We start from the raw sequence: 144,179 nt of genomic DNA, 5'->3' as shown, positions 1-144,179 counted from the left end.
GATCATTAAAATGCCAAGCACTTCTTGCTTGCCCTCCAGGGAGATTCTGTATCATAACCCATCCGCTTTCTGTGAGGAAGCTCAAGCCAATTCCTAGAGAGAGACCACATGGAGAGGCGAGGTGTAGATGTTCTGGTGGGACAACCAGCTGAGGTCCTAGTCAACAAGCAGCACCAGTTGCAGACAAGTAAGTGAGGATGCCTCTAGATGATTCCTATGTTCTAGTCACCCCCCAGCTGTCTAGTTTTCCCAGCTGAGGACCCAGGCATAATGGGGCAAAGACAAGCCATCCTCATGGTGCCCTGTCTATTACTGACCCACAGAAACTGAGAGCATACTCACATACTGTTTCATGCTACTAAGTTTTGGGGGTAGTTTATTGTAGAGAAATAGAAAGTGAAACACCACTCCTGATAACATTTGCCTAATCCTGAGAAAAATCTGAGCAGAAATAGAGAGGCTTGCAATGCTTATGACTTGTTGCTCTCCACATCTTAGAGAGGGTCCAGCATCCATAGGAGGACAGAGGAAAAGCTGGCACAGTGCCCTGACAGTTGATAAAGACCAGGAAAGCTTCTTTCCATGGGTGAGATGTCTTTTTGTCCTAACGTCACCAAGAGAGGGCTTTTCAAGAAAGTTATTGGGATTGCAGCCTACATTGGAATACTCCTTGAAGGATAGTCTCAGAGGTTCCTGAAGTCTTCTAGATCCCATTGGTTTTACCCTCAAAATGTGTCCAGAATCAGATCACTGCTCACTATGTCCAATGACCACTCTGTTAAAACTCACCTTCATCTCTTGTCTGAATTACTGCAGTTGGCTTCTCAGTGATTTTCCTGCTTCTCTCCTACCGCACTATATTTCATCATCAATTAATTGGCTAGAATGATTGTTTTAAAACATAAATGAAGCCATGCCATTTATCTGTTCAGGACCTTTTGCCATCTCACTTAGAATAGAAGGTCCACTTTGTCTGCACTTCCTGCCACTCTCCAGCTTCGTAGCCAACATGTTGCCCACTCAGTCCCAGCCACAGTGGCCTCCTCTTGTTCCTCAGACATGCCAAGCACCCTCTCACCTCCAGGCCTTTACATGTGCTATTCTCTCCATTTAGAATGTTCTTCCCCAGATAACTGCATGGTTTACTACCTCATCTCCTTCAGGTTTTACACAAATGCCCCCACTGAGTGAAGCCTTCCCTGACAACCCTATGTAAATTTATACACATCCCAACCCCTGACTCACTGTATTTCCTTTATCTTCTTTAGTATTCGCCACAGAATTTGTTTCCATCTAACATACTATGTATTTTACTTATTTATTATGGCTATTGTCTGCATCTGCTGGAATTTAAACTTGGTGAGAGCAAAGATTTTTGCCTGTTTTATTCAGTGCTGTTTTCTCAGCTTAGAACAGCATCTGACACATAACAGGATCTCAGTAAATGTTTGTTGAATGAATAAAATGTCTCTGATTTAGCATATCCTACGTTTTCAACTTCTGGTTGGACATCGCCACCTGGAGGTCCTGCTGTCACCTCAGTCCCATCCTTCTAATTATATGTTCTAACTTCCTGTTAGTGTTGGGACTTCCCAAGGTCCTCTGTGCAGTGTGGTTAATTAGCTTAGCTCTGGTTTAAATCCCAGCTCCCTGCACATTGGCCCTTAGATCTGAATCAGTCAGGGTCCTCTAGAGAAACAGAACGAACAGGATATGCTTATGTATAAAAGAGATTTATTATAAATTGGCTCATGTGATTGTGGGGCTGGAAGTCTGAATTCCATAGGGAAGGCTGGAAGCTGAAGATTCCAATAAGAGAGATGCTGAAATCTTAAATTGAAAAACTTTTAAAAAAAGATTTATTTATTTATTTTTCTCCTCTTCTCTTCCCCCCAGTTGTCTGTTCTTTGTGTTCATTCACTGTGTGTTCTTCTGTGTCTGCCTGCATTCCTGTCAGTGGCACCGGGAATCTGTGTCTCTTTTTGTTGCATCATCTTGCACGCCAGCACGCCATGTGTATGACGCCACCCCTGGGTGGCCTGTGCTTTTTTCCGTGCAGGGTGGCTCTCCTCAAGGGGCGCACTCCTTGTGCATGGGGCTCCCCTACACAGGGGACACCCCTGCGTGGCCCGGCACAGCACTCCTTGCTTGCAGCAACCCTGTGCGTGGGTCAGCTCACTACACAGGTCAGGAAGCCCTGGGTTTGAACCCTGGACCTCCCATATGGTAGGCAGATGTTCTGTCGTTGAGCCACATCTACTTCCCTTAAATTGAAAATTTTTAGGCTGGAAACTCAAGGAAGAATGGAGGGTGTAGTCTTGAGGCAGAATTCCTTCTGATCCTTGGAACCCTCAGTTCTTGCTGTTAAAACCTCCAAATGACTGGATGAGGCCCACCCACATTATGGAGGGTCTTCTCCTTTACTTAAGGTCAACTCATTGTAGATGCTATCCTATAGTAACAAGTAGGCCAGTGTTTGACCAAACAACTGGGCACCATAACCTAGCTAAGAGACACATAAAATTAATCATCACTCTTTCCAATTAGGAAGTGGAGATAACATTCCCCACCTCATAGAATTGTGAGGAATGAATAGGATGGGCATGCCCTATGCCCTAGGAACTGTGCCTGGCATAGAGCAAATGCTCAATAAATGCCAGTCATTATTATTCCATACCTAGCAGTCTTTTTTCTTAAATTCTTTATATATCTTTGTTCATGTATTTAACAATTATAAAGTCTTAATTCTTGCTTTGATAAATTAATGAGAACTTGACTTCTTTTTGAATTAAGTTATAATTACGATACCTCTTTTATGCCAAGGGAAAATAACACTAATTAGTAGTGCTCCATTGATCAAAAATTCCAAGGGCCACAGCAATTTACTCACTGCATCTTCTACCAGGAGTTGCAGAGTCTCCCACTGACAATGACAATGAAAATACCTGCCATTTATCACTTGCTAAAGACAGAGCTGCTGCTGAAAGCTTCATATACATTACCTTACTTCATATACATTACCTTACTTAATTTTGATCATCACCCCAGAGAGGTAGGTACCATGGTATTATCCACATTTTATAGACGAGGAAATGAAATGGGGACTCTTTAAATAACATGCTAAGATCACTGAACTAGGTCATGGACAGAGACAGAATTTCAACCCTGATCCTTCAGGATCCAGTGTTTATACCTCCTGGTTAGACAATTTCTTTTCTTTTCACCACCGAACTCCAGTGTTCTGGCTCCATTCCCGGAGTCATGCAGTAGCTAGAGTTGGTGCCCATGGCCCTGGCTTTGCCAAAATCTCTGCTCATTAACTGCCTTCTGGCTGGGCAGAGTCCCTTCTGCATCCTGGCCAGCCTTCCACTGTCCTTGCCAGCTTTGGCCAGGAAGCCGAGCACAAGGTCAAACTTGGGGTGCTCACCCTACCCCTGGAAAGTCCACCTGGAATCATGCTGGCAGCTTCTGGCAGAGCAAAGAGTGGGCCTTCTTCCCCAGGAAACCCAAGGCCACAAAATCGCAACATTTCCTCTTCCTGTGTGGTAAATGACGAAAAAAAATAAAAATAAAATAAAATCATGCTCCTCATACAAATGTAAAATGAACGCATGTCAGAGATTTTATTTAATGCACTAACTGATTGATGAAACCTGTAAGGTGTTATAACTGGTTCCAAAGAGAAGCTGAAATAATTTATGTGAAGTAAAGAAATGCTGACATAAATTTATAAGGGGCCTCTAAACTTGTTTTTTAAATTTATTTTTTAGCGTGAGACTGTTCCTCCATCTGACAGAATTGATTTGCATTTGTATAGACAAAAATTATTTGCATTGGTATTAGATAAACAATTTACAGAGCTGTTAAATTACTTCAAGGCAAAAAAAGGCTCAGAACCATAGACTCAGATAATCTCAGAAGGTGCCTACATTCCATTTAAAGGCTAGCCAGTAATCTCTTTTGCTTATTCCAAAATCTTATATTTTCCATTGCATATGAATGATATTCCTTAGGATCATCTTTTCTATGCTCTTTCTCAGTTCCTGGGAAATCTTAGATTTTAGGCTTCAGAATCAGGTGGATCTTGGGTTCATTTCTCTGTTCTGCTTTTACTACGTGTGTGACCTCCTCAAAATCATTGAATCCATGAATTTGCCTCTTAAAATGGATATGAGGATTAAAGTGCCTGACTCTTTGATGGTAATAACAGAACCAAACAGTTACTTGCTGCATACTCTGTACCAGGCACAGTTCCAAATGTAATGTAGTCAGTTCTGTCATTGCTGCTGTTTTATAGGTGTGGAAACTGAGGCACTGAGTGGTTAAGCCACTACCCAGTGTCATACTGCTGGCATGCAGTGGAGCTGGGATTCAAACCCAGCTCTAGAGTCTGCGCTCTGAACCTCTGCTTTGCTGTCTCACTCCGCTAGCACTCACAAAATGGCCACTGCCGAAGGTGTTGCTTAGTTTCTTTTGTCCAACCATGTCTTTACGGTGAGCTGCTTGACTCTAATCAGCCGTTGCTGGTCTCTCCTCATTGCCTAGTCACTTCTCTATCCCTGTTTGACACCAGGTTTGGGAAGCGGGGAGCACGCCCCACGGCCCCACTGCTCTCATTGGGATCCATAGTGTCAAGGCCCCAGGATCTGTTTTTCCTTTATTGTTTGTCTGCTTTTACATTTTATTGAAATATAATATACTTACAGAAAAATGTACAGCTCAGTGAATTTTCACAAACTGAATCTATACCTTGTCACCAGCACTCAGATCAAGAAACAGAACATGACCAGTATCCCAGAAACCACCTCAGGTCCTGTTCCTGCCACTACTGCCAAAGGGAACCACTATCTTGACTTCTAACAGCATAGATTGGTTTTGCCTATTTCTGAGTTTTAAGACAACTGTATAGTATGTATTCTTCTGTATCTGGTTTCTTTCATTCAACATTCTTTTTGAGAGATTCCTCTATATTGTGTGCAATTATAGTTTGCTCATTCTCACTGGTGTATGAGAACAGCACAATTTATTCATTCTATAATTAATAGACATTTGGGCAGTTTCCTCAGAGGTACCCTCGGAGGTACACATTTTTGTGGGGTCTGCTTAGTTTTGTTTTGTTTTTTAAATGCTTCACAAGTCTTTTATTAAGGATACTATTCAACTGTTACATATAATAGCCTTTTAGCTCTTTACATTAATTATAAATAAAAACATATGTTTTCTGTGTTTTACAGGTTATAATTAGGTTTCAGTGTCCATCATCATTGATACTACTATTAAAAGACTTCTGAAAGGTAATCAGGCAGGTATTAAATAAAAAATATAGAACGCTTCATGAATTTGTGTCATCCTTGCTCAGGGGCTGTGCTAATCTTCTGTGTACCATTCCAATTTTAGTATATGTGCTGCTGAAATGAACATTCTACTTGGTTTTTAACAGAAAACTTGAGTTGTTGGGCCAAGACATACTCTTGACCCAGGCTTAAAAGACAGGTCAGCCTGCTTTCCCCTTTGCCACAAGCAGCAACTTTTCTTTTGCTGTTTGTCTTCTTCTTTTCTTCAAGTGTGTCATCCCATCCACAGGCCTCTTCGATATGTGCTGGACAATGCCAGTGGCTGCTGTTGTATTTTCCACACATATGTGGACATGAACACAGCTGTCCCAGGGCTGCTTAAAGTCTGCAGGAAGCCCTGGACTCCCAGCTCTCAGACCAGCAGACCCTCTCCGTTCAGACCCTTGATTGTGCTGTTCCAGTCCAGGTCAGCAATTTTTGCTTCTGCTCCTCCATCTCTTGAGGGAAAACCTGTTGTTAGATGGCTTCCCTCCCCCTCATTCTGCTTCTGAAATGGAAATAAAGCAACTTCTCTCCTAATCTCTACTTTTTAGTTCAAACCTTCCTATTCTTCTGTGCCCACACTTGGAGTTGGACCTTGCACCTTTTTTTTTTGTAAGCAATTTTATTGAGATATATTCATATATCACATAATCAATCCGGGGTGTACATTCAGTGGCTTTTGGTATAATCATAGAATTGTGCATTTATCACTGCAATCAATATTTGAGAATTTTCATTACTCCAAAAAGAAACCTATCCCCCACCCCTTAGCAGTCACCTCTCAATCCCTCTATCCTCCACCTGCCATACATATCCACTAATCTAATTCCATCTCTATAACTTTATTTATATTTACAATTTATATAAATGTAGTCAAACAATATGCAGTACTTTGTGTCTGGTTTCTGTCACTTAAGATAATTTTTTTACAATTTGAGAAAAATATTCATATATTACTAATTGACTACATAGTTTGATTTAGGTGGATTTTAGCTCTAATACCACCATCTTTTTTTTTTAATATTTATTTATTATTATTTTTTTTAATTACATTAAAAAAAATATATGAGGTCCCATTCAACCCCACCGCCCCTGCCCCCCACTTCCCCCACAGCAACACTCTCTCCCATCATCGTGATACATCCATTGCACCTGGTAAGTTCATCTCTGAGCATCACTGCACCCCATAGTCAATGGTCCACATCATAGCCCAGACTCTCTCACGTTCCATCCAGTGGGCCCTGGGGGGATCTACAGTGTCCCGTAATTGTCCGTGAAGCACTATCCAGGACAACTCCACGTCCCGAAAACGCCTCCACATCTCATCTCTTCCTCCCGTTCCCCACACCCAGCAGCCCCCATGGCTACCGTTCCCACACCCATTCCACATTTTCTCTGTGGACATTGGATTGGTTGTGTCCATTGCACACCTATGTCAAGTGAGGGCTTAGATTGCACATGGGTACTGGATGCACTCTTCCCGCTTCTAGTTGTAGACACTCTAGGCTCCATGTTGTGGTGGTTGACCTTCTTCAACTCCATGTTAGCTGGGTGGAGTAAGTCCAATAAGTCAAAGTGTAGGAGCTGAAGTCTGTTGAGGCTCTGGGCCTGGGTGTCATATTATCAGTCCAGAGATTCAAATCCCCTACATATATCTTAAACCCAGCACCAACTACAATTCCAATAAAGTAGCATGCAAGTCTTGTGAAAAGAGATCCCCTCTGAGTCCATTTCCATCACGCAGAAACACCAGCTCCAAAGAAGGGCCATCTGTCATGGCAGTGAACCCCTTCTGCCATGACCATAGAACCCGTGGGTCTCTTTATCCCTCAAAAGAACCAATACCTGGGGTTGTAGCTACCTTATCTGTCTTTTAGACTCTGTTCAGTTGTACATAGGGGTATTCCTTCTGACAACCTCCAGACTCTTTTTTAGAGACTCACAGCCTTATAATCTCATTTCTCCTTTCCATTTCCCCCTTACATTAGGTCAAACCGCTTCCCGAAGTCATGTTATTATATGTAGACAGGTATATTCTGCTGTTCCGCATTGAATCTTTAATTCAAGGTCATTTTCTAGTTGCTTCTTCAGCTGGTATGTGGTAGTGATCCCTCGGTGCCAGGGAGGCTCATCCCCGGGTGTCGTGTCCCACGCTGGGGGGAATGCATCACATCTACACGCTGAGTTTGGCTGTGAGAGTGGCCACATTTGAGTAACATGAAGGCTGTCAGGAGGAAACCCCCAGGCACAATGCTACTCTAGGCCTTGTTCTTATTGCAGGTGCATAGGCTCAAAAGTGTAGCCATTGTATCAAGAGCCCACTGTTGGGCCCTCCTTCCTTCCTGGTTCTTGCCGTTGCACCTGGAGGATTGCCGCTGCTCTCCCAGGGCCCACAACAGTGACCCCCCGGCCAGGAGCCCAGTACCCCCCCAGCTGTTGTTTTTAATTGTTTCCACTATAAGTATATATAGACATTACCATATACCCTGGGCATATGCCCTGTATAACTCCCTGTCAACCATATATATCCTGTCAATAACATCCCATATCAGTATTCCTCTGCTGCCATTGTTGAACCACTCTGTGATCCAAAACTTCCCATAAAGAGAATCCCAACATAATGCCAGCTTCAGAAGAGTCTTAGATCACCAAAATTCATATATACAATATACAGTATTTCCCCAGATCCACCATAAAACCTTTTCCCTTCCACAGCAATAATCTTTTAACTTATTCATATCATATTTCCTGAAACTGATGTACAGATTCCGAAACTATAGTTTTCAAACAAGGTAACATTTGTGCTTACTATGTGGTCCATACTTTAGGTTGTACAGTTTTCTAAATTTTTTAGTTATCCTATGTTTTGTCTTATGGTTTTCATTATTAGTCTGTCGTCCCCTATATGTTTTTGGTGTAATATTAGCTGTTTTATATTCATCCTCGTGTACTCTCACATAACTCCTCTTTTGCCCCCTTATTTACCTTTGTTCCATCCATTGCACGTCCATTTTCCCCTCCCCTTAGGGCCCACAACGCCTGCCAATCTAATGCCCTGGGAGCCGTCCTTTCTCACGAGAGATACAGTTCTCTCTATTCGACGGCATTAGTCTTCCCCAGGATATGGGTCCACCCCACCCAATGGTAGAACCCACCTTGGCAAAATGAGCCTTCAGCTATTCCCTCCGGAGTCCGTCCCACATCAGACCATACCCCCTGAGCGTCCTAACCAGGTAACCCTCCTACTTATACTTTGATACGTTTTACTCAACATTTAGTTCTCAATGAACTTCTGGCACTCTCCCATGTTTGTATGTTGCCCCTCCCTCCCACCTATTTCTTGGACTATATTACCCCTCTTCCCATCCCCAGCCCCCCTCAAACCCAGAAAACCCCACCCGAAGGTAACCCCTTGCCCCCATTTTGTCCCTTCTTTGTGCTCATACTTACCCCCAGCTCATCACAGATTCCACCCCTACAGACATTACCTCACAGCCTTCCTCCACCCCCCGATTTCCAGTAAGCCACTTTTCCAGACTCTAGCTCTCTGAGGCAGTTAACTTATTTCATATCATTGAGGTCATATAGTATTTGTCCTTCAATGCCTGGGTTGCTTCACTCAACATAAGATTCTCAAGGTTCATCCATGTTATCACGTGCGATTGTAGTGTATTGGTTCTTACAGCTGAGTAGTATTCCATTGTGTGTATATACCACATTTTATTGATCCACTCATCTGTTGATGGACTTTTGGATTGATTCCAACTTTTGGTGATGGTGAACAATGCTGCTATGAACATTGGTGTACATATATCGGTTTGTGTCCTTGTTTTCAGATCTGATGGGTATATACCCAGCAGTGGTATTGCTGGGTCATATGGCAAATCTATGGATAATTTTTTGAGAAACTGCCAAACTGTCCTCCAGAATGGTTGGATCCTTCTGCATTCCCACCAGCAATGGATGAGTGTTCCCCTTTCTTCACATCCTCTCCAGCATTTGTATTCTACTGTTTTTTTCATGGCTGCCAATCTTATGGGAGTAAGATGGTATCTCATTGTAGTTTTGATTTGCATTTCCCTGATAGCTAGGGATTTGGAGCATTTTTTCATGTGCTTTTTAGCCATTTGTATTTCTTCTTTGGAGAAGTGTCTGTTTAAATCTTTTTCCCATTTTTTAAATGGGTTGTTTATCTTTTTGTTTTCGAGATCTATGAGTTCTTTATATATGCAAGTTATAAGTCTCTTATCAGATATATGGTTGCCAAATATTTTCTCCCATTGTGTGGGTTCCCTTTTTACTTTCTTGACAAACTCCTTTGAGGTGCAGAAGGCTTTAATTTTGAGGTAGTCCCATTTATCTATTTGTTCTTTTGCTGCTCGTGCTTTTGGTGTGATATTCATGAAGCCATTTCCTATTACAAGGTCCTGTAGATGTTTCCCTACACTGCTTTCTAAGGTCTTTATGGTCTTGGCTCTTATATTTAGGTCTTTGATCCATCTTGAGTTGATCTTTGTATAAGGTGTGAGATGGTAATCCTCTTTCATTCTTCTACATATAGCTATCCAGTTCTCCAGGCACCATTTGTTGAATAGGCCATTCTCTCCCAGTTGTGAGGGTTTGGTGGCTTTATCGAATATTATATGGCTATATACATGAGGTTCTATATCTGAACTTTCAATTCGATTCCATTGGTCTGTGTGTCTCTCCTTATGCCAGTACCATGCTGTTTTCACTACTGTAGCTTTGTAGTATGTTTTGAAGTCAGGAAGTGTGATTCCTCCTATTTCGTTTTTCTTTTTCAATATGTCTTTGGCTATTCGGGGCCTCTTTTTATTCCAAATAAATTTCATAGTTAGTTTTTCTAGTTCCTTAAAGAAGGCTGTGTTGATTTTTATTGGGATTGCATTGAATGTGTAGATCAGTTTTGGTAGGATAGACATCTTAATAATATTCAGTCTTCCTATCCATGAACAGGGAATATTCTTCCATTTATTTAGGTCTTCTTTGATTTCCTTGAACAATCTTGTATAGTTCTCGATGTATAAGTTTTTTACCTCTTTAGTTAAATTTATTCCTAAGTATTTGATTTTTTTATTTACTATTGTGAATGGTATTTGTTTCTTGATTTCCTCCTGATCTTGCTCATTATTGGTGTATAGAAATGCTACTGATTTTTGTGCATTGATCTTATAACCTGCGACTTTGCTAAACTCATTTATGAGTTCTAGGAGCTTTGTTGTAGATCTCTCAGGGTTTTCTATATATAGGATCATGTCATCTGCAAATAATGAAATTTTGACTTCTTCCCTTCCAATTTGAATGCCTTTTATATCTGGTTCTTGTCTCAGTGCTTGAGCCAGTACTTCCAAGACAATGTTAAATAGGAGCGGAGACAATGGGCATCCTTGTCTTGTTCCTGATTTTAGAGGGAAGGATTTCAGGATTTCGCCATTGTAAACAATGTTGGCTTTAGGTTTTTCATATATACTCTTTATCATGTTCAAAAAGTTTCCTTGTATTCCGATTTTTTGGAGTGTTTTTATCAGGAAGGGGTGCTGTATTTTGTCAAATGCCTTTTCTGCATCTATAGATATAATCATGTGGTTTTTTTCTCTCAATCTGTTTATATGGTGTATTACATTGATTGATTTTCTTATGTTGAACCATCCTTGCATACCTGGAATAAATCCCACTTGGTCATGGTGTATAATTCGTTTAATGTGTTGTTGAATACAATTAGCAAGTATTTTGTTAAGTATTTTTGTGTCTAGGTTCATTAGAGAAATTGGTCTGTAATTTTCCTTTCTTGTGGTGTCTTTGTTTGGCTTTGGTACTAGGGTAATGTTGGCATCATAGAAGGAATTAGGCAGTGTTCCTTCTGTTTCGATTTTTTGGAATAGTTTCAACAGGATTGGTGTTAGTTCTTTCCGGAATGTTTTGTAGAATTCACCTGTGAAGCCATCTGGCCCTGGGCTCTTCTTAGTTGGGAGATTTTTAATGACTGATTCTATCTCTTTGCTTGTGATTGGTTTGTTAAGATCATCAATTTCTTCTTTCGTCAGTATGGGCTGCTTATGTATTTCTAGGAATTTGTCCATTTCCTCTAAATTGTCATTTTTGTTGGAATATAGTTTTTCAAAGTATCCTCTTATGATAGTCTTTATTTCTGTGGGGTCAGTGGTGATATCACCTTTCTCATTTCTTATTTTGTGTATTTGCATCTTTTCTCTTTTTTTCTTTGTTAGTCTCGCTAAAGGTTTGTCAATTTTGTTGATCTTCTCAAGAAACCAGCTCTTGGTCTTGTTTATTTTTTCAAGTGCTTTCTTATTTTCTATTTCATTTAGTTCTGCTCTTATCTTTGTTATTTCCTTCCTTCTTCTTCCTGTTGGGTTACTTTGTTGTTGTTTTTCTAATTCCTTCAAATGTGCAGTTAATTCTTCAATTTCTGCTCTTTCTTCTTTTTTGATATATGAATTTATGGCTATAAATTTCCCTCTCAGTACCGCTTTTGCTGCATCCCATAAATTTTGGTATGTTGTGTTATCATTATCATTTGTTTCAAGGTAGTCATTGATTTCTTTTGAGATTTCCTCTTTGACCCACTGTTTTTCTAAGAGTGTGCTGTTTAATTTCCAAATTGTCGTGTGAAGTCTGGGTCTCTGTCCCTTGCAAATTTCCAGCTTGACTCCACTGTGGTCAGAGATATTGTTTTGTATGATTTCGATCTTTCTGAATTCATTAAGCCTTTCTTTGTGGCCTAGCATATGGTCAATCTTGGAGAATGTTCCATGTGCGCTTGAGAAAAATGTATATCCTGCTGTGTTTGGGTGTAATGATCTATATATGTCTATTAGATCCAGCTCTTCTAATATACTGTTCAAATGTTTTGTTTCTTTAGTGATTCTCTTTTGAGATGTTCTGTCCAGAGTTGATAGTGGTGTATTAAAATCCCCCACTATAATTGTAGATGCATCTATTCTTTCACTTAGTTTTTCCAGCGTTTGCCTCACATATTTAGAGGCGCCCTTTTTAGGAGCATAAATATTTATGATTGTTCGATCTTCTTGACAAATTGTCCCTTTCACTAAAATATAGTATCCTTCTTTGTCTCTCACAATTGTTTCGCATTTAAAGTCTATTTTGTCTGATATTAATATAGCTACTCCTGCCTTTTTTTGGTTGTTGTTTGCTTGTATGATTGTTTTCCAGCCATTCACTTTCAACCTCCATGAGTCTCTGGGTCTAAGATGTGTCTCTTGTAGGCAGCATATAGATGGGTCGTATTTCCTTATCCAGTGTCCCAGTCTGAATCTTTTGATAGGTGAGTTTAATCCGTTGACATTCAGTGTTATTACGTTTAGAGAGTTATTTATGGTAGCCATATTTTGGTTGGATTTGTGTTTGTTATATTTTGTTTGTATTATTTTATTTTCCCCTTCTATTTTTGTCTTTCTTGTTGCTTTTACACTCTCCTCCATCTCTGACTGTCCTGTTTTTTCCTTTCTTCCTGCAGAATTCCCTTAAGAATTTCTTGAAGGGGAGGTTTCTTGTTGATATACTCTTTCAGTTTCTGTTTATCTGTGAATATTTTGAACTCTCCATCATTTTTGAATGCTAGTTTAGCTGGATAGAGTATTCTTGGTTGGAGATTTTTTTCCTTTAGTACCTTGACTATATCATACCACTGCCTTCTTGCCTCCATCGTTTCAGATGAGAAATCAGCACTTAATCTTATGGAGTTTCCCTTGTATGTGATGGTTTTCTTTTCTCTTGCTGCTTTTAGAATTTTTTCTTTGTCTTGAGCATTGGATAATTTGACAAGTATATGTCTTGGGGTGGGCCTGTTGGGGTTTATGACCAGTGGAGTGCGCTGTGCTTCTTGGATATGTACATCTGTCTCTTTCAGTAGATTTGGGAAGTTTTCATTCATTATTTCCTGCAACACTCCTTCTGACCCCTTTCCCTTCTCTTCTCCTTCTGGAATGCCTATAATATGTATGTTTGAGCGTTTTGCGTTATCATTCAGGTCCCTAAGTCCTATCTGGATTTTTTCTACCTTTTTATTGACCACTTCTACTATCTGTTTGATTTCCAATGCACTGTCTTCCACATCACTAATTCTCTGCTCTGCCTCTTCTAGTCTGCTGATATTTGCTGCAAGTGTATTTTTGATTTCTTGAATTGTGGTGTTCATTTCCATCATATCTGTTATTTTTTTGCGCATGTCTGCAATTTCCCCTCCAAGTGTTGTCTTCACGCTGTTAACCTCTTTCATTACTTCATCAAATTTGTCAGTGATAAATGTTCTGAGATCTTTCATTGCTTGTGCGAAGTCCTGCCCCCCTTCCTGATTTTCAGTTTGTTGATTGGATTCAGCCATGTTTTCCTGATTACTGGTTTGGTTTGTAGATTTTTGTTGCTGTCTTGTCAACATTTTTTCTTTGACGGGTTTAATCAGTTCCTTAGCTTCTTTGTCTAGTCTTGGAGATTAATTAGCTGTTGTTTTTGCGTAAGTGTTATATCTTCTCTTTGTCACTTTGTTCTTCTTATTCCAATTTCTTATTGCTAGTTAAGCTCACTTTAAAGGAAAGTATTAGTGCTGGGGAAAGTCAATTGTGTAAGGAAGGAGAAAGTGTGAAGTAGTATTGGTGATATATGTTTACAAAGCAACAATATGAGTTCTGGGAGGATGGAGGTTAGATCATGTAAATTGTGTAGAGTTATAGTAGTAGGAAAGTACCTATAATGAGGTAGACGACTGAATATGGGAGGAATGTGGTACGTACTAAGAGGCTATTGTTTTCGTGAGAGAGGGAAAGAGAAAAGAAAGGTAATAGTTTCAGGGACAAATACCAGATACCACCATCTTATTAATATTGTAATATTAATCTACATTTGTTCTGATTCGTGGAAGAACATTCTTACATTTTTATTATTAATTACACTTATCATCTGCAACAGGGTTTACTATGTTATGCAATCCCATGTTTTATCCTTTAGCTTTTCTTCTAGTGATGTACACAACCCTAAACTTTCCCTTTCAACCACCATCATACCCCCATATTGGTGCTGCTAATTACATTCACTCTAACATACTATTATCCAATTCCAAACATTTACAATCAGTGTAATTACCAATTCTGCACCAATTAAACCTCTGCTCCCCCATTCTCTATCCTTGTTTTATCTTCTGGATCAGTCTTCTAGCTATTAACTCCATGACTTTGTTCATTATATTTAGTTCATATTGTGAGATCATACAATATTTGTCCCTTTATGTCTGACTAGTTTCACTCAAATAATTCCTCAGTGTTCATCCTTGTTGTCATATGCCTCACTTCATTTCTTCTTACAGCTGAATAATATTCCATCATATGCATCTACCACATTTTGTCTATCCATTCATCTGTTTATGGACACCTGGGTTGTCTCCATGTTTTGGCAATTGTGAACAACACTGGTATGAACATCATTGTGCAAATGTCTGTTTGCATCCCTGCCTTCAGTTCTTTTGAGTATATACCTAGGAGTGAGATCTCGCACCTCTGTTTTCATTGCTTTTCTCTAACTTTCCAAAGTGCTCCTCATCTTGCCTTTCTTGGAGGTTTTTTATTGTCACTGTTACTGCTTCATCTCCCTTCCTGTCAGACCCCATTAGTCACTTCCTTACCTGTAAATATTTTTTTGAGTTTGCACCACTCTCTGACTTCCTGAGACCAACTGGGCTTCCTGTCAGTCAGGCAGCGAGCCCAGACTCTGGGATGGAGCTGGTTGAATCACAAGCAGGCCCTTAGCAAAGAAGCATATCGTCCTTGTTTCAGGATCATAAAACTATATGAGCATATAATCAGAGATTTAAACAATGATCTAGTAAAATTTGAATATAAATAGAATATGAGCACCAAGGAAAAAGGAGGATACAGATTGGCCATGGGGTCAAAAGAGCAGCAAAGATTAGTCATGAGATTTGGTGCTGAGCGTCCTCATAATAAAAGCAATAAAAGAAAAGAGTATACAGTTACTGTTATTAGAAGAAAATGTAATAATTGTAGTTTTGAGGATGTCTTATTCACTCTTCTGTCTCTATACAACTGGTGTAAGGCCTTATATAGGAAGTGTGGTATAAGTACTTAACGGGAATAAGTTAATACAGTAAAATCATTATTACTACTGACTAATATGTGTTGATTACTTATTAGTCACACACTTATTACTGTGTGGCTTAATTTCTAATTTGAGCCATACAGCGGCTGCATAGGTTTCAAATGTGGAGAACAAAGCATAGAGAGAAAAATCCCCAATGTCACAGCTCTTGAGTGGATAAGTTATGATTTCACTCAAGTGCCCTCACTCAGGTCAACCAATTTAAGTGTATAACAGTAAAGAATCTGAAATGACAGAGCAAATAGGCATTTATGGATACTTTCATTTTACCATTCAACCACATTGGCTTTTGACTGCTGGCCCCAGGCTGGCAGCCCAATTTGATGAGAGGCCTGCTGGAGATCAGCGCCAGCTGTTCTCTCCTCAGCCTGGATCTGCGGCTTTAATGCTGACAAACCTTTTCTGTGGCTTCCCCCTGCTGGCAGATGTGAGGTTAGCAGGGCTCTCTGGCTTAACAGGGCTCAGCTTATTGTTAAGAACCTCGTCAAGTAGAGTAAGGCCAAGGTCCCCTGCTTGGCTTCTGTTGTTTTAGGGGGTTGTCATTTGTGCTATTTGTGCTTTGACAAATAGCAATGTCTTGGGACAGGCCATTTAAAATTGGTTGCTATCCTGTCAAATCAAACCTGTGTAGTCTCTTGATGGAGGGTAGAGACAACATGGGGGAGCTATGGGCATTTTAAAAAGCACTGGAACAAAAGTCAGAAGACCTGGGTTCTAGTCTCAGCAGGGTACCTGCCAGGGCTGGCGGTATCTTCTCTGGACCTGTTTTTTCATTTGCAAAATGGAGTGAATTATGTAACGCTGAATGGCTACTTCAGTCCTAAACCTCCCCTATAAGTGCTCTAAAGATTTCCCTCCAGGTGTCCCCCTTGGACCTCACCTTCTCACCGCAAACCTCCCCAGTCCCATTCCCTATCCCTGGCCCTGTGCTGACCTGCATTCCCCTGTGGCCTGACACCAGGTGTTGCCCATTCCTACCCCACCCCAAGCCTGCCTGTGACAACTCTGTGTAAGGGCTCCAGGCTCTCATTAACCACAAATGGGAATCTGATGGTCTGAAAGTCATCTGGGCTTCACTTCTCTTTATTTTCAGCATTGACTCTTAACTGCATTTAATCTCTTCCATTTTGATTTCAGCTACAAAGCTAATGGCATTTTATTAGATTGAAAAATAGGAATTTCAAATTATGTTTAATGTATTGGGCACATTAGTAATCTGGCCTCAAAATTATCCTCTTCTTAGGGAAGATGCAGAAAACATAGTCTGTACTAAATCCCTGAGTGAGGTGTAATTTTAAAGGAATGAGAATGTTTTTTTAAGCAGACATCCTAGAACTTTTACATTTAGCTTAGGGATCAAACTGTTTGGTCTAGTGATGCTGTCACTCCTTGGAATGTTTTTGGAATGTCTTTTTTTGGAATTGCCTTAAGAGGTCCTGGGACAATTTTGAAGGGAAATGAGGAGAAATTTTGGGCTATAAATGACACATGCCATAGATCTGTGAAACTGGATTTGAGTCAGTGAGTCCCTATTTGAGTTCACAGCCACTTGGAAATACTAGAGATTTTGATGGCACATTTAAAATAACCAAAGACCTCAGACACCACCAGACGACATCAATAATTAGAATGCAATTACAGTTTAGTAACAGTGTGGGTACAGCTACATGATAATGCTCTCTCATAGGGGTTGTAAAAGCCCACACAGGTACAGCTCTATCCACGTAGTCACCTGGACCACAATTTCAAAAAATTGTTTGCTGCCCTTACTGAACTTATTTTTGTCAAAGACAAAGTTTCCACATGTCCCCTATGTGTTCTTGGCACAGACCTAATGTTGCCCTATGTTCCTGCTTCTTTCTCTTAGCAAGTATTCCCTAGCTCTACACTGCATCATTTTGCCTGGCAAAATCACTGAAATAATTAGTAATAAAATACATTTCACATTTTGATCACACAAATGCACATGGGTGCAGGGGTGAAGGATTTGCAGTACCCAGTAGATATAGCACATGAACTGAGCCCCATAGCCTCTTCATTGAAAAGCACTCAAATCATAGGATACCAGCCAAGTATCAAAATAATAAAACAAGAGCAATATAACCTAGGTACCACATCCAATCATTTTCTCGTACACTGGAAAGAAGTAGTCACTACTGCCCCCCCTCCCAAGAAATGTAAGACCCAATAGCTAATGAGAATACTTGATATTGATAATTTTAATAAACTTTTAAGTCACAGTGTCTAATACTTTGAAATTTAAGAAAGAATTCAAATAGAATCTTCTAGAAATGTACGAACTAACAAGTATAATTTTAGTGTCACCCTTAGGCTCTGTCAATTCAGGTATTGGTAAGAGAACCCCTGGAAAATTATGTGGCACTGAGAAGTGGAAAAATACATAATTTTTCAAAATCTGAGGTCTTTGAGGATAGCCAGGCTTCCAAACAATGCCATTTTGCTGTTTTATACTGGGGAATCCCTGTGGTTTAGGGTCTGGCTTCCATGCGCTTGTCACATAGACCATCCAGTAGTCTAGAAGTCCTGGCCAACAGGCCAAGTCACAGGCATGCACTGCTTTAGTGGGTCCAGGGAACAATCTACCTTAGCCAGTATCTCCTTGCCCTCTTCACATAACCTACCCTCTTCCCCCTACCGTCTTTCCCTTGTATAGCATGTCCTCCAGATTCTTCACCCCACTCCTTCCAGCTTCATCTAACTACTTGCCCCACTATGTTCATTTCACATCTGCTGTCCTGCCTAATTCATGGGAAGAGACAAATTACTTGAAGAGAAATTAGAGATAACTGAGGCACGGGGAACAAGTCTTGGGGCTGGTGGTAGTGAGGGGAGACATGGTGGAGGGGGCCAAGGTGCCAGAGACACGAATGAACAGGAGTCTGAGTGGGTCTTTTGGAGGGGACTTCCTCTCAACTGAAATCTGCATGTCCCTCTATTCTGTGCTTACCAGGGTCTGCGTGTTCATCCTCCAGCCAGGTTTGTAGCCAAGTTCAAGGCACCTTTCCTAATGCAACCCTCAGTTACAGCAAAACACCCTCAACTGTTTGCTCTACTTTTTCTACATAAATAGTGAGTGTCTTGAACTGAAACATTATTTAATAAATGAAGAGTTTTAGCCAGATGGTGACATAGTTAATTCACAGTTAATTTTCTAAGAAAACCGCACAATGCATGTTCATGATTCATAAATAATTTCTTACTCAAGATAATGTAAAAGAATTTGTCTTTCTGGGATGTAAATACACTCCTTATAGAGTCATGGCTAACCCCCAGTGTGTGAAGGTGGGATGGAGGCAGGAACTATAATGGCTGCAGGGAGTAGGTTTTAAAGCTAAATTGAGTTTCCCTCCTGCAAGACCAGTTATTTGGATAAAAGAGATGGAAGACAGCTGTGTGGTCTTGTCTGTGGATTTCAGCAAAGGAACGTGGTGATTTGGCTGCAATGGGGGCATTGCCACCAGCTTCTGGCATCATCTGGATGCTGGGTCTGGCTACCTCTGCTTGCCCTGTGGGAGTCTGAATCCTCATTGGGGTTGGTGGGGGGTGGTGAATAGGACTAAGGAAGGCGAAGGACCCGGAAAGGCATGAGAAGCAGCCCTCCATGGCAAAAGCTTGGGGCTGGTGGTAAGGAAGCAACACTCCAAATAGGATGCCATCCTTTGACCTCCTTCTGTTCCTACTCATGGTCTGATGTTTCAGTCATTTTTTTTTTTCCTCATTGCTTCCTGTAATGTCTTTTCAACATAATTTTAATAACCATTGAGAAGGTGCCACTTTCAGAGAAGGTGTTTATGAGTTGCTCTCTTCCTCACCTCCCACCCTAGCTGTACTTCTGGATAATCCTGGGAGGCTTGAACCCTCTAAGCTGAAGTAGATGGGGATGTAGAATGAAGAGGGAGGGAATGAGGGGTGGGATGGGTAGGCGAGCACATGAGTCACTCCTTCTGGGTGCACAGAGATTTAAGACCCACCTTGATTGAGGCCAGTAGTCAAGTCAGATAGGTAAGCCCCTTGCTATTGAGGAAAAAGCTGATGTTTTGTTTTACTTGAACTCTGTAGACCAGATACCAGCATTGAGAGAGTTCCCCACATGACTCCTTTCCATATAAGGCCAAGTCTATATAAGCAGGGTGGGGTGGGGGTGGAGTGGGAGTCAAAGTCCAGTTGGAGAATATGGATTAAAAGTGGCTCCCCCTCCCCACCTCCTTGATTTAGAGGTGGAATGGACATCGCCATCCCAGGGTCCACAGGATGGAGGAATAAAATATGGATTAGAGTGGACTTACTGGTATTCTACTACAGAGCTTTTGTGCCTCTAGCAATGGAAGAAATTGTATCACTGATGTGGAGACAGTGGCCATGGGAGTTGCTGAGGGCAGGGAGAGGGAAGAAGAGGTGTGATATGGGAGCATTTTCGGAACTTGGACTTGTACTGAATGATATTGTTGGGACAGATGCAGGACATTATATATCCTGCCATAACCCACTGAATGGACTGGGGGAGAGTATAAACTACAGTGTAAACTATAAACCATGCAGTGTAGCAGTGCTCCAAAATGTATTCACCAAATACAATGAATGTGCCACACTGATGAAAGAAGTTGTTGATGTGATAGGAGTCGGGGGTTGGGGAGTGAGGGATATGGGAACCTCTTGTATTTTTTAATGTAACATTTTGTGTGATCTATGTATCTTTAAAAAAAAACAATTTAAAAATTTGCTAAAAAAAAAATGGCTTTCCAGTTCATATTCCCCCATTGCACATTGCATGACTGTGTTATTATCATGAGCTTGATGCCAGTCCCTTAGAAACACAAAGATAGCTTGAAAACTTCCTGTGCCAATTCATTCATTCCATTCTTCTCCATGGTGAATAGAACCATAGCTCATCAGGAAAAGAAAAGTAACTTGAATATGGGCCACATAGACAAAGTTTGGCCTGTATCCAGATCTCTGTGGAATGAAATGTTGAAGCAATCAGCTGCATTCATCAATGGGCAGAATGCTTTTTGCCATTTCTGCCTCACTTTGCACAGCCAGGGTGACACACGGGTTTGCTTTATTGTTCAGGAAGGCAGGGCCAGGGTCAAGCTGGGCCCAGAAGGCAGCAGTTGCCTTCTGCTTCAGAGCATGTCCCCTCATCTAGAGTTGAAATGGAATTTAGACCCCATCTCTGGGGTGGTAACTTCCTTGTGGAAGCAGTAGACAGCCCTATATGGCTGGGCAGGGTGCAGCCTGAGCTGTACAAATCACCAACTTCATCTAGTGTAATCCTCTCCTTTGCCTGCGTGTCCTCAAATTCTTTAGACTTGATCCCATTCCCAAGACCTTCTTACTTGCTGCTCCTTCTATCTGTAACTTTCTTCTCCAAATCTTGACTGGTTACTCTTTGTCAATCCGATCTTAAGTTCAATACCTGAGAGGTCTTACCTGATCCCTAATTCCAAAATAGAATCCCCATCACTATCTCATTGTCCATTTTATTTCCTTCATAGCCCTTACCACTATCTGAAGTGATCTTGTTTATTATTTGTTAATGAATTTTTATTTCTGTACATATAAGCAACAAGGGAACAGGCACTTAGAATGGTTCCTGGCAGAGAAGGTGTTCGATAATTGTTGAAGAAATAAATGAAGAATAGAATATAAATCAGAGAATAAATTATTTTTGTTGTACAATGGAGGTTATTTAAGCACTAGAAAAAACTCCAGACAATTCTGGAGATTTATATAATTGGTTTAAGAGCTTTTAAGTTGAGATAGCTCTATTTGATATGGAGATAAGTGTAGCTAGACCTCTTAGGACAAGGTCAGGACCAATTTTTAAATGAACTACTTGAAAAGACCATTAAGCTAGAAAGGAGGAGGGGGAGGAAGGAAAAGATTGTTTGTCCATTTATTTTCCTAAAAGCCACAAGAAGAGAAGAGGACCAAAGAAAGAAGAGCAAAGAAAATGGACACTCTTGGAGCACCTTCTTGTCCCTTCCACACAATTCTATCTAATGCTCAGGATCTAGCTACTCTAAGTATCCTATGAGGCATACGATATACCCACATTTATACATGGATTATGTATAAATTAGGCTATGGAAGGTTAAAGGACTAGCCCCAGAACATGAAGTTGGTAAATAGCAGAGCCAGGATTTAGTTCTAATTTGACTCCAGAGTCCAACCTTTGTTCACACACCTCCTCTGCAAAAAGCAGACTGGTGTGAGGGTCTCTCTTAGTGAAAATTGCCTGAGCAAAGAAACCACACAAGTGATAATGGCAACATTCCTAATAGAAGATTTTTTTTTTAGGAGGTACCAGAGATTGAACCCAGGACCTCACACATGGGAAGCAGATGCTTAACCACTGAGCTACATCTGCTCCCTAATGAGAGCTGGTTTTTTAGTTTGTCTGTTTTGTTTTTAGGAGGTACTGGAGATTGAACCCAGGACCTCATATTTGGGAAGCAGGTGCTCAACCACTTGAGCTACATCTGCTCCCCTTAATAGAAGATTTTGATTGTAGGAACCTCCATCATTAATTCACTGGGATGGACAAAGGGACACGTTTGCATACTTAGAAGTAAAAAATTTGATGTGAGCTTTAGAGGAGTGGAGAAAGCCCATTTAATTGATTGCTATATCAGGAAGAAAGATGAGGATTCCTCAGAATTTTGTAGAGATATCTTTGAGTAGGACAAGGTCCCATTTGTTAGTTTCTGTGTGAATCACAATTGCTGTGCCTTATTGGAATCATACTATGAGGTCTTAGTATTCTTGGTTCAAGTGGCTGTCTGTCTAGGAGCATAGGGTGGTGACGTTTGAGCAATAAAACAGAGTGTCGGGGTTAATTCCTGTCCTGGGCTTCCACTTAGGGGCTTAGAGGAGTTGTAGCCACAGCAGGGTGAAAACTTCCCCTAACAGGGCTGACAACTCAACAAGCACAGGGTGCAGTGTGTGGTCAGGAGAGGTCTTGGGTGTAAAGCAGGAGGATAAAAAAAACCCTTCTGGTCTAGATCAGAGCTTCTAGAACTTTTACATGTTTAACATAAAACCAAAGCACCTGGAGATCTTGTTAAAATGCTGGTTCTGACTCAGTAGGTCTGAGTTGGGCTTGAAACTCTCCATTCTAACAAGTTTCCAGGTTGTGCTGCTCTGCTGGTCATTGACCCACACTGCTACACATTTTGCTAACCTTGCTGCTCATGATGTGGAGCATATACCTTTGCATTGACATGACCTGAGAGCTTGTTAGAAGTGCGGAATCCTAGGCATCACCTCAGACCCACTGAATCAGAATCTGCACTATAACAAGATTCCCAGGTAATTCAGATGCACATGTAAGGTTTTTTTTTTTTTCCTGGTTTGATCCTTTATTTTTTTTTAACAAATAAAATTTATTGATCTATATTAATAAAGCATAAATCCATCCAAAGTGTCCAATCAGTGGTATTTGGTGCACTCATCACTTCAGTCATTCTTAGAGTACTTTCATTGTACCAGTAATAATAATAAACAAAAACAAACAAAACTCATCACCTCTCAATCTCTCTCTGTTTCCCCTGCCATACATACCTGCTATTCTTTTTCTCTCTAGTGTCTCTGTATTTATGTTTTGTTAAAACAGTCTTATATATGCAATATCATCCATATTCATATTTTACATGAGGTTTTGCTATCTTATACAGTCCCATATTGCAGTTTTTAGCTTTCCTTCTAAAGATATACATGACCTTAGACTTTCCCATTCAACCATTGTAATATGCATATAATAGCTCAACTATCCAAACACCATAATGTGGTATCACCATTTCCAAAGATTTACAACCATTTTGCCAATTCTGCATAGATTAATTCTCAGCTTTCCATTCTCTACCCTCATTATATTTTCTGGGGTCTTATATTCTAATTATTAACTCCGTGAGTTTACACAATATGTTTAATTCATAATAGTGGAATCATACAGTATTTGTCATTTTGTTTCTGGCTTGCTTCACTCAACATAATGTCCTCCAGGTTCATCCATGTAGTCCTGGGTTTCATGACTTCATTTCTTCTTACTGCTGCACAATATTCCATTGTGTGTTTACACCACAATTTGTTTATCCATTTATCAGTTGATGGATACATGGGTTGCGTCCAACTTTTGGCAATTGTGAATAACGCTGCTATGAACACTGGTGTGCAGTTATCTGTTTATACCTCTGCTCTCAGTTCTTCTGGATATGTACCTAGTAATAGTATTGTCAGGTCATGTGGCAAGTCAGAATTCATCTTCCTTAGAAACTGCCAAATGGTCTTCCACAGTGGCTGTACCATTCTACATTCCCACCAGCAGTGAATAAGTGTTCCTATCTCTCCATATCCTCTCCAACACTTGCGGCTTTCCAACTTTTTAATAGTACCCATTCTAATAGGTGTGAAATGATATCTCATTGTAATTTTGATTTTCATTTCTCTAATCACTAGTGATGTTGAACATTTTTTATGTGTTTTTTAGCCATTGGTATTTGTTTGGACAATTGTCTATTCAAATCTTTTGCCCCCCTCCTTTTCGCTGTTACTGTGTTTTTAAAAATTTTTTAAATCAATTTTATTGAAATGTATTTATAAAAATACAATTAATCTAAAGTGTACAATTAATGGTATACACAGAGTTGTGTATTCTTCACTTCAGTCAATATTGGAGCATTTTCATTACTCTAAAAATAAGGAAAAGAAAAAAACCAAAAACAAACACACAAAAAACCCTACCCTTTAGTGGTCAACTCTTAATCCCTTTATCCTTTCCCAGCAATACATAACTGCTAATCTATTTCCATCTCTGTAATTTATTTGTATTTCAACTTTGTATAGATGGAGTCAAACAATATGTAGTACTATGCCTAGTTTCTTGCACTTGCCATGCTTCCTTTTTTTACCATTAATGGAAGATTATTAGTATATTACTATACCCTACCGGTTAGTACTGTTGGCTTTAGTTGTATTTTTACCCAAGTATTATCCTGATATTAACCTCTTTTTAAAATTTTCTTTTTATTTATTAAACTAATTTTATTTTTAAAGGAGCCTTAGATTGCATAAATGTAACATAACAAATATAAGGGATTCCCTTATGCCCCACACCCTCCCCTTCCTATACTGTCCCACATTAACAAAATCCTTCATTAGCGTGGTATATTTGTTACAATTGATGAACCCATTTTGAAGCATTGCTACTAACTCTGGGCTACAGTTTACATTATAGTTTACACTCTCTCCCTGCACAATTTTGTAGGTTATGACAAAATATACAATGGCCTGTATCCATCACTGCTTTGCCATGCAGGACAACTCCAGTGCTCCCCAAATGCCCCCACATTATACCTATTTTTCCCTTTCCTATCCCTCAGAAACTCTGGTGGCCACTGCCTTTATATCAATGATCAGAGTTCTTCCATTACTAGAATAATAATGTCTATAATAAAAAAATAATAAGTCTATTTTAGTCCAGTTTTCATTTCCCAGTCTTGAGGATTTTGGGATAGTGATGCCTGCTCTGCTTCTAATTGAGAGGGAACTTAGATCTCGTGGAGCAGAGGGATAGAACTATCTTGCTTGCAGTTGCAGACACACTCCATTTCTTGGGATGGGCATTGTCTATCATCATCTCCTTGTTATTTGTTCTGGGTGAGTCCAATGAACTGGTGAGTAAATGTTGCAACTCTGCTGAAATTTAGGGCTCAACTGTCACATGGATGGACCAAAGATTTAAGTTTCTGGGACCTATATTTATCAAATATAGTGCTAATTATAGGTTCAAATAAAAGTGGTAGAAGAGCCATATGTAGAGAACCTATACATGAGTCTAACTGTTACACTGGGGAGCATAAATTCCAAAGTATGGCCCACTGACAGAGTGTCGAATTCCTGAGCTGTCTGCCTTACTCATAGTTTCTGGATGTCTCTGGAGCCCTCAGTTTATTATACTAATTGATTTTTCTTATGCAAAAATCAACTCAAGATGGATCAAAGACCTAAATGTAAGAGCCAAGACCATAAATACCTCGGATAACAATGTAGGGAAGCATCTACAGGACCTTGTAATAAGAAATGGCTTCATGAACTTCACACCCAAAGCATGAGCAGAAAAAGAACAAATAGATAAATGGAACTTGCTAAAAATTAAAGCCTTTTACTCCTCAGAGGAGTTTGTCATGAAAGTGAAAAGAGACCTACACAATGGGAGAAAATATTTGGTAACCATATATCTAATAGGAGACTTATATCCTGCATATAAAAAGAACTCCTATATCTTGAAAATAAAAAGACAAACAACTCCCATTTAAAAAATGGGAAAAAGATTTGAACAGATGCTCCTCCAAAGAAGAAATACAGATGGCTAAAAGCACATGAAAAAATGCTCAAAATCACTAGATATTAGGGAAATGCAAATCAAAACTACAATGAGATACCATCTTACACCCATAAGACTGGCAGCTATCAAAAAAACAGAAGACTACAAATGCTGGAGGGGATGTGGAGGAATGGGAACACTCGTCCTCTGCTGGTGGGAATACAGAAGGATCCAGCCATTCTGGAGGACAGTTTGGCGGTTTCTCAAAAAGTTAGCTCTAGATTTGCCATATGACCCAGCAATTCCACTGCTGGATATATACCTAGAAGATATGAAAATCAGATATATGTACAAACAGATATATGTACACCAATGTTCATAGCAGTGTTATACACTATTGCCAAAAGTTGGAATCAACCCAAATGCCCATCAATGGATGAATGGATAAATAAAATGTGGTATATACATACAATGTAATACTACTCAGCTATAAGAAGCAATACAGTACAAACACATGTGATAACATGGATGAATCTTGAGGACCTTATGTTGAGTGAAGCAAGCCAGGCATTGAAGGACAAATACTACATGACCTCTCTGATATGAAACAAGCAAACTGAGCTTTCTCAGAGAGCTAAAGACTGGAAGATAGGCTTAAAGAAATCTGGGGGGTGGTGAGGAAGCTTGCGAGCTGACGCCTACATGGGTGAAGTCTATGACAAGCTGGAGGTATTTGTACAGGGAATGGATAAGATGAGGGTATAGGGATACCTTTGGGTTGGGCTTTGTGTGCTTGAGGGGGGCTAGGATTGGGAGGATGGGTCAGATGACCCAAGAAATTGGGGGGAGGACTGGGGGGAACTATTGAATATGGGAAAATGTCAGGAATATGTTTGAAACTATACTGTTGAGAAAACTCTTTAGAAAATATAATAAGGAAGGATCACATGTTTAAGGTGCTTAAGGAGTGGGCATCTGGTTTAGGGCAAGCTTTTAGGGAGAATGTGAGTGCTCATTTTGTCATAGTGTGTTATATCATTGGGTGGAGACCTATACAATGAGTGTGAAGGTGAACCCACTTCCTGGGGAGACCTGATGGCCCCAAAGAGAGGGAATTGTGCCTCCCAATTAGTTAGGGCAGTCTAGCATGTCAAGTCCTCAGCATTGTTGCAGTATCTGTAAATCTGGTTCCTCAAGTAGTGAAGATTGAGTGTCACGGTGTGCCCTGAGTGGAGGGGGAGAGAGGTATAGCATGGATGGAAGCAGGGAACTGGAGGGCAATGGAAGTGCTCCACAGGATCATGCAATGATGGACGTGTCAACTTATATCTAAAGTGTATAAAATTCTATAAACTAAAATGTAAACTATAATGTAAAACATAAGGAAACTAAAAATTTAGAAATTTGTACAGTCTAAAATATAAACTATAATGTAAACCAAAATGGAACCATGTTTGATAGCTATGTTTCAAAATTTGTACAGCAAATATAACATTAACATGTAAAGAGATCATTGCTGAGGAAAGGGGGGTTTGATGTTGGATATCTGGGAGTCCCCTATGTTGTGTACGTGAATTACTAGGATCTAAAACTTTTTTGAAGACAAAATTAAAAATTAGAAAAAAAAAAAGGATGTAGACACTGAGGAAGAAGAGAAAGTGCCTTGCCACTGTACATATAGGGCAACACTTATTACAGTGATGAAAGGTAAAATGTTAGAAACAAAGCTTTATAATATTTTTCATTTTATTAATACACCAATTTATTTTTACTTTATTTTAGTATTTCTAAATTACTATGTATTCTGTTTCTAAACTTTAAACCCATCACTGTATTTCAATTTCCTATTAATTGAATTTGGCAATATATTAGGATTCACTGTTGAAGAAGTTTTGGACCACAGAGAGGTTCAACTATGGCAGGGGATGAACTCTGTTGTGGGGTGTTATTGATGGGGGGCACATGGATGGGGGGAAGTTCTCCAGGGCATGTATATAGGGAACATAAATATGTTAGGATATATGTTGGGTATTTTTATAGTAGTTACAGTTACAAATGTCAATTGAGGGAGTGCTGAGTTGCCACCCAGGGGAGCTCTGTCACTTCCCCAGTGCAACAACAATAATCCCCCAAGTGCAACGGCAAAGATCAACAAGGAAGGATGGTCCAATGATGAGCCCTTGATACTGATGACTGTGCTTAGGAGCCTGTGTGCCTGAAATATGAACTAGGTCTAGAGCTGTAGGGTGCTTAAGAGTTATCTCCTGAGAGCCTCCATGTTGCTCAAATGTGGCCACTCTCTAAGCCAAACTCAGTATGTAAATGCATTACCTTCCCCCCAACGTGGGATGTGACTCCTGGGGATGAGCCTCTCTAGTGCCAAGGGATTACTACCAATCACTAACTGGAGAAGCAACTAGAAAGAGACCTCGAATAAAAGGTCAACTCAGACCAGCAGAATATCTCAGCCTACATGTTGGATCAAGTGTTAAAAACTTCTCTTTGACCTCAAATAAAAGGGGGAAATGGCAAAGACAAATGAGTTGATATGGCTAAGAGTCTTCCAGAAAGAGCTGGGAGGTCATCAGAGGGGTCACGCTTATACACACCTCAGCAGGATCCCAGAAAAAGCCAAAGTAGATATAACCCTAGGTACTGGTTTTCCTGAAGGCTACAGAGTATATAGTCATGGCAGATGGATTTGGAGCTCTGTGCCATGTTAGAGGGCCCTACTTTGGAATTTGTGCTCCTCAGTGTGATGGAGCTGGACTCAGATGTGACTTTTCTACACATGCCTCTTCTGTCACTTTTACTGAACCTGTTGCGACGGTTTGCTCGGTCGGTAGAGTTGGGGTCTGGCTGCGGACGAGGGGTCGGTCCAGCTTGGGACGAGGGATCAGTCCCGCTTGGGACGAGGGGTCGGTCCGGCAGCAGACGAGGGGTCGGTCTCACAGGGGTTGCGCGGTTCGGCTGACGGGGTCACCTGGCGAAGCCGGCGACGAGGGGGTCGCCCGGAGAAGCAGGCGACGAACTGGGGACAAGGGAGGCCAGGCCCTTGTCGGGGGCTCTCAGGACTGGAGGGTGCACGGCAGAAGAACTACCGCGGAGACAAGGTAAACACGCAAGTCCACTTTATTGAGGGAGAGGCAACAGTTTTATAGGGGCTGGGGAAGGCTGATTGGTCGAAGCCACGCCCTGTTCTGATTGGTTGCTGGAGAAAGGTCAGTGGGCGGTACTGGACGGGGGAGGGGTGGTGGTTAGGCATTGGCTGTTGCTGTTGCTGGGGGAAGTGGCAGGGCTTAGTGATTGGTGGCTGCTGTTGCTGGGGTGGAGGGCAGACTTGAGTTTCCTGCCCACGCCTGGCTGTTGCTGCTGTCGGGGGGAGGGAAAAGGGCAGATTGGATTTTTCTGCCCTGCGCCTGCACAGGGAGAAAGAAGAAGAAGGGTGCCGCCCCACAAGGCATCGTGTGGCGCGATCCGGGAGGAAGGGCGGCCGCGGAAGCATGGCTGCCGAGAAGGGGAGAACCGAGGGCACTCTGCCCCCATGCCGAGCTCCCTTCAGGGGTGGCGGTGAGTCCGACCAGCCACCCTATTACGGGGGCAGCGGCTTAGGCCTACCACGGCCGCTCCCCTCGCCAGGCCAGCAAACCACACTTCAGCCCGAGGGGTGACCGCACCTGTGATTGGCACTAGGGATGGTCCATACTCAGGAGACTTGAATCTCTGGACTGCCCATGTGCCAGCTGGGCCCTGAGCCTCAGCAGAGTGGCAACTGCTACTCTCTGGTTCGTTGGTCTTACCCCGGTCAGCTAACAGGGAGGTGAAGATGATCATCCTCCATACCAGGGAATCAAGAGTGCCTACAACTGTAAGCGGAGGAATTGTATCCATCATCCATGTGGAATCTAAGCCCCCTCTTGATCTAGAGGTGGAGCAGCATCGCCATCCCAGGGTTCACAGACTGGAGGAATAAAATATGGACTAGAGTGGACTTACTGATATTCTACTATAAAATTATTGTGACCAGTAATAGAAGAAAATTTAGCATCGAGGGGGAGAAAGTGGCCACAGTATTTGCTGAGAGCAGGGTGAGGGTAGAAGAGATGTGATGTGGAGGTATTTTGGGGATTTTGAGTTGTCCTTAATGATATTGCAGGGCCAGATGCTGGACCTTATATATCCTGCCATTACACACTGAATGTACTGGGGGAAAGTGTGAACTACAGGGTAAACTATTATCTGTGTAGTGCAGCAGTGCCCCAAAATGTGTTCACCGAGTGTGATGAGTGTGCCACAATGATGAGGGAGGTTGCTGGTGTGGGAGGAGTAGGGTGGGGGAGTGGGGGGTATACAGGAACCTCTTATATTTTTTAGTGTAACATTTTTTTTGTGATGTATATATCTTCAAAAAATACAATTTACAAAAATGATGAGGTGAGGGTGGGGAGTGGGTTATATGGGAACCTTTCATGTTTCTTGTTTTTTTATGGTTTTTAATGTAACATTCCTTGTAATCTACTAACTTTAATTTAAAAAAATTAAAACAAACAAACAAAAACAAAAACCTTGCAAAGATGAAAAGTCTGGGACCAGATGGCTCCACAGGTGAATTCTACCAATCATTCAAAGATGGTCTAGTGCCAGTCTTGCTCAAGCTCTTCCAAACAACTGAACAGGAATGAATGCTACCAAACTCATTTTATGAAACCAACATCACCCTAATACCACAACCAGATAAAGATACTATGAAAAAAGAAAATTACAGACCTATATCCCTAATGAACATAGATGCAAAAATCTTCAACAAAATGTTTGCAAACTGAATCAAAAGCACATTAAAAAAATTATACCCTACAATCAAGTGGGTTTTATCCCGGGTATGCAAGGGTGGTTCAACATAAGAAAAATCAATTACTATAATAAACCACATTAATAAATTGAAGAAGAAAAATCACTTGATCCTCTTAATTGATGCAGAAAAGATGTTTGACAAAATACAGCACACTTTCTTGGTAAAAAACATTCCAAAGGATAGGAATAGAAAGAAACTTTCTCAATATGGTAAAGTGCATGTATTAAAATGGGGTTGAATGGGACCTCATATATATATATATTTTTAATGTAATATTATTACAAAATCAATAAAAGAAATAAAGAAATAAAGAAACAAAAAAACAAAAACAAAAACACAAAAAACCTACAGCTAGCATTCTACTAAATGATGAAAGACTAAAAGCTTTCCCATTTGACCAGGACAAGACAATGATGCCCATGGTCACCACTGTTATCCAATATTATGTTTTAAATTTTAGCTGCAGCAATTAAGCTAGATAAAGAAATAAAAGGTACCCAAATAGAAAGTAAGAAGTAAAATTTTTACTATTTGTTGGTGATGTGATCCTATATCTAGAAAATCCTGAAAAATCCACAAAAAAATCTGTTAGAACTAATAGACAAGTTCAGCAAAGTGGTGGGATACAAGAGTAATATGCAAAAGCCAGTAGTGTTTCTATACACTACTGATATGCAATCTGAGGAGGAAATCAGAAAAAAAAAATCCATTTATAATAGCAACTAAAGCAATCAGATATTTAGGAATAAACTTAACCAAGATCATAAAGGACCTATATTCAGAAAACTACAAAACATTGCTAAAAGAAACTGAAGAAGACTTAAATAAATGGAAAGACAGTCTGTGTTCATGAATTGGAAGACTAAATATCATTAAGATGTCATTTCTATTCAAACTGATTTACAGATTCAATGCAATCCCAGTAAAAACCCCAAGCCTTTTTTTCAGAAATCAAAAAGCCAATTATCAAATTTATTTGGCAGGGTAAGGGGTCCCAAATAGCCAAAAATGTCTTTAAAAAGAAGAACAAAGTTGGAGGACTCTCATGTCCTGACTTTAAAATAATATTACTTAGCTACAGTGGTAAAAACAGCATGGTACTGGCATAAAGACGGACAGATTGACCAATGGAACCAAATTGAGAACTAAGAAATAGACACTTACATCTACAGTCAAGTGATTTTTGACAAGGCTGTCAAGCCCTCCTCCCAACTAGACCAGGACATTCTATTCAACAGATGGTGCTGGGAACACTAGATATCCGTATCCAAAAGAAAGAAATAGGACCCCTATCTCACACCTTATACAAAACTAACTCAAAATTAAACAAGGACTAAATATAAAAGCAAGAACCATAAAACGCCTAGAAAAAAAGGTAGGAAAACATCTTCAAGATTTTGTGTTAGGCAGTTGTTTCTTAAACTTTCCACCCAAAGCACAAGGAACAAAAGAAAAAAATAGATAAATGGGACCTCCTGAAAATGGAAAACTTTTGTACCTCAAAGGACTCTGTCAAAAGGGAGAAAAGGCAGCCAACTTGATGGGAAAAAAATATGTGGCAATCATATATCTGGTAAGGGTTTAATATCCATGATATATAAAGAGCTCATGCAACTCAACAATAAAAAGACAGATGACATAATTAAAAAATGGGCAAAAGACCTGAACAGGCAATTGTCCAAAGAAATAAAAGTGGCTAAAAAACACATGAAAAAATGCCATGTGACTTGGCAATACCAATCCTAGGTATATGCCCAGAAGTACAGAACAGAGACACGAACAGACATCTGCACACACCCTTGTTCGTAGCAGCATTATTCACAATTGCTGAAAGTTAGAAGCAACTCAGGTGTCCATCAACTGATGAATGGATACACAAATTGTGGTGCATACACACAATAGAATACGCAGTAAGAAGAAATGAAGTAATGAAGCATATGACAACCTGAATGAACCTGGGGAACATTATGTTGAGTGAAGCAAGCCAGACACAAAATGACAAATACTGTATGATTGTGCTATAATGAACAAAACCCTGATAAACAGCTTTCCCATTTCTGCAAAAAAGTTTGTTGAAATTGTGTTGAATTTGTAAATCAGCTTGAGTAGAATTGACATCTTAACAATATTTAGTCTTCCAGTCCACAAACATGGAATACCCTTCCATTTTTTTCCATTTTCACATTTTTATTCTATTATTATCTTTTTTAAAAAAGATACATGGATCACACAAAATGTTACATTAAAAAATATAAGAGGTCCCTGTATACCCCACTCCCCACACCCTCCACTCCTCCCACATTGACAACTTCTTTCATTAGTATGGTACACTGATTGCATTTGATGAGTACATTTTGGAGTGTCGCTACATAGCATGGCTTATAGTTTATGGTATAGTTTACACTCTCTCCCAGTTCATTCAGCGGGTTATGGCAGGATATATAATATTCTGCATCTGTCCCTGCAATATCACTGAGGACAACTCCCAAGTCCTGAGGTGGAATAGACATCACCATCCCAGGGATTTTAGGATGGAGGAATAAAATATGGATTAGAGAGGACTTATTAGTATTCTTCTATAGAAATATTGCGACTCTAGCAATGGAAGAAATTATATCCTTCCATTTATTTAAGTCTTTTCAGTTTCTTTTACTAATGTTTTGTAGTTTTTGTATATAGCTCCTTTATGTCCTTGGTTAAGTTTATTCCTAAATATCTGATTGTTTTAGTTGCTATTATAAATGGAATTTTTTTCTGATTTACTCCTCAGATTGCACATCAGTAGTATATAGAAACACTATTGATTTTTCTGTATTAATCTTGTATCCCACCACTTTGCTGAACTCATCTGTTAGTTCTAGTAGTTTTTTTGTGTTTTTTTTTTTAGGATTTTCTAGATACAGGATCACATCAGTGAATAGTGAAAGTTTTTCTTTTTCCTTACTGTTTGGGTGCCTTTTACTTCTTTATCTAGCCTAATTGCTCTAGCTAGAATTTCTAGCATAATATTAAATATCAGCAGTGACAGTATCCTTGTCTTCTTCCTCATTTCAGTGGGAATGTTTTCAATATTTCATCATTGAGTACAGCATTAGTTGTAGGTTTCTCATACATGGACTTTACCATATTGAGAAAGCTTCTTTCTATTTATTTTTTCCCTCTATTTCTATCTTTTCCAGTGTTTTTATCAAGAAAGTGTGCTGTAATTTGTCAAATATCTTTTCTGCATCAATTCTGAAAGTATCAAGTGATTTTTCTTCTTCAATTTATTAATGTGGTTTATTATAGTAATTGATTTTTCTTATGTTGAACCACCCTTGCATACCCGGGATAAAACCCACTTGATTGTAGGGTATAATTTTTTTAATGTGCTTTTGATTCAGTTTGCAAACATTTTGTTGAAGATTTTTGCATCTATGTTCACTAGGGATATAGGTCTGTAATTTTCTTTTTTCATAGTATCTTTATCTGGTTGTGGTATTAGGGTGATGTTGGTTTCATAAAATGAGTTTGGTAGCATTCATTCCTGTTCAGTTGTTTGGAAGAGCTTGAGCAAGATTCATATTAGATAATCTTTGAATGATTGGTAGAATGTTTATTTCCACATCCAGCCGCCAAAAATGTATTGAGTACATGCTGTGTGCCAGCTACGGAGATGGAAAAAACATGGATGGCTAGAGAAAACATTTTGGTCAATTTACTTTAGCTTCTTTGTATGGCTATATCAATATGACTAGTTTTACCAATTCTTGGCAGGTAGTTGGAGAGAGTCCATAGTCCCATGTCATTTTTTAAAAAATTTTTATTTATTTTTATTTTATTTTTTTCTCATGGTAGACTTGTTTGAGCTGAAAAGAAAGCCAGGATTCATCAGTATCATTGAAGCCCCATTTCTTGCCATACCACCACCTCCCCCAATTTTTAAAAATATATTTTTAAAAGCTACATAGATTACATAAAATGTTACATTAAAAATATATAGGGAGTTCCCATATGCCCCACTCCCCATACCTCCCAATTTTCCCACATTAACAATTTCTTTCATTAGTGTGGCACATTCATTGCAGGTGATGAACACATTTTGGAACATTGCCACACAGCATGGATTGTAGTTTACATTGTAGTTTGAACTCCCTTCCACTCCATTCGGTAGGTTATGGCAGGATATATAATGTCCTGTATTTTTCTTTGCAATGTCGTTCAGGACAATTCCAAGTCCTGAAAATGCCCCCATATTACACCTTTTTCCCTCTCTCTGTCTTCAGCAACTCCAGTGGCCACTGTCTTCACATCAATGATATAATTTCTTCCTTTGCTAAGAATCACAATAAGTCTATAGTAGAATACCAGTAGGTCCACTCTAGTCCATATTTTATTCCCCAATCCTGAGGATTCTGGGATTTTTAATTAAGAGGGGACTTTGATCCCATGTGGCTGAAGGATGGAGCTCTCTGGCTTGCAGTTATAGACTCTCTTTGTTTCTTGGTGTGGTGGTTGTCCATCCTCACCTCATTTTTAGTTGTCCTAGGTGAGACCAATGAACTCAAGAATAGGTGTTGCAACTCTGCTAAGGTTCAGGACCCACCTGGCCCATGGAAAGCCCAGAAATTCAAGTCTCTTGGACATACACCTACCAACTCCAGCACCAACTATAGGTTCAATAAAAGGGACAGAATAGGCATGTGGAGAAGTCACATCTGAGTCCAACTCTGTCACATTTGGGAGCACAAACTCCAAAGAAGGGACTGCTGGCAAGGCACCAAACTCTGGAGCCATCTGCCATGACTGTAGGACCTGAGTGTGTCTGTAGTCCTCAGGAGCACCGCTAGCTGGGATTGTATCTACTTTGGCTGTCTATGAGATTGTGCTGAGATGTGCATAAACATTACCTCTCTGATGACCTCCCAGTTCATTTTGAAGTCTCTTAGCCATATAAACTCATTTGTCTTTACCATTTCCCCCCTTTATTCAAGATATTTTTCCAGTTGCATCACCAGGCAGTGCTTGGTAGTAATCCCTCAGTCCAGAGAGGCTCTTCCCCGGGAGTCATGTCCATGCTGTGGGGAAGGTAATGCATTTACATGTTGAGCTGGCTTAGAGAGTGGCCACATTTAAGCAACATGGAGGCTCTCAGGAGGTAACTCTTAGGCATCCTGCAACATTAGACTAAGTTGAAATTTCAAGTGCAGAAGGCTCATAAACATAGTTGTCAGTATCAAGGGCTATCAATGGACCATCCTTCTTTACTGGTTATTGCCCCTGTACTTGGGGGATTGTTGCTATTCCAGGAGAGAATGTGGCAGAGCTCCCCAGGATGGGAATTCAGTATTCTTTCAGTTGTTGTGTGAATCTCTACCCACTGTGGCAATGCCCCATGAACATTCGAACATATTTATATACTTATATGTATGCCCAGGTGAACTTCCTCTCATGTATCTCCCATCACTGACACCCCACATCAATGCTTCTCCCTTGCCATAATTGAACCCTTCTGTGAACCAAAATTTCTTAAAAAATGAAGCCAAATATATTGCCAAATTCAATTAATAGGAAAATGAGATAGTAATGATAGGTTTAAACATAAGGAATAAAACACATAATAATTTTTCTGAAATAATTTTTTAAAAATTGGGTTATAAAAAAATGAAAAATATATATTTTTGACATTTTGCCTTTCATCACTATAATAACTGTGTCGTGTATGTACAGTGGCAATTTCTTCCATTCCTCGGTGTCTTACTTTTTTTTTTTTTCATTATGTCTTTGAAGAAGTTTTAGGTCACAGTAAAGCCCCATACAGAATATAGGAGACCCCCATATACCCAACATCCTCCCCCTTTTGCCTCTTCCCTATTAATGATCTTTTTACATGTGGATGGTACATTTGTATCAACTGATGTACTAATATTGAAACATAACCACTAACCATGGTCAGTAGTTTACATTATGGTTTACATTTTAGACCATACACTTTGTAAATTTTTGGTGAAATTCAACATGGCCTGTATCCATCATTGCAAGATCATGCAGAACAGTTTCATTGCCCCCTAACTACCCCCTCTCCATCTATTCTGTTCCTCCCTCTCCCTCTCTCAAGGTTTGCGGTGACCAATAAGCTTCACTGATTGAAGGACAAGATTCGTAGATACTTGCAACAATGCTGAGGGCTTGACACACTAGTCTGACTTCCCCTATTAGGAACCATCCATGCTCTTGAAAGACACCCTCCCCTCTGTTAGAAAACATATCAGGCTTCCCCAGGGTGGGAGTACAACACTTTCAAACTCATTGAATGGGTCTCCACCCACTAATACAACACACTATGACAAGATGAACACTCATACACTCCCTAGAAGCCTGCCCCAGGTGCACCCCGTGCCAAATGCCCCGCTTTCCTACACTCTAAACCAGTAACCCTTCCTTTTCATATTGCCAAAAGAGTTTTCTCAACATTGTAGTTTCAACCATGACCTGCCAATTCCCAGTGTTCATCTGCTCCCTCCCCTAACCCTTCCCCCAGTTCCATGGACCATCTGATGCATCCTCCCCACACAAATTTCTCTCTTTCTGTTTCAGCTCTCTGAGTCAGCTGGTTTTGCTTAATTCATATCAGAGAAGTCATGTAGTATTTGTCTTTCCATGCCTGACTTGCTTCACTCAACATAAGGTCCTCAAGATTCGTTCATGTTATCCATGTGTTAGTACTGTATTCCTTCTTACAGATGACTAATATTCCATTGTTTGTATATACCACATTTTGTTTATCCATTCATCTGTTGATGGGCATTTGGGTTGATTCCAACTTTTGCCAGTAGTGAGTAATGCCCCTATGAACACTGATGTGCATATATCTGTTCATGTCTTTGTTTTTAGTTCTTCTGGGTATATACCCAGCAGTGGAATTACTGGGTCTTGTGGCAGATCCATGGTTATTTTTTGAGGAACCAACAAACTGAGGGTTTCCATTCCTTCACATCCTCTCCTATACTTATAGTCCTCTGTTTTTTTTAATCACCTTCCCCAATATTTAATACCTAACCCATTAACCAATTAGAACTGACTGACATTGATTATTATACTATTTTTGATTTTACTAAGAACCACTTATAGGTAGTATAGCATATAGAAAAGATACAGACTTTGTGATAAATCAGTGAGTTCAGATTTCCAGCTAAGTGTGTGTGGATATTGAGAGTCAGTTTTATTGCTCTCAAAATGGGGAAAAATCTCTACCTTGCTTGACTGTTGGGAGCATTCATTGAAATAGCCTGGTCCATGGTGAGCACTCAGTGAGGCAGAGCCATTGCTTGTGGCATCCTTATGATTCAGAACAATTCTCTCTTCTTCGCGTTGACTTCAAGGACCACACTCGAAGATGTGTTCAGCTACTTCTCTGTCATCATGGGCAGGGCTTTCTCTAGAATAAGAGTTCATTTCTCTTTGCCTGGTTTTGGTTGTTTCTGGAGCTACATGAATAGTAAAGGCAGCAAGGTGCATTTTGGGAAGGTGATAAGAAAATGCCAGAAGGGTCACTGATTATTTATTATTATTTCTCTGGCGATTAGTTCCAGAAAAAGTGCTAGTTTCAGCAAGCAAAGGAGTTACTATTTACCTGTTCATTATTTAATTGGTTTGAGTGTAAAACCAGGGCTGCTCAGGAAAGAAAAAGGTTATTTGCTTCAGCACATCCATTGGTTTGCCTGCAAGTTCAAATAGGACCTGAAGTAATTATTTGTGAATGAAATATGTTTCACTTTTATTCTCACTGCCCTGCAGTAAGTTGGGGATATGTGGATGGGAATTCATGTTGGGAGCTTGCAAGCTACCAGTCGATGCACAGTTGGCCCAAATCATCCGTTCAGACACTAAATTGCAGTTGTGACCTGAAACTCAGCTATGTTGCCTTCTATTACTCGATTTGCTCTTAAGGATTATATGCAAAAGAAACATGGTTCTGTATTGTGAAACAAAAACAGTAACTTAACAGAATAAGAACACTGGAAATGACTGCTTTGTGCAATCTGTATTTTCTGAGTAATTTGATTGTGTAGTTACCTATTTACAGATGAGGCTACTGAGGTCAGATTGATGAAAGGACATCCAAGTAGTCATCAGGTCATGTACACTATGAAGGGCAGTCAGGCTGGGTGAAATCAAGCGGCTTCTTGCCTTGGAACAAGGAGCCCTGGAGGAAGACCTGGATGTAGCACTTACTGTGCGACTTTCTCCCCCTCTTGTGACTTTTTGCGTGCTGTCTGCTCTCTGTGTCCATTCGCTGTGCGCTCTTCTGTGTTTTTGTTTGTCTCCCTTTTTTTGTTGCATCACCTTGCTGAATCGGCTCTCTGCAGCACTTGAGGGGCAGATGGCACTCCGCAGTGTGCGGGTGAGCCTGCCTTCACAAGGAGGCCCTGGGATGAGAACCCAGAGCCTCCCATATGGTAGACAGGAGCCCAACTGATGGAGCCACAGCCGCTTCCCCTTACTGTGTGACTTTGGTCAAATGACTCAACTTCTCTGTGCTTCTATTTACTGATCAGTGAAATGGAGATTTCTTTGCCTTCCTCACTGGATGATTGCATGGTGGGATGTGCACATGCAGTTATGGATGTAAAAGAGATTGATGTTAGAGCCCTTAAATCATGGGCCCAATCCTGCCCAAGGGTAAGTTTGGTTTGGCTGGCACTGTGCTTTAAAAGCCGTGAACCTGAATGCGTTTAGGCGAAGCAGTCTCTCCTGCAAACTCTACTTACAGCTGGCCTGATCATGTGATTTATGTTACCTGCTTGACTCCTACAGACATTCCGAGTTTGGGAACTCTTGCAACTAACAACACTCTGTAGGTGGGACCAGCTTCATGTGTGGCTGAAGTAGGTGGTATCATTCTAGGGGCATCTGGAAGGTTCCTGCCTTCTTTTCTCCCCTCCTCTCCTTCCGCAGGCCCAGCTTGCTGATGACTGTAATTCCTTTGTGCGATTCCCTGGGAAAATGAAAAACTTTTGTTGGGAGGGAGGATGATACTTTGAGCCTTAGCTCTAAGTTTAGCAATCTAAAAAAATATTTGAAGCAGCTTTTGATAAGAGAATCTGAAACACAGATCATATAGGTAGGAGAGGGAAACTACTAAGCAGGTGGATTTTGCCAATGACTATCTCTTCTTCTGAACCTAAATTTCTTAATCTGTAAAATGGGAATAATACCCATTTCCCAGTATTATTGGGAAGTTAAATGGAATGATCACATAAATGACTTAATATAGTAAGATAGCAGTTACAGTTATTATTGTTTTCCTGGTCTGAAAGAATGAATACACTTTCACAGCTACTTGAAATGGGAAAGAGGCAAATGAGTGATGTAGTCTCAGCTCCTTGTCTACCTAGGCTTACCTAGGCTAGAAGAGGAAGCCTGCGTGTCTTGTGTTTCTGGCTATGTCTACTCCATGCTGAACACTTGGATATAACTAAATGAGTTTGAATTTTTCATTCATTTTTGGGATCATTGCCAAATGAGGAAATTGGACAATAGCTGTCCATCATAATAGCTTTCTTAGTATTTGCCAGTTTGGCCAAATGAAGGAAATTTTATGGCCATAATGAGGTCGGGTTTGCCCGCAGTGTGCTTATAATTACTAATGTTTTCTCTGCTTCATTTTTTTTTTAAACTTAATTTTTGAAAAATGTAGCAACACACCTGAAATGAATTAAATTTGTGGAAAACAAGAAACGTTCCTAATGGTTAGGTAACGGCCTAATGGAACCTGATAATTTCCTTTTGGAGGGAGCTGTTGGAAGCCACTCATTGGTTCTATTGCCTTAGTGGACTTTTACAGATTTCCCCATACTTGTCTCTTTTGAGAAACATATGCGGGCAATATGTAAGGCAAGTGGTATCATCCTCATTTAATGGGTGAAGAAACTGAGAAATTACTTGCCTTAAATTCCATGGGGGAATGAGATGGAATATGTGCATCATGCTGGGGTTTGCCAGCATGACATAACTGAAGAGCAGGAAAACTCTTCCCCAACCTTTCAACAGTTAGTCCATATGCAAAGAGACAGCACGATAGAGGGGACAAGGGCCTTGGAATAAGAGGGGAACTGGAATCTTGCTTGCCTTTTACTGGCTGAGTACCTGAGGGCAAGTCTCCAAACACCCTGGGCTTCTGTCTGGGGATTATTGGGGTGATCATAGTAATGAGTTGTTGTGAAGCTCAAAATGAAGTACAGGACATGGAAGCAGCAGGCCTATCTTTTGCCCCCTCTGCTGCATGAGAAGAGGTTTGAGGGTGTCATGAATCAACCTGATAACCAAGCATCATCATCATGCCCAATGCTTATTGAGAGCTCCCTGTGTACCAGATGCTGCGCAGAGAGCTTCACATAAATTCTCTTTTTATCCTCTCAGCAATCTTATGAGGTGATTATTATCCCCATTGGACTGATGAGGAAACAGGAGCACAGAGAGCTTAACTAAACCCAAATATGAGTCTTCACTGCCTCCCTGTGCTTTATTAGAGATGAAAGAAGCTTTGAAAGGTTATCTGGGGGAAACGGATTTGGCTCAACTGATAGAGCATCTGCCTACCACATGGGAGGTCCAGGGTTCAAACCTTAGGGCCTCCTGACCCATGTGGTGAGCTGGGCCATGCACAGTGCTGATGCATGCAAGGAGTGCCCTGCCACACAGGGGTGTCCCCCACGGAGGGGAACCCCACATGCAAGGAGTGCACCCTGTAAGGAGAGCCACCCCATGCGAAAAAGTGCAGCCTGCCTAAGAATGGTGCAGTACACACAGAGTACTGATGCAGCAAGATGACAACAACCAAAGAGACTCAGATTCCTGGTGCCTCTGACAAGAATACAAGTGGACACAGAAGAACACACAGCAAATGGACACAGAGAGCAGACAACTGGGGGGGGGGGGGGAGGAGGGGAGGAGGGGAGAGAAATAAATAAATCTTTAAAAAAAAAAAAAGGTTGCCTGGGCCACAAGCTTTCAACTTCCATGTCTTGTAACTTGACCTTTGTTGCAAGAAATGTTTTACTAATAAGTTAAAAATACTGATGTTTGTGAACCATTTGCTTTTGGTTATAAATTAGTATGGAGTTATTCTTATAATAATTCTTACAACACTATTCTTATAATAATTTTCATTTGTTTTGCAGTTTGAAATGCTTTCTTGACAGAAGAGTAAAGTAAAGCAAAATACACACCTCATGGGCTGGGTTTGATGAGCAATATACCTTGTCTAAATATATTCCATTTGTTCTTGTTGATGTGGAAACAGAGTTGTGGTTGTTGACTCCCTAGAACTAGATGGACACCTACTAAGAGCTGCAGAAAGGGAATGAAAATGTTCAGTCAGGTAAGCCCTGTCTTGGCTGAGCCCTGGTTCTTGAGCCCTTGATTTTGCTTTTTGAGCTAAGTCTAAGTGAAAATAAAACAAATACCAGTCAACTTATTAACTTGACAAAATTTAATTAAGCAAATCTTTCTGCAATATATGTGAGAGATTCAGTCCCAGAGTCCAACTGATGCAATAGATTGAGGAGAATCCATCTAGCATTCTTTCAAGTGGGCCAATGCCACACATGTCGAATATCAGCACCATGGATGGTGAATGGTGTGGCTTAGGAATAAAATGTGACAATTTCCAACTGGCATTTTTCAATAATGTGGGGACATTCTGAAAGTGAATATTTTCCACTTGGGAGAGGGGAAAGTGGACTGTCGATGAAGGCAGAAGAGATGTCCAAGACACCTGAGGATAGGAGGGTACAATTGTCCTCACAATTTGACAGTGATAGAGCTCTTACATGCATGCATTTCACTAAGAATGTACACATCCCAGTCCTTGGAGATCTGATGACAGTAGAATCCACAGCACATTCAAAGACAAAATTCTAAAGAGGAGAAGAGGATTTTCAAATGTTCATCAGCCTACTGTGAAAAGTCAATGGTATTCCAAATTCCTTAGGCCTTGGTCTTGCTTTCTTGGGTTGAATTATTTGGATGATTGTCTAAACCTGATTGCAGACATCCAGGTACACAGCCTTATTTCTGTGTATGTTTAGGCCATATAGATCCAAATAATTCTAAATAGTTCCTTCTTTACTGTGCCTATCCTTGAATTCTTAGAATAACTACTACTTCTTTACTTGGTTTCTGGAGTCAGTTGAGAGTATCTATGAGCAAGAGTGTTTAGTCAATAATGATCTTGAGGCTAAACATGGGGGATGGGCATAGATGACATAAGAAAGAAAATAACTCCTGCTGTCAAGAAGCTTACACTCTTAGGGTACACTCAACAGTTGTCCTCTTGCCAACCAACAGGATGAAAGGAATATTCAAAAGTTGGGGTGGCTATCGACTCAATGGCAAACATTTGCTATTTGTAAATATCCAGGTAACTGAGTTTAATTTTTTAGTTTTTAAATGGTATTAGGTTGATCTAGCCATATTGGTTGTATAACACAAGTGGTGTTCAGAAAGTTAATCCATTTATTTAATTCCCTCTAGAGAGCTAATTCCAAGGGGTACATTACAATAAACCAGATAACTTAAATCTCTAAATTATTTTTTGCCATGTAAGAATTGAGGTAGGATAAAAATTGATAACAAGGGCTCTACCCCAAACACATTCTTTATTGATGTTTCCCTTGGCTTTTTGGGGTTGTGGAAAGAAAGAAAGGGGTAAAAGTTGAGGGAGAAGGATAAGAGGATGGGAGGAGCACTCCTTAGGAGTTTGAACCCACTGGGTTGTGGAATTAGACAGAGATTAGAGGACTTCCATTACCCCAAATGACTAGAGTTGTTGCAGGAGTTAATAGATGCCACAAAAGTCGTCTCTTGATTAGCCACACTAACAGGCTAAGCAACAATGCAAACATGCAAAAGGGATTATTTGAATTTGAAATGCATAGTGTGATTTTCTTTTTCCTGCATCAGTTATATGGTCCTAATTATATCTTAGTCAGAGGATGACTAAATTGGCTTGTATTACCTGAATCTGCACCCATGGTAGCAGAGTAAGTGGCTGAGGCATGAATTGATAGACTAGGAAAGGATATTCTCAGATTTAAATTTTACCACACACCAGTCATATATGGATAAATGAGAGTTGATTGGGATAATTCATGGGAAAAGTCATATGCTGAATTTGTAAGCATTTCAACAAGGACAATGAATAATGCAGTCCCCACTCCTAAAAAAACTTAAATCAAAACACCTTTTATCTACGCTAGCAGGTGTGTTTGGCCCCAGTTACCCAGACATTTGTCTGACCTTTCTAATTGACTTGTGTAAATCTGCCCCAGACATCAAAATACCCTTAGGGCAGGGCAGTGGAGACCCCTTAGGAAGCCAGACACAAGTTTTGCTGATGGCTTATTCTTCCAAAACTCAGTTTGTGGAATTAGTCTTTTAGGGCTGCAGTTTCTCCACTGATGATCCACCCACCCCCTCCAGCAAACTCTTGGCCTTTGTCTTTTCTCTTGCAGACTAGTTCGCTGGTGTGGACAAGTTCAGATGACTGATGGTTTCCAGCTTGCTGACAGCCTGTAGGAGGTAAGTCTATAAAATGTTACAGGCCACTGAACGTTCACGATGAGGATGACCACTACCTGGCAAGGACGGATGGTTTCCATGTGAACTACTAATGTAAAATGCTCCAAAGTACATACTGACGAGTCTTCTTTAGTGAATGAGGTACTTGTCTGAATTTCTTGGAGTAAAGATCATTTCCAGCAAGTCACTAGTCTCATCTGGGTGCAGGGACAGGTCATTTTTTTTCTGCATGTTTTCAACACACCCTCCTTGCATTGTCTGCACGTGGAATCGTCTCAGAAGGGTGACCAGGATGACTTTCATCATCACCATGGCGATGTACTTTCCTGCACAGCCACGGGGCCCAAAACCAAATGGCTGAAAATACCTGTAAGGAACCTATAAAAATGATCAGACAGTTAGCCAGGGTATGAAAGGCTAGAGTCATGCAGTCTCTGTTTGCCTCACCCTGAAAACACTGGTCAGTCAGAAGGATCTGTTTCAGGGTCTCGCTCATACTGCTCCTTCCCAGAGATGAACCACTGTAACTCAAATAAACCCCTAGCTCCATCCAGTTTGATTCACTCATTGTATACAGACCCAACCTCAGGCAGCCCCCAATTTTGCTTTTTGCATAAATAAAGCAATGCACATAATCATACTCTGTGGAGTGGCCACAGCTTTACTACTGTTTTGGAAGACACCAGGCAAAAATTGTTTTTTGATACAATATAACCTGATGAAAAGGGAAGAGTTCAGGCAAAGGTGTGGACTGTTGGCCTACAAGTGCCAAGCATCTAAAAATTTTTAATTACACAGCTAATTAGTATTTTTTTTGCCCATATTATAAACTCTTCATGGATAGGGACTCTGTCTTGTCTATATATGGACTTCCATAGTGCCTGGCACATAGTAGATGCTTCATGAGATTGGTTAACCAATTGACTGCCCACAAATGGCAATGTCTGAATTGCTTGTGTAGAAACAGGATGAATTAGATAACTGGATTAAGAACATCTACCTACACTATATGCAAATGGAAAAAGAGGGCACTAAGGGATCTATCTAGATAATTCAGATTAAAAAACACTTGTTTAAAATTTGACATAACAGAGACCGAATCTCTAGTTTACATCAACTATAGAAAAGGCTGACTGCCTTCTAATTACTTGAATCCCTTTTAGAAGGAGACCTGATGCTCAAGGGTCCATTTGATGAACCAAAGGCAGACTGCAAAAATCAAATCTTTTGATCTCATTTCATATCATTTGGAAGCAGAGGTAGATTTTCCTTTGTTTAGATGGTTTTGTGGCTGCATGTAGGTGATGGCAAATAGATACATTTGAATGGAAAAATCAGGTGGCTGGGTTTAAAAAGATTAGTCTCACTTTAGCCAAATTAATGGTCTGGGTTTTTTCCCATTTTTGTGGCTACCATGTAGTCATTCTCCAGAGCTGGAGACCCAGCATCTTGGTTTGAGGACAAATACAGTACCCTTTTTACAAATTAGGGTAACTGTGTACTCCTAGTGAGGCAGCAGAGGGGAATGAATAAAAAGAATGAAATGTACATGGTGCAAATACATAAAACCAGAACAGATCTAATGAATGACATTTTCAAGAGTGGCACGCTTGGTTTTAAGGAAGGGCTCTTACATTCTTTGCAAAGTTTTCAAGAGTAAATTCATTGGGTTTGGGGAAAAACTCGAGTCTATGCATTCTTCCAAGATTCAGGATAATGTTAGTCCCTTTTTTCACTGGGTAGCCATCAATTATGTCATCTTGTAAAGCTTTGCGCATGACCAAGTCCACAACAGGCTGGTACCTCATACTCTCATAAATGAAGTTTTCTACTACTTTTAATTTTTGCATATCATCAATCTTTATGTCTCTTTCACCTGTAAGAACAGATTAAAAGGACAAAGAAAATAATGTTAGTTTCAAAATGTGATGGGCATTAAAATTCCTGTAGTTTCTACGAAACAGTTTGCTTTTGGTTGAAAAAAAAATTATGTCTGTGATTGTAAAGGTTAGGCCCTCAAATAGAGGTTGTAAACCAGCAACCAGGGTCAAATATGTTATGTTAGGTTCACAGAGTGTTTTTTAAAAATTGAAATGTAAAGCCATTTATCTTAAAAATGAGGATTCCATAGAAAAGTTGGGATTTCCTGAAGAACCAGAAAATCTGGCTTTATCAGGCCCATATTCTCATGTGGCCACGATGGGCTGAAATTGACAGACTGGCCTTGGAGTATTTGAGTTATTGTCCTCTATTCTACATTAAAGGGGCCATTCATTCCCTCTCTTGACTTGTGAGTAAAATTAGCACCACAAACATCCCGGCAGTGGATGTCTAGGCTGGGCCTGCTTAGAGTGAGATGTGAATTTAATTGTTTTCAATGAAATTTTCTTTCCTAGTTACCTCTGTTGTCATCTGCCCACAGCAGGTCACTAACAGTCCCTTCTCACCTCCTCAAGAACAATCCTTTGAGGGAGAGGTGCTAGAACTTCCCTCTCCTCACCAGGATGAAATGGGTGCCTCAGATCAGCCATCAGCCTCAGGTGAGCTGGGGCGTGACAGATACCCCAATGTCTCAGATTGGCCTGGCACTGGTCAAAGAGGCTCAGATTACTTCCTCCCAGACTTGACAAAGCTTCAGCGCATTCTCAAATGGGCTGCTGCTTTTGCAGAATCAAAAATGACTCAGTGTCCTGAGGCAGCCCCATCATTCTCCTGAATCATCATTCAGAAGAGTTCTACTTAGTTTTATAGCTTTTCAGTGAAGAAAGCCTCTTGAAGTTTGGTCAGAGAACTCTTGACAGCCCTCTCCCTCCCCCCACACTACTTTTTGCACACCCAAGGGTCTAATGGGGTGTGGCTATCCGGGGTGGGAGGTAGAAGAGGAAGTGATGGAGAAGATAGCCAGAGGCATTTGCTAGGAAGTAGTTACTGTGTCTCTGTATCTGGGGGGAGACAGGGAGCTCCTAAGTCTGAATGGCTCTGTGGTTTTTCCATGTTTACAGAGGCCTGTTGAAGTTTTAGGGGAATATCAAAGGATATAAACACTTTTCACCTCTCAAGGAAAGTGTATTAAAATTGTATTAAGGACTAATTGTCTCAAAAGCAACATTCCCTCTTATTCCCTGAACTCCATCTTCATTCTCTCTCTCTCCACTCCATTGAAATTTCTCCTTATTATCAATAATTTCAAGCAGCACTCAAATTATTTTTTAAAAATGATGTCCTTCCACAACCAAATAACTTGTTTCACAGGGACTGTGTAAGGTTAAGAGATAGAAGTCTACATCAGTAATGCTTTCTCTTCCATGTGTATGAAATGTGTTCCTAAAATGATTACCCATGTGAAGGAAATTTCAAAATTTCAAAATTCGAAGGAATATTCTGTTTTCTCCCAGAGAGCAATTCTAATTTTTTAACGAATGTGGCAACATTTTAATGGAAGAGTGGTGATGTCTGGGTGCTGTTGGCAGAATGACGTGTGGGGGTGGGGCAGGAAGGTTGAGGTGGCAGAAGCAGAGCAGGGAAGAGGTAGCATTAGGGGGAAAGCTGAGTGGACCCTAGTGGCTCCCCTAGGGGAGATGGCGACTGGGAAGAATGAGCGAGCATACTGGATTTGGAGGGGAGAGGGAAACTCATCATTCCCCTTTGCCTCTTCTGCTACCAACTGGATGTGCATTTGTGAATGTACTGCTTGAAAGTCAGAAACACTGCTCTGAATGATAGTAATTTTCCTGGGTGGACCCATAAAAGCCTTTTTAAACTGATAAGATAGGCAGAAAATTGTACATGACCCCACATTTTTTAAAAACAGGCAAGTACTGTTTAGTGTGCACACAGAAAAGGGTCTTGAGGAAAACAAAGCAAACTTTTAACAGTGGTTAGCCCAGAGGAGTAGGAATGAGGCTGGGGAGGGAAGTGGAAGGAATTGAGATGTCATTTTCTGCTATGTAAAGCTTATTATTTAAATTTTTTCAATGAGTATATATTATTTTTATAATTCAAAAAACACAGGAAGAAATATAGTTTCAACCTATGTGGTATGATCAAAGTGTGACAAAATGACTTACTATATTCTCTGAGAGAACTGTTCTCTATAATCTATTGTTCTCTTATGAGATTTTATGTTTGACACCAGATTTTTTAGGACATAAGAAACTGGCATTCAGAAAGAATTGTTATTTTTAGGTCTGTTATTTATTTCATAAATTCTTACCAACAACAGTCTGGATTTCCTTCATTATTGCTTCCTCAACCTTAGGGTGCTTTGCAATGAGAAATAGCATGAAGAACACAGAGACTGACATGGTGTCAGGTGCTGCGATCAGCATTTCTAATATGCACTGGTTCACATTCTCTTTTGTCAGGTCACCATGTTTCTGAACAATCCAAAGAGGGGAGAAATATTGGAAAAGTGAATAAAAGTTTCAAAAAAGTAGGGGAGGTAACACTCAAGGATCAACAACCTCAGCAAAACAAAATCATAGAAATTACATGTCCCTGTAATTGACTGGGAATTTTCCAGTGTTCAGCTGCAAACTGAATAGTTAACCATTATCTCTGTATTTAGTGTCTCCCCCCTCTGCTGTTGTCATGTTTTGTATTATATAGACATAGAGTAGTTTCAGTTTTAAAGGTCAGTATTGCTAGAATGTCTAATGTGTGGGCTATCTGGATTGGGTATCATAGCACCAGAGGAAATACTTAAAAGCAGAAATATGCAACAATTACAAGAGGGATATACACATATATATGCACATAGAGTCACACACATATGTTATATGGGAGTAATGATTAGTTCAGGTCGGTACCTCGGCAAAAATCAACTGAGTGGCAAAATCCATACAGTCTTCTAGTTTCTCTGCTGTGGAAATCCTGTTTCTTTTTTCTTCTATTAGAATTTCTATAGCATCTTTCAAATCCTTGCTGGAAAAAAAGTCAAACTATACTTTATTGGTACTCGCTTTAGACATTTAGCAAAACAGATTCATTTGTCAACTCTTTAATTGAAGCCATTAGAGCTCATAAATGAATGAATTTATGCTTTATTTATACATTTAAATTACATACCTATTATACTTCAGGTTAAGGAACCACGTGAGCTAAAATTTCTAGGTACTGGTAGTAAAATCAAAGCTGTGACCTCTAGTTAAGTGTTAAAAACTGGTACCAAAAGGCTAAATCCAACCATGTTTCCTGATTGTTTAGCAATTGAGAAGCAAAATTTTAAAAACCCATGAATGCCTTTTGTGGGAGCACACACTCGCCAGTTTGCCACAGTTATCTCCATTTCCTATTGTCTTATATCCACCCTACCCTCTTTTAATTGCCTGTCCCTGAAGACTATTGAATTTGAGCTTCCTTTTCTAGACAGTAAACTCAAGGGCATTGACCATGTATTATTCTCGATATTTATTCTTGTACCCTGCAGTTTCTACCACATAGTAAACACTTTGAGTTAACATTTGTTGAATCAATGACTGGCTGCATGAAGATAAAGATGTGCATGGATTTTGACAGTGTAGCTGAGGAAAGAGCCCCTTGGAGAGAAGGTCAGGTTCTAGTCCTCGTTATTCTCTTTCTTAGTGATCTAGTTTAAGTCTCTGAGCCTTGATTTTCTTTTAAAGTGAAGGGATCAGACTAGAAGAACAATAAGGCCATTTAAGATCCAGTTTCTGTTATTCTCATCTCTGGCTTTACATGTATGTGTTCATGTCTAAGTATCTTTCTCCCTGATTCCAGTGAACCATATTTTGTATTACATTAAATACATAATGACTTTTTCTTTCAAATTCTTATTAACATGGTCATCTACACACTGTTGATGTGACATAAATAGCCTCTATGTTTCCTTTTGTTAGAGTCCTTCCCCCATCCTTTTTTAAAAGTTTCTTTTGGGCATCTCAGGGAAGATGTATTCTTCAGGCTAGTAATTGTGTAATTCTAAATAAGGATGCCATGTGTCATGTATCTCTGTGAGTGTGTCTACAGACACACACATCCTCATGTATATGGGATATATTCATATCCATTCATCCATCCATCCATTCATTCAGCAAATATTTGTTGAGCATCTACAGTGTATAAGGAACAGATATTTACTCAGTTGGTGGCCTTTGGTGCTTACTTCCTGGAGGCCTGAGAATGGCCTTAACATTGCTGCCTGAGCAGTGGCCCCAAAATGGTTTAGGAGGTGTTGGAATGCCCCCAGACTCCGAGTTCATAGAGGGTCCCTTGATGGAACTGCAGCCATGACTGAGCATCTGTCTCCTTCCTGAGCCGGAATCCAAGGGTTTACATGAGGACCCTGTGAATGCACGATGCTATCCCTCCCATTCAAGCTAGGTGCTGATCCTACACACATGTATGATTCTGAATTTATTTGCCCTTCGAGACTGAGGATTTGACAGTTCTCAGGGAATAGGAAGTCTCTGATTTACAAATATATATTACTAACGTGCATCTGTGAGTCTGTTGGGAATTCTGAGTGCTTTTGGCACAAAAAACAGTGATGGTTAGGTTACCAGCTCAGCTCACAAGTGCCTATTTAAGATATTATATGTGGCTGAAAAGACTTACACTTGCCAAAATGAAAAATAAAAAATAATACTGTATATTGAAGGAGGTAAAAATATAAAATTGAATAAATAGAGGTGGGGGTAGATGTCCCAGAATCCTTTCCATAAGGATTTTTGGAAAGTATTGACATTCCTACAAGGGCACAAGTAGAGAAGATGAAATTATTTCTCTAGATCTTTATTGTTCTAGGATGTGGGAGATACAAACTAGTACATAAACTAGTATATTTGTCAATTAACCATTGACAAATATTATATTGAGAGGGGATGAAGCCGAGCTAATTTCTGCAGAAACCTAGGAGAAACTGTTGTACAGTCTCATTCAATAAGTTTCTGTTGGTCATCTGGCTAAGACCAAGGCTAATTTAATGACCAAGGCTTGCACATTGAGACTCTTCAGAATGCCGCCACCAAATTTGATCGCACTAAAGAAATGAATCCTTCCTCTAATTGAGTTAAGTTAGCCACAGTAAGCTATAATGGAAACTAAATGAAAGGTCCAAAAAACCAAGTAACCAAATCATCCACCTAATAACGCATCAACCACACAAGAGCATACGAAGCAGACTCAAGTTGGCTTCCTCCCTAGAAACTTGTATTACTAAATTGAAAAGTCTGCAAACTGGGTAAAATGAAGAGACTTTTTAGAGATGGAGCTTTTAGAATAGTGAAGGACATCTGGGGAAGATAGAAGCATAGGGAAGGGAAGAACTAACATATTCAGTGCCTACTATGTGCCATGCTCTATACCAATTGCTCCACATATGTGGATCTCATTAACCTGTACTTCCACTCTGGAAAGTAGGTTATAATTTATTTTATGTAACTTCCCAAGACCATTTAGTTACCAAGTGATGGAGGCAGGATACAAACCAGATCTGTCTGCTTCGAGATCCTATGGGCTTTCCACTGATGGTTAGAGGTGACATTGTTTAGTGGCTGGCCACTGGTACTCTCAAAACTCATTGATTAGCCTATAGGCTTTTGGGCATTTGTCAGTTTTTTGCTGGACTAGCCTAAGAGTAAATGAAGCCATTTAATGACAGCTTCAAGGTTCCCCAAAGGTACAAGATGGATAACAAAAAAAAAAAAAAAAAAAAAATTAAACATTTTATTAAAGACTTAATTCACTATGAAAAAATTTTGGGGGACTACCATAAATTCCTACAAGTTGAATTATGTTAAATTCATTTAGAGAAGCACAACGTAAGTTGATTCTGTGTTTCTATTTTTCCAGAGATGCATAGAGGATTTTGAGAGATAATAATGATAGGGTTGGCCAACCCTTGTTTTCAATTCACAATATAATATAATGCAGTGTCCTAGTTCCAGACGCAGCTCTCAGACCACACACTTGGCCCCCTTGCTGAGAAACTGCCCCAGCCAAAGGCGTCTTTTACTCTTTGGCCTAGCTGCATGTAGCCAAATTGCTGTAAGAAGAGTTTCATCAGCTTGGTAGCAGTTCCCTTGCAGGCTTCAGAGAGCAAAAATCTTATTGAAGAGGCCAGCAATAGCAAAGACAGTGGAAAAACAATCCAGGCTCACTTACAAATCTTTCAAACTTGTGTTACTTACACAGACTTTTCGTACTTTTTGTATAGCCAAGAAATCTTAAAGAAAATGTCTGGTTTGAGAAGGAGAGCTTGCCATGCATTAAAATAACCCTGGATTTTAACCACGATGGCAGTTTCTGTGAAAAAAAGAAAAAAAGAGATTGGAGCAGTTGAGCAAAATGTTGAGTCTAAGAACGGTGCTCGGAACAGAGAAGATTCCCTGTAGATTCTGGTACCAGTATGGGCTCTAACCTGGGCGAGGTTCCACCTTCAATGGGTGTTTCAGCCACATGGCTGTTCCTGGACAATCCAGCAATAATTTATTCTACTTGGCACCTAACTTGGCCAAATTAACCAGAGGTTGCCAAATGTAAACTTTGTGTTTGCAGCATAGCCTAGAAACTCACATGCCCTCCTCTGGCCGAGCCTCCAACTTCCTCCTCTTGTTCTGGACAGTGGAGAATAAGCTGGGGATTAGTAATTATGGCTGTTACGGCCTCAGCTCTGTCCCCTGGGTAGAGCTATCTAACAGTTATGCTGTTGGATAACTAATAACTACACTTTCACATCATTTGGTGTTGGGTAAGCAGAACCATTAAATGGACAATATATGCAGAGTAACATCTAATTAATACAGTCCTGATTGTATTTTTATCTCATAGTACTTTATTCACTTTGTTTTTACCCCACAGCACTCATCACATAGCTTTCACTTACTTATTTTCAGCCCAGAATGTAGAATTCCTCTTAGTAACTTTAATGCCTGGTCCTGCACTTTGTGCATTGTCAGCTCTTAATCAGTGTTCCTTAATTAAATGGAATGCGAAAAGAAAGAAAACCCCTGCTTTTCTCTAGTTAAACTGGATCAATACAAAAATGGGAAAGGAAAAATTTGTCTTTATACTGCTAAATACCAGCTACTGTGCTTGGTGCTTTACAAAGAAGAATTCATTTAATCCTCACGATCTTGTCAGAGGAGACATAGTGTTATCATTTTGCAGACGAAAGAAACTTCAGTTTAGAGAAATTAAGAACCTTGCTCAACACCAGCCAGCCAATGTGACAGGCTGGGAGCCTGGCCTATCCAGCCTCAAGGTGGCATCCTTTCCTCTGTTGCATTGGCTCTGTCAGGCAAATTGGGAGTTTGACAGGGACAGGTACCTGGTGAAAAGAAGGAAAATGGACATATCTTTGTCTGGATTGTGCAGGTTTTCTGGCTTCATTAGCTTCACATAAGATAATGGAGAGATTTGCAGTTCCTTTAACATGATCCTCCCTAATAACTGAGAACAAGAACTAGGAGCAAGAAACTTCTAAAATATGTGACTGCCTAACTTTAGGAGAGAGATGTGTAGTACAGGCAAGCTGGGAACAGAATTCCTGCCTGAAAGATTAGGTGAGAGAGTGTGATTGAAAATTCCCTGAGTGAATGGAGGCTCCCATCCAAATGACAATCAAATGAGGTTTCTATGGCTCTTGTAGTAGTTAAAGAACAGGGGAGGTGGAGGCTGAGAATGCTGGAATGGAGAAAGGTATAGTTTGGGCCCTAATTTTCCCAAACATGGTAAATCAGGCAGCTAGTTGGGCAAGTATTAAAATTATGCTTTGTCCCTCTGTGTGGAGTGTTCTTCTCCCAGATCTGTGCATGACTCACAGGCTCACTTCATTTAGGCCTCATTTAAACAGAGGACTTTCCTGACACTGTCTCTGTAATAGCCATGGCTATTCCACTGCCCTTTCTGCTTTCTGTCACCTGACTCTGCTGTTTTTCCTTTGAGGCACTTATTATTGCCTAATGTAATGATATGCACTTATTTGTTTACTGTCCATATCCCCCATTGGAATGTAAGCTCCTTGAAGGCAAGAACTTTATGTCTTGTTCCCTGCTTTATCTATAGAACCTAGAACAGTGCCTTGGATAAATAGGTTATCAATAAATATTTGTTGAACGAATGTATGAATCAACAAACTTTGCTCAAAATTAAGTTGGGAATAATTATGTTAAACTGGACATAATGTCAACAGCAGAATGGAATTAATCCAAATGGTTGATGTTTGTTTTTGATGGTAGTGGAGGTGGGTATGTGTGTTTTCATATTCAGTTCTGTGGTATGGTGAGAAAAGTAGCCAGTTGTCTGAGTTACTGTGAATATTAATTGAGAAACTGTAGGTGAGGCACTTTTTTTCCTGCTTGGCACATAATAGATACTATGTACTGAGCATTATCATTTCTATCACCACCAGCAGCAGCTGTACCATTATGATCATATGGTTAGAGTCAAAGTTTCAAAATTAGCAGCTTTAGAGGGAGGAGTACATATGTATGTGTATATGTGTATGTCACGTCCAAAAAAATGATTGGAAATGATGGAATTTATCAGTTTGATTGGTGGCAGGATATATTAATGACCGAATGAACTGATCACGTGATCACGTTTGTTAGGTTTCTGCTGTACATAGAACCCTGTTTCTTAGAGCAGTGAGGAAAGAGTCAAAGAAATAGAAGATAGTCTCTACTTTATGGAAATTTTTATCTTGTAAGTGAACAAAAGAGTAAGACACTAGGAAAAATCCTGTAGGAATACTTAGAAAGAAAGAAATGTTTAAACAAGAGCCATGTATACACAGCCCCCTTCTTTAATAAAGGATAGAATATCAAATCATGAGAGTGAAAATGCCAGTACCATCCAAGGGGATCCCCAAAAAGAGCATGTTGGAGGTGTCCAGCATGATGCGGCGCATGAGGGTCAGCACGTTGACACAGCCCGCCTCACTGGTGACCTCCTCCAGCCTGTCCAGATGCGTAAGGATGGAGTCAACACAAACTGTCACCATCCGCACAAGGCCCGGGCCAGACAAGGCTGAAAGGTAAACATCAAGAGTGAGCCACTGCCAATTCCAGGGCACATGCACACAAACGATCAGGCTGTTTTGACTTTTTATGTTTGAAGCTTAACTATCCACAAAGTTTGAGCCAAAAACTGGGCAGGCATTTTTATGTTCTTCTCTATACTCCCTGTCTTCTCCCAATTTTCTATAAGTATTATTTACCTTTATGATTAAAATTGAGTAAATGTTATTTTTAAAAAATCTATTTTCTTCATGCAAACCATCTATGAGACTGCAAATGGAGCATTTAGTACTTGTGATAAATCACAGATCTGTGATTTTTCATATTTATTGTGTACCTTTCTCTCTAAAGATAATTTGGATTTGGTCAGGGTCAGATTTATTTTATGTTTCAATAGGTGACAGTTTATCACTACATAACTGGTCAAATTGGATCTAAGTATTTGATCTAAGATGCTTCCTGGTTTAATTGTAGGTCATATGTATAAAATGCTGTTCTTTATGAATCACCAAAAGTGCCCTTCTTATTAATTCAATTTTTTTTCAGACTACTTTTAGATTTATTTTCCTCAGCCAAAGGCCTGATAGCCAAGTACTCCTTGCTTGCTTAGCTATCTTCCCCATTGGATGGGGAACTCTTTAAGGGCCAGGGTGGCCTCTTATCACCCTTGAACTTTAAGTCTTTAGAACATGGTGGCACTTGGTATAGATTTATAGAGTAGAGGAATGAAATGAAAACAGCTACAGTGAAATGGTTCTAATCTCACCCTGCCTGACTCGTAGATGGTCTTTTGTGAGAACTGTACTCTTAAAGTGCCTCCTATCTCTCTGTTCTAAGTTTCTTTAAGCTTCTTTTAGGAGCAGTCTCTCTTTCTTATGACTTGTATTGTTCAGATTTGCCATAAAGTCAGAATCCTTGAAGGGAGATGAAAAATCCTGAGGAACTTTTTGGCATAATTCCATTAGGCTATGCTCTCTCTTACCCTCTCCCCTCTCCGCCCCCCCCCCCCCCCCCCCAATAATCATTTGAGCTGCAGAACCCTCAGGCTTAAAAGCAGACAAAGGAGATAAGAGAGGAGGAGGCCTAAGGAGTGGTCCTAGGTTCTTAAGATTTCCATTTATATAAAAAGGGAGATTGGGAGCATACTTTCTGCCCGGTAAGAAGGACTTTGCATAAATGAAGGGCCAGGATGTCATATCTTGGGTAACTACCATATCTGCAGGTGGGACAGATGATTCCTTTTGACTCAGACCTTTGTGTGGAAGGGGTGACTTTGACTATCATGAGTGGTTTTTCTCCAGGCTTCTCTGTCCAAGAGCTGGAAACCACATTTCAAACATATAAACACAATGTAGTATCATGGCTTATAGACAGAGACATGATGTAGACATGATCTTATTTTAAAATGTGCTAAAAGCTATTGAATCTGTTCAGGTCAAAAGAGAACTGAGCAAGTAATCAGCAAGTTCCATCAATATTAACAATTCTCTTGGCAGTTGCAGGAAACACCTGCTCTTTCTCACGCCTCTCTCCATCCTGCCAGATGGCCATTGCCTAAGCTGCACTTAAATCTTTCTCCACAGACACATCTAGTAAGTCAGTGCTTACAGTCACCTTATTATTTTAGTTATCAAAACTTATACCAGGGAGTGGATGTGGCTCAAGCAGTTGAGCTCCCGCCTCCCACATGGCAGGTCCCGGGTTTGGTTCCCGGTACCTCCTGAAAAGAAGAAAAATGAACAAGCGTCAAAACAAATGGAAAAACCAACTCAGGGAAGCTGATGTGGCTCAGTGGATGAGTGCTGGCTTCCCACATATGAGGTCCCAGGATCAATCCCTGGCCCCGGTACTCCCTACCCCAAAGCAAACAAACAAAAAAACTTACACCAAACTTTCTACTTTATCAGGAAAACCAAGGAGTCCAACTCTCAAGAAATGCTGGACAGTCCCATTATTTAAAATGTCAGCATTTTCAGTAAGTAATTACCCCACTATTTTTGGTGATTAATTTGGGTCCATTTTTGTAGTGTTTCTATTATAAAATCTGATCTTCCATATATAGGGATAATCTTTTTGATTAATTTAATTTCCAAGTACTGTTGAATCTACTCTTTTAGCAACTCTTGTATCTCTGTGCTCCACTTTACTGGCCTTAGTTTTGTGTCCTGCATTACTTTGGTAGCTCTCAACTATTTTCACTGCTCACAGTCATGATTCCCTCCAGTTGATTATTCACTGCTGCCAGAGGGGTTTTTCTAAAACACAAATATGTTCATGTCATTCTGCTTAAAATAACTAGTGATTCCCCAAAGTTTTTGAGGTAGTTTTTGAGCTTCCCTCCTTGGTTCAATACAGGGATCTTCGGTGATCTGGCCCTGCCTTCCCTTCAGGCTCAGTCCTGTGTGTATCCAAGTCAGGCACAGGGCCTGCTTATAGCTCCCTGCACATGCTGTGCTCATCTGCCCTCCCTTCCTTTGAAAATCTGATTCTTTCATCCTGGAATGCCTTTCCTTATCACACTTTCTTGCTTTAAATAGCTTTTACCTTCTTGAAAATCTCATCTTAAGCATCAACTCCTCTAAAAAGCCTCCCTTGACCCCTGCTTTAGATGACCTCTGTGCTTGGGCTTTGCAGCACTCAGGTGCACAACTCTAGCATGACCCCATCACCTGATGCTATATTTTGTGACATATTAGTCTGCCATCCCATCACCCATTATAGGTTCTTCAAGAGCATGGACCATGTTTTCTTGGTCCTTGTATTTTTGGTACCTAGTTCCATGATGAGAACATAGTAGTTTGTTAAACAAATGGATGAGCTTAAAAATTCTATGAGCTCTTACATAAAGGATAATGGTATGTTCAGGTTAATTGCTCCTATAAGGAGCTAAGTAACTTGCCCAAGGTCATGTAGTTAGTAAGTGATGGAGCTGGGACTTGAACCCACAACCTAAAGCCCTGAGTCCTATATACTTTCTGTTAAGTGATTTTGCAATTTTGTAAGGCATAAGGGAATTGATCTATTCTGTTCTATCCTGAGTGATAGGCAGAATAATAACTCTCTAATTGTGCCCAGGTCCTAATCCCCAGAACCTGTGAATATGTTACTTTATATGGAAAAAGGGACTTTTCAGATAAATTAAAGTTAAGGATCAAAAGATGAGGAGATTTTCGATTATCCAGGTGAACCCAACCTAATTGTATCTATTCTTAAAAGTGAAGAGCCTTTTCCCCCTGAGGTCAGAGTCAGAAAGAGACATAATAGAGGGAGGAAGGAAGAGTCAGAGAGATGTGATGTGAAAAGGACTTGGCTTATCATTGTTGGCTTTGAAGCTGGAGATAGAGTACCACCAGCCAAGGAATACAGATGGCCTTTAGAAGCTGTAGGAGGCAAGGAAATGGATTCAGCTGTAGAAGTCAAGGAAATAGATTCTCCCTAGTATCTCCAGAAAGGAACACAGCTCACCAACACCTTGATTTTAGCCTAGGGAGGCCACTGTCAGACTTTTGATGTACAGAACTGTAAAATAATAAATATGTTCTTTTAAGCCACTAAATTTGTGGCAATTTGTATGGCAGCAATAGCAAAGTAATACAGTGGGGCCATCTACAATAGAACTGTGCTCAGTTTTGGTGTTGCTCAGCTCTACAGCAGTGGTCAGCTGGGATAGACACAGCTTTTCCCTGCCTTAGCAGCCATGCTAACGAGTACAGAGTACAGTTTGTAGTCAGATCAAAGATCCATCTAGTGCCAGATTCCATCACTGACAATGTTTCCAGGGCAAGATTCTCTTCCTTGATGATAATGGCAAAGGTCGGTCAGGTATACCTCTTAGCAGCTTCATTTCAGCATCATATAGTATGTGCTCACTGGATAAGATGCGCTTTGGGATTGGGTCTCTGTTCTTCCGTTTCTAGCTCTCTTGCCTGGGCATACATCACAATCTCTTTAGCACTTCATTTACTCAACTACAAAACTCAGTGGCTGGATGAGACAACGTATACTGTCCTTCCCACTCTAAAATTCTTTAATTTCCTTCATAAATTGCTTTCTGCTAAAACATCTGGGCTGTCAAAGATTCAGCAAATGCATTATTTGGCCTTGTTTAGATCAGACATGATGTATACTCTAAATTCTTGATTGAAATGACCCTAAGTAAAGAACTCCATCTCTTCTTCACTTCCATAAAATTGCTTTTTGTACCAGCAGAAAGAAAGAACTTGTGGTGATTAAACATGCAGGATCTGGGGATGTATCCCAGGCCCCCATTTACTAAGGTTGGAATCTTGGACAAGTTATTTAACCTCTTCATGTCTTGATTTTTTTGTCTGTAAAATGTAGGTGATAGGAGTATTTACTGCATGAAGTTGTGAGATTAAAATATTAAGTGCTAAGAACAGTGTCTACAATGTAGTAAACAAAACGAATGTTAGCTATTCTTATATTATCTTAAAACTGTGAAGCAGCAGAATTTAAAATAAGATTTTGAGAATAAGGCACATTTATAGGTAGAAGATCAGAATGTAGCCAGGTACCTGCTTACCTTTTATAAAGAAAGGTCGAATTGCTTTCCAGATGGCTGGATTATTGTTAAATATGATACCATTTTCATGCATGCCAATGCACTGCAACCCAAGTTTGCTACCAAATCGGGAGCTGTAGTGACTGTGCTTCATTATGTGGAACATACTTGAGGACCTGAAAAGAAAGCAAACCTTTGCATTGATTTTGAAGGGCCAGGAGAACAGATGACACTTTTGACTACCAGGCTCCCTTAGCAAATGCACGTTGATCCAAATGTATGATTTCTAGTGTTCAGGTTGAATAAGCACTTCTGTTGGCATGAGACCATCCTTCTTCAGCTGAAACATTTCTACCTACTGACTCCGTGTTTGAGCATCACCAAAGATAGAAAGATGGATGGCATGGCCAGTCAGACGCACACATGCACACATAAACACACACACATACATCCTAATTTCCATCTGTTTGCTAACTCCAAATCACCCAAAATACTACCCACTACTGGGGTTCAGAGTTCAAGGCAGTTAAAAAGTGGACCCTTACTACTACCACAGCTATGAGCGCTTGCAGTCTCTCAGGCAGCATCTGGCATCGCTCTCAACAGTGCCACTCCCTGCAAGAGTGAGCCTCCGAATTGGGAGTTACAGTTGCTGGAACTGCTGAACTCTCCTCTAGTTTGGAACCAGCAATTCTGCCTAGTACTGCTCATCTCTAAGCCGGCCTGGCCCTCAAGGAGGTTATCAGTCTGGGTTTGAAGGTTGCTTTCTTGGGTACCATTTCTGACCCTGGGCTTGGCTGCCTGGGCTGTGCCAGGGAAGCTCACTTTGGTGGCAACAGCAGCTATCTTGGGGCTCTTCTTTCCAAGGAAAGCTAATCAAGTCTCCAGGGTCACAGGGTTCTCCATGACGTAGGATGTGGGGAGCCATTAGATAGCCCTTGGCATGACAACAGTGGGCTTTGCCAGTAACCCAGGCTCCCTCGAACATCCCAGCTCCTTCTCTACTGTTTTCCTTCCATGCCCAGTTTTGGCTGCCAAAGAGGAGTGAAGCTAGGAAGGAAAGCATAACTACTTCTGTCTCTCCCCATCCCATCCATTTCCTCCATATCCCAGTCTAATTTTTGAAGTACAAAGAGACACTAATTATAAAATATTATAAAATTCTAGCTGAAGAAGTCCTAGGGGGTTGCACATGTGAAGGGAATAGTATCTTCTCAGGACAGTGGTACAGAATTCCATTGTAGGAAAAACTCACTTTGTTAAGATGTTTTGTTATCCTACAGTCATTGGACGAAGAAGTTTCTCTTCATGATAAATGGTGGTGGCAGGTGGATTCTGGATGGCAGGTGGAAGTGGCACGAGGGGAGGGAGAGGTGGAAAGAGCTGGGATGAATGGCATGTATGTAAGAATTCTATGGTGGTCGTGGCGGAGGGCTCCTGGTTCACAGTCCAGAAGAAGAGGGACTTTAGGAGAAAAGAATGTCTGTTGGGAATTTATGAAGTTGAGAACGGTGAAGTATGTGATATAAACTCTTCATCTATCTAGAGAAAAATTAAGAAATGCTGAGGGTGACTGAATTTCTTATAGAAAGTGGAAAGGGACTGAAGTTGGAAAATAGGTTAGTACAGGGCCCAGGTGGAAGCAGGCTACCTGGTCGAGGGCAAAGGAATGGCTATTGCCATGAAGGTTATGGGTCAGGAAACTGGAAGGTAAAGATTCAGGAGCTAAAAAGCTCTATGGCCAACTTTACATGGGAAGTAAGAAGGAGGGTGTTTGAGGACAGATGGGTATGGTGTTCACTATCAGCAGAGAGAGATGAATAATGAGCAGAACATGTGCATGTTTATGTGACCATTGTTTTGATAAATGCCAATATCATAGGCTTAGAGTGACTGAAGGACCAGATATATACACCACTTGGAGAAATCAAACGAGATGAACTTATCTAAAGGGTACAGAAGAAAGTTCAGTCAGGATACAAGGCAGGGAACTGGGTGAGAAAGGCACAAGCATTCAAATCCTCACACCCTCAGTCAGAGGGGTGCATAGTTATGATCAGGTTGAATGAATGAGGAAAGAAAGGCCACATCTCAAGGCAGGGCTTTTTATATAGGAAGCCAAAGTAGGCAAGGGCCCCCATACCTGAGGCATGAGACCTTCAACCATCTCTGTGATACTGAATATGCAGTAGGACCACCGCAGACATGGTATGGCTCACTCGGGCACACACACAGCTCTCATTTGTCACCCTCTGACTCCCTAGGCTAACAAAGGACTTTATCCAGCTCACCTGAGGGGCACGCAAGCCCGCCCTTAATATTATAAGGCCTACTTCACTGCATTTATATGTAAATAGCACAGCTAAATACAAAATCGGCTTACTGGGAAGTGGACGTGGCTCAACCGATAGAGCGTCCATCTACCATATGGAGGGTCCAGGGTTCAATACCCAGGGCCTCCTGACCCATGTGGTAAGCTGGCCCATATGCAGTGCTGCCGCGCACAAGGAGTGCCATGCCACACAGGGGTGCCCGTGCATAGTGGAGCCCCACGCGCAAGGAGTGCGCCCACAAGAAGATCTGCTCCACATGAAAAAAAGCGCAGCCCACCTAGGAATGGCACCGCATGCATGGAGAGTAGACATAGCAAGATGACGCAACAAAAAAGAGATGCAGTTTCCCGGTGCCACCTGACAATGCAAGCAGACTCAGAAGAACACACAGCAAATGCACAGAGAACAGACAACAGGGGGGAAGGAGAGAGAAATAAATAAAATAAATCTTTTTAAAAAAATCTGCTTACTAAAATGGAAGCATATGCACACTGACTTCTCTTTATATATTTTTCTGCAACTTCAAAAAATTTCCGTTTTAGGATATGTCATTTTTCCTGGTGATAACGAGAACAAGAAGGGACAGGTAATTAAAAATCGAGGCCAAGTAGTCGCAGAGGAGTAGAGGTTTTCTGTGGTGCAACTGTGCAGAGAGATGAAGAAAGACCAGGCAGTCAGCTGTAAGCTGTTCCTAGTTCACATCTCAGCTGTATTAACAGCACAGGAGTCAGACCATGTATAAAAGTTGCCTACCCTGTGTGCCCTGGTGGGACTCTGTCATAGACAGAGCTAAAGCCATCCGACCTTTGACATTGGCCTTGGGAACTAAACTGCTCAGTACTGCTAGGTCAGTTAAATATAGATCCCCCAGAGCTTTTTTGACCTCAGTATTAGAAGTTATCCCAGGACCAGGGTGGAATCCAGAGGCAGGGATCATAAAATTAGGGCCTAAACTTGAGTGGAGGAATAGAAAGAAAATCTTCACATTACTGCAAGAAAGGAAAATATGTTTATAAAAGTCTCCGTGATACTGTGAGGGAGTGAAAACCTGAACATTTTCTGGTGTGCAGATGGAAAGCAACTGCATGGTACCCAATACTGCAAATTCATGATACACAAATTATCATTTGTGTTATCTTTGTTCTAGCTGTTGTTACTTTTTAGTTTTGGTGAACTTAATATTTGTATATAAGATTTTCTTATATTCATTGTAGCTCCACTGGAATCTTTTTCATTTGCAAATTCTACCCTGGGAGTTTTCTGAAAACGTAATCTCAAGGATGGAGAGTGGCTACTATGTTACATGCCACTGGCTCAAACTGGGCTGGAGTGGCTGCCTTCATTAACACTTGCTCCTATATAGAAAAATCATGCTATAGGAAGGACCAGAATTCTTATTAATAGATTTGAAAACTCTAGCCTTTCTTACCTTCCCATTTCATTCTGTAATTCAGAGATTAATTCAAATACTCTGTTCACAAACTCGAATCTAACAATTTTGAGCACTTAGAGGCCAACCAGAACACAATTTATTTTTCTGTTCTGACCTCTAGAGCTTTTGTATATGCATTGTCTATTTCTTTTGAGGAATCGTTAATCAATTATAAAAAGAAAACAAAAACCCCAAACAGAAAACAAACCCAACTCAGAGTTAGTTTTAAAATCAGTGGCCTTCAGGGGGCGCCAACATCTCAGCTATTTTGAGTCAGAAGCACAGTCTTGGCGAGGGACAGAGCAGACAAAGCAGCAAGGATTCACACAGTAAGTAAACCGTGACTGACTGCAGAAGACCAATTTAGAACAGGTCGTTAATGAAAACTAGGTTGGATTTTTCTAACAAGAGTAAAAGGGAAAGTGGAAAAGAGAAGGTTGGTAGAGAACTAGGGATCCCGGTCCTCAACTCCTCCTGCGCTCTAGGCAACAGGAAAGACCTCATTCCCTTGGGGGGGGGGGGGGGGGGGGGGGAGGGGAAGGGGGCTGTAACACTGGCCAAGGGAAAAGATATACTGTTTGGGAGAGTTAAGATTTCTCACTGCTGAGGAGAGACCAGGTGGGTCTCTAAGCACAGTGGGGACAGTGGGGAGTGTAAGTTGTCTGATCACTGGGGTCATTCTTCTTCCGTAAACATGACTGAAGGTCAAAAGACATTGCCAAAGATTGCAAACCCATTGTCTAGCCAAAAAAAAAAAAAAGTTGACAGGAAGCAAGCTTTTAGGTGGTAAGGAGGAAGGCACCTTCCAGATCTGAGAAAGAAGATTTTATTGTCAATCATTAAAATCACTTGTTTTCCACCCTCCTTACCTTCCTTGGCCCTCTCCTTACTTTGTCAACTGTGGATAAATTAAACTCTTAACTTACTCTGTGCTTGCACCTGATAGCCGAATGGGACTGGGGAAAAACACAAGCAGCATGCATGCACACTGACTGGTCTCAGTTTAAATCAGGTGGGCCCTAACTATAGCTGGCAATTAACCACATTTCCCTAATCCATTCACTTTCTCACTTTAGAACACTATTATATCCCATCTCTGTTTCCTCACATGTTCTGCTTCCTCTCTGCCCAGTCTCAGCTGAAGACTGTCTTTTCTATTTTACTGAAAAAATAGAAGCAACTAGAAGAGAACCTCTGCAGGTTCCATATATTCATCCTTCTTTCCTGTTACCATGGATGAACTTCCATATCCCTATTCAAGGCCAACCCTCTTCCACTTGTCCCCTGGACCCCATCACACTCTCTATAATTAGTCATTCCTATTACCACATACATGCTGTAATTCCTCCTATCTTGAAAAACAAAACTCCTTTGACCCCATATCCCATTTTAACTACTGTTCCATTTCTCTTTATCCTTTATGGCAAACTTCTTGGAAGAGTGGTCTATACCTGCTGCCTCCAAATCTTTCCCCATCCTCAACTCTGGCCAGACTTTTAGCACCACCACTCCCTTGAAACTGTTCTTGTCAAAGTCACCCATGACCTCCCTGTTGCCAAATGCAATGCTCAAATCTCAGTCTATTCACTTGACAGAGTTGACAATTCCTGCCTCTCTGATATGTATTCTGTGCTTGGCTTCCAGGTTTCCCCTTTTCTGTCTGGCAGTTTCTTCTTATTCTCCTTTGCTAGTTTCTGACCACGTAACGATGGAGGGTCTCAAGGCTCATTCCTCCTCCATTCTCAATTTCCCACCTGGATGTCTAGTAGACATGTCGAGTCTGACATGTCTAAAATGAACCCTAATTTCTCTCCACTCCAAACCTGTTCCACCTCTCTCAGGTAACGATATCCTCGTTCTTCTGGGCGTTCAAGGCAAAAACTGTGGCGTCACCTTGACTCTTCTCTTTCTCTCACACTTTGCCTTTCTTTTTCTCCAGTCTGTCAGCAAGTCCTGTTGGCTTTACCTTCAAAGTATCTCCAGAATTACACCCCCTACCTTATCACATTGACTGCCACCACATGGTCCAGCCACCTTCGTCTCACCTGGATTATTGCTGTAACTTTCCAATTGGTCTGTCTGCTTCCATCCGTTGTCCCCTTACAACCTCTTCTCAATACAGCAGTCAGAATAATACTGCTGAAACACAAATGAGTCAGATATGCCACTTCTCTGCCCAGAGCTCCTCAGTGGCTTCCCATCTCATGTGAGGTAAAAACCAGAGCTGTTACAATGACCTGCAAGATCCAGCATGTTCAGATATCCTGTTACCTCCTTGATTTCATCTCCACTATTTTTTCCACTCAGCCACATTAGCGTCCTTGAACATTTCAGGCAAGCTCCCACCTCAGGGCCTTTGCATGTGCTGTTCCTAGTCTGGAATGCTTTTTCTTCAGGTCTTTGCATGGTTTATTCTCTCATGTCCTTCAGGTTTTTATTCAAATGCCATCTTCTCAATGAAGCCTCCATTGACCATCTATTTAAAATTGCACCCCATCCCTGCAAATGACCCTCCTCCACACATTCCTACTTTAGCTTGCTATATAGAACATACCTGCCTGATAATAAATGTGACCAGCCATGCTGGTTTGCCCAGGACTGTCCTAGTTTTAGTACCAAAGTCCCACTAACTGGGAAATCCCTCACTTCCAGGAAAACTGAGATGTCTAGATATTATACTTTCATACTATATGCTTTACTTATTTCATACTGTATGCTGGTATATTAAGAATATCTTGGCAGCAGACTTGGCTCAGTGGTTAGGGCATCTGTTTACCACATGGGAGGTCCGCGGTTCAAACCCCGGGCCTCCTTGACCCTTGTGGAGCTGGCCCATGCGCAGTGCTGATGCGCGCAAGGAGTGCCCTGCCACACAGGGGTGTCCCCCGCATAGGGGAGCCCCACGCGCAGGAGTGTGCCCCGTAAGGAGAGCCGCCCAGCATGAAAGAAAGTGCAGCCTGCCCTGGAATGGTGCCGCATACACGGAGAGCTGACACAACAAGATGACGCAACAAAAAGAAACACAGATTCCCATGCCGCTGACAACAACAGAAGTGGACAAAAGAAAAAGATGCAGCAAATAGACTCAGAGAACAGACAACCAGAGTGGGGGGGGGGAGGGGAGAAAAATAAATAAATAAAATCTAAAAAAAAAATTATCTTTTTCCATGAAGATAGAGATTTTTGACTGATTTGTTCACCACTGTATTTCCAGAGCCTAGAACAATACCTAGGACACAATAAGTTCACAATAAATATTTATTTAGTCAATGAATGGAAAGCCAATAATGACTTATAAATTAGGATTATCCAGTCCTTACTGAATTGTAAATGCTCAATAAATGTATGTTGAAAAAATCAATGAATCCCTTGTAAATTTATACATGATTATAACAGATGTGCAAAGATAGAACTTAGCCAAAACCAGCAGAATATCAGCCCTTCTCTTGCCTGCTCACCTCAAGTTTCCCACGTGGTCAGCTCTTCCACTCACTGCCTGCACCCCTAGTTGTTTAGGCAGCAGCACAGTAGCACTCATGCCTGATGCTCTCCCTTGAAGTTCTTCAGCCCCTACCCTTGGGGGACTGTGCTGGTTGGAAAGGCCCTGAAAATTGGACTGTGATCTCTACACAGCTGTAATGACTACAGACTTCAAACTTTTCAAATGAAGAAAAAATTTGACAGACTATTCAAATAAAAATGAAAAAGCTTTCTGAGGTCCAGTGGGGTCTTTTCAAGAGGTACGGGTAGTTCTGGAAGGGACTTGAAGAGCAGGCAAGCGAAGGAGATTGGGACAAACATGTCCTATTTCCATGGGGAACTTAGCCTTTAACAACAAAATTGAGTGACTCTGAGGCAATTAAGGAGAACACAAAGACTCCAACAACAACAACAAAAAAGCCTGAGAGGACAGGACAGGCAAAGAACTGGAAGAGCTGCATGGGTTGTGTCCATAACTCCATAGTGAATCCGAATGGGACTAAGTCAGGATCTGGAAGACCACTTTCCTAATTAAGATAAGCTACCTCTTATGCTACCTCACACTGCAGCAAGGACCTTTCTTCAGGAATGGTTTTAAGATGAGAATCCCTCTTTGGGAATTTATCCTGTGATGCCCCAAAGGGAAATTTCTGTTTTGTTACCCTGGTCCCTTCTCAAATCCATTCATTCTTCCCTCCAATTCTAGTTTTATACCTCCACCACCTTATCTAGGCTAAGGGTAATACAAGAACACAAAACCACTCCAACCATGCTCAGCTGCTTCTGCTAAAGCCAGGGAAAGGCCCTCCTGCCCCGGAGGCCTCTTACCTCCTTTTCCCCTCTTTGTAGGTCAGAGGTTTTCACTCTTGGCTGCACAATGGAATCACTTGGCGTTTTAAAAACATATCTGGATCCCAACCCCAGAGATTCTGGCCTAAAACTCTGGGGGGCAGCCTGGGCATTGGAGTGTGTAAAAGCTCCCCAGATGACTGTAATAAGCAGCGAGGGTAAGCACTACTGCTCTAGACCCTCAGCGGCAGGTAGATATGCTTTTGGATAAATATCCTGAGGGTCAGTTCAGCTGTCTGCTAAGGGAAATCAGTGACGGAGAGGCAGACCCTGAACTGAGAAAGGCTGGAAAGCAAGAATGAAAGTCCTAGTTTCCCAAACCCGAAGGCCATCAGTTCCAGGACAATTTTGAGGCCATAGTGAGTTGCAAATGTGACTAAAGTCTTGACATTTTCAATGAGATCAAGAACATAATGAATTCACCATAGCTCAGGAGGCCAGAAGTAAAATCAAAGAGCAATTATGACTTGGTCACTAGAGCACTGGTTCTCAACTTCCAGTGCATATCAGCATCACCCGGGAGCTTGTTAAAATAATATTAAAATCTAACAATAGAGTTTCTTATTTAGTCAGTCTGGTGTGGGGCTAAAGAATGTGCCTTTCTAACAAGTTCCCACTTCGAGGATCACTGCTTTAGAGTGTTTCACAATGAACTTAATTGAATGACATGTCCACCTAAAGCCATTCTTATCTACTTCTGTAAACATGGCCTGACTTAGCTACTCTTAAAAGTGTTACACCATCAAACTGCATGAAACAGAAAAAACCCTAGGTGAAACTTGAGGTGTTTTGTAGATTCAAAATAAAATTACTGGATACTTTGAAATATATTGAGATATAATGCATTTTTATCCCCTGCCCTTTTCTTTCAGATATTTGGGTCGAAGAATTGGGCTGTAAGGACAGCCCATTAATTTATGAAATGATGTGTGTAATCTTGGCCTGAAAAAAGTAATGTACTTTCCAGGAGTGCTTTTAATTACTTATGAGCAATAGTCTGTATCGGAATGGATAACTCTAATAAATCAGTAAACTGCCCTGCTCAGTTCTAGTTTGTGGATAAAGCTCTGTCAAGGGATTGTAAATATAAAAACCCATTAATGAGAGTATTGGCAGACAGCTTTGCTAAAAGTTTAGTAAAGATATCTGAAGGCTACTGAAATAGGCCATTTGCAATCTTCATTATCTCTGGTCAATTAGCAAGAAAACTAGTTCGTCACAGTAAGATGATGCATATTTGGTTAACCTTAGAGTGAATTCACTCTGCTAAAGTAATCCAGAAAATATAAAAAAGTAAAGGAGGGGGGTGGAGATAATGTTTTTTAAAAGTAGGCAATTTTGTTCCTGACTTAGGATCCCTCAGCCAGTAACCACGATATATGAATGACTTCTTTTTCTACTGTCTCCCCATCCATAGGTACTCGGCAGCCTGGCATTAGAAACATATTAGCAAATTGGTTTCTTTGTCTCAGGCTAGACCTTTTAAAATACTTATTTGTAGAGATAAGACCCAAATGTTAGGAAACCAGAAAAGATTATCACCTCTTCCTAAAGTACATTTTGTCAAAAGCAAATCACCTGGATTCTAAGCCTCTGCGTTCCCTGCCTAGACATTCTTTGCATAATTTCCATCTTTCTAGAGTTCACTGTCTGTGTATCTCTGGCCTCAAGCAAAGCCCAATTATTCCTCTTGTCTTCAGGGTTACAATTTGAGCTGAGAATCCTCACCTTCATTTCAGATGTAAAATCACAGCATAAGGAACTATATCAATATATCAAAATAAATCGTGTTTTTTTTTAAATAGGAAGAAGCCCAGCCTCAAAATAAAAATTTTATATCTCAGATTATTAACAGACTTACTTGCTAATAATGAGTGTTTCCTCTCCACCTATCCAGACTCTCATGAACTCTCCATACATCTTGTTGTAGTAGTTGCAGGCACTGCCAATCCCCATCCACAGGAATCTGCCGTGTGAAATGAGGGGGCCAATGCCCATACAATAGCCAGGACCTAGGAAAATCATCATAGCACAATCAGCGTTCTAGCAACACAAAAGTAGCAACTTCTTTTTGTAAATATTCTTCTTGTTCTTTCATAACAAAATGTTCTTTTACATCTTCTGATGTATATTTTTGAATCCCTTAAAAAATTATTTAAAAAGCAGGCTTTACATAAGGCTCTTTACCCCCTCCACCATTTCAAGATCTTTCAGTATCTGTACTGCAACTAGTTCAATTTGGTCTTAATCATCTTAGTCTGAATGAATTACTGTATACATCTCCTAATTCCTTGACATGTTAAATTGTGTGAAGATCATTCAGTCTGTTTGATAACAAGCATGGAAACCAGGACAAGTGACATGCTGACAAATCTGCTTGACTGCCTGGTTATAGCCCAATTGGTGGAACGAGTGGGTTAGAAGTGAATTGTGGTTTGGGCATAATCCTTTTAACTGGGAAAAACAAGGTCTGCAAAGGTAAGGTCCAAACAAAGAACTCCCTTATCTTTTTCTCCCTCAAAATTGACTCAATATAAGAAAAGAATTTTAAGCCAAATCACATTAGGCAAAATAAAACTAAGAACTGAGGAATTAGACAATGAGTCTAATGAGTCAATTTTCTAAATCAAAGTCCAGTGATTGTTGTTTACTCAAGAGCAGTGACCAAATACTCTGTATCCTTGCTTAGGTAGATGATGGCAGAATAGTAAAGAACATTAATCCAAAGAACAACTGGGGAATTTGATGCTGCTTGTATCAGAGACCAAACATGGTAGCTTGGTTTTACTGGTAGTGGTGAAGAGTTAGATAAAAACTTTTTAGAATGGTTTTAGGAGTTTCATTGTAGAGTAGGTTTTCTAAATCTTTCTCCCTTGATTCCATTTTGTCAGTGAAATAGCTCTAAAGCCAAAACGTGCTCACTCTGCAGGCAAGGGTTGTGTTATAATCTAGTAGATCTGAGCTTTTGCCTGAATCATCTAAATTGGATGATTACTTCCAAATTCAACAAATAATGTTTGGTCCTTACTTTTGCAAAAAGCTGGATTAATGTGAATGAGACTGTTTTGTTTTGTTTTTTCCTTTAAAGGTTTTTGTTAATAGCTATAGAACCAAAACACTATCAAAAGGCTTTTAGTCTTATGATTATTCTCATCGCACTATATTTTAAAACAGAGGACTGTCATTACATTAAAACAATCTCATTAAGTTCTTAGATTTAAACAAGAAGATTTTGTTTAAATAAGCAGATTTTGTTGCTTATATATGTCTTTAAAATGTCAACAGATATACTGCCCTCTGATCAATTCAAATATCCGTAATAATGAAATACTTTGCATAATAAACAAATACTTTTCTGGGTATTTACAGCTTAGCACATTGTAAGTGCTCAATAAATGTTCCCTGAATGAATTTTTAAAAATTAGACATGCACATATAATAGAAGTGACGAGGTTTTAAATGCCATTCTTTATTAGGGTGTTTTAGGTGGTATTTATATTTTGATAAAAATGGGAAAACATGTAATATACAATTAGTCTACAATAGCCACGTCTAACATCTGGCTATTGGAAATAAACTCAGTCAATGAACAGTAACTTACTATGCCAGGCCCATGAGAAACAAAGACATACAAATGAAAGGCTACACTTTTCATCTTTTACCTATAAGTTTGTTGCCACGTAGAAAGTCTTAACACTTGAGAACCAACATTCCCTTTTAAATACAACAGTGGAGAGCTGTAGCTTCTGAAAAAGGGCAACTGTGATCTACTCTGTGCTTGGGTTGAGAACCTGAGAGTTCTAACCAGAAGAGAATCAGAGTTTTGGGTCCTGAGTGATCAATTGTATGTCCCCTTAATTCATCCAGCAAACATTTACTGAGACCCTACTAGGTATAGACACTGGCTCCAAGTTAGGGATGGGAAACCATATGTTGAGTATAACTTGGAGACCCATCAGAGACACAGGTCAGGAGAGAAGGAGAATATGTGAAACATTTACAAAATCAAATAATTATAACACAATGTGGTGTTTTCACTTATGTGTATTCCACTGCTTAGGGAGAACAATGTTCTAGGAAAGGAAAAACTTCGGTAGAATATGAGGGAAATGTTTTGGTTGCATCCACCTTAAATTACTCTCTGCTTCTCAGGAGATTTGGTAGTACTTATCTAGGCATGCAGTGATTGCAGGAGCCTTTTTCACACCTGAAGAGAAGCAGTAACTACCTCACTGCATTTTTGTGCAGAGACAGTCTCCTTGAAGCCAACAGCTGGGACCTCTCCCCAGCTGTCCTAATCAAGAAGCTGTTGCGTTCCACTCCCAGGAATAAACCTTAGCGAAGCCCCGCATGTGGGCACGAGGGGATGCTCCTGGTGGCATTTCTTGTAGCAGTGCTGTTCACAGTAGCCCCACACTGGAAATTCTACTGTCCATTGACAGTAGAATTGATTCCTAAACCATGAGCTAAGAGAAGGTATTCATATAACCAATACCATGTGGCAATGAAAATGAAGAAACTCCGGCTGCATGCCACAAAGGGGATGACTCTTACAAACACAATACCAAGGAAAAAGAAGCAAGAGAGAAGGATTAATAATGTATGGGTCAATTGCTAAAAATATTTAAAACCAGGTAAAATTAAACTGTGTTGTTTGGGGATGCCAAAACTATAAAAAAGCAAGAAAGTGATTGTCACAAAATCCAAGCAAGTATTTACCTCGGGGGAGAGGGTGAGGGTGTCATTGAAAAGGCACACAAGGAACTTCCAGGATGCTGGACGGTGTTGACTTATTCATTGTTACTCTGTGCACTGTTTTTGGAAAATATTTTCTTAATGAAAAACAAAAGGGTGGGGGGAGTGAAATGTGTTGCCACGTCTTTTTCCCAGAGCTCTCCTCTGGAGATGTGGGGTCCAGGGCTGAGTGTGGGGTCTGGAGAGAGAGGACCTGTGTTCAAGATTGGGCTGACTGTGTGTTCTCCAGGAAGGGGGGCTGCTAGGTGCCATGAAATCAGTGAATTTAGTGCAGTTTTCCAGAACTGAAGCTCACAAGGACCCCCAAAAAAGAATGACTCTTCACTTCCCCCACACTCCCACTACTCCTCCTGGCACTAACCCGTCTGCCTGTGTGTGCCCCTGCCTGTCTTTGCCACTCTCATGTAATTTCCCCCCAGGACAGAAACCATATCTCTTTAATCTTTCCTCATTCCCCCCCCAAAAAACCTCGTACAGAGGGTTTAAGAAGTTTAGGTCTGCATCCCAGTTTTGTCATTTCCTAGCAGTGTGACATCTCCCCTCTCTGAGTCTCAGATTCATCTACGAAATAGGTGTAAACACACCGACCTCAGCAGGTTGCTATGATGATCACAAGAGAAAAATGGGTGTGAACTTTTTATAAATTGTAAACTACTTTTAATCATTATCTCCTTTTAACTCCTTTCAGGTCTTCTGTGATCCTGCGCTTCCCCCAAACCTATAAAACCAGGAACCTGGAGAGGCAATGATGCAAGGGAGTTGGCAGAGGGAGTTCAGAAATAAGCTCAGCAAGGACTACCCTAACCAGGCCAATTTCCTCATCTTCCCAGCCCCAGCAGGGGCCACGGTCTATTACTAGAGGCTCTGATCAGACCTAACATTTTCAAAGGGAAAGGATGAAACTAGAAGCTGGCTGAGCCCTGCACTCCTGCCTTCCTTCCAGCTGGGTAGCTGATAAGCCCCTTCCCTTCTCTGAGCTTTCACCCCTTACCTGCAAAATGAGGAGTTTGAACCCCATGGTGTCTGTAACACTTTGGGCAAGGCAGACTACCTCTCTGTGTCTCAGTTTCCCTTTGTATCAAGTGAAGGAATTAGGCTCATCTCAGTGGCTTTCAACCCTGGCCACTCATGAAAAATCACCAGGGGAGATTTAAAAAAAATACCAACCCTGAGAGTCAGTCTGAGAGTGAGCCACTCACTGCACTGTGGGATCCACCTGTCAGGGTGTGATGGCATGAGGTCCTGGCCTAGAAGTAGTGGGCAGAGCGAGTTAGCACCCAGGCTCCTGCAGAGCTTCAGGAGCGCTAGTTCTCATTCTTGCCTCACACACCACCACCACCAGGAGCACAAACATCTGGGAGAACTTGGTAAAAGTATATGTTTCCAGGTCTCAAGCCTGGAGAGTCTGAGTCTGTAAGTCTGGGACAGGGCCTAGGAATTTGCTATTTTGACTATATCCTCTCTGTTTCTTATACTACAAGTTTGAGAGCCTCTGGCTTACAGGATGGGCAATGCTTAACTTTCTCTCCTTGCAATTTCCTGATAATGCAGATAGATTGAACTCTAGCACCTGAGCCTGAAACAGAGGAGAGGAGGAAAAGACACCCCATCCCTCGGTCCTTCCCACAACCTCCTCCATTCATTGACCTTAACTTGGGAGCCCTCTAGGAGGAGGAGAGATCCATCAGAGTTTTATCAGAATTTATAGTGCTCTTCATTCTTCTGCTGCCTAGGTCCCTTCCAAATCTTTTGGTGGCTACACCATCACCACATTCCAAAGAATACAGAAAACAAAGAGAAGGGCAAAGAAAAGGGATAAGTACAAGAAAGGGAGAGAGCAAGGGTGAAGAAGGGGGAGGGAGGACAGGAGTATAGAAGGCATTCCAGAGATATTTTCACCTTCAAAGTGAAAACTGGAATCCTTAAAAAAAAAATCCTAAAATATAATTTTACCTTGCTCCACCCCATCTCAAGCTTGTTTTAAAGGATATGTGTGCCAAATCTACTTTACCAAAGGAAAGTGCAGACGGGAAAGTATTAGCTAGGCTATTTTTTAAATGCTCTAATAAAAAATGTGCACATAATCACCGTAAGAGGTCTTTGCACCTGAATCCTAGCTTGCTAACATGTCCCTGATCTTTATACATCTCCCCCCACTTCCATTTTTTCTTTTTTTCAAATTTCCTTTACCCCTGTGGACCAAAATCCCAAGTAAGCAGTCTCCTCAGATAGAAGTAAATGATGTATTTACCTGGTATGGAGGATGTGTCTTCATAATTCCAAACCAAGAGGAGAAAGCCAGTCAGCAGCAGGATTGGCATGGTCGCCACAGGCATGACTTCAGGCACCATGCTGGTGATGTTGTAATGCATTGGGTTCAGCATTTCCAAAATCATCGCACTTTCTTTGGCTTCTGGGAAAGCAATTTAAAGTCCTGTGGAAATCAAAGGGGCAGAAAAATTTAGAGAATCCCCTGAAAGTTCCACCTATAAGTACTGCTGCTTCCGAGGATGCTGTACTGTACCATCCACACTTTGCTTTATAATGTGATTGGACACTTAGACAAGACAAATTTGTGGTTACAAGTCAAAACAAGCAAGCACAAGAGAGGGCTTTCGCTTGAAGCACAGCATTTCTGACCTTGATAGAGTCTCAGGTTCATTTAGACACTTGGTTTGATAGTACCTTATCATTTTGCCCTTGAGTGGGTAGAGTGACGTGGGTTCCCAATTGAGAGCCAATTTTTTTGCCAAAATACAAGAAAATGAAGCTCATTCCAAAGGTGGAATCATTTCGTGACTTCACCAGAGGTTTTTGTTTAAGCTGTCTTCTTCTCTTGAAGCCAAGTCAATTTTTAAAAAAGAAAGAAAAAATAGAACAATCCCCAAACTCCTTTCCTTGCTCAAAATGACTTCCCCTGAAGAGTAAAATTCTACAGCAAGAAGATGTTTCTTGGATTTTGCTGAGGTGTTCTCAGATCCTCCCATTAGGTTGTCTGTTGAATTCATTTAGACTCAGGGAGGACAGTCTTTATCAGCTTTAATGAGGATCTAAAATCTCTTGTACCACCAGATGGGTTAAGTCCTGTCCATGGGCCAGTGTCAGAGATTATGGGAAAAGAATGGGAGGGAAAGATTAAAGGGAGAGGAGAAAGAAAGAAAGAGAAAGGGAAGGAAGGAAGAAAGGACAGGCAGAGTAGAATGCCAACCAGCAAAAGGGTCAGATGCCAACAGCAACTAGCCTCCTGGGGAAGGCAGTCAGTTTTCAGTTCGATGTGCTGATTCTGTTGTATTATTCAACAGTGTTTGAATTTGCCTTTTCCTTCGGATTTTGTATCAGTGCTCTCAGAAGAGAGTTTCAGAGATGGTAGTTTGTAGCTGATGAGGGTTAAGTTGAATAGCTTTGTATACCGAGGAAGGAGCCACCATTAAATGTATTTCCCAGGAGCAGATGATGTGCTCCAAGGTTGTCTGCCCTTAGATAGTGCCCTACATTTCAGGGACTTTCAGTAGCTCTGAAATATACTTTGGCTGGATGTTACCTAGTAATGAAGTTCTAGGGCCTGTGATTGTGTTTCAGGACTCTGTGAACACCCTAAAACTCTGTAGAAAACATTGTATCTGCTTAAGAACATTTTTGGGGAGAGAGATGCCGTAACTTTCACTGGATTCTTAAAGAGTATATGATATATATCTCCCAGGATCTATATGAGATCTTAGAAATCCAATCAAAGACTGTCTCCAGACAACTACAGAAATTTAACAATGCAGTTGAATTCATGCAGTTTTATTATTTTGATGATTCATTCTATTATTTCACCATTTAAATAATTATCAACACATGCACGCAAGGCATGTTTGTATGTTGAGACTGAAAAGTTATGTCTCTTATCCTTTGGTTCCTTTGTTAATGAGAAGCTTTTTTGAACAGGTTGAAATTTTTAGAATTTTAATTTCCAGAGTGGAGAGTGGAATGTTACATCATTCTGAGTCTTCGTGAGTTTCTCTGACTGCCAGGACCCTTGAGGTTTCTATTTATTACATATTGATGAAATCTGAACCCATTTTAAAAACATAAATGAGAAAAGTGGCTGTGTAATAAAGGATGAAGATGTCCCAGGGCAAGTGTGGCTAGCAAAAAATGTCACATTAAAAGACCTCAAAGATATTTCACAGCTTTGAAAATACAAAGGATAAAATGTTAAAAGTTAGATGAAAGGATAAAAGTTAGAAAATACAAAGGATAAAATCCAGATTTAGGAAGGGGTACAACAGTTCAACAAGATATTGACACGACGCTCCCTCTGTTTCATAAGCAATATGAAGAGGAGGAGGCAAGGCCTGTTCAAACTACTCATGTTAAGTAGGGATAAGGGAATTTTTTTTCCCATTTCTCTACATACTTATTACCTACAGCAAGAGAGTTTTAAAGACTTTGACAACAATTTTTGAAGGTCATGGAACAATTGCAATTTTTCTCGTTGATTTTTAAGATTGCTTTGTACAGTTTCAGCTTGCGTGGTCATTTTTATGGTCTTGTACTACCATGCAAAGTGAGGACTGTGTATATATCTAAGTGTTTAATGGGGCTAAGAAGCCTGGTTCCTCGTCTTCCTCACAAGTATGTCATAAAGAACACCTTTGAAAAACCCAAAAGGGTGAAAATTTTTTTTAACACTGTATGTCAGTCATTGTTCCAAGCACTTTACAAATATTGAGCCATTCTTCCTCACACACAAAAAAATGATTATCCCCCATCTTATGGACTGGGCAGCTGAGGCATAGGGAGGTTAAGTAGCTTGTGGCAGAGCTGGGATTGGAGCCTAGGTAGTCTGTCTCCAGAGCCTGTGCTCTGAATCATGCCATTTTGCTGCCAATTAGGGGATTCATCTAGTCCCTACAGTCAGGGACTTTTTTGGTCATTTATTTTCATGCCCAGCCAATTCAGAACAACTCTCTTTAAAGGATTAAGCTTCAGAACTGCCAAATTCCAGAGCTGGCAATGTCCTTTGCGATCTCTCCTCCTCATGAACTGTTTTCCTTGCTCAGTAGAACATTCTGATGGGCCACACACGCAGGTTGAGAAGAGGCCTGTGAATGACAGTACAGGAACAAAGGACCTAGAACATCATAGAGGTGGCTTATTCGACCCCTCTTCTAGGGACCCCCCCATACACATATACATACACATGTTCTTCTGTCCACAAGTTCTACATACCTTTAAGGGCCATCTGAGGTGCCTACGTCTCCTCTGCCCTTTGAGGGTTCCTTCTTTGGGTTCTGTTACAGTAATTTGCAGTATGTTCTCCCACTCGCTCAGGCATCCCATGATGTACTGGGTACTCTGACCACCTGATAAGCCCGGGCCAGAGCTGAGGCCTGTGTTCCCGGGGTGTGGAGTTTCCTGGAGTGGAGTCTCAGGTGTCTTAACAACTTCACTTAATGGTCTGCTGATCTTGGCAAAACATGCCAGCCCCTTCCCCAAAGTCCTCACCCTGAGTCAGGGCAGCAGCAGGAGTCTGAAGATGGCAACCATGAGCTCTAGCAAAGTCTGGGACCTTGGGGTCAGGACACACCCTGGGCCCAACAGAGGATGGATTATCTGACACCTGTGCCAGGAGGGACTCCCAGATGCCTTGGTATAGGCCTGGCCTGAGCCGACCTTGCAGCAGTATGGGGGCAACCTGTTCAGCAGAAAGAGGGACTCGGCTCTGGGTGTTGACCCTGCCCATCCCCACTTCCTCCTGTATACGTGCTCCACCCCTTTTATGCTCCTACTCCCAGAGAAGCATGACCCAGCCACCTTGGTTCTCCCTGCTGTCACCCTCTGATCTGGGTCCCCACAGGGCCTGCTCCCCCGGGGCTGCTGCTAAGAGCAGGACAGATATGATCTTGGCCCCCAAGAAGGTGACAGATGGACTTGGAAGGGGAGTGTACAAACATTGTACAGGTCCCCAGGTGAATGAGAACTTCTAGGAGGGGTTGTGCTGGGGAGGGGAGCATGACGCTAAACAGAAAGAAGGATCAATAAGGAACAGAAAGAAGGCCAGTGACCCAGGGCTGAGAGAGCAGGAGGCAGTACTGGGCAGGACTAGGCTGGGGATGGCGGTGGAGGAAACCCTATGTAGTAGAAAGCATTAAAGATACTGGAATTTATCCTAAGAGGAAGGAGAAACCATTAAAGGACTGTAAGCAGGGGCCAACAAAATCATATTTGTGTTTTGAAAATTGAAATCACTCTGGCTGAGTGGTGAGAATACAATGGCAGTGGGTGGGCGTGGTGATAGAGCAGTGAAGGGAGACCAGTTAGGAGGCTTGAGAGGGAGGTATGGGCTAAAGGCAGTCACTGATTGATATATAGGTAGAAATGAAATCCTGGGCTATGAAAGACATCACCCAAGGAGACTGAACATAGTGAGAAGGGTATCTTGAGGGACACCAACATTTAATGATAGGTAGAGGATAAACCTTATGAGTTTACAAAAAAGGCAGAAGAGGAGTGGCCAGAAAGGTAAAAGGAGACCCAGGAGAAGCAACTGTAGCCAAGTGGCATGGCTGGGATTTACAATAATGACTAGTAGACAGGAAGTAGGTAGGAGTGTGTCCAAAAGGCACAAATCTCTGAGGAGCAATTTTTATTATTAGATTACAACAGTTGTTTCACAAGAGCAGCAAACAATATGGATATAGTGTCAACAGTCCATTGAAGAGAGTGAGAGCTGTTGGCCGTAGCACTGGTCTCACGCACCTGAAATGTTTACCAGGTGCTTTGCATGCATTTTCGTCACTCAATCATCACAAACAACCCTATGGAATAAGTTCAATATTATTATAGCTACATTTTACAGATGAGAAAACAGTTTTGGAGTGTTGAAGCAGGTGGTGAAGGTTGGAGGTGAACACCAGTCTGTCTGGCTTGAAAGACCATTCTATTAACTGAGACGCAACACTTTCTGCTTCCTCTCACCTGTTTCCCTTCTTAGATTTCTGTGATGCCACATCTCCTTGTTTTCCTTCTACATCTCTGGTCTCTCCTCTTTTTCTTCCAAACAAGCAGTCCATGCCCACTGGTTTCATTTCCTTTCTACTCATTCCCCCTTAACACCTGGCTTCTGTCCCAAACACATAATGATACCAGTCTCTCAGAGGTTACCTTCCTATTTATTAAAGGAATAATCCACACCTTTTCTTCCGTCCATCTTTGTTCATCTCTCTCTATGGCATCGGGCCCTCCTGGCCCTTCCTCCTCCTCTGTCTCTTCCCCTGTGGCGACTGTGACCTGCTGTTCCTTTTTGCCATTGTTCCAGCTTGGTCCTGTAGACCTGTTCCTCCTTCAGGCCTCAAACCATGAACATGTCTCCAGCCTAAGCACTTTGCCCTACCTGCTTCATACTTTCAAGAACCTATTAATACTTTTCCTGTCTTCAACTCTCACCTCTGTGTGGGTGCTCTCCCCCATTCCCTCCTCGGCCCTGTGCTCTTTAACACCATCTCTGAAGCCCCAGCTGCCTAGTAATTGTCACTACTTAGATGTCACCATCACTTCACACTTATTACATCTAAAACGAATCCATCGACATCCTCCTAGCTTCCTTTCCCACCCTAACCTCCTTATATATCGTTATCCCAGTCTTTCTGCTTCAAAATCTTGGTGTGTTTGACTAACCCTTCCCTGCTTCCTTCCCTACCCATATCCCTTTCCCAACCTGGCCTAACCGTGGGCGGTCACAAAGTTCTGGGATATTCCCTAAAAGCAGCCTATCCCTGTTTGCCTAAACGTCCTTTACCGCTGGCCCATATCTTAAATTTTATAGTAGTCCTTAACCTTTTCCTCTTCCCTGTTTATGGTCATACATATGCCCAGTGGTCAGTTGAAGGCAAATTCATATCCACCTTCTAGACTCTTGCCAAAAATTACCTTGAGCTCTCCAAAACTTGTTTTCAAAAGCCTCTTGTGAGGGAGCGGATGTGGCTCAAGCAGTTGAGCTCCTGCCTCCCAAACGGGAGGTCCTGGGTTCAGTTCCCAATGTCTCCTAAATGAGCATATGGACTAGAGAGCCAACATAGGGGAGCCAGTGTGGCTCAGTGGTTGAGCACCAGTCTCCTGCATATGAGGTCCCAGGTTCAATCCCTGGTCCTGGTATCTCAAAAAAAAAAAAAAGCCACTTTTGAAAAATCTATTGGGGATTCCCGGTACCTGCGACCCTCTTGGCAGTCTCCAGTTCTAAGGCTGGGCAGGTGACATGTGGATATGGGATGGAGTGGAAGGACTTGTAGCACATTATGGAGTACAGTCCTCTCAGAACACTAGGCATGATACCAAACAAAACATCTCTCCATGGGCCCAGTGCAGACTCTTGCCCACTTGCAGCTTTTGCTCAGTATCTGAATTAAGCCCAGGGACCTTCAAGGGGCTACACACTTGTACCTCAGTGTTTGCCTCCTTTGCCTAGTCATGCTTTGGTGCCAGGCCCTGGGCTGATTCTGAGTGTCTATGAGATCAGCCACAGATTTCACTGCATTATTTAAAGAAGGGATGTCATCAGGACAAAAGATAAAATCATTTAGATTTATCTTTCTGAGCGGGATGTACTTCTGATAAGTTTCCTTAAATCCTCTATAGATTAGGATGGGGCATTAATACATTGAAAGTCACATCCCTCCTTTGGTTTCCTCTCCTTTTAGAAGGTGAGCTCTCAAGAACAGGGATCTTTGTCTTTTCTCCTTCACTACTGTATCCCACTCCAGGGTCATGCCGGGAACTTTGTACAGGCCCACTACAAACCTGTTGCCTGAGTTTGCATTCTTTGTATCTTCTGAGAAGATCATCTGAGAAGCCCCATCATCTGAGAAGCCCCTCCCCTAACACTTTTCCTTGCAGTCTTTTCTGCACATTGCCGCCAGATTTTCAACTCTCATCAATCCCCTGCTAAAAACTTCTTTGCGTAAGGTTTGACTGCAAGGGTTTCAAAGTCTGACTCCTCGTGGACCCACAAATGTCCTACCTGCTGAGTCCTCCTCCTCTGTGTCTTCCCTGCTGGTCCAGTTCAGCCCCGCAGGCCACATGGAAGAGGTCTGCTTCCTCCTCGCCTTCCCTGCAACTTTTCTTTTTGGTATAAATATTCCTCTTCCTTTTCTCTTTGACGTGGGCCCTGGGCTGTCTTGCTTTTGACTGACAGTGACATATAAATCAGAGTCTTGGAAGGTTTCATTTAACAAACATTTATTAAAGACTTTGTCTGAACAAGTCACTATATTCAGTTTTGTTTCTAGGGGAGAAAGACAGTAAGGCAAACTCCACTGAAGGAGCTAGAAGCCAGGATCATAGTTCTCTAGAATGACAGGGAGAGCTGCACATGAACTTCTAAATTGAAGAGATAGAGTATCAGAGCTGGAAAGAAACTCTAAGAGTACAGTTCTCTCCCTTTACAAATGAGCAAACTATGTAAGATCCAGGGGAGTAAGGTCACTTTTCAATTGTCACTTAAAGTAGAAAAGCTTTACCATGTACACATTCTGTGATCTAATTTCCATACTCTGTCAAGGAAATTCCTTGTTCTGGAGTAGAGGAGAAAGAATAGGAACCAACAGGGGGTTTATACCTGTTGGTATAAACATTGTGGTTGGTCTAGAACACTTTCAGGACTATTGTCTTGTCCATCCTATATTCCCAGCCCCTGGGACTAGCCACATATGTCAATTGAGTGAAAAGCCCAAAGAGGTACCACTGGGAGATCTCCACTGTTAGAATTCCAATCACACAGGAAAGATTTACTGACACTGCATAAAAGGCAAATTTCTCTCTCCTGGTAAGTGCACATACCACCAAACCTACACGTAACATGAGTGTGTAGACTCAAGAGCTCTTGGGTGTCAAGCAGGACTGGGACTTTCTTACTCATCTTTGAGGCCCCATCAGTTCTAGCATGATACCTGGCACAGAAGGTACATAATGCATATTTGTGGAAACTCTTCTCAGTAGCTTGCTGGCCAACCACCAGCAGGCCTGGGGCTTAGAGATGCTTCTGTGGTGCCCTTTTACCTTTGCTTTCATCTTCACTCCACTTCTGGTGCCTCTTGTCCTCCTGATACTTACCCTAATGTAGTCTCTAACTCTTAATCATTAAAGGTGGCATTTCAGGCCATGAGAAAGGAAGGTGAGGATAGTATTTGGGTTCCTCAGAGCCTTTTGTATATAGAGGCTGCCCACACCCAAACCATGCTCTTATCAGCAGGTAGATCCTGACTCATGGAGGAGGAGAAAGGGCTCAACCAGGTACCAGTCCAGCAGCAGCAGTTGTTTCTCTTAAGATTTTCCCAACACTTGGGTTTTCAGTTCAATATAACAAGACCTACTACATTGCCTGGCACCAGAAGGGATAAGTTAAATGGATTTTCCAGCCAAATGTTGGCATCTAGCCTGAGAAGTTAAAAAAAAACAAAAAACAAAACAAATGACAGCACAACAAGAACAGAATTTGGAATCATAGCAACTGAGTCCAAGTCTCAGCTCTGTGACTAACCAGTCCCATGACTTTTGTTCATTTCTCAAGCTTCCATGAGCCTTGGCTGAGGAAGTGAAGTCTCTCTACTTAGGACACTGAAGCAAAACTTCTAGAGCTGTGTACCGGTAGAGTTGCTTGTCTTTCCTGGGCTTTAAGGCCTCTGTGGCACATGGAGCTCTGTGTTTCCGTGTCTGTGGCAGCAGCAATGGAAGGTCCCCAAGTGGATGCACAGCCCTTGTGGCAGCATAGATGCCACCAGTGAAGCCACTGAACCTGTTTCTTGTGGCAGGATTTAGAGCCATGTCTAAGTCTTGGTTTCTAGGATTTACCACAGTGAGGTCCCCAGCACCTTGCTTGCTGGGTATGATCAGCTCTTGCAAGAGCAGCAACAAAGCCCCCTCCTGTACAGAACAGCCAGCCGGCTCTGCAGTGGGATGTTTTTCCTCATCACACCATAAATTCCTCCAGGGCAAGGACTCACTTTCTGTAACCTGCATGGAGACTGCCATGAATGCCTTATACCTCGTAAATGCTCAGTAAATGTTGATGAAGTGAATGAATGGGTGGTTAGCATGTTAAGTTCTTTATCTCAAGTCATCAAAGAATGACACATTGACGTACCCCTAGAGAATATTTTCATTATGCTATCTGTGATTCCTATTGCCAAGTTCTAGCAATGCAGTGGCCCATAGTCACCACCCAAACAGTCAGATAATAGCAGCAATGATTGGCCTTTTCTTGTGAGCTTATCTATTATTTAATGAACAGACTGTGAGGCCACAAAGATATCCTAGAGCATGGCCAGGCAGGCAGTCTCTGACAATGAGCCACTGGCTGACCCCAGCCTGTTGCTGGGGTTACTCAACCTCTCAGGACCTCCCTCTCCTTATCTATAAAACAAGGAGGTTGGGCCACATGACCTCTTCTAGGTCTGCAGTCTGATGCCCTTACCCTTTGTCTTAGCTTTCTCCTTCCCAATCCCCCCCTGCACTCTCCCAGTGCCTTTACCATCTTCCCCAATTCCCCTTTTCTAGGCCGGACAGTGGGACCTGAAGGCCCAGGTGCCCAGGGATAAACTCAGAGGTCAGGGAGACTGGGGTGTGAATGGCCTGCTTTGGCCATCTTCTCCAGCTTTCTTCATTCTCTTTGGAGTTCCAGACCCATTCTGAGAAATCTAATGAAAGCTGTGGAACCTCACTCTGGAGAAATACACTCATGAATCAAAATACCGCATTACTTTATGAATACAGTTCTGGGTTCCCACACACCCATGAGACCTGTCCACATACCCTAAATTAGCAACTCTGTGTCTATTTCCTTTCTCCATCTTCTGCTTCAAGGGCCCAATGTCCCAGAGGCTCTTTCCAAATCAAAACCACCTTCACTGACCAGTGGAGTGAGGTCTCCAAGTTGGAAGTGAATGAAATTTCCCTTGGGGATTTTACATTTCAACTGGACTCCAAATTTGCAAGTGAAAGTTTGATGTGGTAGATTTTGCAGTGCGTGGAACTACTGACGAAGATTTTGGCAGGGAGTGACAGGCATGTCTGACAACCTGAAATCCCATCTATGGCTCACCTTGGACTTATACTGCCCATGACTGTACATTAGCCCTGCAGTGGGAATCAGAGCTCATGGGATCTCTGGGCTTCTGCCAGGAGGGTCCACCTCATGAATAGCATATGCATAGGCAGGCTACTGTGTTCAAACCAATGTTTTATCTTAATATCTGTAACATCCTAGCCAGTGTTCTGGGCACTAGGGATTGAGCACGGAACAAAAAGCGAAGTCCTTGCCTTCAAAAAGTTAATTAATACTTTGGTTGAAACAGATCCATCCAAATCACAATGATAGAAGTCAAATTGCAGAAGTGTTTATCCAAAGGCACAAACAACTGCGGGAAGAGAGGAGATAGAGATTTTTCCAGGAAGGTGGGGTGTGACTTCAAGAGCTAGTCATGAGGAAGGATCATTATTTTGAAAGGTGTCAAGTTGGGAGAAGGTCATTTCAAGTTAAAAGAATGCAAAAAGAAATTACAGGAGACACCCAAAGCTGCTCCTGCCTCTCTTCCTGTGACCATTCACTTCCCTGGTTTGGATGTTCCCTCTATCACTGTGTTCAATTCCTGAGCTCTGCCTCAGTTTCTTCACCAGAGAAGTGGGGGAAATAACAGTGTCTCTTGATATGCTTACAGTTAGAAGGAAATGAGATAAAGCATGGCAGGGCCTTATTAGAGTGCCTGGCACATAGTAAGAGCTCAATAAAAGTTATTAATTCTCAGTGTCTAATGAGAACACAGTATGAACAGTCCTGGGAATAGCTGGATGTAGCAGAGTCTCCATTCTGGCGGAGTCCTCTCAGGGCTCATGAAAAGCTAAGTGCTTTGGGCAGATCGCCAAGCCTCTCTTGGGTTCCTTGAGGGGTTTGGGAAGAGGAGTGGTCTCTAAGTTCCCTTGGTGGTCTGGGGTTCTGCGATTCTATCTTTCTGGTCATGGGGTCACTGGGATTCATGTCAGAGATGCCGAGGCGGCCTGAAGAGAAATGTGGAATAGCTGGTGTCTGCCAGCTATTAGGAAAGCCTAACCGCCACTGCTTCCTTGTCTGTGGTCATCTCCCACATTTTTTACCCACCCACTTTCCCCCTCCCCAGTCAGAGGAAATCATCTCACCAGAATAATTAGTAGCCAAAGCTGAATCCTTCAACCTATTATCCCTCTTGAGGATGTTTTCATTTTAACAGGTGCCTGGAGGAGTTCTTTAGAGGGCACAAAAGAAGTGTTTGATACTCTCTTAGCTCTTCAGAGGCCTCCCTTCTGGGAGGAGAGAAAAACTATAGAAGCATGATGCTGTTGACAAATACAAAGAGCTGTTAGCAGAGAGATGTCGCCAAAGAAGGCTTCATGTGGAAGGTGGGACTAGTTTTGGGCCTTGAAGTCTGTTTGGGATGTTGACAGCGAATGGAGGAGAAGCTTTGCTAGTGTCTGGAGGTAGGAAATGAGTAAAGCATTGAAGATAATGAGATTGAAGAAGCAGGGTTCACATAGGGCAGCTGTTCGCAGAACTATACTGGGGGGAGGCTACCGGAGAGGTGTTGCTCTTAGTTAACCCATGACTTCTAATTTGTTCATGCCCTTTTATGCTGTTCTACAGCGAAAAGGGAGGACATTTTGAGAAAAGAGCAAATTCTACTAGCTAAACTGCCTGTGGGTGCTAATAATAGCAGCAGGCATTCAAGTTTACATCTAATATAACTTACTTCTCACTGCCAACAAGAACTGTTTGATTAACCATCTTTTCCACCGTAGTTGGCTTCAAATGATCTTTTACTGCTTCCTAAATCAAGTCTTTTTTCAGTGGGTAACGAATTGGCCCCACTGAGATATCTGTATATATATTTTTTACACTGCTGAAAATTCAAACAGTTCTTCTCCTTCAGTTCTGGGAAATTCTTGACATAATATTTCTTTAGATGTTGTCTTCCCTCTATTCTCACTATTTTCTCCTCCCAGAATATCAGTTGGATAGTACTGGGTCTTATGGATTCATCCTTTTCTTTGCTATTTTGCATCTCTCATGTCTTAGTGCTGTATTCTGGGCTGATGCCTTGGCTGGATCTCCCAGTTCTTTAGCTTTTATCTATCTGGCTTTTCAGCCTATGTACTCAGATTTTTATTTCAAAAATAAAAACATTAATGTCCGTTATCTGTTCATTCTTTTATAGATGCAGTATCTGCTTGTGTCTCTGAGGCTATTTAATTCAACATATTCTAGAGTCCTGTTTTGGTTAATCAGTTTCCACGGGTGTAAACTCTTCTGTTTATAGTTTGAGATGCCTTACCATGGTATTGGAATTCATCCAGTGTTTGGTGGTTCTGAATTATGTGCTTATTTTTATGGCTGAAATTTCCTATTAGTCAGTCGGCTGCCCCGGCTTGTGCACTGTTTGGGAAAGGAGGAGGAGAGACATGATGCTTTGAGGCAGCTTGTACTCCAGGCTGTTTTCAAAGTTTCTTAGCAGTTAGGCTTCTGGGCTTGGTCAAAGCCTTCTGCTCCAACTCCGACCCTCTATGCACATAGTATCTTTTTGGGGACAGAGTCTCTTCTACAGCTGCTGCTTTGTCATGGGAAGAGAGATGTACAAGGACTCCTGAAGTCAGTTTCCAACCTGTTGTTGCCCCTGCTTTCCTGCTCTCAAAATCCACTAGTAAGTGTGGAATCCTCTTGGGCTACATTCCACCTTTGTAGTGATACTTTTCTCTCCTATGTATACTTTGATCTGTTTCCTTTGTCAGATTGATTCCACAGGATTTTGTGCTTCCAGAATTTTTGGCATGAGGAGGGCTCCTCTTCTTGTTTTATAGTGCATTTTTGAAATTACTTTCCTATCAATTCTAGAGATTCATGGTGAGAAGGAGAGACTGTACCATGTGCTCAGTCCAGGATCTTGAACTAGAAGCTTATTGAGGATATTAAAAATAAGGTGCCACAGATTACTGGGAACCATCCTAGCCAGGGGGCTCTGCTGATATTTTGGTGGTATTGAAATGAGCAGTTAGGTTCACAGGAGTGTCATCTGCTTAGCCAGGTAATGTTTGATATTAAACAGTCGCATGGTTCTAAGACCATGCCCTACTATTAATATAGCAGCAAAGTTGATATCAGAAGGTGCTTTAGATCTCACCTGAGGAGTCCTGAGTTGAATACGTTAAACATAGGAAGAGGAAGGGGATGAATAATAAAAGGAGTTCATCTGGAGACCCAGAAAAACAAGTATAGGCCAGGCATTGAGGCCTCTGCTCCAGCTAGAGGAAAGAGAAGCAAGCAGAAATGCAACACAAAAATGACTTCCCAGGAATGGGTGAAATAGAGAACATGGGAAGCTTTGGCTATTCCTGAGAACTGCATAAAATAGTCAACATTTCTACAAGGCAGGGTAAAGAGTTTGAATAAAGCTCTGAATGATTTGCAATCAATTGAGCTTGGAAGTTAGGCATAATTGGTATCATTGTAATTTTTTATGACATTATGTTGTTAATTTGGCTGTATCATAATGGAAGATAATTCACTTTCAGCTCTGCCCCATTCTGTGTGACTCGGGACAAGTTACTACACAACTCTGCACCTTCAGTTTCCTTACCAGTAAAATGGAGATAATGGTACCTTCCTTGCCTTGAAATAACTTAGATGAAATAGCTATGTAAAGTGATATAATAGAAATCAAAGGCCTGATTTTGCCTAAGGCTCTTTTTTAAAAATGATTTTTTAAAAAGATTTACTTTATTTATTTACCTATTTATCCCCGCCCCTTCACTTGCAGCTTGCTTGTGAGGCTCATTCTTACTCTCCTAGAGTTTAAAAGCAGAAAGAGTAAACAATCTAGTGTTCTTGAAAAAGAGATAGCATCTCCTGCCCCAAGTTAAGTATTCCAAGCTGCTGCTGTGGCCAATGGACCAGACATTCCCCCAAGTAATCCATCCCTTCAGCACAGGCCTTCCATGCCAGGTACCATACCGAGTGATGGCGGCGTGAGGAACATGGCAGATAAAACCCTGTCCCTTGAGCTGAATACCCACGCAGGCCTTGAACTAGTTCATTATAAACATGTTTTGAGTCTTACAGGTGGGTAGGTGTTTGCCAGGAGAAGGAATGGCAAAGCTATGGATTGTTCCAGAGAGAGGGAACAGTGTGTATACAGGCCCTGACGAGGTGAGGAAGACTTCTTTCTTTCCAGATTATGCAGATATCCTCCCAGCATCTGGGGGCAGACATTATTCATCCTCAGAGCCTCGAATAGCTGGTCAGTAAATTCCCATATGGTCTCTTAACCTGTTGGATGTGCCTAGCCCCATGTATAGGATGGCTCACCTGACTGACATTTTCACCGTTTCTCTTAAAGTCACTTAGGAAATGGGGTACAAATGCCTGTCTCCATACAAACCCAGTGAGAGTAACTCAAAGGAATCTACTCACTGGAATATTTGGGAACAGATCTCATTTTCAATTAATTCTGTTTGCAAGTGGGTGGGAAGGAGAGGCTTTTGGTGTTTCTACTCTGCCTAACTGGGATAGACACTACTGCTGAAAATTTAGAAGCACTTAACCCCTGGAATGGAAACCACCCAACACCCAACTTTGGTGAAACAAAATTGTGACTTGCTGGCTACTGAGCCCAAGTTCCACATGGAAGCTATTATTGGTGGTCCTAATAAATCATTCAGGGGGTACAGAGGAAAACTTTCATTTGCTGGCCATGATGTAAGCAATGAGATTACTTCTGGACCAGCACCCTGGAGATGACAAGCTCTTCAGCAATGAGTAATGTGTTTGCCAAAGAGCTCTCTTTTCACACTGACTGATGTTAGAGGAAGCAATAATTTTTTCTTTGCCCTGGGAGCTGTCCTCCTGAAAACTATGGCACCACCCAGAAATGAAAAAAGGTATCCAAATAGTTCAGTTGAATTCAAAGTATCACTTTCTAATTTCATGGGAGTTCTACCTTTCCTCACATGGATGCACACATTCAGAGTTAATTTTTCCCACTAACAAGCATGTTATTGGGCAAGGCAGTCTATCTCTAGCATCATGGCAGAATCAGAAGTGGGCATTCCTGAAATAAGTGGTTCTGTACAGCTTATCAGCAAAGAGTATTAGGGCTAGAGATAGTGTTCCAGCCCCCCTCCCCCACCCCCTCACCACGGGGATATCTGAAGTGAAAAACTAAGGATAAAAATCTGCTTCAGCTTTATTTAGGTCTTATGTAAAACTATACAAGATTCCATTTACAAAGAAACCAGGAACAAGTTTAATAACCTCAATTTGTGAAGCTCCCCTTTTCTGTGGAAATCAGAGGGCAGCCGTAATTATTCAGCCCACTTCTCTGACTTGAGGATTTGGAAGTTGGTGTGTATATGGAGCAAAGATATACACCTCGGTGCGCACCCCGTGAGTCCAGCAGGTGGAGGTGGCGGTGACGACCTCATTTAAATAACTCGTCTCTAAACATTTTGATCCATGTAAAGGTCATCAACTCTTGCATAAATATGATGTGATAAATTCTAAATATGTCATTTTATAGACATGTAACCTTGGTTCGGCAAGTTACTTAACCTCCTTGAGACTCAGATTCCATAGCCATATGATGGAGAAAAACCTACCTCCTAGGGTTGTTGTGAAGATTTTAGATCTCATTTCAATAAAGCATCTAGTACAAATGGATAACACATCCTCATTCCCTAGTAAGTGATAGCTAATGTCAGTGGTAAAATAAAAACCTTTTAAAAGACAAAGACGTCAAGAAGGAGAAAAATATTTCACCAAGAACTGTTTTGAAGAAAGAGGTATAGTCAGATGACTTGGCCTTGAAGATGGGTTGAGAATGATGCCTGGTTTGCCCAAGGCAGTCCCAATTTATGCCTGTCATCCTAACACCATTATAAATAGCATCCCCTTCAAGCTCAAGTGTGCTTTCAGCAAGAGTGACCTCATCTCTCTGCCTGCAGCACCAATACTAAGGTGGTCATTGTATTAATAATTATAATGGCTACCTTTTATTATGTGCTAAACGCAATCATTCCCATAAAGTAGAGTCTATTTTTATAGCCATTTTCCAAATAAGGCTTGTAAAGACTAAGTATAACTTGCCCAAAAGTCCAGATTTCACCAATGTAGACTCTGGGGTGTATCCCCAATTTGCTACCCACCAGGGCTAGAATGATGAAATAGTAGGCCTCTACATGCCCTTTAGTCCAGGACAGGACAGAGCAGGGGGAAGAGGTGGTGATACTACAAGGGCAAGGAGTGCCACTCTTGAAATTCTTACCAAGGTAGCTGGTCCCTGTGACCCCTGTGGGTGGACCACAAACACCTCTGGGAAGGTGAAGCTCATCGGACTGTTGGGTCTTGGGTTGGTCACCAACAGGAGCTTTGCCCCCATGCCATGGCATGAGGAATCCAAACAGGCCTTGGTTTCTTGGACATTGTGCTCCAATGCCTGAGGCTCAGGGCACCAAGGTCAGTCCCAAACAGCACCACATCCATTGCAATATTTTGCTTTCAATGTTATCCCAAAGTGCTAAACCATGTAAAAACAGCAACAGCACATGAAGGTCAAGTTCCCTTTCTCTGACTTTCCTGGTATCTTTTAGGATATAATGACTTTTAATCTGTGGATTATAATACTACCTGAGGATCAGAATGGGTACTTTGTGTGTGCATATGTGTACATATTGATAATTGTACACACATACATTTATATGCCTATATGGTAATAATAATAGCTAACACTTATTGAGCATTTACTCTGTGCCAGGTACTATTCCAAGCACTTCATATGTAGTATTCTCATTTAATCCTCATACCAACTCTAGGAGGTAGTGCTAATATTATCCCTAGGTAAGGAAATTGAAGTCAAGAAAATATAACCAGCTTGCCCCAGTTAACTCAGCTATTAAGTGGCAGAACAGGATTCCGATCCAGGTTCTGGTTCAGAACCTGTGCTCTCATCCACTCTATTGCCTCTAGCATTCTCTCTCCTCTCTCTCTCTTTTCTATTGGGTAGCTAACATTCAATCAATATCCTACCTACTTCCAAAGGACTGAAGGTTCCTTGAGCAGGCACTAGGTTGGACTCTTAGGGTCCTCCAAAAATATTACTGTGTTTCCTTCCTTTTAGCGAGAGTTGTGCACTTTCCAAATTACAGTCCCCTCTCCACGAAGCTTGTCAGGTCTCCCCAGGCCACAGTCACCTCTCCTTTGTTTTCCTTTTTTGTTCACAGCCACATTCAGCAGTTTGTGTACATCCTTGTGTACTACATTTCTAGCATGTGTTTATTCCAGTGTAACCCAGGTGCTTGTTCATCTTTTATGTATGTGACTCTCAGGTGAGATTATAAACTGTCTTTGTATTTCTTCCCCAGCCCCCTCCCAGCAGAAGCCCTAGTAGTAGATATAGCACATTAGTATAATTTGGGAACAACTTTCACCTCTGGGAGGATAAACCATGGAAAAGACACCCCTTCGGTGGAGCTTGGGCTAGACTCCAGCCCATTTATTGTCCCTTGCCCTTCCTTCCTTCCCAGATATACCCCTGACTCTGTACCAGCAACCCAGTGTCTCACAGAAGGCTAAAAGAGGAGGTGCTCAAGATATATTTGTTGGTTGGCTGAAATTCTAAGGTGGGTCCTGTTGAAATTACTACAAAATTTGCCAGAACTAAGAGGACTATATGGATGGTTTTCTTTTTAAAATATAAATCTGATTTACTCCATTAAAAGAATTTAAATCCAAGAAAAATAGGGGAGCCAGCTTAAGTGGGTGACTAAATGTCCAAGGAACCAAAGTTGACCGCAGAAATGTTGCTCATGACAAATTTGACAAAAGCTTGAGAAAGTGGGAAAAGCACTGAGTGTGATCTTAGGAAGCCCATGGTTAAGTACCCCTGCCCCTCAACATTTATAAACTGTTGCAGTTTAGGCAAATCACTAAATCTCTCCCAGCCCCAGATTGTGCATCTGTAAAATGGTGCTAATGATCCATACCCTCCCACCATTCAGAGAATGACGTGATAATTAGAAGAGATAAGTAGTGAAAGCACTCGGAAAATTGTGAAGTGCTAGGCAGAGTTAAGATTTATCCTGATGATCTTCACCAGCAACATCTGTCAAGTAATCACCAAAGCAAAAATTTTTTAAAAAATTTTTGTGTGAAAAATGGTGTATCCATTACATAGACATCTGGCATACACTTAAGTTTAAGCATAGTAGTTAAGATAGCTACAGTATTCTGGCTATGTGCAAGAAAAGACAGTGTATAAAGAACCTGGAGAGAGACTACTTTGTGTTCAGTTCCTCCATTTCAAGGGACATTTTTGGGGAGTGAATTGAACACTACACATGGCTTCCTTTGGCTGCACAACAACCAGCTCCTCTGCCACGGGGAGTTGTCATAAAACTTTCTTGTAGAGTTGCCATGGGTTGGCTAAGGGTGGGGACTCTCTTATCGGGGCTGGAGAAACCAGGAGTGGTAGGACACTTCTCCAATGGGAAATGCTAAACCCTGAAAGTAGCCTTATTAAACGTCTTTTAAAATGAAGCAGAAGAGGAATTGATGGTGCAGGCACCAGAGTTGGAGCAGACTGAAAAGTTCTTTAGAAATGGAGAGAGATGCAAAACAGATAGGGAGAAGCAGGAGTGGGCAGAGAAGAGGCTGAGGACTTCCATTGTGGCCAAAGACAGGTGACATATTTAGTGAACAAAGTGACCCAAATTATGCTTATGATTCAATCATTCACCAATTATTTTGTAGAACCTTGAGCTCCAATTAAGTGCAAGGCATAGTGCTAGGGTTTCAGTATCATGAGGTATGAGGAGGGGAGGGAGGAAGGACAATAAGAGAATTGTCTTTGTCTTTAAGGAACTTATGATACAGCTTGAGAGAAGGACATGAAGACAAATTTCTAAAAGAAAAAAAGTGAACAAGACATTATGTGGTTAACTCTACAGGAAAAGAGTAAACAAATTATCAAAGTTGAGCAACAAGGGGACTGACTCTGGTCAGAGGAAGAAAATGGGAATTAGGGACTGTTTCCCAAGGAGGCAGTCTTTTCTGGTCTTGTAGAATCATTAGGATTCTGCTGGAACTAGCTAGCAGGGTGCTCTTGGGAATGGTCTGAGACATGCTTTCAGACATAGACATAGTGTGAGTACTTTTCCCAGAAGGCCTTGGTCTTAAAGGAGAACTGCAGCCTTAGTGATTGCTGGAATGATGGGAAATTTTGGGAAAAGCATTTAATGTGAAGAAGTCAGGAAAATCATTAAACGTAAAGAAGTCTATAAGGCAAGCATGCATTTGGTGTGACTAACAATGTCTGATTCCTTTTAAAAGGCCACATACCTAAAGCAAGCACACACAGATAGGTTGGGAGGAAGTTAATTCAAACCAGCTGAGCTGGAGTGCAATTAGCATGGGTCTTCAGGATATGAGCGTCATTTAGAAGCTCACAGGTATGAGTATCTCAGGACCTTCCAGGATTAAGAGATTGTTTACTCTGAAACCAAAGAAGGAGCAGGCCAGGATCATCCAAGACCTTTATATAAATTCTATCAGAGAAATGAGTCATAAAGCTTTCTTAACATGCCTTACCAAAACTTTGTTTTTTTTTTTAAAATGACAAGACCATGCTTTTGGTCAGTTAATTACGAGTCAAGGAAATAAAGACAGTAAATATGCTTCTTCGAATGTATGTGATTTCCCCCCCATCTGTTCTAGTTTGAATTCACTATTTCATCCCAGATGGTACAATGCCTTGATACATTCAACTACATGAGCAATTGTCATATATACCAGTAATACATTGACCATTTCAACATAGTGCTGTGGGGTAAATAGGAGGGAATGAGTTATTCTTCCTGGGGTAGCCAAGGAGAGCTTCATAGAGCGCACTTGAACTGAATCATGATGGAGGAATAGGATTCCAAGGAGAGAAGCGTGGGGCAGGTCCTTCTAGGGAGAGAGAACAGCATGTATGTGAGGGCTCATGGAAGAAGATGATGGGTGAAATGCTAGAGTCCTCTTGTCATCTTGGACAGTCTCTCACTGCTCCCATCCCATCCCCACATTCAATTCTTATTTTATCTCAAAGTCTTTCCTCTGCCCCTTCCTCTTCATTCTCAATTCCACTTATGAGCTAAGACCCACATTAGCCTTCCCCTGGAACATAATCACAACAAATCCTCCTGCCTCTGTCTCTCCTTCTACCAGTTCTTCCTCCTTACTACTAGCAGTTAACTTTCGAAAGTAGAGAGCTCACCATGTCACCCCTCTGCTTAAAATCTTAAGGACCCCCTCACCTTTCAATACTTTTTAAAAAATGGTACAGGATACCCCCATTTTTTGACAAAAGAAAATATTTGGACTTCCTGTTCAGCAATAAAGAAAACAGTTATTTGTGCCCTTAAATCTGGAGTAAAGACTGCAGTGACATGTCTTGGCTCTTAAGACAGTCCCACAAAGGAGGACATTTGCTTTCTCCTTTGACAGAACATGGGCCTGCAGAATAGAAGTTGGCATTGATGCTCTGCCACATTTTTTAGGCTGACCCAATGAATTATGGCAGCGGTGAATAAAGATAAATTACCCCACCCTCGTGGAGCTTACAATCCAGTATGGGAGAGAAACAATAGAGATAATCATTGAAATAAGTACTTAATAACTGTTCAGTGATGTTTGAAAAGGTAAGATTTCAGGAGAGATTACAACAGGGACCTAACTTAGGTCAGCGTAGAGATGGTAGGTTTTTAAGGCCTTACAAGAGACTGAGATTACCAAGGGAGGAATGTGCTGTGAGAGGAGCTTCCAAATACTCTTAAATTTAGAAATTGGGAGGAGGAGGAGCAGGCAAAAGATCCTAAGAAAGAACAATCAGACGGTATAAAGAAGACCAATAGTGTACTTTATCATCAAAGTCAGGAGGAGAGAGTGTTTCAAGAAGGAAGATATGATTAACTGTTTTGAAGGCTTGACTAGGAGGTCAAGTCAAATGAAGGCAGAAAATTTATCTTGGATAAAGCAAGTAAGCTTATTGGTGACCACAGCAAGGGCAGTTTCTGCAAATAGTGAAGTAAGAAGCCAGAAGGGAAAGGAGAAGGAGAGATAAAGTAGAGACAGTGCCTATACATAAGTCTCAAAAAGTTTGACTGAGAATAGAGAGTAGAGAGCTTGAAGGAGGTGTGGTATTAAGAGAAGTTTTTGTTTGCTTGGCTTTGTTTTTAATGGAAGGTTCTAGCACATATTTGGCTGCTGAAGGGAAGAATCCAGTAGTGAGGAAGGGAGTGAAGATTTAGGAAGGAGAATCTGATTTAACTAATGGAACATGTTGCCTGGTTAGGGAGGAGAGGATAGGACCCAGGCAATGTGTGGAGGGACTGGCCTTTGGTTGGAGGAGGGACATATGTTCCATTGTAATATACATGGGGGGAGAGGACAGGTGCAAATGCAACTGATCAGTGTTCTCTACCAAGAGACTTCTCTGGAAACAAAGAAGGGGTTGGATGCATAGAAACCTTGAGAAGAGGAAATGAAATTGTGATTGTGAAAGTGGAGTGAGGGAGCTTCTTAAGAAGCCCAATAAAACTATTGGGCAGTTTTAAGGGCCCAGTTGAGTTAGAGCTATGCCAAACTGCCCATTTGTGTCATATTTTCCAGTAATGCTGACATGCATAGGCAAGAATAAGTCCAAGGGCCTTTGCCAGGCAAGGACAACCAAGAGGGGGAGCAAAGAATTTAGTAATATTTTCAGGACACCATGGGAAGAACCATGGCCTCTAGGCTATATACAGAAGGCATAAAGATAGGAGGAAGTTTATGGACATTAGAGAAAACTTTGGGAATCTCGTTGAGGCTGGAGAACTATTCCTGTGAGGGGACTTGAGCAAGTGAGCTGGAAGGTAGTGGTGAATGAGTCATTTCAGAGGAAATGCAATTTCTGATGCTGACAAGGTCCCAAGTGTATGGCTGAGGTGGACGAGGGCAGGTACTACTGAAGATGAAGCTGTCATGGAACTGAGCAGTCAGTGTGTTGGTTGGATCATCCACAAACACATTTAGTTGCTTAGGATGATGATAGGAGTTGGGGTGGAGGGTAAGATACTGAGCAAGAGGCTAAAGTCTTCAGTGAGTAGGGGAGACAGGGTGAATGGGTAGGTGGTATGAACTTCAAAGGAGATTTTGTTTTTTAAGAGAGAGAATAGAGTGACAGTCCAGGTCAGCATTGTGGTGCCTCGAAGGCACCAACCTCAGGTTCCAACACTGAGATTGGGGACTTTATGATTGAAAACACATCCTGTACTTGAAAAGGCAGCAGGGAAAGCAGGTTCCGCAGCGGTCAGTCCAAGTACAGAAAGAGATGGAGTTGGAAGGATCATTTGGGGAAGAAGAGTTTGGTGTTGCTAGGTGGAGTCTGGGGAAATAGGGGAAAGGGATTGGGGTTGGGGACGGCAGGCAGGAAGTGGTAGCAGTTCCTAGAATAGCAAGAAGGCTATGGCTGTGGCATATCTCTCAGAGAGGTATGGAGTTACTTGATATCATCAAATGAGTCCAACCAGTATCAGCTTTGGATACTTTCTAGAGGTCAAGACCACCACCCAATTATGGTGGGCATGGTTTCCAGGTCATGGTTTCTGAAGTGCTTTTAAAGTTCTTTTATATTATTTTGAAGTGGAGAGATGATAAATTATACCAAATAGATGCAGGACTGGGTCACCAACTTTACAAAAAATAAACACATAAGTGATCAGACATCCAAGCCAATTAAATTTGTCTATTAAGTACTATTTCATCTGCCTTTCCAGTCTCATCCCCTGCCATTTGCCCTACACTCCACCCAGCTATACCAAAGTAGTCCTAACTTCCCAAGCACACCCCCCCCCCCGCACCCCACCCCCTACAATTTAGGCCTCTGAGATTGTGTGCAAGACATTCCTCCATTCAGCATAGTGTACCAACCTGGATCCCACCTTCCCCGGGCTGGGGCAGGTTGATATTTTAGCTAGGATTTCATTTTCCCTCCACTCCCAGAGAAGGTTACCCCTGGTAATACTTTAGCCCCTACCTCATTAAGTCAGCTGAGCAATTTTCATTGCCTCAGGGAAGCAGCATGCAGAGGAAAAAAATATTTTCCTGACTTTTGAGTTTCAAAAACCAGGCCCTATAGGGGTAGGCAAGGATAGGCCAAGATAATGGCTTTGGGAAAAGAAATGAGCCAAGGCTATTTTACCCCTGCCTCCCGCTCTACCCCAGAGATCAAATCTCCCAGGCTGGAGGGAGGAGGAGAAACTGAGAAAAGAGGGGCCTGAAGACAGAGATGGGTTGCCTGGGTAAAGACTCTAGGATCTTGCTTCCTCTTGATGTAGTGGGGGTATCTCTGCAGGAACCAGGGCTTGGACTGCACTGCTCTCCTATTTCCCAGTCGCAACTGTAGTTTCATTCATTACCCCACTCCACCTGCTAACCTGTCTTATTTTGGTTTACACTGTACTTTAGATTTGCATTCGTTGCCATTACTTTAAAAAATTATCTTTAATTTTAAACGTCCATATTTCAAGCTTCCCTTGGAAAAACTCAGAAGATATGGCCACAGTGGACTCACTTTCCTTCTTGGCAACAATCAGCTGCCTCTGAGCAGTGAACGGGGTTTACCTCCATGCAGGCCACTCCCCCTGGTTGGTCATACCCCTGTCATTACTGCCAGGCTAGAGAACATGACTGGTCTTGACAAACCTAATTAGGATCTGGAGACATAGCAAATCTTGTTTTCCCCAACGTTGAGGGAAATAAGTTTCCTTTGTGCAAAGGTGAAGTTAAGCCTCTGCTCTCACTCAGTTGTCTGCTAGGTTTCATGTCAACAATATCACTTAGCTTTTACCTCACAGGAAAAGGCCAGACCAAGCCCTTCTCTGCAAAGCTCAGAGAAGAGCAGAGAAGAATACCAGAGTGCTGTCCCCCCTCACGTGCACAGAATGCTTTTTTTCTCCTTAGAAGGCACTTGCACACACACTGATAGAGCAGGGCAAACAGTGGCTTATCCTAAGAGGTTACGCTTTCAACCCAGGGTCTCACAGCTTCTCAGTGACAGTTTAGTGCCCCATAGACTGTACTGTCAGTCTCCTGCATAGGACAATGGCTGGGTGGGAACTCCTCCCACGTCGCAGAAGGAGAAGCACTTCCCTCCTCCCTCCTCACATTAACGGGGGTGGACGGGCTTCTCCCTGTTCATTTCCAACCCACAGAGCCAAGAATTAGTGCAGAATTTCTACCAGGTCTCACTCTCTTAACCAACTTTCCAAGTTTATTTTTACTTCTAAATTCACCAGTTTAGATTTGTAGAGCAGGTTTCTTTAAAAAGAGCTCACTGCTCCCACCCGTGTAGAATAAGTGTTCTAAAGCTGACCTGGACTGTGTGGAGAGAGCTGGAGGCAAAGAACTGACAAATCAAAGAGGTACCACTAATCTAGGTACTAATCTAGGCTAGGTCTAGTCTTCCCTTTTATTCTTTTGTTATATCCCTGGGTCATTGTCTGACTAGGAGCATTCATTCTGGAAGGAAAGTCAGGTATTGAAAGTGAGCTTTATAAATTTTACTACTCTCTGTGGACTTGGCTGTTGTCATGGTTACTTTTATTAAATACCAAATTGGGAACTTCACCCTTATTCCACACTGAAGAGGAAATCAAAGAACATGGAGGTATACGACCAGAAAAAAAATCCTAGAAGAGCTGGACTTCCCTTGTTTCTCCCTTGATTTATCCTGCTCTGGAGAACAAGTCTCCCCTACATTCCAGAATTTTTGCAAAGCTTTAGTCTCTGTTGCTCCTGGGCAGGCAGAATTGAGCCAAATCTTGTCCCTGGGGATCATTAGAAGCTACTGGAGAAAAATCAGCCCAGCTCCTCTACTGGTGACAGTACACATCTGGCTTCTGGAGTACCCCCGGCATCCAGGCCAGCAATGAGTTCAGTGATCTCAGCAGGCTCTATGATTTGTGAGACCCGGTGCCCAGTGATAATGGGGGGTTACTTGTTCAAAAATCTGGGGTGGGGGGTGGGGGTGAGGCTTTTTCCTTTCTTCTGTCTTCCTATCAACTTGTCATGGTGTATTTTTATTTGCTGTTTAATTTTGCATTTCTTTGGGCATCAGGATACTTGTGGAACTGATGCAGACTCTCGCTGGCACCCGGGGTCGCTACCCTGCAGTGTGGGTGCATGGACTGCGCCCAGCCCTGACTCTCCTCTTGAACATACCAGGCCATTGCCAGGCAGAGGGCAACAGCACTCCCCTGATGTGGCCAAGGGAGCCGGCAGCCAAGAACCCGTCCTGGGGAAGCAGCAGTAGACAGGACCCTGCCTGAGCTGAAGCTCTAAATCCCTGGCCCATCCTTTTTCCCATCAGACTTCACTCAACAAAAACACAGAGTCAAAGATAAAATTGTTAAGAATTTCAATATGGTGACCACAGAACATTAATTAAACCCCAAGCGTGGGGCTCCGTTCTGAGCGTGGGGTCCTGTGTGACTGCATTGGTCCCATGACCTTGAAAGCAGCTGCCTGCTCTGGTCAGGGGGAGGAGTCCTCCTTCTGTTGACCCCAGCCTGGCAGGCAAGAGCTTGCATCGGAGCCATACACAGCAGCTGGCTAGTACTAGGCATTACTCCCCATCTTACTGTCTGTACCAGCCTGGAGAAAGAACAGATACTTCACAGATAAATATGAAGGCAAAGTCCCACACTTGCTTCCCTCTAAGGTTCTTTTAAGGCAATTTTCAAATCCTTTTATTGAAAGAATGGGGTTGCATGAGAGATCAGACTCCATGACTCACATCCCTTTTAAACCACTTTACTGAGGCATAATTGACATACAATTAACCTCAAATATTTAAAATGTACAATTTTTATTAAGCACACACACCTGTGAAATCATCACCAAAATCAAGATAAAATATCCATCACCCTTTGTGAACCATCCCTCCGTTTACAGACAACCACTGATCTATTTCCTTTCACTATTAATTAGTTTGCATTTTATCTCACTGTAATCACAGTCTGGGTTCTTTTTTTGTCTGGCTACTTTCACTCTGCATAATGACTGAGATTCATTCAGATTGTTGTGTGTGTCAATAGTTTGTTCATTTTTATTGCTGTGTAATATTCCATTGTATACTATTACATACCATAGTTTATCCATTCACTTGTTAATGAATATTTGGGTTATTTCTTAGGTTTCTTTTGTTTGTTTTTTTTTTCATCTTTTTTTTTTTTTTTTTTTTGCTATTTCAAATAAGGCTGCTATGAGCACTAGCATACAAGTCTTTATGTGGGCATGTTTCATTTTTCTTGGGAAAAAAGTAGGAGTGGAATGGCTGTGTTGTATGATAAGTATAAGTTTAACTTTTTAACAAACTGCCCAAACATCTTCCAAAGATCATTGCCTTCCCACCAGTAGTATGGGACACTCCCAGTTGCTCCACATTCCCACCAACACGTGGTATCATCAATCTTCTCATTTTAGCAGTTTTAGTGGGTGTGCAGAGGTATCTCATTACAGCTTTGCTTTGCATCTCCCTGACTCCTAATAATTTTGAGCATTTTAAAATGAGATTATTGGTCATTCAAATAACTTCTTTTGTGAAGTGTCTGGTCAAATCTTTGGCCCATTTTTAAAACTGGATTGCTTGTCTTATTGAGTTTTAAGAGTTTAAGAATTCTTTATATATTCTAGAGTCAAGTCCTTTTCTTGTATATGTGTTGCAAATATTTTCTCCTGGTCTGTGACTTCCTTTTTCATTTTCTTAGCGTCTATCCAGGAGAAAAAAATTTTCTAAGTTTTGATGAAGTCCCATTGATCAGTGTTTTCCTTTATAGTTCATACTTCTTGTGTGTGTTCTAAGAAACCATTATCTACTTAAAGGCCATAAAGATTTTCTCCTGTGTTTTATTTTAGAGCATTTATAGTTTTAGGTTTTACATTTAGGTCTCTGATTCATTTTGAGTAAATTTTTATGACATGAGGTAAGGGTTCATGTTCTCCCCCACTTCCCTTCCATTATGGATATCCATTTGATCCAGTACTACTTCTTGAAAAGACTTTCCTTTCTTCATTGAATTGCCTTGATACCTTTGTTGGAAATTGACAATGTAAGTATAGATCTTTTTCTGGACTCTCTATTCAGTTCCATTCATCTAATACTTATTTTTTGCCAATACCAAACTGTTTTGATTACTAATTACTTATTTATTATTTATATTAAGTCCTTATGTCAGGTAGGGCAGTAAGCTCTCCACCTTTGTTCTTTTTAAAGTTTGTTTGGGTGGTGGCTATGGAGGTGTGCTACTCACATCTTCTTTGGAGAACCTGCTGTTGGGAGCATACTTGACAGTCCTAGCTGCTCCTCCTTGGATCCACCATCATGTTCACAGAGAAGCCATGCTTCCCTTGGTTGTTTCTAGCCAACGACTGACTGACTATGGCAGGGGTACTAGTGCCAATGCATTAGGTCCAGTACAGGCCTAGTCTAATAGGCATTCCTGGCTCAAACTCTCTCTGCACTGCGCTGTCATCAGAAACCCTCTTCACCCAATTCTTCATTCCCTCTCTCTTTTCACAGATTTCATACCTGCATGGGGTCTGAAAGCTTCCCTGCCTGCTTCCTTCTATTTTCTCCTCCATAGTCATTTCCCCCAATAAATCTTTTGCATATCTAATCCTGTCTTGCCTCCTGCAGCTCAAAGGACCTGGACTAACATTCTTTGGTTATTTTAGGTATTTTGGATTTCTGCATAAATTTTAGAACTCAGCTTGTGAAATTCTACAATAACAAAAAAGCTGATTGGAATTTTAAGTGGGATTTCATTTACTCTAAAGATAATTTGGGCAGAACTACCATCTTAACAAAATTGAGCCTTTTGATCTGTGTGTGATATATTTTGCCATTTGTTTAGGTCATCTTCAACTTATCTCAACAATGTTTCTTTAATTTTTGGCATAGAGAACTTAGACGTGTTTTGTAAATTTAGTTTTTAGTATTTATAATTTTGGTACTACTGTATTAGAAGTGTTTTGAAAGTTTTACTTTCTAATTGGTTGCTGCTAGTGTTTAAGAATACAATTGAACTGTGTATATTAATCTTGTATTCTGAAACCTTGCTAAATTCATTACTAATTCTAGAAGGTTTTTGTTTCCATCCCCATTTCTGGACAAAAATTTGCATAGGACCCCAGTGCTCTGGTAAGAGAGGGGCATGGAAACCTAGAACTCCTCCTATCAGCTGCTTTCGCCCTCCCGACAAACCCCCACCTTAAAAAACAGCTTCTGGGAATTTCTGATAACTCAGGTCTCCAAGAACAGACTTTAATATACTACTGTTCTAGGGAGTTGGTATTTACTGAATACCTACCTACCCTATATGTTATAGGTATTTTATCTCATTTTAGCCTTAAAAACATACATGTACACACACAAAAACGCAAAATTTCCTGCAAGGTAAGTAGAAGTAGCCCCATTTTACAGACGAAGAAATAGAGATCAAATCTTCTTTATATGGTCTCACAGTTGGGTTCTGTCTGAGAAAGGATTAAACCCCATCTGTCTGACTGCAAACTTTATGCTGTTTCCTCCTCACTTCAGCCTGGCTGTCCCCAGGCAGTCACAGGCAGACAGCTTTCCAAATGAGTCTTTGCTGAGGGCCAAGTCTCAGAGCTGACTAATTTTGCATTATTCAAGACTGTTCATGGGTTTGCAGGTCAGGAGGCCTGACCAGCCTCTGGGATTCCATCCCCACGGTGCCTACCACCCACCACCCAGTCTGGTTTCCGGGCTTCCTCTTCCACCAAACTTGTTTTTTAGGTTACCAGTTGACCTCTCTCTCACCCAGCACAATGATCTATTTGCCAGACTAAGACTTTTTAACTTTTTTGCTGGCTTTGCAGAGAACATCTTTGAACTGTGTGGCTTCTGGTTCTCTTCTAAATTCTCTGGTCAGTTTTTATCTGTGTTCTGCCCTGATTATTTGTGTGTCCTGCTCTCCATCACCCAGGGTCACTCAGTATGATTCTAAGGTCTTTATTTCCCTCTCTACACTCATCCTTAGAGATGCTTATTTAAGCACCTGTGGGAGTGAGATTTTTCCCAAGTCTGTCAGTTTTCTATAGGTATGGCCATCAGGCTTTCTGGGTTTTCCAGGAAAGCCCTGTTGTCCCCCAAACTATTAAAATTCTAACACCTAAGTTACATTTTCCTCATTGCCCCCCTCTATCTCCCTCTAACCCCAGAATAGAACATTATCTTTTCTTAGACCCAGTGAGTCCTGATTGTAGCTTGGGGGACACAGTTAACACTTTCAAAGAATGTCCTCACTTAGATGTGTACATTTATAATATGTAATCCTCATTAAAAAAAAGCTTGCCATAATTCTACCCAAACAGGTAGGTAATTCCAAGATTTATCTTTACTTCTAGATATACCACCATCCTTTCTTTTTCATTCCTTCTTCCCTTTTCCCATCTAATCACCAAGCCTAGCCTATTTTCTCTGAACTGGTCTCAGGTTGGTCTCATTGCAGCTATTTGCCAGTCCATTTGCTCACTCCAGGGCTTTGTCAGTTCACTCTTGATCAGTCCAAGGATTTCCAAAACCTGGTCTTCTGGTCTGTAGTATACCCAGTGTTTCATGGACAAAAATCTTGTCCTTTGACACTTTGGTCCCAGATGTCTGTCCAAAGTCCCATGATGTTCTAAAACTAGAAGACTGCATCAGTGGATTTTGCATTGGTTCCCTGTATTCTGTTGAATAGTCCCATGTCTGGTCTTAGGGTTTTCTACTGGTGTCCTCTATCAGCCAGTTCATTGCTCATATTATTTGTCAGATTGGAACTTCTTTAACCAAGAGAAGAAACTCAAAAGGTTTTGCTGGCCCTTTCACTTGAACTGATCAATTTCTCCTCTGTGCTTTTTGGCCATGTTTTCCTACATGCCATGTAGCTTTCCATCCATCTTCATTTGGTTCCCTTCATTTTAAACGCTAGCTCTAAATTTTCCAATTCTGTGTCTTCTCTAACCCTTTCCATCCTTCAAGATGTGTGTTCTAGAATAAGTCCCCTACTGTTTACTTCGTAAATATCTTATTTGCTATTAAAGTATCCCTGAAGAACAGAAGTGCCCAAATAAACTGGGAGTGAATATCAGTAGTCTGAGCTTCTTCAAGACAAGGACCATGTCTTATTTAACTTTATATACCCAGCATCTAGTCCAGTGCCAGGCACATCATCTGAGTGCAATAAATATATGTTGAATAAATAAACACCAGATTGTGTGACCTCTGACAAGGACCTTAAATGCTAAAGATCTTTGGCTTCCTTGCCTAAAAATGGTGCTCAGAATGCCAACATCATATACTATGAGCATTAAATAAGAAAACTTAAAGGGCCTAGCATGGGCCTCAGCACAGAAAGCTTGATAAATATGAGCTTACACCTTTCCGTTCAGGTTTTAGAATTGTCAGAATTATAGAGCTCCCATAATTGCTCCTCCAACAGCAGGGTATTTTTGCTAGAGCCTCTTCTGGGATACTGCCAAACTCACAAGTATGGGAGTTGTAATAATTTGTAAGAAAAAAAACACATCTTGGCCCAATGGGAGGAAAATCCGCAAGAGCCACTGTTGACAGTGCCCTTTGCTATAATTGTGGGTGTGGGGTTTACCAAGGGCAGTTCAGACATGCTGATGATATACGTTGGTGTATCCTTTTCAGGTATTCTACGTATGCATAATCTGTGTGGACACTAAGCTTCATAACAGTACGGACCATTTTTGCCCCCCTTCCTCATCCAGGGAAGAAACTATATATGGCCCATAGATTGAATAGCCTTTTGACACTCCAGTGTGTTCCCTCTAGCACTGAACTCTGCATATTTCTATCCAGCAGAGAGAATGAAAATTTTAATCCTGAGGAGCTGTTAAATCACTTTCACAGATTCAAATAACTTTCATACATTTAGAGCTTCAGTTGTCCCTCAACTGTACTATGTCCTCAGTTTTTCTATTTGTAAAATAGGGGTAATAGTTTGTACTCTCACCCTCTGTTTAGGGATAACAGTTATTTTGGTACAAGGGAAAGAGCACTGGACTGGGAGCCAAGAGAACTGAGCTCTAGCCCCAGCTCTGACTAGCTACAGAGACCTTGGGCAAATCACTTCAACTCAGTTCCCTCATCTCCAAAATAAGGTCTGAATTATGTAACCTCTACCATAAATTCACAGATCAAAATTATTTGCTTTTTAGGAAATGAAATAATGAGTTAAGTGGTCCTCTTCTACCTGGCAATGGCAGGTGAAAGACCTTATGTGCACTATGTAGAGAGGGGGATTTGGCACATGTTGTCTGTGGTGGGTATGTGGAGTCTAAGCACCCCACCAGTTGATGTCACAGCACCACTCGCCAGGCAGGAACTGAAAGAGCGTGAGCGTGTCTGGGTGAAGACAAGAACCTTACGAGGTAGAGATATGTAACGTTACTTGGGACCTTTGCACACGTCTTACTATTATTTGTACAAAATGAAACCCATTACTTTTTGGTTTCCTAAGCTGCCCATCAGCCCTCTATCTTATGGTTGGCGGAATTAACCATTATGTACCCCCGCAGGGAGGGATGGGAAAAGAAAGGAGAGATTACCTCTTATACCTGTTGGGAGTGTTAGTCCCTCTATTGGGGATAAACTCAAGTGAGGCAGGTGAAAAGCTTGGTGATCATGCCAAGTTCAAGTCAGGTCACCTCCCAACCTCACACCTTTATGGATCCATAACACAACTTAAAAGGTATCTGCTTACGTATACCATCATATTTCCCAGTTGTAAGAAAGGGCCACAGGGTTCTGGTCAAAAGGCCTGAGTTCAAGTTCCAACTACAGAAGCTCTCTGGCTTTGGGCAAGACACTTCAGGTCTCTAGCTGATTGATGTAAGGATCACAAGAGATAGGGGTTTGTAGGGTGCTTTGTTCCAGGGCTAGTCCTGGCTACCCTGGCCCTTACTCCTCTACAAATATTCTCCTGCCCAAGCACTGTTTCAGGGAAATTTTATTAAATAAACTCTCTAAGACCCATCCCTTTGCCAGGGATATTTGAAGAGGGGCAACACTATAAGCTGAAGGCTTTAGAACCAGAGGGGGCAGGGCACTGCCACCATGCATCTTTGAGGTGACGTCTCCCCATTATTTCAGCACCACCCCCGGCTATGTCTGGCTTCTCTCTTCTTCACCTTAACTTGTTGGGAAGCCCTTGACCCCTTCCAGATCTTGGCTTGACTTACCCTTTGCCTGTGTAGTCCCTGACTGCAATGGCCAGGGGTTGCCCTCCAGGGAGCCCCGTCTCAGACACTGTTTGCACAGAAAGAATATCTCAAAGATATCTTTTCCTACCCCACTTTACTTGGGATGTGCATCATGGCAAGGAATGGCAACGTGACTTGTACCCTCTGCTGCCTCAGCTTAACCAGGTACCCACTTCCAGTTCATAGCTGCTGGCAGCCATGGGAAACTCAGAAGTTGAGTCATTCCAATGGACAGAATCAGGGTAAAAAGATGACTGATTGATTATCCCCTTCCAGCCCAACTACACAGCTTTTGCTTTACTAAAACCAAAAGGACTATTTAAATGTCAGTATAAAATCGCTCCTTGTGCCATCATGGCATGAGGAAAGGGCACAGGCTTGGGAGTCAGACTGACTGGGTTTAAACCCCAACTCTGCCATTCACTGTTTAGAAAACACCTTGGTACACTGCTGAACCTGGTTTACACATGTGTAAAATGAAGATGCCAATGCCTTTTTACACTTGTTGTGAGGATTAAACAAAACTGCATACCATAATTTGCCTAGCAAGTGTGAAGTGCCTAGCCCGTAGTGGCTGCTTGAGAGACTTTCAATTTTTCATTTGTTGTTTCTTGCTTCCCTCACACAGAGAAAAGACCAAATTTCCCCAAGTATGGCTCGTTTATCAGGGTCCACACATTTCTGTCCAAAAGCCAATCATGTAGTAATTGATCAAGTTCCTGCCTGATTAATTCAATTCAAGTATTAATGTGTCCCAAGTCAATGGATTCATTTGCAACATGCTCCCCTCCGCTCCCCGCCCCCCCACCCCGTCTTCCTGAACCTGATCCCAGACTGTGGTTTGAAGGAAAAGAGTCATTGAGTTTTGTCTAGGGTATTTAGATACTCAATAAGGATTACAATGAAAACTAACATTCAAGAAATTAAAACAACTGATTTTTACTGGGAATCCCTCACTGATGGACAGACGCTTTGATTTCCTAATTTAGATTGAGACTGTGTGTGTGTCAGAAGTAACAAATCCCAACATAGAATGAGTTGGTTTAGTCTATAGTAACCAGTCAATTTAAGGTATTTCATAGTATAGCTCAATCAAATCTTTTATTGTTTGTCCATCTTGGTCAGATGGCTCGTTAAGAGAGCCAAAATGACAAGTTCTGCAGTGCTCTTGGCCCCCTTTATTTCTTTATGTATAGACATGGACCTTAAAGGGCTTAGTGGTTGAATTTGAAAAATCTCAAAGAACTGCTACAAAGAACACTGGCACTTGAAGTGTAAATGTTACATCTTTGGTTTCATTTTGATTCGCTGTCATATTTAGGAGACTATAGTACACTTAAAACTGGAAACCCCTCTAGAAACAGCCAGCCCAAGGTATGTCTTAGCTATTTACCCAACTCCTTAACTTTAAAGCCACAAACATGTTTCTACAGTAATTACCACACAGCAATGTAAGCACATAAAATCTTTAGTGCTAAAGGACAAAACCATGTTTCTCTATGCTTTCATACTACATTGCTTTAAAAAAAAGTTTCTGCAATTTGACTTAAGACACCCAGATTGCTAACTCATGAGGCAAAGCAGTAACACAAAGAAATTCTTTCTGCCTGAAGTTGGTAGCGGCAAGAGAAATACAAATTATGAGCAGCTTTTAAAATCAAGCATAATCATATTGTGCTGATAAGGTGTATTTTCTTAGCAGAATAATCATAAATTCCAAGTTTTCTGGGATGTCCTGATTTTGAATGTCCTGACCCATTGCTAAATTCTGTATTCAGACAAGGTATCCCTTTTTCTGGTTGGGAGAAGATGTCATTACACAATTTAAAGAATTAGATTTACAGAAATAGATTTTTTTTTAAAGTGACACAAGGAGTTATTTTTTAAAAAAAGCAAAATTAGGCACCACCATATCAACTTGTCTTTATTGAAACTGCTGTTTTCTAAAGTCTGTTTTATCTGTGGTATCTATATGTAACGTTGTTTCTGAGCTCAGCTAGGAAGATTTCGTTTCACCCTAATTAAATATCTCCTTTTTTATGCACTTTGAGTACACCAAGTGGGTTTTAAAGTACACAATCTTAATTGAAGGGGTACATATGAAATAACAATTGTTTCTCATCTCCTACTCCAATTTTCTAGAAAGACATTTAAGTCTTCAAGTCCTGGGTACCTGAAAAAAGCAGGCAAGGTACAGATGGCTAGAATTTCTCCTATTTTTAGTTTTGTAATGAATCTTTTCTTATGGCAATGAAAACAAAGAGGAAAATGCTTGCTTTGTGCTATGAAAGAGAGAAAAGAAAAACCGGTCCTTGAACATATTTGCAACAAACGACCGTTACTTGCTACTGGAATTGACACTGGATTAAAGAGCTGAAGTTTGGAAGTCAAACAATTTTGCTACTCTTCAAATATTTTAGCAGTTTAAAACATGCTAGAAAAAACAAATACACTCGCCCCCTCCTAACACTGTACACTCTTGGGGATGACATTCTGCATACTCCTAATTTTGCCACAATGGAGTTTTTTTTTTCTCTTCAAATGAAAACCTACAGAAATAAACTCTGAAAAGGATAGATTGTTCCCCCACCCCCACTTGCATCCTTAGGTCCATGAAACATTTGGCATGAACTGTTTTCTGATCACAAAATTCATGTCAAGTTGTTTAAAGAAATCAAGAAGCAGTTATTTAAAAGAATATTGTATTAAAAGTTAGCTATGACTAATAAGACCTCAAAAAAAGAACATATTTCAAAGAATTTTGTTCTCTTTAATAGTTGCATGAGTTTTTTTTTCTTTTTCAGGAAAATGCGCAAATATCAAGGTTACCTGGGTCTGCTGGTCACTTCTAGTTTTTGGACTCTTGAAGATGGTGAGTTTTTGCTAATGACGCGTGGCTGTTTAAGAACCGGATGGCTTTTCTGGCAATCACTCTTTGTGTGCCATCTTTTATAAAGGTGCTTCTTGTTGCTAAGAGATCAGTTGCTTAGAGACCAAATCATTAAAAAAATATATATGTCAGAGGCCAACATAAATTATAACCAAATTTTTTCATTTCAGCTCGCCCTCTGAGTGTTTGGCTTTTGCAATAGATCGTAACGTACCAAGAGAAGCCAATTACTAATCACAAATAGAAAACTGATCATAAGGAAGGAGAAAAGATCTGTGCGTACGCTCACATGGACAGAGAGGAATGCCTCAGACTCCTTTGATGGAATTGCATCCTCACAATAATCTCTGAAACTTTGATCCCTTGTGGGGATCCTAGATATAGGAGGCAAATACAGATTTATGTACACACACACACATGCCTACCCCAGACAGATTTGATGTTGTGTAGATATTGAGTGGTAAGAGCTACTTTTGACTTTTCCAAAGGAAAATTAGGAGAAAAAAAACCAAAACACACTTTGGAAAATGTTAGTTGGAAATCTGAAATGGTGTTAGCCTACAGTCAGATGTTTTAATGTGTGAATGAGTGGTGGTGTCACTGCTTCAGGTCCAGGTGTGTGGACCTGTGCCTTTTATTTTCTCCTCTGTATTCAGAGGTATCATTAGCCAAGAAACAGGAATAAATAAAATTGGCTAAATAGGGAAAGGTTAGCTTCGGGATTCTTACGCTTCCTTCACGGTGCCTTCTGCCCATGGAAACTTTCCCTAAGTGGTACCTAAGTATTACACCTCCTAGGGGGTAGGAATACACTTTAAAATGGAAGAAACTTAAATTGTTTTTAAGAGTCAAAGGAATGGGAGCATTTCAAGTTTTATAGCAGGTAGGATGGGACATGATTGAGGAAAAAACGAGACACAGCCCTCCATAGTACTCCTGCATTACACAGCTCTCTCCTGCATCTCTCTTTCTCTACCTTCTCCATCCTTCACTCCATCTTAGGTGAAAAGAAAGGAAGCAGGTAAGAGATCAAAGACTTGGAGGTAAAACTCAAGAGGTAAAAAGAGTACATAGCATCTTAGAGATTTTTTTCTTTACTGGGCTCCAGAATGCTTGCCATTATAGAAGCCTTCATGCCTTTGGCTTGTTGATAAAGCTTCAACTGAATATGCTGAAGGGAAAAGGGGAAGTGAGGGCTGGGGGCTGGGGAGGCCAAGTCAGGCAGGAGGATGAATTGGTCCAATTCTCATTTCACTCTAGCTCCCATCGCTGTCAGGTCAGCGTCATTCCGTCACTCATTTACAAAGTAGGCAAACAACCCTCAATCACTTTAATTTGCTTAGAAAGATACATAGCAATTTTAAAAATGTACCCTGTACAAATGGGATGGAGCCAACACTCAACAGAAATTCATTCCAAAAGGAAATGAAGTACTAACTTTCCCCAAACCGAAGCTACGAGTGAAATGGGCACATAGCATTTGAGTGTCACAGAATAAACGCAGATATGCCGAACATACATTTCCCCCTTCAGTTCTCTTTTTTTTCCTTCTCACCCCTCTGCCCCCTCTATTTGCCTCATATCTTTTGGGAGAGAAATGGTAGCAGAGATGGAGGGGATCAGAGACAGAATGAATTAAAGGTAGAAAAAGGCAAAAGAAAAAAATTTCTTGGTATATAGTCAGTGTCTGGGAAATGCTAGTTGAAAGAAGGAGAAGAAACAAGAGGAGGGTAAGGGGGAAAGTGAATTTGACTGTATGCTCCTTGAGGAAAGAAACCATCTTACAGAAACTTCTCTCTCCCCTGCTCCAAGTGCTTTTCAGAGGACTTTTTTTTTAACCATGGTAAAAATAGTGTAAAATGTACCATTTTATCCTTTTTATGTGTACAATTCAGTAGCATTAATTACATTCACAATGTATGCAGCCATCACCATAATTGCCAAAATTTTTCATCACCCCAAACAGAAACTTGGTACCCATTAAGCAGTAACTCCTCATTTAGAACACAGTCAAATGTTTTTGCTAAATTTTAAGTCGAGGGAAGAAAAGAAAGAGAAGGGATAGGCCTGAGAGGCCCTCCAAAGGACCATGCTCTGCAGGTGTTTATACTTTGGACCTAGATCTAAAAATAAAAGCCTGCCCCTCTTCTTATCCATCGCTCCTGGTTTCTCTACTCCTTCAGTTCTGGTTTGGCTCTTTCCCCCGTCTTGTGTACAACACCTGTCTTCTGGCCACTTCCTGCCTCTTAGGAGGCAACTAAGGCACTGTGCTGGTCATCAGTCTGTGTTGGGCTCCAAGTCCTCCTCCACCTGGGGTGGGGTGGGGAGATGCAAGCGTCGATTTAAGGGCCCATCCCGTTGTCAGTGTTCTGTGTGGCTGAAGGAAATAGGCTTGGATCCATGAGGGCTTGGCTTGCAAATGTTTCAACTTGAAACTTTAAAACGAATTTCGAACACAGATTTAACTGTTTGCCAAGGTGTGCAGTCCAGTGTCATTTTGGGTCCTGCAGTGAGATTACCACTTGTTCACAGGTATCTGGACCAGAGAGCACCTACAGCCACCCTGACCCCACCATTGTTGAGAGTCTGCCCAACTCACATGCCCTGTCTCCCAATTTTCAGGAATGGGAAGCTGCTCTGTGTTTCATAGGACCCCAGAACAGTGGGCTCCTGCCTTCAGATCAAGGAAATGGTAGACTGAAAGACATTGAGCCCCACGTAATCCTCTGTGGAAGTGGCTGCCACTACAGGAGCCTCCTGTTGGAGAAACCAGTGACCCCTGATGCTACTCCTGAGTGCACACCAAAGAGCCTGGTGCTGTCCATTGCCTGCTGCCCAGTCTTGTGCGGTACCCCGCCCTCCCCCACCCCAGGGCTTGGCCTCTCCTGGCTAAAAAACCAGCCAACATCATTTCTTGGAAGAATATTGCAACCTCCTCTTTAACTAGGAGGTAGGATCCACTCCTATCCAGGGAAGGTTCCAGTGTAGTGGCCCATAACTGTTCCAGCTTCTCCACAAAACCACGTCCAGAGAGGCTGACTGGCCTAGAGGGGAATATGACCTACTAGATAAGAATGGAGGGTGCTCTCAAGTGTTTGGGGCTCTCTCCTGAGGGGCTTCTGCATGCAGTCTAGAGCAGCTAAGTTGACGCTTGGCCAGTACTAAACAAGGTTGCTTTTTTCCAAGCAACTTCACCTTGCCAGATGCCATGTGCTGGGCAGAAACCTACTCTGAGATGTCAGAGCACCAGGGGGCAGTAGAGATGGGGAGCCTGCCCTGGAAAAGTACAGAGTAGGATTTGGGCAGCAGAGGGCAGCAAAGCACAACTGCCTCCAGTTAAGTCCAGGGCAACTGTAAGAGAAATGAAGTGGGAAGACAGGACGGTCTGGGCTTCCAGGGGACAGACAGCTACTCATCCTCCTGGCCAGAGAGATTGCTCCTGTGTTGGTTGTCTCTCAGGACTCTGAAAACAGTCTTTTTTGCCATCCACAAAAACCTCTGGTTGTGAAGACCTGAAACGTGGAGGCCTGGATCAAAGACAAGCAGATCTCAAGACACATGGTTGTAGTTACCTTATCTGATCTCATCCTCTCATCCTTGTGGTAGATGGAGGCCTTAAGACCTCACATATCATCCTTCCCCTTTTGGCCCCACCCAGCATAGCCTTGTTCAGCAAAGAGACCTTGAACCACCAAGCTTCTCCTCCAGATTGTATTCCAGCTTTGTAGGACATACATTTCTCCATGTGCATACCCACTAGGTTCTCCAATAATTACCTGAAGAGCCAGACCAGACAAAGTGTTTCATTTGGGTGCTAGGAAAAGATTTTCCCTCTCACCTGTCACCAACAACAGCCATGATCCAACAATGGAGGAAAACCTACATCTAACAACTCTTTGCCCCTTCTCTCCTTGCCCCTTCTCTCCTTCTGGAACACCCCTTCTCTGCTCCTCTTCCACCCCACCCACCACCACAAAAATTATGGCTTTCACTGCCTCCAAATCCCCGGTTCTCTGGTTATACCAACCTGCCTGCCATTTGGGGTGCTACAGCAACCACCTCCCAGGAAGGTCTCTGAGCTACCCTCTGACATTTCGAAGACCACTACAAAGAGTAATCAGCCATCCCCGGGCCCCAGTGCATGCTCATCTGTCCAGCTCATCTTGTAAAGAGTTACCAGACACTTGAAGCAGGAAACTCTGGAACTGCAATCTGTGCAGTAATTAACATAACAAAAGATCACAGCCTAATAAGCATATCGCACAGTCCAATTTCACTGCTTTTCTTGAAGAAAGGACCATGGTGTTCTTTCCATAGATTATTTGACCCTAACTGACCCTCTTCACAGTGAGTAATTTATCTCTAGTTACTGCCTTTGACAAGACTCAGGTCTTAATTATACATGTCTGTAAGTAGTTTACTGGGTGAGAAAAGTCAGGGGAGAGTGGTGGGAAATAGGAGAACATGTAGGGGGAACTGCGGAAGAAAACAGAAGACAAAAGTCAAGGGTCCTCTTGAATGTATAAGGCCACATGTCCCCACAAGATGCATATGTTCATATCCACATTCAACAAATTCCACATTCACCTACTAACTCTGGTACCTTCTGGTCCTCAAAAGAAAAAAAAATAAGGGATAATCACTAATTGCAACACTCATAAAGTCAACAGTGTTGTTTCAGCAAAGTACAGCACTTAAACTGAGCACAGTTCTCACAAATCAACCTAGTCTTCATTCTCCTGTCTCTCTTCTGACCATTCTGTGGCCCACCTTGCCTTGTCTGCCTCTTCTCTTTACCTGTACATTCCACCCAGCCATCTCTCATCGATAGGTAAGCACCCTCCCTTCTAGCCCTCTGTACAAAACTGCTCAGGCCCCCAACAATCACACATCTTTAAGGAGGTGAGCTAAAATAAAGGTCAAGAAGCACGAACTAAACGGCTCTGTCTTCAGACACATGTTTTTGGTTTTGTTTTTTCCCTAGAAGGTTGATTCTTATCTGAACCCACAGTCTGCAGCCAGCAGGGTACAAAGTGCTTCTTATTTCACTTTGTATTTCAAAGCCAAGTGTGCCCTGATTACCAGGCATGTTCTAAATCCACTGTGCTGTGAACAGCGGATAGCATGATATCCACTGGAAAGCCAAAAGAAAAGCAAAGAAAAGCAAAGCTCCCCCTGTATGTACCCTCTTAAGAGATTACTACTGCCTCCTCTGTTCCATTCCACCACCCTCCATTCAGGGGTTCCCATCTGTTTTCATTCTGCCAGATGCTTGTTGATTTGTAAATGTGCAGCTGACAACCAGTGGAAAGTTGATGAAAATCACCCAGAAGGAAATCAAAGGCAGAGATCTGTACACAGGAGAATCACTGGCTTATGTATCAGTGCGACGTCGACACTTCCCCTAGGACCTTTCAAGAAAGGTAATGAGCTGTGGCAGATTCAGAGCATCCCTTGGTGTGGCCTCTAGAGGGGGACAGGAGGTGCTGCTCCAATCTTGCTGAGGCTGAATCCATCAGAAAGAGCTACCCAACGTTTTCATCTGTGGAGTGGCATCAACAGAGGGCAGGATTGCAAGGGTAGGTTTGGCAAACATATGTTCCTCCGATCCCTAACTTATCCAGATGACATCCACTACACATAATGATGGACTCCAAACTCCTTGGGAGTGAGCCAGAATATGTATTAGTCTTTCTCCTGTTTGCCTCGCCTGCTCTTCCCAGCCCTCCATTCCAATTCCAGTCAAAATAATGGAGCATGTATTTCCATTAGGGAAATATAAAATAACCAAGAGAGAAGACCGCTACAGACTGTAAAGGGGTTAGCATGCATGTTTCCAGGAGACACTGCCAAAGGAATATGAACCTTGACAAGGACATGCTCTTCTCTGGCAAATAAGGGCAGGTCTGCTCTGCTTTGAAGTAGCAGGAAACAGAACTCACTGTGACTTAGGGCTTCTCCAAACCAGGCAGTCTCTGATTCTCCAAATCCCACTACCTTGAGGATGTTGTGAGCCTCCAGATATTGGTCTTGTTGCTCTGCAGAAGGTGTCTGCCCCCAGGTAGGTCCTACTCCCCGGATCCCAGCCCAACTCCCACCCCCACCCTCAAATCTACCCTAGTCGAGCCTCCACCCTTTCTCAAATGACCTCTTTCCTGTCACTTGCTCAGTTAAAACCCCCAAAGTGATTATTAATCTGGCCCCTGGTTTTCTTTGATGATTCAGAGCTAAAACTATTAAATAAAATGTAGGCACCATCTTCTTGATGTGTGACCCAAAGCAGTTTCAGGTGCCAACTAATTTTTAATGATAAAGGAAAGCTTGTGTCTATGTTGGAGGTAGAGAGTGAATGTTGGAAAGTTCAGTACCTCACTGAGTTAGCCCATGGATGACTAAATTTGATATACATAAGCTAAAGAGTATGAATGGAATATAATGTTAAGAAAGCTGCTTTCATGTAACCATTTTAAAGCACCATAAACTTGACAAAGCATCTGATGCACCGGAGTCTCTATTTTCTCCAGTCTGTCTCCTAAACATTCACGAACATCTCAGGAGTAAGGGCCATGTCTTACTCATCTTCCCATCCCTGACTAGTTGCCCAGCATTTTTTCAATGAATGAAAAGTTTACTCTTTGCTTCGGTGTCTAGGACCTCACTTCCCTGGTACTCCTCAGGTCTTAACAGCCAAGTTATCTGAGATTCCCGTTTGCACTCTCAATCTTGCCACATTCCCAGACTAATATGGCAGAAGTTATTATTCAAGCAACTCTGCCCAATGTCCAAAGTATAGGACCAGCTCACTGCCCCCCCCCAGCAGTCTAACTTGGGGCTTATGCCTCTGGGGTGGCCCCTGGTGTTCCCAGTTGCTACTTGAGTCACCATCCCATACCCCTTGGGGTTCCCTTGTTGAAACCTGTACTCTTTTGCCTATGGCTTCCCTGCTGGGTACCCAGGTCCATCGATTTGGTGTCCTGTTCAAGGTGAGCTGTCTCGTACTCCAGCACACAAATATCACCCCCCCATGGCATGCTCCTCTGGCCTGCTGCAGAGCAAGCCTTGTAGCCATCTCTTACCGCCTTCCTTTGCTCTTATTCCCTACCCCCTGCCCTCTCTCCCATCCCCCACTCTTTCCTGGAAACAGAAACCCTGATCTGAACTTCTAGCCCAGCAGCCAACAGCTGGCTCCTGGCCAAACATAGGCAAGCCTCACAGTCGTGAGAGCCTTCCCTGCTCTAGGTCTGGCTTCTACTTTGCTCTTGTTGGGACCTCCCTCCTCCCCCACTCCCTGAAATCCTGGTACTGATTTCTATGCCCTCTGCCCTCCCAGCTGGTCCCATACTTAGCATCTGGCCCACTGTAGATAAAGGGCCCTGCCAACTCCCAGTCTTCCCCACCAACCTTCAGCATGACCAAGGTCTCTGCACATGTGCACACACACACACTTGTATTCCAGCTTCCTTCTTGTACTGCCAAGATAAATGGAAGGTGAATTAAGTGGGAATGAATTCTTCAGAAATGGGTTTATTGCTATAGAATTAGGGTTTGGGGCTAGTTACCTTCTTCATTGAAGGAGAGAGTGGTAAATACAGGTTTTCGACAACCAAATATACTGGATTGTCTAGGGCAGTCCAGCTTTTCATGGTATTCTATTCTTTCCAATAAAGACAAATTACTTTGTGCTTTACTAAATACACATATAAATTTCAAATGTCTTGTTAGACTACACAAAATTGCAAAAACATTTGTAAAACATTTCTTCTCAAATCATGAATTTGGGGATTGGAGGCTCCTAGATAAGTAGCTGACCAGCTGGTTGGGGAATTCCTGGGCATGGGGCAGCTTTCCCACCCATTGTGCCCTCCATGGATTCCAGCCCCCTGCCTGTTGTTCCAAAAGTCCTGTTCTCATCAACATGGATGTGAACTTGACTCTGCTTGCCATCATTCTTGGTGTCTTTCCATGTAAGGCTAAACACACCCTTCCTGTCTCTGATGGGTAGGTGCTTTGGGGCTTTCTGCAATGCTTTGATGACAGGGGTTTGTCGGCAGAGCTCAGTTTCCCGCTGTGCCAACCATAGGTGCTACTCTCCTTCAGAGGGCCAGGATTCTTGGGCATCCACTGCCATCCAGGTTTCCTGAGTCGTTCATCCCTTCTAGTTAGTGGGAGGCAACCCTTACTTTTTCTAGAGCTATTTGCATTTTAAGCCTTTCCAGTGAATCATGGATAAAGCTTGCCCATCAAAGGAGTTTTTAGCATTAACCCTCAGGAGGATGGGTGGGAACTGGGATAAAGTTAGAGGAGCTCAGGGAGGGACCTCTTCCAGCCCCCTGCGAGCCTACCACACTCCTGCTACTAGAGCCAGCAGAGTCTGGTGAGGGTCAAACCTGAACTGGTACCACAGTCCCTCCACCTTGTTCCTGCCTCACCCCAGAGTTTACAGCCCACTCTTGAGTGGAGGATAGAGAGCAGCTGTGAATTTGAGGTTGAGTTGCAAATCCATCTCCCTTGGCTGGTCCTGACCCCACTGAGCCCACACTCCTCAGAGATTCTATATACTGTAGGTTCCTGCTCAGTTTCCCAGGAGCCATTCGGGAATGACAAAATGTGTTTTCCTTCCCACAGTGCCTGGCACATAGTAAGCACTCAGTAAATGTTAGCTATTAATAATAAATCCAGAATGGATCCAAGGAATGCTTGCATCTAAGCTACTAGAAGTAGACAGGCATTGCGGGAAGGTGGTGGGGAGAAAAATTCTTAGAACACAGTGGCCCATTCCTTTATTCTGAACTGGAAGGAGTTTCAGTTCTTTAAGGGGGTAAAAGAATGCCTTCTGGTCAAATAATAAAGAGTCCCTTGTTATTCCTAAATCTCCAGGAGAATGAAGATTTTCTACTCACTGACCAAAAATCCTGCTTAATGCCTAGGATTATGACCAAAACACCATCCCACCTGTCTTCTATCTTGACTGTGAAAATTGCAGTTGTATAGAAGATGTGGAAAACTTTCATACCCAAGCTCTGCCCTCAGTCTTGAATTAATCCTGCCTCCATTTCCTGAGACTCTTTGGGTTTCTAGTTGGTCCTCTATAACTCTGTCTTGACTTCCAAGTTGTTTGGTTGGGACTCTGCCTAGGACTTGCCATGCCCCTTGTCTGAGGACTGGAGCCTGGCACCCTTGTGCAGGTGAAACCACTCACGACACTTTGAGCATCGCCAGACCCAAGAGCACTGCCCCCATCCACCAGATTGAATGCCTTTGGATCTGGCTGGCTACACTGGCAACCACCTTCCATCAACCCCCTCCCAGCCCACCTCCCCACTGTCCAAGATTTTGCTACCACTGAGGTCCCACCATACCTTGTGAATGAGCCAACCTAAGTTTGGTAGGTTTGAGCAGATTACAAAAGATCTCAAAAGTCAAGGAAAATAATTGGAGGGCTGGGCACTGAAGGTATTTGAGCAGGGAATTAATGTGATCAGAACTGTGCTTTAGGTAATGGTGTTAGACAGGGTGGATTGAGTGGGTGGAGCTTGAAGATACAGAGAGACTGGTTGCGGGGACCCAGATTACTTCCTCTTTACCCAGGATAGTATTAGTCAAGATGGAAAGGAGGCGACCAATGTGAGAGATGTTTCAGAACTGACATGGCTTTGGGGAGGCATAGGGGAAGGGAAAGTACATTACATTAAACAACTAGATTCCAAGCCCACTTTAGAGGGAAAATGTTCACTTGAAAATAAATAGGAAAGGAACTGACATTTAACAAGTGCTTATTGCATAAGAAGCTTTGGTAGCATTCTTGGGACATGAACAAAAAAGTAACTGGTTTCACAAGCCACATGGAAGTGTAGAGCCAGGAAACCAACCTAGGTCTGTGCCCTTTGCACTAAAGAGTTATTTCTCTAAAATAGAGAAGCCAGAAGAAGCAAAATAGAGGGGGGAGGTAATGGCTTTGAACATGGCAAGGGGCTGGCAGGACATATAGCAGTCTAGCCACCAGTTAGAAGAGTGGGTATGGAGATCTGGAAACAGATCAGGACCAGGAGCTATGCATCTGGGAGTCATTGCATGGCCTTCTAATGGAAACTCCCAGAATAGGAGTAGTAGTATCTCCAAGACAGAAGACAGAGATCAGGGAAGAAAGTTCAGGCAAGAACCTGGAGGAATACCTATTGAAGAAGCAGAAAAGGAGCCACAAGAGTAGAAGAAAAACTAGGAGAGGTTCGTATAACTGGAGTCCAAGGAGGTCAGTGTGAAAAAAATGAAAGAGAAGTGATCAGCTTAGAACACTTTACACTGACAAATAGGTTGGGAAAAACAAACAAGAAAAGGCCACAAGCTTCAGCCATTAGGAACACACTGGTGCTCTTCCATCAATCAGATTCAGTCAGATGGTGGGCAGAGGGGAGGCTGAGACAGCAAGTGTGGACTCTTCTTTCAAGAAATTTGGAAGTAAAAGGAATAGGAGAGACTTGAGAAAGGGGGTGGAGGACAGTGAAGACTTAATCTGGGCCAGTCTCATTAAGTTGCACACACTTCATCAATCAGCTCTTAATCACTGCAATGCTCAGAGAGAAATCCTCCCCTGAATGGATTGTTATATGGGCCCTAGAGAGACCCTAATTTAGTGGCGACTGTTTTATAATGCCTGCCCTTCCAAGCCCAGCTCCCCTCTGGTAGTAATTAGGTCACTGTCACCGGCCTATAAGGTTATCAGTCTCTAATGCAATGCTAGAATCTTGGCCATCATTCCGTCTAGCCCCTCCACCCCTGCAAGCCACAGCAGGAGCACCTCTGAATGGAGCCAGAAATCTATGGAAAGCAGTGAGCGTTTTCATAACCTGGCAAATCATATCTAGCTTCTATAGATTCAGTCTGTCACTTGGGGTCTGCTCACTTCCTCAGATTTTGAATCAGGTTGGGGAGGGAAAGTGTTGGGGGAAAAGAGGTTTAAACCCTTCGGGGAATGCTGCCTTCATGTAGGGCCACCACTTACAGGGGCCAAAAGTGAGTTGAAATTCAGTCCCTGCTTCCTTGCCAAGCTATGTGTCCATCCAGATGGGACACCTTTTTCTAAACTGCACAAAGGAGTATGAGGCTAGTGGGGGCCCAGCCTACATATTTACATTGGGAGAAAGGGCCAAGGTCCATTCTTCTGTGTGGGTGTGGAACAGCATTCTCAACAGAAGCCACTTTCTCTGACTGGGACCCTTTGTGACTATAGGCCTGGTCCCCAAATGCCAGCTGCCCTGGTTCTCTGATTGGTATTGAGGCCCCCTCCATGGGCCAAGGTGATCTTGTGTGTTAAAAGTTCACTTTCCAAGGGAGCATTGGCTAGAATGGGGACCAAGCCTTAAGGGTTCAGTGCCTGGTGCAAAATCTTAATGTCAGCTGCCAACGTTTGCACAAAATCTTTTAAAACATGAAATTAGCAAGTCTTAGCTAAAAACCACCTTGAATGAGCCAGCTGTGACCAGACTACAAGAGATTAAGTCATGTGAAAACTCTTATTTTTAAATGGAACTACATTTAGTCAAGAACCACTTGTGTAGGATATGTCTTCAAGTCACATATTGTTGCCATTTGCCAGAGAAAATGTGCTTTAATTCCTTGATGCCAAAGAATTTCTGATACATTGTATAATGAAACTAGAATAATTGAGCTACTTGTTCATTACAAAGATCTCTAGCTGAATATTCCAAATTCTTCAGAGACTGAGTGGGCTTGGAGTGAATTAACAATGTTCTTTTAAAAAAAAAATAATTTTGAGGTAGGACACAAAATTTACAATAGAATATTTTGTGAAGCACTACGAAATGCTTTGTACTCCAAGAAGGATCACACATTATTCTTTGTTAATAATGTCAGGATGATTCAGAAAGACAAGTAAAACATTAGCCAAAGCATTACACAGAGCCCAGACCAGCTTCCTGTCCAGGCACTCTGTCCTCCTTGCCCTTCACAATCTCTTGTTACAGTCTCATAACTATGGCCCACTCTTAGGGAGTTCATGCCAAACTTCTTTGCCTCATTGTAGTGGAAACACCTGTTTCTCCCCATGAGCTTGTGAGCCCGATGACAGCAGAGACCATGTTTTATTAGCAGCCCAGTCCCCCGAAGCATGCAGTAGAATGTATTATGCTTGGGAGGTTCTCAGGAGGCATTGGCATTGGGTATAGGAAAGCTAGAGTAAGGAGCAATGGGCTCCACAGTGAGAGCCTGGAATGAAAAGTTGAGAAACCAAGTCTGAACTCTGAAAGACCCATTCTTCCTCTCTACTTGACATCACTGAGGCACAGTCTTATCATCTTCCCATTTCCCAAGAAGATGAAATGAAATGCAAGCTGACTCAGGCTCATCTTGTCCAGTTCTGGCTGTCTTTGGGATAGTTAGCCATAAGCTTCAGTGATAGCTCCAGCAGGAGGTATTTTGGGAGTGGAGAAAAGAGTGAGAAAAGAGAGAAGTGACGCAGTAAAATGTGCCACCCAAGAAAGGGAGGCAAAAGAATGTTTCAAGGAGTGTGTGATCACTTTAAGGTTGAGGAAGAGTCAACCAAGGAAAGACTCCTGGATTTCAGGAAGTTGGTTTGTGATTAAGGAAAGGCCCTTGGATTTCAGGAAGTTGCTTCTCATTGATTTTTCAATTGTTTCCAGAGAGAAACAGAGAAAGCCTAGAAGCTCAAAGGGAGACAAGAGGGCCTGGGAACAGGACAAAGACAACACATTTCCAGAGCCGGGGTGCTAAGGGGAAGCAGTAGGCAATAGGAGCTAGAAGAGGGTCTATGTCAGACCAGGGCTGGGGGTGGAGGTGATGGGGGGTGGGCACTGAGTTTTATTTTAGCAGGAAACTCCTAGGCAAGGGTTATGCCTGAGAGAAAGAATCTGAGGAGCAGAGGAAAAGGACATCCTTTCCTCTGAGATCAGAGGGAAATAGGAAAGAATGAATGTAGATTTGATATGCTTCCATGCATATCCTTCTCCTAAATCAAGATGGTACACGGGTGTGTGACAGGAATGGAGGCCTTCAGCAGTGACTTCTTTTTAAGGAACAAAAGAGCAGTAGTGTGAATCGATTAACCACCACATGACAGTTACCTCTAAACTGGAGGTACCCAGTGCCAATCCAGTGCCTGTCCATGATAAACTTTTCACTAAAATTCAATGCTGCTTTCATAGAGCAAAATTCAATTTAAAGGATTATCCTTTATGCTGATATTATATCCTCTCTCTTTTCTTTTTTCTTTTGTATTAATATGTTCTTTGCTGGACATGAAACGATGATTGTTGACTAGAGATTGGGTTTTCTCCTCAGTGTCTTAACTTAGCAAAATAAAAAATAGTATTCCTTTTGGGTCCCCCTTCCATCATCACCATTGTTCATTTTTTTATATTCCCATTTGTAAAATAAATGATATGGGAGCCATTGTTCTGAAACTACACAGTTTTAATTTTCCAAATGAAGCAGTTTTGAACACCCAAGGATAGAAGTTTATGGTTTATTTGCCTGGTCTACAACCTCACACCAGTGTATCAGTTGTACTGGGATTTCAGGATTCTCAGAGCCCAGGTTAAAGATGGTTAAGTCAGGTCTTTTTTGACTCAACCATTTCCAACAGGACCAAGTGACAGTATTTGTGTATACCTTCCTCTAGAAATGCCAATAAATAGGTGTGTGGTGGGAATTGTAGCTCTGGGATTCCAGACCTTTAGATCTGAAAGGAACTGGAGAATTTATCTTGCCATCTAGTGCAGATTATTCTGAGACTCTTTTGAAGGGAGCAGATTTGCCCACACAACCAACTAATGGCAGAGCCATGGCTAGAGGCCCAGTATCACTCCATACACCTAAGCAAGCCCTCTCCCCCATCTCTACATGCCCCAGCTTCAGGATGATGTCAGCTTCCTCTTCTCCAATAGACAAACCTCGAGCCAAAATATGATGGCCTTGGCCGAGCATGCTAGCCCAACCAGTGGTAAGAGAGCCTTCATGAAGCAGAATACATTTCCCTCTTTCTGTTAATAGCTGTCTGCCTCAAATATTCAATGCCTTCTTATGACTCAGAGCTGCTGCTATAGCCTCTTGGTTCCAAGAGGATCTTCTCTTCCACTGGCCCAGGGGTTGGTTCTAAGGCCCAGGCTCTCTTTACCTCAGTCCGTAATTTCAAGGCTTCTCTGCATATACCTTTCCTGCTCTGCTCTCTGGCTCATCTCCCTGTTCAGTACTCACTCCAGGGGGGCCAAATGTCTCTAATGAACCCAACTTGATGTGATTCCCAATTTTCCCAAATTGGCACTAAAATTCTTATAGTAGCCATCAGAGCTTAAAGATCAGGAATTACAACCCAGAACACCTCTAGGGTTGGAGGAGTCCTAGCACAGTTATATCACAATGCGGCTGTAAGGGACGTTATGGACAGGGTACCGTGAGAGCAGAGAATAGGGGATGATTTGGGCCACTCTGAGGAATGAAGAAGGACCCAGGAAGCTTCACAGAGAAGACATTTGAGCTGGGCCCTGAAACATGAGTTACAGGCAGAGAGAGAGGACTTTCTAAATCTAGCTCCTTGCTCCTAGTCCCAGAACTGACCCCAGAGAGCAGAGAAAGAGCTAAAGAGGAGAATTGTATAAAGATTCAGAAAGCATCCACCACCTGGGATACAGCTACTGTTTGGGGTAGTGTAAGAATGAAAAGGTGGGTTTTTCCCCCAGCTGTTATTATAAGGTGTTTATATATTGACTATCAGTTGAGATTTAATGCCTGAATGCCATTTAAGTTACTCTATAATTTTGGCTTGTTAAACTATCTTTTTCAGATTTTGTAGAAGGTTTATGGAAACATGCTGTGAAAAATAAAATGTAGGTGGTAATGTTTTGACCGTTTTATTGATAGGCTTGACAGGTTACATTGACATCTTGCTACCATTTATGCTCTTAGGTAGTGTGGTGATTAAAAGGAATGATACGTCCACTACATGGTGCATGCCTGTGTTCCCACCACATATATAATGGTACAACATTGTGCAAAATAAGGTAGTTAGTTGAAGATATGTCAGGAGCTCCTGTTTTAGAAATTCCTGTGCATCATTGAAATTAAAATAAAGAAATCCAGAAACATGTTCTATTGGTCTTTGTGTAAATATCATTCATGTGGGTATCAGGAAGACTTGGCTTCTAGCCCTGGCTCAGCTCCTCATACCAAATGTCTCATTCCCAAACCACCATATATGTTTTACTTTCCTATCTATACAAAGGAAGCAGTTGCCAAAGGAGAGGAAAAATGAAATAGATGGTTTCTAAGGACTCTTTCAGCTCTGCCATTTCTAGAACTAAATTCAAGTGATGCCTTTATCAGTCATGCTTATCATTTACTTCTGAAATCCTGAATCCCTGTTTCATAAAAACTCTTCTTAGCCTTGGTAGTTCATTGACTAAAAAATTGTTCAAGTGCTAATGATCATTGTCCCTCTTTAGCTGTTGCTAAGAAGGGGCCATCAGGGCCAGGGGAAGTGAGAAAAAAGGAGCTGGATCTGGGTTAAAGAATCACCCTGTAGATAGTGGACCACTACACTTTTCTTCAGATTATGAAGCCTGAGCTGGCAGCAAATGTGAGCTTGCACTTGTGGCTAGCGGGAAACAGGGAAAGCTGGCAGCTGTGGCCTTGCACTTGCACACCCACCCCACCCCCATCTGCCAGCTCTATGTAGGTTTGCTAGAGTCAGGAAGGGAGTTTTCTGACAGCCTCAATCATCTGCCTCAGAGGGGGTATCATAGAAAGGCATAGGTCTGTCTCCCAGGAGAAAGAACCCTGCCTCCCGAGCCCCCGTGTACTCCTTTTCCACTGTTGATAGCAGCTTCTGTCTGATGGATGACTGGGCTTCTTGCAATCACCAGGGCTCCTCTGATCCCTGCTTATTGGGCTTTCAGTTGAACAAATAAACACACTCTCATCTCCACCCTCAACAAGAAAAGGCAGTTCATTCACAGGAGCTGCTGCTGTACACCTCACTGATGTTTTGGCCCCCATACTCTGCAGCCAGACATGCTGCTGACCCCAAAGGTGAAAGGTGCTGTCACTCATTCCTATCCCCTATTTGACCATTTGCTATCCAGGGTCATCCAAGAATGTTGACGTTTGTCTGTCCTCCCCTACTTCTGCCTCCACAGCTCTTAAGAGTTTTTAGGACTCAGTTGACCCCAGAGTGACCTTTAAATCAGGTCAGCTGGAGCATGGAAAAGATGGACCATCCGGTCAAGTCAGCTTTGCCACAGTTGCTCAAATCCATTCTCTCTGGATTTGACTGAGTCTTTTCACAGAAATTCCTTTAAGGAGCCCTTTTATCCACTTCTCCACTCAGGGAAGAACCTCAATGAAAAGTCCCTTTATTGGAATTTAATGGCTGAAAAACAAATGCCACCTTTTTGGCTTATCATAAGCCAAAAGGCTTAAGGTTGCTTAAGGCTCAGCAACCTCCCTTTCATTTGTAGTTCAGAACCTGGAGGGAGAAAAAGACTTTCTATATGCCATCTAGCTTTTAGAGGTTAGGAGAGTTCCCAGCCAAATGGTTGTTGAGCCCAGAGGAGGGAACATTCACTTCCAATAGGACACATGTAGAAGGTTCTACAGAGGAAATGACATTTGAGCTGGACTTGGAGAAGTAGGATTTCAGAAATGGGGATGGGAGGACTTTCATTTATACAGTTGGCTCTTTATGAAGGCAGGAGAACGCAGAGCCAATCTGAGCAATGTAGAGGATGGAGGAGCAGCTGACAAGGCAGGGTATAGTGGCTGGGACTACGCCACCATAAATATACTCCTCCAGTTTGTCCAGCCTGCCAGTGAGTACTGAGCCTCTGGGGAAGTGAGTCCAGTTTAAGTAAAACTCTTCTTTGAAATCTATAAAGGAGGTTTTGAAGAGGAACTAATTCATAAGGAGTCCTTACAAGAGAAAGCAACTCCATAATCTCAATCTAACTTGCTCTTTGTGTAGGGTTCTTTGGGTCTTCCAACATTTTTCTACATAAGTTAGTGGGTGACCTATCCTTACGCCCCAAACCACCACTAGCAAGAAGGACTGCAAACAGCCTGGTAGCATGTTATGTCATTAAGGGTAAAGACTCTCTAGAAATCACTTCAGTGCTTTAGTGCTTTTCAACTGTTTTCACCCAGGAGATCTTCTGGAGGACAAACGGTAGGGTTTAACAGAGTTGAGTCACTTGTGGTAGCAGTAGATGAAACTGACTTCTTGCTCCTCTGCCAGTTGTCAAGATAAGAGAGTTTCAGGTAAAAGACTCCAAAGGGCCTGCTTCCCACCATGCCTCCAGGCATGGAGCTCTGGGTCCTCCTGTGCCAGAAGCCCACAGGGTCAGAGCAGATACCCACTACTAGCTCCTCAGCCCGACCCTGGGAACAACTTCTGCTGGCTTTCCCCCAAACTATGTCCATCTTTGTCTTTTTTTATTGTATCAAATACTTGGTAATAACTATTAGTGTAATATATTTTTTTGTTTAAAAAATATAATACGAAAATTTCTCTTGAGAAAATGATTGCCCCCAGAGACAGAAAATAGTAAGCAAATTGAATTGGACATTAGAATGCTTGAAGGCCAGCAAAATATGATCAGAGAAACAGCAGGAAGGAGAAAGAAGTGAAGAGAAGTGAACAGATAGCTAAAACAGGAAACCATCTCCCTGGGAGAGCAACGTAACCAGCTCAGAAGGGGTGGGGAAGCTGTCGGAAGAGAAATCAGATCCAAAGGATCCTGTCCCATTGAGTGTTAAAGAACTGTTGTACTTGGGCTTGGAGTGAAAATAGGAGAGCTGCACTTTCAAGGCAGTTGATCCTTTGGAGACAGAGGCCAGAAAGACTGAATTTGGAGGCTGAACAAAAAAGAAAACCAATATAGGAAAACCCCCAAGACAATTTTTTCATAGATAATATGCCTCCCCTTCTCTGAAACCCTGAGATTATTTGTACTTTGATAGTTCTTATTCCCTAAGAGCAGATGAAGCTTCCTTTCCAAGATGTCATTTTAGCCTTCCTTGTCCTGACTCGACCAGAAGCAGGATTGACTGCATTCTGCCTGCAGGGGCTGCACCTCCGAGGCCAGGGCTCCTCATGCTGAGCCCAGTATATGAAAAGTCAATTAGAGATGAGTGCCCCATGAGGGTCTTTTGGATCAGGGACTACAGCTCTGCATGCCACCTCTACTCTGCCTGACCCCCATGTTTCCCTTCATCATCTGGCCCAAAGCATGCTATTGCTCCCTCCGGCCCAAGTCTTCTGCTCTTCCTCTTTTGTCTAGACCTCATTTGTCAGCTTCCTTTCCATAAAATATTGAGTTGCTTTGTCTTTGCAAGGCTAGGTTTACTGCTAGCTAAATTCAGCCCATTGGGAATGGCTAGAATCCTGAAAAAATATTGGTTATACTGTGGTTTAAAAACAAGTCCAAAGGGTGTGATGCCGCTGAAGTTTAAACAAAAACTTTTCTTGAGAGTTGTACAGAAATTTTTAGAAGAGTAAGATTTGGGTAATGATTTCCCTGCCAGACAAAAATGTTCACAAGGTCTCTTTGGTCAGCTCTAAAAAATGGTTAAGGCTGTAACTCTAAAATAGCATCAAAGGGAAAAAGAAGAACTGGATACAGTATTTAAAGACAGGACTTCTTAAGCAAGTTTCCTTGTTTATATTATTATCCAGTTTCCCCATCTTGATCATTTTTTCATTCTCCTCAAGCAGCTTATTGCCATCTCATCCCTACCTGATGTTAGCTTCAGTCCTCCTCTTTCTCGATTCAATCTGCCCATATACTGCTTCTGCTAGCCAACGTGAACTACACATTGACCCAAAACAAATGCAAATTCAAAGTGAACAACCTTAAGCATCTTTCCTTTTTAGGGTCCCATCTCCCATTCCCTGTGATGAATCATTTTTCACTTGATTCACAGTTTCAAAGGCTAAGACCTTGTCGAGATCCAAAGGGATATCATTGGCTCCCCCTCCAAATCACAGAGTCATAGAATAATGGGGCTGAGGGTTGGCCCAACTGCCCTCAGAGTGCACATGTAAAATCTGAGTCCGAATTCTCAATTGTCATACATTATTCCCAATAAACAATGGCCTGTTTTCCTGTGAGCAACACTGAGCAAAATTTTAAAGCAGACAGTGTTTTCGGTGTCCTTTTATTAAAGAATGTGCCCAGAGTCCCCTTGGCCTCTTTCTCACCCTTCTACAGCTACCTTTTTACAGATCACAGCCTTGGACTGAAGATGGCACCCACCATAACTAGCACCACCTTCAATCTGTGCCTGTGGAAAGTCCCCTGTCATCTTCTGAGGTCCAGCTCAAATGCGACCTCCTCTGGCAGGCCTTCCTTGATATGCACCCTGTATCTTTCTCTCTTCTGAAGTCCCAGGATCATTGGGATTGTCCTTACTATGATACTTGGCACTTTTACCACTAGACAGTAAACTCCTTGAGGGCAGGATCCATGTCTGATTCATCCCTGGGTCCCCTGCAGGATTGAGCCCTGGTGGACCTATAGGAGACATGCAGGAATGGCTGAGGAACACCACACTCGGGCCGTGGGCTGTGAGAAACTTGGTGGTAAGTCTCCCTCGTCTCCTAAGGCCGTCCATTCCTCTTCCCTCCCCTTCTCACCCCTGACCCATTCCTGAAGGCCCTCTCTCTCTCGCTGTCTTCAGCCAACTGTCACTGTGGGACTAAATCCTCTGGGAAGTCTTCAGCTGTTAACAGCTTAGAATGTTGCCATTCCCAGGAGTCTTTGCCCTGAACACTGTGGGGAGGGGTTGTTGAGAGAGGTAAGGATGAGAAACTTCACTCCCCAATGACATGTCTTCCAATTAGAGACTTTAGGGATGACAGTGTGGACAAAGGAGTAATTTGTGAGCAGGAAGGCTGCTTCTTGACACCCCTTTAATCATAGCCCCTTAATATTCTGATCTACTTTCCTTCTATTTTTACCTATGTCATATTTAAAATATATTTGCCCTTTTAAAAGTAGTAATTATTCTTAATGTGATTATTGTCATTACTTAGAAGTCAATGCAACATAAATACGAAAATACACAAAGCCCAACCTAAATAAATACATGAGTGCTAGAAGGTGCCAAGTAAGAGGTTTAGGTGGGTTTTGTTAGGAATAGTTTCTGAAAGGAAGTACTAACCTGGATTTGAAGATACTGGCCTCTCTGGTGGTGGAAGCAGCCTGAGCAAAGGCAAGGAAATGGAATTCAGCAGGTTGCATTAAAGGAATGGTCAATGACGAAGAGAGGGCTCTTCTAGAGACCAATAAGTGAAGTTGGTTAGATGGCAGCAGGCAGCAAGAGGGGAGAAGGGAACCAAGATGAAGAGATGATGAATTCAACTTTGAGTTGCAGTTGCATATGTTGGTGTGTCAATAAGAGGAAATTGCTTATAGGAGCCTGAAGATCCAAGGCTGAGGGTGAAGAGGGGAGCCCAAAGGCCACAAGACAGTAAATGCAAAGGAAAGAGCAACTTGCAGGAATGCAGCTTGGAAATGGAGGGATGGTGTGGAGAAGGGGTGGGATGGTAGTGGTAGTAGTGATTTCTGCCCTTCTTAGCTCATAAGCTGTAACAAAAAGTCCAGAAAGGTAACACCAAGAAGAAAATACAGGATGGGGAGAAGGAAGTCATTAGAAATATCAACTGTGCTCTAAGAACAAATTTGTTGCTGCTTTTTATTTTGTTTTGTTTTGTTTTGTTTTAGGCGGTAACTGGGATTGAACCTAAGACCTTATACATGGGAAGAAGTGCTTAACCACTGAGCTACATCTGCTCCCCAAGGAGAGTTGGTTTTTTTTGTTTGTTTGTTTTTGTGAGGTACTGGGGATCAAACCTAGGACCTTGTACATATGAAGAAGGCACTCAACCACTTGAGCTACATGCTCCCCTGGGAAAATGTGTTTAAAATAAACATTGATATATTTATTTATTTAGTGATTTTTAAAATGAACGTGTTTATTGCTTTACTGGGTTAAATCCATGAAATGTGGATTCCATAGATGTTAAATTGAGGAACATCTTGGCCTCTCTCCCTGGTGTTGGATTTACACAAGTGACACCCCTTGTAGAAACTGTCACTTTCTTCTCATTATTCTGCCCTTAGCTGCCAGCCAAGCAGCAAATCTTACTAAATAAAATCATCTTTATATTACTTGTGTTTCCACACCCCCACCTCCACCCCCAACATCAATCACTAAGCTAAAGCTCACTGCAAAGTTGTTTTTTCATTAGAGAAAATCATGCAGAAAATGCAGTCCCTCTTACACCCCCTCGTTGTTTTGCATATTATTAATATTCTGCATTAGTGTGGTAACTTTGATACAGTTGATGAAACAATATTATTTAATTGTACTATAAACTATAGTCCATAGTTTACATTAGAGTTCACTGTTTGTGTTGAAGTCTTATTTTTTCCTTAATGCTTATTCTATTAACATATACAACTTAAAATTTCCTCTTTTAACCAATTTCAAATTTAAATTCAATAGTGTTAATTACATTCACAATGTTTAGCCATCATCACCATCCATTATCAAAATTTTTCTATCACCTCAAACAAATTCTGTATCAAGAATTAACTCTGCTTTCTCTACCCCAAGCAAGTCCCTTTTAATCTGTATTCTAGTTTCTGACTCTGAATTTGCTTATTCTAATTATTTCATATCAGTAAGATCATACAATATTTGTCCTTTTGTATCTGGCTTAATACATTCAACAGATTTTTACATGTATCAGAACTTAATTCCTTTTTACATCTAAAAACTATTCCACTATATGTATTACATTATTTTATCTTTTCATCTGTTGATGGACACCTAGGTAGCTTCCATCTTTTGGCAACTGTGAATAATGCCTCTGTGACCATTGTTGTGCAAATATCTGTTCTAGTTTCTGCTTTCAACTCTTTGGGGGATGTACCTAGAAGTGGAATTGCTGGATCATATGGTAATTCTATACTAAACTTTCTATACCAAACTTTTCTGCAGTGTCTGCACCATTTTACATTCCCAGCAGTAATGAACAGATGTTCCTATTTCTCAACATTCTAACATTTATTTTCCATTTCTAAAATAGTAACCCTTCTAGTGACTGTGAAAGGGTATCTCCTTGGGGTATTGATTTCCATTTCCCCATTTCCCTAATGGCTAATGATGTTGAGCATCTTTTCATGTGGGTTTTTTTTTTTTTTTTTTTTTGGCCATTTGTTTATCTTTGAAAAAAATGTCTTTTCAGGTCTTTTTGTGCATTTTAAGATTTGAGTTGTCTTATTGAGTTGTAGGATTTCTTTCAATACACTGGATATTACACCCTTATCAGATATGTGGTTTCCAAATTTTTTCTCCCATTGTTTAGGTAGTCTTTTTACTTTCATAATGAAGTCCTTTGATGAGCAAAAGCTTTTAATTTTGATGAAGTACCATTTGCCTATTTTTTTCTTTTGTTGCTTGTGCTTTTGGTGCAAAGTCCAGGAAACCATTGCCTAACACAAGGTCCTAAAGATGTTTCCTATGTCTCCTCTAGGAGTTTTAAAATTTTATTTCTTATAGTTAGGTCTTTCACCTATTTTGAATTGTTTTAAAATTGGGAAGGACGAGTCCTCCAACTTTTTCTTTTTCAAAATGGTTTTGGCTATTATTTTACCCTTACCTTTCCACATAAATTTGATAATCAGCTTTTCCATTTCTGCAAAAAAGACTGTTAGAATTTTGTTTGGGGTTGCATTGAAACTGTTAAATCATTCTGGATAGAACTGACATCTTAACAGTATTTAGTCTTCCAATCTATGAACATGCACTGTCCTTCCATTTATTTAGGTCTTCATTGATTTCATTTAGCAATGTTTTGTAGTTTTTCATGTACAAGTCCCTTACATCCTTGATTAAATTTATTCCTAGATATTTGTTACTTTTAGGTGCTATTGTAAGTATGGACTTTTTAAAAAATTTCCTCTTCAGATTATTCACTACTCATGTTTAGAAACACTACTAATTTTTGTGTGTTTATCTTGTACCCTGCCACTTTTAAAATTTTGTTTATTAGCTCTATGAGCTTTGTGGTGAATTTTTCAGGATTTTCTATATATATGTTCTTGTCATCTACACATAAGGCAAGTTGTACTTCTTCCTTTCCAGTTTAGATGACATTTATTTCTTTTTCTTCCCTAATTGTTCTGGCTAGAACTTGTGAAAAAATAGTATTGAATAGCAGTGATGACAGTGGGCATCTTTGTCTTATTCCTGAGCTTAGCTGAAAAACTTTGTTTTTCACCATTGAGAATGTGTTAATTGAAATATTTTCATGTATGCCCTTTATCATGTTGAGGTATTTTCTATTCCTATTGTATACTTTATCAAGAAGATGTGCTGGATTTTGCCAAATACCTTTTCTTCATCCATTGATATAATCATGTGCCCCACCCCGCCCCTTCATTCTATTAATGTGGTATATTACATTGATTGATTTTCTTGTGTACAACTACTTTGTATACCTGGAATAAATCCCACTTGATCATGGTGTATAGTTCTTTTAGTGTTCTATTGGATTTGGTTTGCTAGTATTTTGTTGAGGATTTTTGCATCTATATTCGTAAGGGATATTGATCTGCAGTTTTATTTTCTTGTGGTGTCTTTATCTGGCTTTGTTATTAGGGTGATTGATGTTGATCTTATAGAATGAACTAGGGAGTATTCCCTTCTCTTCTATGAAGAGTTTGAGCAGGATTGGTCTTAATTGTTCTTGGACTATTTGGTAAAATTCACCGGTAAAGCCATCTGATCCAGGGCTTTTCTTTGATGGGAGGTTTTTGATAACTGATTCAATCTCCTTACTTGCTGTTGTTCTGTTGAGAACTTTTATTTCTTTTTGAATCAGAATGGGGTAGTCTGTATGTTTCTAGGAATTTATCGATTTAATCGAAGTTAATTTTGGTGTGCATTCATGTATTCTCTCTTAATCCTTTTAATTTCTGTGGGGTCAGCAGAAATGACCTTCCATTCATTTCTCTTTTTTTAATCTTTTAAAAAAAGTTTTGTACACTTAATAGTTAAAATATAAGCAAAAACTAAAAAGAAAACACAGTTGGAATAAAAACATCCATTTATCAATTAAATGTACTGGATACATATAATTTTTTTTTCATCATACAGTATGTTACACAATATATTTGGTTCATAGCAATGCAGTCATACAGTATTTGTCCTTTTGTGTCTGATTTGCTTCACTCAACGTAATGTCCTCCGGGTTCATCCATGTGGTCATATGCTTTAGAACTTGATTTCTTCTTAACCTGCCTAATATTCCATTGTGTGAATATAACACAATATGTTTATCCATTCTTCGGTTGATGGACACCTGGGTTGTTTCCAACTTTTGGCAATAATGAATAAGGCCACGCTATAAACATTGGTTGCAGATATCTGTTCATGTCACTTCTCTCAGTTTTTCTGGATATATACCCAGTGGTGGTATTGCAGAGTCACGTGGCAAGTCTATATTCAACTTTTTTAGGAAATGCCCAACTGCCACTCCACGGTGGTTGTACCATTCTGCATTCCCAACAACAGTGAATAAGTGTTCCTATCTCTCCACATCCTCTCCAACACTTGTAGTTCTGTTTTTTTGATAGTGGCAATTCTGAGATGTGTGATATGATATCTCATTGTGGTTTTGATTTGCATTTCCCTAATCATTAGTGATGTTGAGCATTTCTTCATATGTGTTTTTTTGCCATTTGTATTTCTTCTTTGGACAAATGTCTATTCAAGTCTTTCCCAATTTTTAAAATAGGTCATTTTTTTAATTGTTGAGTTGTAATATTTCTTTATGTATCCTGAATATTAAATGCTTATTGGATATGTGATTTCCAAATATATTCTCCCAAAGAGTGGGCTGCCTTTCACCATTTTGACAAAGTCCTATGAGGTGCAAAAGTGTTCAATTTTTCTTTTGTTGCATGTGCTTTGCATGTAAGGAGGCCCAAGACCACTACCTACTATGAAGTCTTGAAGATGTTTCCCTACGTTTTCTTCTAGTAGTTTTATGGTTCTGGCTTTTATATTTAGAACTTTGATTCATTTTGAGTTGATTCTTATATAGGAAGTGAGATAGGAGTCCTCATTCATACTTTTGGTTACAGATATCCAGTTGTCCCAGCACCATTTGTTGAAAAGAGTGTTTTGTCCCATTAACATTAACTTGGTAGGCTTGTCAAAAAAAAACAGTTGAAGGAAAATTAAGAATAAAAATGAAATAAAATAAAAAACCAGTTGAAGGTTTATTTCTGGATTCTCAATTCTATTCCACTGATTGATGGGTCTATCTTTATGCTAGTACCATGCTGTTTTAACTACTGTAGCTTTGTAATATGTTTCAAGGCTGGGCAGTGAAATTCCTCCCATTCCACTCTTCTTTTTTAGAATCATTTTGGCTATTTGGATGCACATTCTCTTGCAAGTAAATTTGGTAATTGTCTTTTCTAATTTGTAAAGTAAGCTGTTAGGATTTTGATTGGTATTTCATGGAATCTATAAATCAGTTTGGGTAAGATTGACATCTTCACAGTATTAATTTTTCCAACCCATGAACATGGAATATCTTTCCATTTCTTTTATGTCTTTAAAAAATTTCTTTTAGCATCATTTTGTAGATTTTTTGCATGTAAGTCCTGCATTTCTTTGGTTAAATTTTCCTAAGTGAGTTTTTCGTTGCTATTGAAAATGGAATTTCTACCCTAATTTCCTCTCAAATTGTTCAGTACCAGTGTACAAAAACATTACTGATCTTTGCTTGTTGATCTTATATCCTACAACTTTGTTGCACTCTATTAGCTTAAGTAGCTTTGTCATGGATATTTCAGAATTTTCGAAGTACAGGATGATGTCATCTGCAAACACTGAGGGTTTTACTTCCTCTTTTCCTTTTTTAAGACCTTTTTCTTGTCTAATTGCCCTAGCTAGAACTTCTAGTGCATATTGAATAATAATGGTGACAGGGGGCATCCTTGTCTTGTTCTCGATCTTAGAGGGAAAGCCTTAAACCATTCCCAATGAGTATGATGTTGGTTCTATGACTTTCGTATATGCCTTTCATCAGATTGAGGAATTTTCATTCTATTCCTGTTTTTTGAAGTGTTTTTATCAAAAATGATACTAGATTTTGTCAAATACCTTTTCTCCATCTATTGAGATTATCATGCAGGTTTTTTCCTTCAGTTTGTTAATGTGGTGTATTATGGTGATTGATTCTCTTAGGTTGAACCAGCATTGCATACCAGGAATAAATCCTACTTAATGGTGATGTATAACTCTTTTGATATCTGTTGGATTTGATTTACAAGTTTTGTGGTTTTTTTTGAGAATTTTTTGCATCTATGTTCGTTAAAGAGATTGGTCTGTAATTTTCTTTTCTTGTAGCATCTTTATATGGCTTTGGTATTAGGTTGATATTGGCTTCATAAAATGTATTGGGTACTTTTCCCTCCTCCTCAATTTTTTTTGAAGAGTTTAAACAGGATTGGTGTTCTTTTCAAAATGCTTGGTAGAATTCACCTGTGAAGCCCTCTGGTACTGGACTTTTCATTGCTCGGAGATTTTTGATGACAGATTCATTCTCCTTAAATGTGATTGGTTTGTTAAGTTCTTGTATTCCTTGTAGCGCAGTGTAGGTTGGTTGTGCATTTCTAGGAATTTGTCCGTTTCATCTAGGTTGTCTAGTTTGTTGGTATACAGTTTCTCATAATATCTTCTTATGATTCTTTTTATTTCTGTGGGGTCAGTTGTAACTTGTCCAGTTTCATTTCTGAGGGTATTTATTTGCATCTTCTCTCTTTCATTCTTTGTTAGTCTAGCTAGGGGTTTGTCAATTTTATTGATCGTCTCAAAGAACCAGCTTCTGGTTAATTTTCTCTATTGCTTTTTTGTTCTCAATTTCGTTTATTTTTTTGGTCCAATCTTCATTATTTCTTTCCTTCTGCTTGCTTTGCAATTGATTTGCTGTTCTTTCTCTAGTTTCTCTAGTTGATCAGTTAAATCTCTGAGTTTAGATCTTTTTTAAACTAGGCATTTAGGGCTATAAATTTCCCTCTCAAGACTACCTTCACTATATCCCATAAGTTTTGGTAAGTTGTGTTCTTGATTTTGTTTGTCTCGATATATTTACTGCTTTCACTTGCAATTTCTTCTTTGACCCACTGATTTTTTAGGTGTGTGTTGTTCAGGCTTCATACATTTGCAAATTTACTTTTCCTGTCTGCTACTGATTTCCAGTTTCATTCTATTATGATCAGAGAAGAAGCTTTCTATACTTTCAGTCTTTTGATATTTCTTGAGAGCAGCAATGTGCCCTAATATGTGGTCTATCCTGGAGAAAGATCCATTTACACTTGAGAATAATGTATAGTCACTGAGTTTGGATGCCGTGTTCGGTATATATCTGTTAAGTCTAACTCATTTATCATATTGTTCAAATTCTCTGTTTCCTTATTGATCTTCTGTCTAGCTGTTCTATCTAACGATGTGAGTGGGGTGTTGAGGTTCCCAGTGATTATTGCAGAGATATCTATTTCTCCCTTCAGCTTTGCCAGAGTTTGTGCATGTACTTTGGGGCACCATAGTTAGGTGCATAGATATTTATGACTGTTATATATTCCTGGTGGGCTGTCCCTTTTATTAATATATAATGAACTTCCATAACATAACTATTTTTCATTTAAAGTCTGTTTTCTCTGATATTAGTACACCTACCCCTGCTCTTTTCTGTTTACTATTCACATGGAGTATATTTTCCCAAACTTTCACTTTCAGCCAGTTTGTATCCCTGGTGTCTTATAAACAGCCTATGGATAGCTCATGTTTCTTTATCCATTCTGTCAGCCTGTATCTTTTTATTAGGGAGTTTAAGCCATTCACATTCAATGATATTGCTGTAAATGCACTATTCAGTTCCTCCATTTTATTCTTTGGTTTTCATATGTCACATCTTATTTTTGTCTGTCATTTTACTCTTTTGGTTTTCCTTTCTGTTGTTCTTTCCTCTATACTCTCCTAAAAGCGTGACTCTCCTGCTTTTTTCTTTCAGGTTCTAAAGCTTCCTTTAATACAGTCTGCAAAGGTGGATTGTTTTTTGGCAAAGTCTCTTAGTTTCTGTTTGTGAATATTTTATATTCACCTCCATATGTGAAGGACAATTTTGCTGGATAAAGAATTCTCAGCTGGCAGGTTTCCCCTTTCAGTATCCTAATTGTATCATACCACTATCTTCTCACCTCCATGGTTTCTGAAGAGAAATCCATGCTAAGTCTCACTGAGCATCCCTTGTATGTGATGGTTTGCTTCTCCCTTGCTGCTCTGAGAATCTTTGACATTTGACTTTCTGAGTTGTATATGTCTTGGAGTAGGTCTATTTGGATTTATTCTGATTGAGTATGGTGCACTTCTTGGACATATAAGTTCATTTCTTTCGTGAGATTTGGGAAATTTTGAGCTATTGTTTCCCCAAATACTCTTTCTGCCCTTTTCCCTTTTCTTCTCCTTCTGGAACTCCATGACACATATGTTGTTATGATTCATATTGTCATTCAACTATCTGAACCCCTGCTCAATTTCTTCCATTCTTTTTCCTCTCTATTTTTTTCTCTCTTCAATTTCAGCTGTTCTGTCTTCAATATCACTTATTTTTCCTTCTGTCAATTTGAGCCTGCTATTGTATGCCTCTAATGTGTTTTTGATCTTGCCTATTGTGTCATTCCCATGACCCCTGTTACTTTTCTGTTCAGGATTTCAAAATCTTTGCCCTCACTCAGTGTCTTCTTGCTGTCATTTCTCTCTTTAACCATATTGTCTTTCAACTCATTAATTTGATTTTGTACACAAAATCTGTATCTTTTCTGGGGTTTTGATATATTCCTTTTCTTTGGCCATGTCTTCTATTTTCTTAGCATAAATTCTAAATTTTTTGCTGCTGTCTAAGCATCTGATGAGGATATAGTTTACTAAGATGCACAATTTCTTTTTCTTTTGAAGGGATTGAGTGGCAGGAGGCTGTGTTTACCACTGCTCTTTTATTCTTGGCCCAACCTGGGTTGTTAGGATTTTCCCTGCTAATTCAAAACTGGGCACTGAATCCAGTAATTGGTTATAGATTTGCTTCCTAGGACCTTGTGGAGGGATGCTAAAGAGGCTGGAAAAAGCCTCTCCTACATTTTAATTTTCTCACATGCACTTCCTTCATCTGCCAGCAGATGATGCTCATTGGCAGGTTTCAGTTCAGTGCCTGTTCAGAGTGTATTTGTTGCAACACAGACAGGATCAGTATGATAGAGCTTCCTGTCTGGAGGCTAGGAGCCTTGTATTCAAACTTTCTCTCAGACAGTTGTCCAGCCTTCTCTGGAGGCCCACTCCCTTTTCCTGGCTAAGAAAGATTTCCACTCCCCTCTGAGTCCTCAACAATCAGACCTGGTCAGTAGAGAAGGAGATTGGAAAGGAGTGTCATATATCTTCAGCCCCTTGCCAGCTCCCAAAGCATACAATGGCATGGCCACACCCAGCCTAGAAGGGCTCCTGGGACACAGCAGACCAAATTTTTGAGTCAAAAGCTGAGTCAGCCTTAGGCTGTTCCCTTCTCTGTCCCCTTTCCTGGGGAAGTGTGTCCTTATCAATCAGTCCCAGCTAGAAGAGAGTGAAATTGGGAGGGTGGTCAGATTCCTCCAGTCTTGTGCCCACTCCCAGGTCATACCACGGTGTGGTCCCATCTGGCCTGGAAGGGCTGGTGGGACACAGCAGACCCCATTTGTGAGTCAGAAGCTGAGTCAGCCTTAGGCTGTGTTTCTCTCTCTCCCTTTCCTTGGGCTGGTAGATCCCTGGAGCCCTCTTTGTCTGTAGTGACAGGCCCTGAAGCCCAAGAATTCTTAAGTGTCTTTAGTGTGGGGGAGGGTGCGGGCAGCAGCAGCAGCTGGTTTCAACTCACCATTCTGGAGTCACGATTTCCCTCTTTTGTCCTTCTCTCCTCTGGGTGGTGTCCTGCCTTCATCTGGTGTCCTACACCCTAGAAGATCATTTTCTAGACTGTTTCAACCTGTCCTCTGGCTGTTTTTTTGGAGAAGGAGCAAGTCCCATGTCTTTCTAGTTCGTCATCTTCTCAGAGGTTCCCTCCTTTCATTTCTAATTTTAGGTTGCATCCAGTCTCTTTTTTTTTTTGTCTTCGTCATTACTAAGAAATCTTTTCAAAGAACCAACTTGTGGTTTCTTTGAATTTCTCTATCATTTTTTATCCTCTATTTCATTTATCCCCACTCTAACTTTTGCTATTTCCATCATACTCCTCACTTTGGGCATAGTTTGCTCTTCTTTTTCTAATTTTTCTGGTTGTAAGCTCAGATTTCTGATTTGAGATTTTTCTTCTTTTGCAATACAAGCAATTAAAGCTATAAATTTCCCCCTCAGAACTGCCTTTGCTCCGTTCCATAAGTTTTAGTATGTTGTGGTTTGTTTTCATTTGCCTCAAGACATTTCCTAATTTCCATTGTGATTTCTTTTTTGATCCAATATTTTTTTAAGAACACATTGTTTAATTTTCACAAATTTGTGAATTTTCCAGTTCTTCCTCTGTTATTAATTTCTAGCTTCTTTCCCCTGTGGCCAGAAAAGATACATTGTATGGTAGCATTATTTTTTAATTTATTGAAACATGTTTTATGCCCTGACCTATGGCCTATCCTGGAAAATTGTCCATGTGCATTAGAAAAGAATATATACTCTGCTGCTCTTAGTAGAATGTTCTAGCTATGTGTATTAGTCAGTCAAAGGGGTGCTGATGCAAAATACCAGAAATTTGTTGGTTTTTATAAAGGGTATTTATTTGGGGTAGGAGCTTACAGATACCAGGCCATAAAGCATAAGTTACTTCCCTCACCAAAGTCTGTTTGGGGCAAGATGGCTGCCAACGTCTGCTAGGGTTCAGGCTTCCTGGGTTCCTATGTTCCTGAGGCTTGCATTACTCTGGCTTCAGGGTTCCTCCCTTCCTGGGGCTGGCTTCTCTTTTCTCTGCATGCTGATTTCCCAGGGCTCCAGTTTAAGGCTTCAGCATCAAACTCCAAAATCAAAACTCCAACATTAAAGGCCTCAACTGGAGCCTCCGTGTGCTCAAATGTGTCCAGTCTCGAAGCCAAACTCAGCATGTAAATGCATTGCCTTTCCCCCAGCATGGGACATGACTCCCAGGGATGAGCCTCCCTGGCACTGAGGGGTTACTACCAAGTACCAGCTGATGATGTAACTAGAAAATGACCTTGAATAAAAGGGTCAACTCAGACCAGCAGAATATCTCAGCATATAATATCAGAAGCTAAAAATGCTTTTTGACCTGAAGAAAAGGGGGAAATGGAAAGGACAAATGAGTTTATATGGCTATGAGTCTACAAAAAATAGCCAGGTGGTTATCAGAGGGGTCACCCTTATGCACACCTCAGCAGAGTCCCAGGAACAGATAAAGTAGATACAACCCCAGGTATTGGTTCTTCTGAGGGCTACAGAGACTGACACATTCTATGGTCAAGGCAGATAGAGTTCAGTGCCATCTCAGTTGGCCCCACTTTGGAATTTGTGTTTCTGTATGATGGAGCTGGACTCAGATATGATCTTTGTTCACAAGCCTCTCCTGTTACTTTTACTGGACCTGTGGTTGGCGCTGGGGTTTAGTGTATACCCAGGGGACCTGAATCTCTGAACTGTCCATGTGATAGCCAGGCCCTGAGCCTCAACAGACTAGCAGCTCTTACATTCTGGTTTATTGGACTTACCCCACTCATCTAACATGGAGGTGAAGAAGGTCAACCACCACACCAGAGAGCCGAGTGCCTACAACTGAAAGCAGGAGAATTGCATCCATCATCCATGTGGAATCTAAGCCCCCTCTTGATATAGATGTGGAGTGGACACACCATTCCAGGGTCCACAGGATGGAGGAATAGAGTATGGTTTAGAGTGGATTTACTGATATTCTATTCATGAACTACTGTGCTTAATAATCGAATGATTTGGAGAAAGTGGCCATGGTGGCTGCTGAGGGTAAGGAGTGAGAAGAAGAAATGTGATGTGGGGCATTTTCAGGACATGGAGCTGTGTTGGGTGGTACAGCAGGGACAGTTACTAGACATTGTATGTCCTCCCATGGCCCACTGGGTGGACTGGGGGAGAGTGTAAACTATAGTGTGAACCATTGACCATGTGGTGCAGCAGTGCTCAGAGATGTATTCACCAAGCGCAATGAATGTCCCATGATGATGGAGGAGGTTGTTGTTATGGGAGGAGTGGGGTGAGGAGGGTAGGGGGTATATGGGGACCTCATATTTTTTTTAATGTAACATTAAAAAAATAAAGACAAAAAAAAAAAGGCCTCAACTGTTCTTCACCATGCCTTTTATTTGTGGGGACTCAACACCCTAATCATAACTCAATCATGCCCAAGTACAGATCAGATTATAAGCATAATCCAATATTTCTTTTTGGAATTCATTAATTATATCAAACTGCTACAATATGCCTGTTAGGTCTACTTGGTTTATAGTATAACCTTAGGCTCCTATTTCCTTATTAGTCTTCTGTCTAGATGTTCTATCCATTATTGAAAGTGGTATATTGAAGTCCCATACTATTCGTGCAGAACCGTTTATTTCTCCCATCATATCTGTTACTATTTACTTTATATATTTTGAGTTGCTGCCATTTGGTGCATATATATTTAAAACTGATATGTCTTCTTGTTGAATTGACCCATTTATCAGGACCTTCTCTGTCCCTTGTAGCCATTTTTGACTTAAAGTCTGTTTTATCTAATATTTGTATAGCTACTCCAGCTCTCTTTTGGTTACTATTTGCATGGTATTTGTTTCTCCATCCTTTCACTTTCAACCAACTTGTGTCATTGAATTTCAAGTGAGTCTCTTATAAACAGCATATAGCTGGGTCATACTTTTAAAATCCATTTTGCTAATCTCTGCCTTTGAGTGGATAATTTAATCCTTTGACTTTTAAAGTAACTACTGATACTGCAAGAATTTCATCTGTCATTTTGCTATTTGGTCTTCGTAAGTCTTATACCTTTTTTTCCCTTCAATTCTTCTTTTGATGTCCACTTCTATATATGATTCTTTATAGTCTACCATTTTCAGTCCCTTCTCATTTTTCTTCTTTATGTATTTTTCACATATTTTCTTTGTAGTGACCCTGATGCTTAAATTGTTTCATCCTAAATTTGTAACAGTCCTGTTTGATACCAACTTAACTTCAATACCATACACACATTGTTCCTTTTTACCCATCCATTCACACTTTTTTGTTGTATTTGTTACAAATTAAATCTATATACATTGTATATCTGCAACCATAGATTTACCATTTTTTAATGCATTTTCATTTTAGAATCTGTAGGAAGTAACAAGTGGAGTTACATACCAAAAATTACAATACAATCATATTGGCATTTATCATTACACATATGATTACCTTTAACGCAGGTTTTTATTTCTTTATGTGACTTTGATCCACTGTCTAGTATCCTTTCCTTTCAATCATAAAAACTTTAACATTACTTGTAAGGTAGGTCTAGTGGTGACAAAGTCCCTCTGCTTTTGTTTGTCTGGGAATATCTTCATCTCTCCCTCATTTTTGAAAGACAGTCTCTCATAATATAAAATTCTTATTTGGTAATTGTTTTCTTACAGCACTTTCAATATTTAGTCCCACTCCCTTCTTGATTGTATGTTTTCTGATAAGAAGTTTGCACTTAATATTGTTGGGGCTCCCTTGTCCATAACATGTTGCCTTTCTCTTGCATCTTTTAGGATACTTTCCCTGTCCTTGGTATTTGACACTTTGACTACTGTGTGACTGGCATGATTCTCTTTGAGTTTATCCTGGGGACTTCTTTGGGCATCTTGAATATGCATATTCATATCTCATATTAAATTTGGGGAACTTTCTCCCATTATTTCTTTGAATATTCCTTCTGCCTCTTTTTCTCTTTCTTCTTCTGGACCCCTATAATGCATATATAATATTACGTCTGGTAAGTGTCTCACAGGTCCCTTAGGCTCTTTTTGCTTTTTTAAAAATTCTTTTTTCTCTCTAACACTCATCCTAAATCATTTCAATTGTCCTGTCTTCATATCCACTGATTCTTTTTCTGTTAGTTCCAATCTGCTGTTGAAACCCTGTAGGGAACTTCTGGTTATAGTTATTGTGATCTTTCAACTCCAGTATTTCTGTTA

At 41.3% G+C, this 144,179-nt stretch overlaps 1 protein-coding gene, 2 long non-coding RNA genes and 1 other non-coding gene across 4 annotated transcripts in view; 2 read left to right on the top strand and 2 right to left on the bottom strand.

Moving 5' to 3' along the window:
• LOC131278006 (uncharacterized) overlaps window positions 1-5,453 on the top strand; it is an 18,791-nt gene extending 13,338 nt beyond the window's left edge. Inside the window, exon 3 of the long non-coding RNA XR_009185101.2 lies at window positions 5,235-5,453. This is a non-coding gene — a long non-coding RNA (uncharacterized lncRNA). The remainder of the gene's footprint in view (window positions 1-5,234) is intronic.
• On the bottom strand, window positions 5,317-5,419 carry LOC111767369 (U6 spliceosomal RNA). Its single transcript, XR_002799207.1, has one exon. It is a non-coding gene; the product is annotated as a U6 spliceosomal RNA (small nuclear RNA).
• Window positions 5,454-41,142: 35,689 nt separating the features above from the next.
• On the top strand, window positions 41,143-130,843 carry LOC131278005 (uncharacterized). Its single transcript, XR_009185100.2, has 6 exons — window positions 41,143-42,062; window positions 44,197-44,263; window positions 109,787-109,854; window positions 115,141-115,295; window positions 129,393-129,478; window positions 130,623-130,843. It is a non-coding gene; the product is annotated as an uncharacterized lncRNA (long non-coding RNA).
• Window positions 42,162-75,430, bottom strand: CYP19A1 (cytochrome P450 family 19 subfamily A member 1). The gene is made up of 9 exons (XM_058294198.1): window positions 74,865-75,430; window positions 69,720-69,870; window positions 59,786-59,940; window positions 55,076-55,252; window positions 52,414-52,528; window positions 49,072-49,186; window positions 48,477-48,639; window positions 45,898-46,139; window positions 42,162-44,641 (listed from the first exon to the last, which is right to left on the bottom strand). The coding sequence occupies exons 1-9, from the start codon at window positions 75,007-75,009 to the stop codon at window positions 44,393-44,395; spliced, it is 1,512 nt and encodes a 503-aa protein (XP_058150181.1). The 5' UTR covers window positions 75,010-75,430; the 3' UTR covers window positions 42,162-44,392.
• Window positions 130,844-144,179: the final 13,336 nt, after the last annotated feature.

Source organism: Dasypus novemcinctus, chromosome 3 (genome assembly GCF_030445035.2).
Source record: "Dasypus novemcinctus isolate mDasNov1 chromosome 3, mDasNov1.1.hap2, whole genome shotgun sequence".
NCBI classification, from domain to species: domain Eukaryota; kingdom Metazoa; phylum Chordata; class Mammalia; order Cingulata; family Dasypodidae; genus Dasypus; species Dasypus novemcinctus.
This window is presented reverse-complemented; position numbering and strand designations above follow the sequence as displayed.

Coding starts and splice junctions, on each gene's coding strand:
- CYP19A1 (XM_058294198.1), bottom strand. CDS start 75,009: ATGATTTTGGAAATGCTGAACCCAATGCATTACAACATCACCAGCATG. Junction 55,253..59,785: donor TCGACCTTTCTTTATAAAAG/GTAAGCAGGTAC, acceptor TTTACCTTTCAG/CCTTGTCTGGCCCGGGCCTT. Junction 48,640..49,071: donor CTCAGTTGATTTTTGCCGAG/GTACCGACCTGA, acceptor TGGATTGTTCAG/AAACATGGTGACCTGACAAA.